At 37.1% G+C, this 144,179-nt stretch overlaps 3 protein-coding genes and 1 pseudogene across 11 annotated transcripts; 2 read left to right on the top strand and 2 right to left on the bottom strand.

Annotated features, from left to right (window-relative positions):
* Positions 1-234: 234 nt before the first annotated feature.
* On the bottom strand, positions 235-18,314 carry LOC122029759 (annotated as a pseudogene).
* A 4,067-nt stretch (positions 18,315-22,381) lies between these two features.
* LOC122029304 (mitogen-activated protein kinase kinase 3-like) lies at positions 22,382-37,566 on the top strand. Of its 2 annotated transcripts, none has more exons than XM_042588239.1 (10): positions 22,382-22,554; positions 23,904-24,021; positions 25,879-26,133; positions 29,469-29,687; positions 29,780-29,917; positions 30,074-30,241; positions 32,675-32,788; positions 35,346-35,453; positions 35,754-35,845; positions 36,937-37,566. In XM_042588239.1, the coding sequence occupies exons 2-10, from the start codon at positions 23,920-23,922 to the stop codon at positions 37,298-37,300; spliced, it is 1,560 nt and encodes a 519-aa protein (XP_042444173.1). In that variant the 5' UTR covers positions 22,382-22,554; positions 23,904-23,919; the 3' UTR covers positions 37,301-37,566. The 2 variants fall into 2 exon arrangements, with proteins under 2 accessions (XP_042444173.1, XP_042444174.1); XM_042588240.1 differs by having other exon boundaries at positions 25,914-26,133.
* Positions 37,567-52,243: 14,677 nt separating this feature from the next.
* LOC122030192 (kinesin-like protein KIN-7A) lies at positions 52,244-58,073 on the bottom strand. Of its 4 annotated transcripts, none has more exons than XM_042589363.1 (16): positions 57,879-58,073; positions 57,636-57,733; positions 56,841-57,148; positions 56,621-56,710; positions 56,429-56,529; positions 56,229-56,342; positions 56,068-56,149; positions 55,926-55,993; positions 55,774-55,833; positions 55,573-55,697; positions 54,545-54,743; positions 54,319-54,450; positions 54,145-54,234; positions 53,095-54,054; positions 52,683-53,008; positions 52,244-52,583 (listed from the first exon to the last, which is right to left on the bottom strand). In XM_042589363.1, exons 3-16 carry the CDS (start codon positions 57,082-57,084, stop codon positions 52,256-52,258), a joined length of 2,919 nt encoding a protein of 972 aa, XP_042445297.1. In that variant the 5' UTR covers positions 57,085-57,148; positions 57,636-57,733; positions 57,879-58,073; the 3' UTR covers positions 52,244-52,255. The 4 variants fall into 4 exon arrangements, with proteins under 4 accessions (XP_042445297.1, XP_042445294.1, XP_042445293.1 ...); XM_042589360.1 differs by having other exon boundaries at positions 57,636-57,749; positions 57,879-58,072; XM_042589359.1 differs by having other exon boundaries at positions 57,636-57,774; positions 57,879-58,072.
* Positions 58,074-65,739: 7,666 nt separating this feature from the next.
* On the top strand, positions 65,740-93,414 carry LOC122029488 (nicotinamide adenine dinucleotide transporter 1, chloroplastic-like). Of its 5 annotated transcripts, none has more exons than XM_042588488.1 (11): positions 65,740-65,793; positions 65,901-66,119; positions 66,220-66,315; positions 85,593-85,673; positions 86,110-86,216; positions 88,289-88,337; positions 88,469-88,581; positions 91,565-91,659; positions 91,762-91,850; positions 91,924-92,018; positions 92,335-92,874. In XM_042588488.1, the coding sequence occupies exons 2-11, from the start codon at positions 66,050-66,052 to the stop codon at positions 92,554-92,556; spliced, it is 1,017 nt and encodes a 338-aa protein (XP_042444422.1). In that variant the 5' UTR covers positions 65,740-65,793; positions 65,901-66,049; the 3' UTR covers positions 92,557-92,874. The 5 variants fall into 5 exon arrangements, 4 of the variants coding, with proteins under 4 accessions (XP_042444422.1, XP_042444423.1, XP_042444421.1 ...); XM_042588489.1 differs by lacking the exon at positions 65,740-65,793 and having other exon boundaries at positions 65,853-66,119; positions 92,335-92,418; positions 92,511-92,874; XR_006125082.1 differs by lacking the exon at positions 65,740-65,793 and adding an exon at positions 93,036-93,414 and having other exon boundaries at positions 65,857-66,119; positions 92,335-92,758.
* The last annotated feature ends 50,765 nt before the right edge of the window (positions 93,415-144,179 follow it).

The raw sequence follows: 144,179 nt of genomic DNA on the forward strand, positions 1-144,179 counted from the left end.
TAGACGGAGAAAGTTCAGTAAGGAACCAATTTATTTGACTTGGTATTCTATCAAATGAATGAATTATACTTTAAAAAATTGTTTGCTTAAGTCATTTATATCTCCAACAAAATTTTCAGGCTTCTCAATCATGAAGTAAACATTTTTATATAACAAAAAAAACTATAAAACTATAATTTATTAATTTCCATTTAATCTATTTCTAATCATGGAGCCAAATCCATTATAATGTGCAAAGGCACAATATAACATGCTCAATAAGTATTGAAAAGAATATCATAGAAACAACATGATACGCCAAACTAAATCAGGTAGAATACAAATTAAGGGAAAAATTCAAACTGAAAACTGCAAGCACAGAAGTTCATACAAGCAGAAGACTTGGTCCAATCCCTTTATAAAGTGCTTGCCATCCTTCCTCTTTTAAAATGGTCTTCAAAGCATCTGACCTTAGATAAAAAAGTATGTGTATGTGTAAGCAACTTTTATATACCTTAGAATGACTGCAAAATGGTAACTAAAGTAGAATATATAACCGCAGAACTGAGACATTAAGCAATCTAAGAAATAATATCCAACTTTTAAAAAAAAACGCCTTCCTTTTTTTTAAAGTTGGTTAACATAGCCTTAGCAAGAATTTTCCTAATTAAGCTACTTTTTGCACCCCAGCAAAGGTTGCATAATGCTAGAAATTCATACTCGAAAACCAACCCTAAAGCGGTAAAAGCATTTCATAAAATTACATAAGCATGTTTGCCTAAAGACTAATAAGTGAATTGCTCATCCACAGTCTTATATTCAGCATAAGATAATAGCCAAATATAAAATGTTAAACAAAAAAAATTATATATTGCAAGTATGCAATATTTGAAAAGGACAATTTTAATATTATAGCAAGTCCAGTATCACTCAATTCTCAAGGAAGAGAACATACCATAAAATCCTGAATAGGTTCGCCAAATATAAAAATGTTAAACAAAAAAAAACTATATATCGCAAGTAGGCAATATTTGAAAAGGACAATTTTAATATCATAGCAAGTCCAGTCTCACTCATTAGGAAGAGAACATACCGAAAAATCCCGAATAGGTCCGATAACCATGGTAAGGAGTTTGGAGCTGAAGCCGTGTTTTTACAAGCCAAATAGGATTGGTAAACAAAGAAACCTGCAGTGCCAGAAGAGTGTTTGTCATGTAATAAAAGTCTGCCAGTCTATAACTAGAGTGAAAATCTAATTTAGATATTTGAATTATTGATTATATCACGTCAATCACAGATGGGCATAATAAAAAGGTAGATCCGCTATCTTAACGGCCCCCTAGTATCGGCCCCACAAATATGGAGGGAGGTTCATGCAGGTACACAGGCCATAGGCGCATGGCAGGGTAAACCCCAAGTCGTCAGTTCCTGAGAATCGACCCCTGGCCATTACGTCAGAGATACCATGCGCCCACCGTCTGAGCTACGTCCTAGGGGCCACAGATGGGCATAATAGAATCACAGAAGTGTACATCAAATATAATGAACAAGATAGCTACCATCTAAAATAATAAAGGAACTCTGAAGTTACCAATTTCATCACAGGAACCAAAAAAACCCATCGACAATGGGGGGATGGGCAAGGAAAGCCCACTCAGTATTTGGTCTTAACAAACAATACTGATCTGTCAAAGGAATCTTATGTCAACTTAGTTCAGATCCTGTCTTTAACACACAAGGAGATACAATTTAATTTTTTTATGACTGTAGCAGAAGGTACCCTGCTGCCCTGCTGGCAGCCAGAGGAATAACATTCATCAATTTCATAAAACCTCATACACATTGGATAAATTATGTGATCAACCACAGATCACATAATTTCCATCAAACACTTTCCCTCCCCACAGGAACTCAGTTCTCTTTTTTTTTTTAGCAGTTGAGACACGTAGGAAATAGAGAATTTAACACAATGATTTGGATGAAGAGCTGCAAAAAAGTTAATAAGCCAATGAGACGCTCCAGCAAGCTATCCAACCTTGAGCACCAAGAAGAAAGCGCCACTCAAGTGGACAAAAACTCTTTACCATAGTAATTATCATTTCCTAACTGATAATTGCACAAAAAAGGGGAATGAAAGGGAGAAATTCTTGAAGGAAGAACATGAATCTTGTCTCACTTCCACTGTCTACTTTAAGGAAGAACAATTTCAAATTTTGCCACAATTTCAATTATCAAAATTGGGTGAAAGAGGAAAAAGGAACAACTATTGTTTGGTAAAATTACTATTTTATACTTAGTAAGTTATCAAAATTACCATTCTGTTTGGCACAACTTCTCCTTTTTGGCTCTCCTCCTTTTTAGGAAGACAGAACGTTATCATGAATTATTTTTTGTTTAGCACAATTTTTCATTTTCTCTTTACTGCTTTCGTTTTTGCCTCACCAATATTACTATTTTTTACACAATAAACATGAAGGAGAATGAGATTTCTTTATGTTGGAGTAATTTGGGTACCCTAGGTTTTGATGTTTGGGTAAAGGTTTACGTTAGGTTTATTGTTGTATTTGATATGCATTGTGAATGTGCAGGATACAGATACAACGAGGAAAGTCCAAGGGTGATCTTGGCAAAGGAGGAAAGTTCAAGGATGAGTCTTAACGGTGTAAGTCCAAGCATGCAGTCTTGGCAACGTAAGTCGAAATGTGACTTGGCAATGGATGAAGTCCCGGAGGCGCAACCTCTTGGCAAAGGAAGACCCGACAACAATGACAAGGCCGATGGAAGCTCCAGAAGGTAAGACGTGAAGGATGGGGAGGCATCCGAGGGACGCAAGGCTGATGGAGGAGGTTAGAAGGTTAAGTCTAGGTTGGTCGGGCGAGGACAAGTGCTGAGTGAATGTACTCAGGGGTTAAATCCTAGAATTAGGCTTTACTGCAGCGTCACTATAGTAGTACTGTAGCGTCACTGTAGTAGTACTGTAGCAGTCGACTGATGTTTTCATCAGTCGACTGGGTGCGGTCGACCGGGCAGTCAACTGGGAGCGAACAGAATGCTTCTGTTTGTTCGATTAATGTGGAGCAGTCGACTGATGGAAGTATCAGTCCACTGGTATCGAACCGTTGAGTTGTAACAGTCGAATCTCCACAAAGGGCAGTCGACTGATGATTTTTACAGTCAACTGGTAGGCGGGGTTTTCCAACTCGTGGCCTATATAACCAAGCATTGGAAGCTTGGTTAAGGCTGACGAAATAGAGGTGGTTAACCCCTATTAGTAGTCTTCTAAAGCCTCCAAGTTCTTCTTGTGATCTAAGAGTATTTGGATCAAGATTGTGGTTGTTGGGAGATTGTTGGTGCAATATTCCCCAGTCAAGGTTGACCTAGTTTGACCGAGCTTGAATTGGGTCAAGCTCGAGTCTTAATGTTTATGTTTTGATGGTTTGACAATACATGTTGACAATACATGCTCGACAATACACGTAGACAACACACGGAGATTGCAGTGCAATTGTTCATATGCCAAGATTGTGATGGAGAGTCAAGTAGGTCAAGGTCGACCGGATACTGACCGGAAAATCTGAGGGAAGGTGAAAGTCCTAACTGAGGTTAGGCAAAGGAAGTCCCGAGTGAGCCAGCTGGAAAGACCAGTGAGTGTAAGCTAGCAATGAGGAAATCCCAGTGTTTAAGCTAGGTGAAAGTCTCGTGAGTGAAACCGTGAAAGGCCCAGTGAGGAAGCTAGGCAAGGAGGAAATCCTAGTGAGCGGTTGTGAAAGTCCCGGTGAGTGGCCTGCAGAGGAAAATCCCGTGAGTGAAGCCGATGAAAATCCTAGTGAGCGGTTTAGTGAAAGACCGTGAGTGGGCAGCAAGAGAAGTCCTAGTGAGAGGCCGTAAGGAAAGTCCCGGTGAAGCGAGCACGGGAAATCCAGACGAAGGTCGACTGCACATCCGGTGAAAGTCCAAGTAGGTCAAAGGATCGACCGGATGCTTGCACGAGGAAGAAGTCCAAGTAGTCAAAAGAATCAACGGATACTGCAAGAGTAAAAGTCCAAAGTGGTCAAAGGGATCGACCACCGTGAGCGAGTTCTAGCAGTCAAGATCGACCGACGCAGTACCACGAACCAACAGTCGCGGTTGATCGATGTTGGTTTAGGAGGCTTTAGACTTGATTTTGGGAGAAATCACGAATCGATCACCAATCGATTTGATGCCCAATCGATCTACCGATCGATTGGCGATGTCCCAATCGATCGGATCGACCGATGCGTGATCGCTGGTAATGGCTAGATCGATCGGCCGATCGATTCAGAGCCCCCAATCGATCGGGATCGACGGGAGTCGCACTCTGGCGATAGCCCCGGATCGATCACCAATCGATCCGTGTAACCCCGAGCACAAGGCGCTTGATCGATCACCGATCGATCCAGGCCTCCCGATCGATTGGGAGCAATCCAATCGATCGGATCCCACCGCTGGCATCATTAGCGGGCGTCGATTCTTCTATAACTTCACCGATTCATCTCGATCTTCACCGTGCTCCCGAGCTTCCACAAAGTTCGGATCGCCAGCTCAAGGTTCTCGAGGTCTTCCAAGTCAAGAGGCGGATCTACAACCGAAGAAGAAAGTTAGGGTTTCTTGTAAGAAATCTATGTTATCAGCTTGTTTTTCTTTCTTCTTGTATTGTGAGCTTGGGCTTCTCCGCCTTTCGTAGTTACCATAAAGGAGTGTTTTCATAGTGGAGGGTGCGTGAGTGTGTGGATCCTCGATTAGTCACCTCTTGCGAGGTGGATACCAAGTAAATCCTCCGTTAGCGTTGTATGTTTCCGCCTATTTTCCGCTGCATATCTTCAAGAAATAAGCAACGAAGAGCAAGACGAGCGCATCGAGCTATTCACCCCCTCTAGCTCCATTTTCGGTCCCAACAAGTGGTATCAGAGGATTCATCACCGGAAGGGGCAAAGCTAGAGGGTGAAGAAGTTGGAGCAATTCTACAAGTCGAAGACTTCATCACAAGAAGCTCAACTTCAAATAGAATTCCGAGATGGACTCGGATTCGACACGAGGGTGCCTCTACCATTCACCATGATAAGCTTCGATCTTTGGAGATCAATGATCGAGAATTTCTTGATGGTGGAGATAGAGCAATGGTTTGCTCTCATGGAAAGTTTCGAGGCTCTAACAAATTCCATGGGCAAAGTCCTCAAGAAAAGCAAATGGAGGCAAGAACAAATCCAAAGATGTGAGGCCAATGATAAAGTGACCAAACTTTTGGTCAATCTATTGCCTAGCCCCATTCTTGGAAAAAATTGGAGAGTTCAAGGATGTCAAGGAGTTTTGGAGCAAATTGGCATCAATTCATGAGATCCCCTCCACTGTACCAACCAAGAAAAATCCAAAGAGGGCGACTGGATCAAAATAAAGAGTAAGAGGACTCCGAAGTTGAGAGATGCTCAACTTCCGAAAAAGAGGAAGTCCAAGAAACTTCATCTTCAAAGGAATGCAATGAAGAAGGCAAGGAGGGAGCATACTCCTTGTTTCATGTACAAGATGAGGATGAGGAAGCCTCCACCTCTAGGATTGAAGGGGAGCAATTTTCATTGACACCGGATCAAGAGCAAGAAGAAGCCTCCACATCCGGGTCAAAAAAAGAAGAGGATGAAGAAGCTTTCACCTCCACAAGTCAAGACAAATCTATTGGAGGAGTATCAAGTTCGGATCAAGAGGAAGCTTCTACCTCCGGATCAAAAGGAGAAGATGTCACCCCTACAAGCAAAGGTATAACAATTTCAATAGAAAATAACAAAAATCATATCATTTGCTTTGAGTGTAGGGGAAAAGGGCATTACAAAAGTAAATGCCCTAAATTGGCCAAGAAGAAGGGTCAAGTGACACAAAAGGGCAAGGAGAAGCTCAAGGAAACCGCTCCCGGAACAAAAAGGAGCAAGGAGCACATTGTGTGCTTTTTGTGCAATCAAAAGGGACATTACCGGAGTCAATGTCCCAAGGGGAAGAAGGCGGTCAAGGCTCAAGGAGGAAGCACACCTCAAGGGGGAGTCTCCAAGGTAAAAAGAAAGGTATCATTTATCGAGCCTACTCCCTTGAACAATGGTAAAAAGCATGCTAAGTCAAGTCTTTATCATTTTAATGCTATTTACCATAAGAATAGAGAGCATGATAGCATTAAGGAAAAACACATGGCTCTCATGCTAAAACTACCACACCTAGGGTTAGGAAGGTAGATGGAATTTTAGGCGAGAACTCTAAGGATTTTAGCTACAAGCCTAGAAACAAAAATGCTCATAGACTTAATGGAAAACCAAAAACTAAGGACTTAGTGATGGAAAATCAAGTCTTGAGGTCAAGACTTGACAAACTAGAAAAGACCCTAAAAAGGATGGAAAATATCCTTAAAGGGCAAAATAAGCAAAATCTAGGTTTAGGACAACAAGGGTCATCCAAGGGCCATAGAGGTTTGAGATACAAACCTAAAACCAAAAAGGATGTACCTACTTACCATAGAGTTCCATATAGTTATGGAACAAACCCTAGGTCTAGTGGTCAAGTCAAGAATACAAGGAAAGTTATCCTTAGAAGTATTTTTGCAACAAACGTGACTAAGACTTCTAAGAAGTCTAAGAAAGTCACTAACAAGGTCACAAGGGAGGTAATCCCTAGGGTTGACCTAGAAAAAGTGACCAAGGCCTCTAAGAAGCCTAACAAGGTCACTAGGAAGGTATCTAGGGAGGTTATCCCTAGTGAGTACCTAGAGCACCCAATGAGCACCAATAGGTTTTGGGTTCCTAGGAGCATTTTCTCTACCCCGTAAATGGGTTAGAGAGTGTCAACTCCGATTAGAAGGGTAGTTAACCCAACTTTGATGAAGTTAACACTCGGAGAGCATTTTCAAGGTTATTGTTAACCTTTGAAAATGAAAAGAATTTTTATTTACTCTTATAAGAGTAAAATGTGTCACAATTTGATAAATTGGATGATCTTTTAAGTGACACAAATTGAGAAAATCATAAGAACTACCAAGTTGGGATTTTGGTATGTTCTTGGAAAGTTAAAGGCAAGTTATGCCTTAACTTAAAGTGGTTACTCTTTAAAAGAATAAATTGTGCCAAAAATTTGAGGAATATATTTAATTTAAATTGGCATAAATTATGAAAAGCAAAAGAAATGTCAAAATTGGATTATTGGCATCTTCTTGGGAAATAGTGGGCAATCTATGTTTTAAATCTTAATTTAGCTAAGGCTTAAGGATACTTAGGTAGACAACCTATGTGTTTCATTAATGCTAAAACTTGTCATGTCTTGTTTGCCCATCATATGTCATGACATCATATTTATTTTTGCATTCACATTTTATTATGAAAAATACAAAAATACCATGTCATGTCATACATACATCATGTAGTTATAGAAATTTTATTTTGAAAATTATTTCTTTTTGATGTATGCCATAACTTCATCATGCATTATTTTATTTCCTTGCAAATTAAGGACAAATGACATTTATTAACAAATAACATCCTTGGTGGATGTTTACAACTCAAAATGCCTAGATAGATATGCATGATCCCTAGATTAGGGCAAAACCAAAGTTTACATCTCACTAAAGAACTATAAGGTGACTTGTATGTGTTTTAATACACATTAGATACAAGTGAGATGTTAGAATGATGAACAAAACTCAAGATGTTGATTTAGTGCATTCTTTTGAGTTTTTGGTTCATCAAAACACATAGTTATGTGTTTTCCAATCATTGGGAAAGCTAATGTACAAGTCATGTGCATTGAGCCCAAGGAACGTGGTTGGATATTGGTTTTGAAAATCATTTGAAAATGTATTTTGGAAAACCTTAATGAAGGCTATCTTTTGATAGTAATCATCATTGAATAGTTGAACACAAACTTGAAGAAAACACTAAAGTTTTTGCAAGTTTTCTAGTTTGTGCAAATCTTTGAAAATATGAAATATTTTCTTATAAAACTATCTTTCCATGATAATATATGTCCTAAATAGTGTCTACACAAATTTTCATGATTTTTAGAATTTTTGGGGAGTTTCTGAAATTCACCACAAGTGAATTTCAGAACTATCAGGCATTCAATCGATCACCCGATCGATTGAAGGGTCTCAATCGATCGGGCGATCGATTGAGAGCAAGCTTCTCGTGAACAGAAGCTTCCTGATCGATCCACCGATCGATCCAACCCTCCTGAATCGATAAGTGGATCGATTCAAGCAGGTTCAATCGATTGGGACCCAACTCTAATCGATTGGGAATGCTGATTTTGGCTGGTAAAGCCTTATTTCAGCATTTTGGACCATCTTTAGTCTAGGAAATCATTCCTTATCCCTCAAAACACATTTGTATTCATTTAGGGGGAGTTTTCATGATGAAAACTAGAATGGATTGGTTAAAGAAGACTAAATAGAAATTTAGGTTGAGGTTTGGTTTCAATATTGAATTTATGAACCTCAAAACTTTAAAATTTGGGTTTCCTAAAAGTTTAGGGATTCCAAGTCATTGTTGGTGCAATGATAGAAGTTCATGACCATGTCTTTAGGGGGAGTTACTCTTTAAGGGCATGAAAATTATTTTTCATACACCTTGGAAGGTGATTAACTTTCTTTAGTAAAAATGCTCAAGGTTGAGCATTTGTTTACAATGGAGAGTGGATATCTTCATTGTTTAAGTTAAAAATGCTCAAGGATGGACATTTGTCTACATTGGGGAAGAATGTAGGGTTAAAGGAAAATGAAAGGTATGGGACTTTCATTATCGAGTGAAGTTGTGAACAACGTTGAGTAACTCTTCAGGAGGAGAGTTTGTTTTGATGTGTGCCGATAGGGGGAGAAATGTAGGGTTTAAGTTAGGACTTCATTATCTAAGAGGGAGTTTGCCCTCTTAGGAGGAGAATGAAGGGTTTAACTTATGCCTTCGTTACCTAGTGGCATGAAGGAGGTTTAGGCTATGGGATTAGCCTAACTTAAAGAAGGTATTGTCAAACATCAAAAATGGGGAGATTGTTGGTACAATATTCCCCAGGTCAAGGTTGACCTAGTTTGACTGAGCTTGAATTGGGTCACGCTTGAGTCTTAATGTTTATGTTTTGATGGTTTGACAATACATGTTGACAATACATGTAGACAACACATGGAGATTGCAGGTGCAATTGTTCATGTGTGGAGATTGTGATGGAGAGTCAAGTAGGTCAAGGTTGACCGAATACTTGACTGGAAAATCCTGGTGAGTGAAGTCAGGTGAAAGTCCTAACTTGGAGGTTAGACAAAGGAAGTCCTGGTGAGTGAAGCCAGGTGAAAGACCTAGTGAGTGAAGCTAGGCAGTGAGAAAATTCTAGTGAGTGAAGCTAGGCAGTGAGAAAATCCTAGTGAGTGAAGCTAGGTGAAAGTCCTGGTGAGTGAAGCAAGGCAGAGGAAAATCCTGATGAGTGAAGCCAGGTGAAAATCCTAGTGAGTGAAGCTAAGTGAAAGACCTGGTGAGTGAAGCCAGGCAGAAAAGAAGTCCTAGTGAGTGAAGCTAGGCAGAAGGGAAGTCCTGGTGAGTGAAGCCAAGCACGGGGAAATCCAGATGGGTCAAGGTTGACTAGACATATGGTAAAAGTCCAAGTAGGTCAAAGGGATTGACCGGATACTTGGCACGAGGAAGAAAAGTCCAAGTAGGTCAAAAGAATTGACCGGATACTTGGCAAGAGGAGAAAAGTCCAAAGTGGGTCAAAGGGATTGACCAAACACTTGGTGAGCGAGTTCTAGCAGGTCAAGGTTGACCGGATGCTAGGCACGATGAACCAACAGGTCATGGTTGACCAGATGTTGGTTTAGGAGGCTTTAGACTTGATTTTGGGAGAAATCATGAGCTGGATCGATCAGCCGTCGATTGGCTCATGCCCAATCGATCGGTCGATCAATTGGGCGAGTCTTCGTGACAAGCCTCCTCCCAATCGATTAGTGGATCGATTGGGACGAGTGCGCGGTCGCACAGAACAGCGCTAGATCGATCGGTCGATCGATCCAGAGTCCCCAATCCATCAGTGGATCGATTGGGAGTCGTGATTCTGCGCGATAAGCCTTGGATCGATCAGCCAATCGATCCAGGCAATTCCCGAGAGCACAGAGGCGCTCTGGATTGATCAGCCGATCGATCCAAGGCCTCCCCGATCGATTGGGAGCAATCCAATCGATCGGGATCCGACCGTTGGCATCATATTTAGCTGCAGGCGTTCGATTCCTTGGCAAAACTTCACTGATTCATCTCAGATCTTCGCTGTGCTCCCAGAGCTTCTCCACAAAGTTCAGATCACCAGTTCTTGAAGATTCTTGGAGGTCTTCCAAGTCAAGAGGCGGATCTACAGCTGAAGAAAAAAACTAGGGTTAGAGTTTTCAATTGTAAAACCTGTAAGCTATTGCTTGTATTTGTTTTCCCTTCTTTCTTCTTGTACTGTGAGCTTGTAGGGCTTCTTCGCCTTTGGTAGTTACCATAAAAGAGTGTTTTCATAGTGGAGGGTGCGTGAGTGTGTGGATCCTTGGATTAGTCACCTCTTGTGAGGTAGATACCAAGTAAATCCTCTGGTTAGCGTTGTGTATTTTGTTTCCGTGTATTTTCTGCTGTATATCTTGAAGAAACAAGCAACGACGAGCAAGACGAGCGCACCGAGTTATTCAACCCCCCCCCCCCCCCCTCTAGCTCCATTTTCGGTCCCAACAGTGGTGAGGTTTCTCCACCGAGAAGGAGGTTTGAGCTAGCCGGAGGTTTCCGGGGAGTCATCCACCGACGGATTGGGATCGTCCACCTTACAGTCAGCCGTGGAGTAGGAGCCCTAATCTCCGAACCACGTAAACCTTGTGTTACGGTTTGTTTTGATTTATTGTCTTTCCTTATTGTTTATAGGGTTTAGTTTTCTTCTTATTAGTTTGTATTTTGTTTTCCGCTGCGTACTAACAAGTGTAGGAAATGACGATTTGGGTGAGACGCTATTCCCCCCCCCCCCCCCCCCCCCCCCCCCCCGCGGACATCAAGGTCCCAACACTTTATGGGTCCAAGTAGATACAGGAATGAGCCAAATACTCACATTCTTTCCCTTTGTATTTCTTCTTTCCAAACAGACAAATTTTAATACCCCTTCTTTCTTCTCCTTTTCCCTCCACCTTCCACTCCTTTCCTGCCCTCCCTTACCCTTTCTTTCCTTATAAGTAGATGGAGCATAAGTCTGCTAGCTACAATATTATTCTCAAGTTACATCCACATACATTCTATTGCTTACAACAAATGAAATCACTTTCATTAATCCTGAGCTAGCCTCACAAACAATCCAATCTTCAGCTTTTTGCAACAGCAAAGATCATGGTAAGGCCAGCAAAATCCTTTATTAATTACTGAATCAACAAAAAAAAAAGGATATTTTTTTGTCAAAAAAAAAAAGCATTTCCTACTAGTCTTCAAACAAAGGATCATCCTGTATGGCATGCTTACAATCAGTAAGTCTGAGAACCACAATGTTATTTGGTAATCTCTACATTCAAACATAGCATCTTATCTTACAAAAAGAACAAAAAATCGTTATCATACATGATAAGGTATGTTAGGCTAAAATGCTGAGATAATAGATAGTATTGTTGCAGCATATCACTGACCAGACCAATGTCAAGATAGCAATTACAGCACTTACCATAGAACCAGCTTCAGAAGCAGAAATAAGATGATAATGAGGGGTGAGAATGTGAGATGCATGCTCATCATTCCCTCTTAGATACCTACTCTTTGCCCTGCTATAACTGAAAAAGGAGGAAACAAGATGTCATTGAGAAAGGCAAAAAACAATATATTGAACAAGTCCAAGTAAGAACTGAATATTAGTCTATCATAATTCTCATATACGCTTGATGAGAAGATAAAAGGCAAGTTTCATGAATCATGACATTAGAAATATACATGAGAACAGAGAGAACTGCATGTTTTACTTCTTAAATGGTTGATATGAAAGGCTCTTCGGCAATTATCACCTAGCAATCATCATATGTTTTAAAGTAAGCAATGCTTAAAACTGCCTTAATTTGAAATATTTAGGTTTCTATTTTTTTCCCCAATGCTACAATATTGTCAATGCATGCTTTCACTAGAAGGGGAGTCTTGGTGCAACAGTAAAGTTGTTGTCATGTAACCAAACGGTCACGGGTTCGAATCCTAGAAACAGTCTCTTGCAAAAAGCAAGGTAAGGCTGCGTACAATGGATCTTTCCCCGAGACCCCGTATGGCGGGAGCTTCGTGCACCGGGCTGCCCTTTTTTTATGCTTTCACTAGACAATGACCCTGCTCATTATGCAAACAGTATAAAATATTCTTTAAAAACACATAAATATGTTTTATTTCATTGCCGTTGTTGTTGTTGTTGTTGTTGTTGTTGTTGTTGTTGCTGTTGTTGTTAATAGAGTGTATTATTTAAAGTTGAAAGATTCAACTTAATTTGATGTTTAGAAGAAAAAAATCACTTCATGGTGGTAAAAAGCTATAAAATCTTCATAAAGATTTTAAAGTGATGTTTTTTGTAATTACACGAGAGTTATATTTCATATTTATCAATTAAATAATTCTTTTCTTAGTAGTTTAGAATTTATTTAAATAACTAATTTTCTCAGATGTCAAACAATGTTATATAATTCTTTAATATAATTCATATAAAATAATTATTCTAACTCAATTATATGCTTAATTTTTATGTATAAAATAGAAAATAATTTCTCTATTGATTGTGTAAAGGAACAAATAGAGCAACTGAACATACCATATAAATAAAATACAAAATTTCCCTAATACATAAGACATATTAGTACATAATTATAAAAATAGTATGGTATATAATTTATTGAAATTCACCTACTAATTATATTTCTTAATATTAGTATCTATTTAATAATTAATTAATATTTGCTTATAATTTTTTTTTTAATGCAAACATACTGTACAATGTAGAATATTTTGGCAAAAACACAAGTTGTTCAATTAGGAGGTAAAGTAATTAAAATTAATTGGATCAAGCAGAAAAGGTTAGCATAGATGAAAGGTTATGGAGACATGAACATCTTAAAATATATTCACAATATCTTAACCAAAACCAAACTTATTTAGTTGGCATGAAAATTGGACATGAAAGAAGAATATGGCCAGTTATTTTAAAAGAGCTTCAAATGCATAGTTAGCACCAGTTAGGAGGCCAAGTTGATGAGCATAGCTTAGTTATATATAAATCATTGAACTCTCTCTCACTCTCTTTATAAAGAGTTGGTGATTGTGAAATGTAGTGTGCATGCATAAATATCCACCACATCTTGCTTCCAGCGTGGTGACTTAGTATTGCAAGCGCCTAGTTCTGTTCATGCCTTTGATTTCGACTGATGAGTTGGCCATTATCAAGGTAACCTGACCCTTTTCCACTGCAGTATCCATATTTATCATTGCATCAACCACTTAAAAATGTCTAAATATTTCATGTTGCTAACCTAACCCTATAATTATTGCCTACCAATCAGTTGGAATATGAGAATGCTAATTCGTTTGTATCCGATTCAAGCATTGATGTGAAGTTCGCTTTCGAAAAATCAACACCCACCCCATTTCGTTCTGTAATCCTTAATTAATGTGAGCTCAGGCAATGCAACAGGCATAGAATAGGGGGAAGACAGTTTGGTTCAGCTAATTAGGCATGTTTGGAATTTTGGGTCTAGATAATTAGAAACATTGAAGGAACAACTATTGGAAGGGCACCAAGATTGTTATTTTAGGTCTTTTTTAGCATTATACTGGGAAGCCAAATCTAAACAGTACAATTTATTTTGTGCATGATAAGCGACAAATCTACACTATTGACAACCTAAAACTGATTTGGTTCCAACAGTATGTCTTGATCAACTTTTAAGTACGAAGCTTAACAATATCCTAATAAATGCGCACAGACCAATAACAATGGAAGTAAAAAAAGTTGCTTCTAATTTAAGGGATCAAGTCACACTTGCAATGTCAGAAATAGAGATTTATGAAACTAACTACTATTTTGAGGTTTATTTGATTTTAATACCTCCATTATAGTATAATCATTATCAAATCAACAAATTCTAATATATATCCAACCTATCTAATAGTAATCAAAAGAATATATAGTTCTTGCTCTTTAAATTTGATGACATTTACAAAATAATATGAAGCCTTGCAAATTTTGAGAAAATAATGTGTCCGACCGACCATAGCGCACAAATGTTTAAAAAAAGTTAGTATTAAAGCAACCTCAAGCATAGGAATTATTTCAAATATATTCAGATTTTGAATTTGTATCAATCCATAATCTTTCATCCTCACCTCATTTGAGTCCTACTATCACACACATGTATATGAATTGTCTACATTGATGCAATTTGCATGAGTCACTAATTCTCAAATCATCAACCATTGTGGATTGTAACATATATAGTAAAACATGGTAGCATAGACATAAATATATAGCCACACTTACAAAAAGAAGTAAAGCCCCCATGAAACAGTTGACCCAATAACAGCTGGAGAAAATATCCCGCATATAGACCTCTGATTCCCTACAAAAATGCAAATCTGATTAGCCATAAGATAATTCCTTTATAGTATGTAATTACTTCATCGTATGAAAGTTAAATCAAGTACAGTTAATCTAAGGAAAAAAATTACTTAAGTTTGAGTAAAACTAATGCTAACAGTTCACAATTAAAATTTTTAGTGGCTTATCATTTTTATCCATAACAGTTATTATCACATCAAAATATGTGCAATGCTCTCCAAAGTAATTGCCTCAAACTATGTGTTTAAACTAGATATTGAATAAGTATATTCAAAATTTGGAATACGATTGATGTGGCAAAGGGGGCGTCGGCGTCGTCATTCTCTCCTGCATTCCTCCCCGGGCGACGGAAGAAAACCCGAAGCCCCCTCCTCTCTTCGTGATGAACAGTATCCCTCTTAAAGCCAAAATCCTACTAATGTCAAATGACCAAAATGTCCTTCCACCTCTCATCTCATCACCGTATCAGATATTTTATGCCATTGGACTCTATCTCTTACTATATCATCATCTATACTTAAATAAATTTTATAAATATTGTTGTTAACCAAGTCTTTTTTGGTCTTTCCTCGTTTGATGTGCATATTTGTTATAGTTTTACATCGCCTAGAGCATTTATTGATCCTCTACATACATGTCTGTGTCATCTTAAACGTTTCTTTTCCCTATGTAACTCCGACTTTCTCTCTAATGCTCTCATTTCTTATTCTACCCATCCTCGTATGTTTTAATACATTCACCTTAACATTCTCATCTCTGCAACCCTCATTTTCTGCTCATGTGCTCGAGTCATAGTCCAACATTCAGCACTATATAACATAGCACGTCTAACCGTCGTTTTGTAGAACTTCTCTTCAAGTTTTAAAACCTATCTTTTTTATCTTCTTGGAAGTTAAAAAAGGCTTCTCATATAATCCACAATTTTCTTGGATAATATGTTCAAAAGAGTTGTCTATTTCTTTTAACGCCAAATTTTAAAATGTTTATTTGAATGCAAGTTTATTCATATTAAGTTATTGTAGGATCGAAAAGAATTTAAATATCTCCATAATTGCATGATATTGTCCACTTTGGGCCTAAGCCCTCATGGTTTTGCTCTTGGGCTCTCCCCAAAAGGCCTCATACCAATGGAGATATATTTTCTCTTATAAACCCATGATTTTTCCCATGTGTTTCCAATATGGGACTATGTTTGCAACCTTGCAACCCCAACAGTTATGATTGCACATATCAAGATCCTACATATCAACAATGATTGATCATAAAATTGAGTCATGAGTTCGTGAGATCCTAGCACAATCAAGGCTATGTAGGTTGATTTAGACCGTAGGATCGTAAGATCCTAAGATCCTATTCACAAATTTGACAATCATATTGGATAAAATTTAGCATCAATTTATTATGGCTCATCTTAAGTAGAAGTAATCCATTTTTACCTTCAGCTGCACAACTAGCCTAATGTGTTTCTCTCCTTCCCTTTTCCTTTGCTAAAAAACTCCCTAACACAAAGTTCGCACCATCACTGCCTAATCTCACATTTAACAAATGAGTATTGTCAACAACTTGCATTATCTCCTTGATTGAATATTAACTTGTTCAATTAAATTCATACCACTTAGGAAACTTGCCCAAGCTCAATACTTTTTTGATTGATGATAATGAAAGGTTTTAAACAAATAATCTTGCCCTTTTACCATGTAAAGATGGGTTGGATGAACACTTATTCCATTCCTGAAGGCTGAAGCTATCATGTAAGAGTCCAATCCATACTTTTGTATGCTTATCAAATCATAATTGCATGCTCTCTTTGTCAAATAAATTGTTTGTTTAATGGGTTTGGTTTCATCCCTTAATAGGTTAAGTACATGTTTTTGAAAAATGAATTATGATTTTTTTGTGATTGACTGATTGGCTCTAAAATTATTGAAATTTTGTGACAATATCACATTTTGTGACAATGCGCTCGGATATTGTCACAAAATTTCAATAATTTTAGAGCCACGTCACACCGACAATTCCGTCTTCTCAAATTCCCGATAGGATCAATATCCATATAGTTAACTCCTCGAGGTTGCCGACCTTTGCCTTCAATTTTCCTTTTCTTCCCTCTAAGTGTGTGTTTCTTATAAAGCTTCCTTTCTGATTTTCTTCATTGGTGATTTTCACTGATTTATCAATTTTTTTTCACTTATTTACTTCTCTATGTTTGTCACTGATTTTGATTATTTTCACTAATTTATTACTCAATTTTATGATTTTTTTTTATACTGTGTATTTTATCCTATTTTAATAAAATTTTAATGCCAACCCCTTAGGCCTCAACCTAGAACCGCTTTGATACCTTACTTTTAATCATTTCAGTTCTATCTATTATCTTCTCATCTATACTCTGCGCTGTGCTATACTTGCTCACATTTACTGTGGAAACAATTCCATAGTTAAGTCTATTTCCTCAAAAAGGTATTCTTGTTTCATCATTGCCCACTGTAATAAAACAATTGGCACTCAAAAACGAAGATTGCTATGCAGTGACAATAGTATATATAAGACACCTCGAGGGCAAAAGAAATAACTAGGAAAGTCTAGAGATCTCAATCTATAACCGTGCAGTAAACATACAGAACATGCATAAATTGAGAACTTCAGAGAATAAGATGTAGTTAACCCCAAATAGCTGAGGCAAGCACCACTCGATGAGAATTTTGCTTGATTAAATAATACAAGGAAATAAATTCCTAAGCAACGCGATATAAAACAAAAAAAAAACTTTTTTTTTCAACACATTTGGAATTCTGAAGTCACAATAGATAAATACATTTATTTCATGACCATAAAACGTGGCAAACCAGGACGAAAGATTTAATAATCTAGCAAATGTTACATTTTAATAGCATGAAAACTAAGCACAATATTGCAGAATATATGTTCCTGAGCAGGGAATCGAAACACTACTAGAAGTTATAAACTGTTGATAATGCAAAGAATTCAACTCATATGTGTTTGCGACTAACAGCAACGGAACGAATTCTATCGATTTATTTCTTGATTCCAAGAAACAGAATAATAACGAAAATGGTGTAATAGCAACGAAGGGAGAAGGAGACCCTACCTAACCATCTTCCTCATTCGAACACGACTTTAGCACCAATATGTTTCAGCTTCTCCACAATCTTCTCCGCGTCTTCCTTCGGCACCCCAGTCTTCAGTACGGTTGGAGCCTTCTCCACGAGTTCCTTAGCCTCTTTGAGTCCCAGGTCCGTGAAACTGTGAAAGTTCTTACTTCCTTGATGATCTTGATCTTAGAGGCCGCTTCGAAGCTCTCCAGCTTCAGATCGAAGGCCGTCTTCTCCTTCTCCTCGGGCACAGCAGCGGCTCCTGCACCGGGGAAGACGGCAGAGGGCCCACCCATGCCAGGGTTCAAAATGACCATGACGGGCATCTGCTGGACGCCCAACCGGACACGGAGTGCCTCTGTGCGGTCGGCAACCTCGAGGAGTGATAACCGAGCGATCTCATCGACCATGGCGGACACGCGCACGGTGGGCTGGTGAGGAGCTGAGGCAGTGGAGAGGCGGGCGGAAGCGGCAGGGTGCATGACGGTGGACAGAGCGATGCGGACGATGAAGCTCGATCGCCTCATCGTGGATCGGCGCGATGGGTCAGTCAAGATAATTGCGCTTATCTTTGATCGGCTATCGTCCGCAATCTTTGATCCGCTCCGTGAATCTAGTTGTAGTTTATTTCGAGACAGTGAATTCCAGGGAGGGTAAATGAATCGCTAGTGAGTTATTTGAAGTTGGATTCGATAAAAATATTTCTTGAATGAGGCTATTAAGATAGTGAAATCAAGTTCAAGTTCGATAATTCATTGAATTTTTTTATTAGAATAAAATCATAAATTTTAATAAAAATATTATAATTTTCTCTGAATATATATAATTTAATTTTTAATAAATTCTAAATTTTATAATTTATATTTATTAAATATATTTAGACTAGATAAAAATTTGAATAAATTTATAAACTATGAATATATTTATTAAATAAAATTTGAACAATAAATGAATCAAATTTAAATATTCCAAAATTTGATTGGACTTGACACGATTACACGCTTTTGAACTCAAAAGAAAAGTGTACTGTCAATCGGGACAGGGCTCAGCAATTAAGATTATCGTCAACCGAGCCTGGCCCAGTCAGGCACAGCTCAGCCTTAAATGGACCGAGCCTAGGCACAACTTAGCGTTAAAGAGATCAGGCCCAACTCATACAAGACATTGTCAAACAATTTAAATAAATTTGATTAAAATTTTATCAATTTCATCCTTGGACGGACCTAAACGAACTAGTCTCTGGCGGGCACGGATTGACCCGTTGATTGAGAAGATTTCTTTTAAAATAAAATATAAAAAAAATCAATAAAAAAATCAATAAATTCATGAACTAGCCGCATAACTCACAACTCAAATTTAAAATTTTAATTTATATATATATATATATATATATATATATATATATATATATATATATATATATAAAATTTTACTCACACTTAAAATTTTTAATTTTTTTTTTTTTGTATATTTATATTTTTTTTTGGCTCATCATCTGATCCATATAATTCACACTTCACCTTGGATTGGGAATTTTCCAGACAGTTAAATGATGAACTTTTAACAGACCAATCGGTCGGACAATTCTAAACATAGTTACACAACCACTCACAAAATTGAAACACGTTTTGACAATTTTTTTTGTCGGTGCTGATTTTCAGGTTAGAACTATTAATTTAGATTGAGTCTGTTAAATTAATACCCGTCAAATAATTAAAACAGGTTAATTTAAAATTTTATTAATTCATTATATTATGATCGACCTAAATGGGCTAGCCCACATGCTTCACGGGTTCAGGCGGACATATCTATGACAAGCTCAAGTTAGCCTGTAAATTGAGAATAAATTTTTTCCTTTCAAAATTTAAACTAAAATGGGAAATTTAATGAGCTTTTTTATATTTTTTTAGTCGGTTTGTGGGTTGACCTATCTAATCTACCATTTACCTTGGGTTGGGATTTTTCAACTCGCTAGATGATGAATTTTTGATGAATCGATTTGTCTGACAACTCTATGGATAGTTACACTTTATGAGTTCACTTGCAAATTCAAGCACGTTTTTAATAGGCTCATGATTTAACCCGATTAACCCACAACTCACTTTAGATTGAGTTGGATTGAGAATTTCTCATCCTGATATCCCCACCCCATCAAGATGATTGGTCAATCTGTCCTAGTCCGTCTACCGCTCTAACTATGTATAAATTTTAAAAAATAATAATAATTAATTTCATATATTTTTGAAACAAAATATTTAGATGCCAAGGTGCTTTCTAAAATTTATCAAATTGTCATTTATTTAAAATGTAAAAACTTTAAATTGGTGCTTAAATCCATTCATACCATTTCAGCTGATTTTAAAGGGAAAGATGGTAAAACATATTTTGTGAACTAAGTCAAAATAAGAGCTTTATAACATATTTGACCAAGTGCGGAAAAAACATATGCAAATAAAATTCTAAAAGGTGAATTTTATCATGTTGACTTTTTTGCATCATTGTCCCATACTATTATGAAAGCTTAAATAGGAAATCGAACCTAGCAATTATATAGAACAATAATTTTATGATTTTTATTAGGATTCAATCCTTATTCAATTATATAAATTTGGCATATGATAACCTATACAGTTATGCCATGAAAAAAAAAACATGCAAATAAAAAAAATATTATTAAGTAGCATAATTACCTATGAAAATGAAAAAAATTACCATATAAATGTAAATTTAGTTTTTAATTAAAATGTAATTTAGAATTAAAAATGTTTTATTGAGATATAATTATAACCACACAAGTAATACAAATAACATTTAACCTAAGGCGGGCGGGTGGGTCGATACAGTACTATAAAAAATTTTCATCGACCATCCGAATAAATCAGGACAAAATGAATGACCTAGAAACCTAACATCATTTGATTACGCACGCCCATTTAGAGAAAATTTCTTATAAATATGTCATAATTAGATATCGTATTGTAAATATCTAGATGACAACTCTTGATGTACAATACAAACATCTATGATCACACATGAAAAAATATCAACTGTTTTTCATTTTTACATCACTAATAACATACATAGTATTTGCACAAGTTTTTTTAGCACTGTAACAATTCAAATTATTTTTTAATAATAAGTAAAAGTAAGATCCTTAACATTATGTTTTGCGTATGTTTTATTTTGCATATTGTATTAAATAATACAGCTAAGGGTAATTGTTTTTTTCAGAACACTTGCCTAATTTTATTCATATCCTTAAGTACTCTGAAATAACTTTTAACAAAGTTATTATTATTTTCGATTTCGATTGTTCTCAAAGAAAATTAATCAAGTGAATTTTGTTTTATAATCTAGGTATGCAGCTTTCTGTCCAATTAATATGGGAGATGAATGACCTATCCCGATCACATAGAGTGAGCATTAGCTAAATCTGGAAGCATCAAGGATTGCATTACACTCTATAGTTAAAATTTGAATAGTGTTGAATTGTCGTTAGGGTTGTAAACAAGTCGAGCTGAGCCAAGCTTTGGGGTGTTCAAGCTTGTTTGATAAGATAACCGAGCTGAGCCGAGCTTAAAATGAACTAAGCTTTTGAAATGAGTGTTCAAGTTTGGTTTGGTTTATTTTTTATGAGCTTGAGTTTATTTGAAGCTTGGCTTGAGCTTGGTTCGTTTAGATATTATCAAGTTCCCAATTCAAGCTTGACTTGAGCTTGGTTCAAGCTTGGCTTGAGCTTGTTTGAGCTTTGTTCGTTTAGATGTTATCAAGCTCTCAATTCAAGCTTGACTTGAGCTTGGTTCGAGCTTGGCTTGAGCTTGGTTTGAGTTTGGTTCGTTTAGATGTTATCAAGGTCTCAATTCAGACTTGTTTGATTGTTTGAAACTTTTAATTGTTTGATTGGTTATTAAGATTGATAATTTAAATTTATTTATTTTATTTTATTTTATTTTGTTTTATTATTTATTTAGCATATTGAAAAGAATTTTATTAATAAATATTGTTCGTGAACATTGTTCATGAACGTTGTTCACGAACATTGTTCACGAACGTTATTCATGAACGTTAACGAGCTGAACACATATGTGTTCAAGCTTATTGGTTTAGCTTAACGAGCTGTTCAAGCTTGTTTGTTTAATTAATCTAATGTATATTGAACGAACATAAACAAGCTCTTACTAAGTCGAACACCAAATTTGTTCACGATTATCGTGATGAACTTTATTTTTAGGAGATATGTATCTCGAAAGAGTTATGATGAATTTATAAGATTTTTTTTAAATGAAACGGATAATTAAAAGATATTAAATTTATTATTATTTCATGGGTATTTTTTAATTTATTCTAATAATGGATGAAACTTTCTTAAGACTAAATTGACTAACTGAGTTTATCACATGTTTTTCCTAATCGTGCTTGAGAACTGCTCACTCTCTCACGGATCATTAGATTAAATCCGAAAGTGTTTGCAGTTGCTAACAGCGATCAAGATTTTTTTTCCTAATCGTGCTTGAGAACTGCTGACTCTCTCACGGATCATTAGATTAAGTCCGAAAGTGTTTGCAGTTGCTACCAGCGATCAAGATTTTTAGTTTTTTACTCCGATATAATCAGAATTCATCGCGTTCGAAAATTTCAGGCTCCCGTTAAATTCTGAGCGTAACTTTAGACCAAAGCATAAGACAAGCTCGACTCGTCAGTGCTAACTTATTAGAACCGGACTCCTCTTCAACTCATTGCTTGTCCATCCTCAGCGCTGTCCGCTGCTCTGCCGTCCCAGTGCCTCCTCATGCGCTGTCCTCCCCAAGAACCACGAGGACTCCTACTGTTGGTCAAGCAGATCAAAGGCGGTGAATACAAGGTTAGATTTCAATTTCCTTCACCACAATTTCCTCTCCAAGTTCGTTGTGGAATTCTCCTTTTTTTTTCTTTTCATCTCCGAGTTCTCCGAGCATATATTCCAATCTAGGTATTGTTGAGATGAGCTGCTTCTTCTTGTTTTTTCTTATTTTTTCTCCGAGTTCTCCAAGCATAGATGTCAATCTAGGTATTACTGTGATGACAGTGGCTAGAGGTGAGTTTTTTTTTTCTTTTGTTATCCTTTTTCCTTGGCTGTCTGGGTCTTGATCCTTCTCTATCTAGGCTGGTGTTGCGGTTACTTCACCATTTCTGATCTCCCTTGTTCGTCGCAGTTGCAGTTGGAAGAATAGCTACGTTGTTGGATTTAGGAATAATTTGGCTGGTCGAGTGGGTTATGTTTAGATACGGTAACGGGTGGAGTTGGAAGTTCGATTATAGATTCGGAGTATTGATGGGTGTAGTAACCTAGTTGCCGATCAATTGTTTCTTCTTACTGATTTGGGAGGTAGGTCCTTTCTGGTCAAATTAGATTATATCTATGCATTCATTGGTTAATGTCGGTTTCTCTTCTAGTTCAGCGTATTAGGCTTTATCCTACCGCCATAGCATATTTGGATGACGATGTATATATTGTTTGCATAAATCTTAAATATCATTTGGAAGTGCGTCTTTTCTCCTACCTCTTACATGTCAGGCTTTTGACAACACAGCAACATTGACGATGCCATAGTTTTTTGGAACATGAGAAACAAAACATAAAACCACGACTTGGAAGCTAATTTAAACTGAAAGTCAACACGACACTCAATCAACCACACCCGTTGCAAATACACAAAATTAATTCATCACACTTGAACCAAATATTTCAGCCTTTTCAGCTCCACTTATTGGAATGCTAGTATGCAGCTTAACAAGTTGGAATTGGTACACTGCACGTCTTGGAGACCTGCTTCGCCATTACCACCACCTTGAGCTTAGTTGAAGAAAGCGGAGGTGGGCAATGTCAATGGTCTTAACAAAAAATTTGTCAAAAAATGACTTTGTATGAACTATGGATCAGCGAAAATTGGAATTCTTTTTGGTTGCATCAAAGGAGTGAAAAGCCTGGAGAGGTTGCAATTTAAAATATTTTATCCATTATTATCTTTAATAATTTATCCCTTTCTGAAACATTCAACCTATATATTAACTAACTAGATTTATTTGATCTCTATTTACATCCATCTTAAAATGATATAGTTAATAGATTTTATGTTTGCTATTTTCCTTTATTTTTATCCTCTCTTTTTGGAGTTACTTAACTTTTATGTGATTTTTAATTTTGTCTCTCTTAATTCTGTGTGCATACAGTGCTTAAGGAGTTCATATGGCTGGTTTGGAGGAGCTAAAAAGGAAGTTGCAGCCCTTATTTGACTCCACAAATGCTCCCTCAGTTGCACTCTCTCTCGATCCTTGTGACTCATACACGGTGAGTGTTTGTAAATATCTTTGGATCATGCTTAAGTGGAAAACCAAAAGATAGAATGTCAAGCCTAGCTAAATTGCCATTTGGCTGATCATCTACTTGTTTAGTTATCCTTTCATATCTATCTTATGTTTTGTTGGTATGATCCACTTTATTTTATGGATTGGAATGTTGGGCTGTTCGAAGCAACATATAGAACAAGTTTAATAGACATTAAAATGAGAGAAAATAGATTGAAATGGGCTAGAGTTGTTTAATGGCAATCAATAACTACTCTAGTTAGAAATGTTGAATCATTTAGAATGGAAGATTTAAGGGTAGAGGAACTAAAAGTTTCATGAGTTCATGTGAATAAAAAAATTAATTGATTTGGATATTACTACTAATTTAATGTTTTGCATAGCTTAATAGAGGGTTAAGATTCATAAACCAATTCCAAATAGTCGGGATAAAGATGTCTTGATGATTGTAAGGTTGGCGATTTCCTCTGTTTTGTACATTAAATCAATTTAATGGGTATAAATTAATGCTTACATTTGGTTAATGTAGAAACATACTTATAAATATACTTTGACAACTGCATTTCTATATTTTTGTTTGTATGACTGATATAGAAAGAAGCCCAAAAACAAGTAAGTTTTGGGGTGTCTACAGTCATCAAGATTTTTTGGAAGGGCTTTAGATTACTGTTAAGCTCTCAAGTTTGGGATCAATTCCAAAGGCATAGGGTAATAGGTGGGAAACCTCTCAACGAGTAATATAATTGGTTTGTCACAACAACCTTAATCTTTCTTCTAATTGTGTTGTAGGAGGCTGGAAGGGAAGAAGGATCAAACTTCTTGGAATCATTGAAGGGAACTCAGAACCCCACACAGTGCCTTATGACTTGACTTTGCCTTATTCACATACACACACAACACAGCATCTTCTTAATAATAAATTAGTCTTAATTTAAGGAAAAAGGGGAATGCAATTTTCTCATAGCTGGATCTTGGTCTGGCCACCTTTCCCGCAACCACACCTACAGTTGTTCACTCTGTGCAGTCAGAATGGGTTCAGACTAGGTTGGATCGTCAGGATTGAGTTCGACTCACTCACCAGCTTGAGTGCATGGTCTGCAACCACTTGGACTTTGACCCTATAAACTCTCTCAGAATCTAGAAAATTTTGGAATTTTGGCATCAGCAATGAATTCCCTAACATGCACTCTGTAGTTAGTTGTGAATTACTAGTGTCGCCAAGCTTTGGTCTCTTCTTTCCATACATGGAATTTTATTGAAATTCTAGTTGATGATTTATGTTAAAAATTTTGTTATATATGGGGGCAGCTTTTTGAATGTTTCTAAGGAATTCTATTGTAATAGTTGAAATGCCCATTAATTTTGTGTATTACTTGGTTATACTTTGTCATATCCTAGTTGAAACGTCAGATTGTTTTTGTCTGCAATTTCATCAACTATTTCATGTTACCAAATTTGAGCTTCTTATGCTCAATTAAAACCTAATATAATCATATTGTGTATTGAGGGAGTACTGATTCCTGTGGCCTATTACTCTTCTATGTTATGTCGAAACTCTCCTTATGCCGTCATAAGCTGAAATTGCCCTATTTTGGGTCAGGTTGGCATTTTGCTGACATATGCCCCACATGACAATCTTGCAAAAAGCAGGGTAAGAGTGCGTACAATGGATCCTTCCCCGACACCCCACATGGTGGGAGCTTCGTGCACCGGATTGCTCTTTTTTATTTTTTAGTTTTTATGCCCCACATGACAATCTTTCATTGAACTTTATATTTAGGTCATATGTTACATACTCTCTCATTTGTATAATAAAATTTCTTATCTTGGTTTTCTGAAGGTTTCGGATGATGGAAATGTTAATTTATTAAGCAGATCATATGGAGTCTACAATATTAATGAGCAAGGGTTGCAAAAACGTCCAGCAGTTATAGGAAGTGAAACTGAAACTGGTGAAAAGACATACTGCTGTGCCTCTCATGAAATGCATGTTTTTGGAACCATAGGTTGTGGAGCTAGCAGTGTGGTGCAACGAGCTATTAAAGTACCAATTCATCGAATTCTGGCATTGAAGAGGATAAATGTGTTTGAAAAGGTCTGCCATTTATTTTTCTCATTGTTTACGTTTGTTAGATGTGCAATAAATATGTATTAGTTTTGCTTTACAGAATTTTATATATCCTTCAGCTGAAAATTACTATATAGGATTTTAGCCATAGGAGAACTTCAATGCTTGAATGCCTTAATGTTGATTTAGAATTTTTTATCTGTTAATTTTTTAATAATCATCAAACTAAACCTGTGCCTGAGAAGCCATATCTCAATTTTTAAATTCTCTTGTATACAAATTTGGAGTTGGATCAGGAGCTGTGGGATCTGATCAGAATTCTACTGGGATCACGGGAAACACTAGGGACACATTATAAATCGGCCACCTAAATTGAGAGAAATTGGTTCAAATTAAAGATCTACAATGGGAATTGATTGAGATCTTCCAGCAGGGCATGGGCAGAGTGAGCAGAGAAGCAATGAGTGGGAAAAACATGCTTCTCCAAGAAGTGACAAGCTTTTGAAGGTGATATGTCAGAGTTTAGTTTTAGTGGCATGTGAGAAAGATGTGAACATCTGTGGATCATGAAGATGCAAGAAGCAGATGCTACCTGATTGTGTGGGTGAGGCATGCATGGTGATGGTGGTGGTGAGGCAAGTTAAGAAATTAGGCTAGGTCTTAGTAAATTAGTTTTAAGGTTTACACTTTTAAGTTACTATTTCAATAATCATAAATCTAATTAGGTCATTAATCATCTGATTACTATAAAAATATTGTACATTTAAGTATCTTAGTGTTAATATGTAATCATAATTGTTTAATTGTGAATTATAATTTGATTAATATTAAGCTGTTAACTAACTACTAACTAGTAATGTACTATCCTATTTTTTAGCCATTGATTATTAGTATCGAATTATTATTATATTATATATTTTAATGTAATTAGATTGACTTAAAATTATCTTAGTGTTACTTAATATTAATTTTTTTATTATATTATCACGACAATTTAATAATCAGATTTTTAAATCATAGTTAAACACCATACTGTAATCAACATTTTATTATTCTAAAATGATAATAACTACTAATCATTTTTTAAATTATTGATGTTTTTAATAACAATAAACATAATAATTATATATTCTGTTTGATCTAATTAGAAAAGTTTTATTTAATCCAATGTTAGTAATTCTATTATTGATTGTATTATGAGTAATAATTTAATAGTTTTACACAATAATCAAATAGAAAAATATTGAGGCAGTTGCTATACATTTTTATACATGATTCCCCGGGACCTTGCATGGCGGGAGCTTCGTGCACTGGACTGTCTTTTTTTTAATTCATTAGTAAATATATATTAATAATTTGAAGAAGTTTTGTTAAATTTTAAAAAATTTATCACTGAAAATTTAATTCTATTTACCTTGATGTCATGTGTTTATCTTAATATGATATTACATCAAATAAAAAATTATATCAAAAATAGAGATAGAATTGTAACATTGTAAAAAAATGACAAAGCAAATTCCATAATTAGAATTCAGCATGAAATCATTGGGATTGTATTTTATTCATGAAAAAATGGATTTGGTTAGTATTTATCAAGAAATCATTACCTTTTTGGTAAGGTAATATCTAACTTTATTTTTCTTAACTTCCTATATACTGTTCTTAGCATTTAGTAAATTATACACTGTCTTTAGGTTTTCTGAAATTTTATATTCTCTCATAAACTAAACAGTTTTATTGTACTTTCAATTTTATGGGTTTTATTTTCCTTCCAACTCTGATCTCAGTGATTGATCAATATGGAAGATATCTGGGTTTTTGGCTAGTTGATACCAACACTGATTTTGATTTTGCAAACTATACTTGTGGGAGTCTTGGCGCAACAATAAAGTTGTTGTAGTGTGACCTTATGGTCACGGGTTCGAGTCGTGGAAACAACCTCTTGCAATGCATGATAAGGCTGTGTATGATGGGAGCTTGGTGCGCCGCGCTGTTCTTTAAACTATACTTGTGCATATCAGACAATCTGATATATAAGTTACAAGCTCAAGGATTTTCTGAATCAAAGATTGACTCATCTCTATTCCACAAATATAATGATGAATATATAATATTTTTTCTTATTTATTTGGATGACATCCTAATAATCGGCAATGATCACAAGGTTATCACAATTTTATTAAGTCTTCTCAATTAGGAATTTTCTACTCGAGATTTGGGTATTGTTAGTTTTTTTCTCGGTATTGAATTTATTCCATATGAGAAAAGCTATCTTCTCTCTAGCAAATATATTACTGGCTCTTCCAAAGAGCCAAAATGAATGGAGCACGTTCAGTCTCTACACCAATTGCTATAAACAACTCTACAATTCTACAACTTCTTCTCCTGCTGTCTGATCCGATTTATCGGAGCATTGTTGGTTCCTTATAATATGTCACTATCACACACCCTGATATTATCTTTGCAGTAAATCATGTTTGTCAATTCATGCATGCTCTAACTGAACAAAATTGGGATAATGTAAAAAGAATACTTTGTTATCTCAAAGTTACTATATTACATGGTCTTCTTTTATATCGTCAATCGTCTCAAGATTTATATGCCTACAGTGATGTGAATGGGCAAGTTCTCCTGAAAATAGACGCTCTACTAGTGGATATGCAATATTTCTTGAACGAAATCTTATCTCATAGAATTCAAAAAAACAACGTACAGTATCTCGTTCAAAATATAAAACTATAGCAAATACAATGTCTGAAATTATTTAGCTTCAATCACTTCTCTCTGAACTTCATCTTATATCAAATATTGCACCAAAAATTTGGTGTGATAATATTGGAGCAACGTATCTCACAGCAAATCCAATCTTTCATGCTCATACAGAACATGTGGAGATTGATTTTCATTTTGTTCGAGAGCGTGTGACGACTCAACAATTATCGGTTTCTTACATTTCTACGGACGATCAAATTGTTGATATCTTTACTAAGCTATTATCCAAATAACGTTTCAACAAGCTAGCAAACAAACTCAACATCCGAGATCTCCCGTTGAATTTGTCGGGGGTAAAAGAGACTTGTTCAATATGACTGGATCAAATCAAGGACGTAATAATTTTTTGAATAAATCTGTTTCCTAGGTCAATTGACCGAGTCCTGCAAATATGCTATAAATTATACCATCTGCACCTTAACCAGTAATTTAACAAAGTTTTAATTATTTGCCGAACACTTTCTTCATCACCTTATATATATATATAGAGAGAGAGAGATATATATATTTCCGGCAAAATGAATGGATCTGGGAGATGCTGTATGGCACACCTCATGTTTGGTTTATACATGTTTTCTGTGATTTTGAAGGAGAAAAGGCAACAACTACTTAATGAGATTCGGACCTTATGTGAAGCATCAAATTACTCTGGTCTAGTTGAATTTCATGGTGCATTTTATACGCCTGAGTCTGGACAAATCAGCATTGCTCTGGAGTATGTTGACGGAGGTTCATTTGCAGATATATTGAAATTTCAGAAAGTTATTCCTGAGGATGTCCTTTCGTGCATGGTTAAAAAATTGTTGGATGTAAGGATTACTTGTTTCAACTGTTGTTCTCATTATCTATTATTTTTGTGTTTCAGCAATTTGTGTTCATCTTCTAGATGTTTCCACTTTAGAGTCTAAACTACTTGCACGGAGTAAGACGTTTGGTGCATAGAGATATAAAGCCGGCCAATTTGCTTGTAAGCCTCAAAGGGGAGACAAAGGTCACAGATTTTGGTGTCAGTGCCGGTTTAGATAATTCAGTGGCTATGGTATGTTATTTGCATTGCATTGATGCATATTATTGTCACGTTTTTTACATTTTTTGATTCTTTGAAACAAGAATCAACTGTCTTGTTCCTCTCTTACTATTGTGGATGGAGCTTGAGAAGAGAATAAACATAAAATATCTGTTGTTTCTTTGCCAGTGTGCTACTTTTGTGGGCACAGTCACATACATGTCACCTGAGAGAATACGAAATGAGACCTATTCCTACGCTGCAGACATTTGGAGCCTTGGATTAACCATCCTTGAATGCGGTAGTGGAAAATTCCCATACAGTGCAAATGAAGGGCCTGCAAATCTAATGCTTCAGGTCAATACGATTTCATTTTCTCTTTTCTGCTGCATTTTTCCTCATGCTTATCATTTATCAAATTACTTTTTTTTTAATGTTCTTCGCACTTTGCGCATATAAATACAAATGCTAATTATATAAAATCAAATCACATAATTATGATAATAGTAAATCAAAATTAAAAATAATTTTAATTTTAAAATTTATTAAAAATGATACCAGAATTAATATATTATTATTTTAGAGTAATTTGAAATTGGTTGAACATCGTTTGGTTAAAAAATATTTTATAGTTTTAATTATATTTGATTTTTTTTTTTCAGAAAGTGACAATTTGCAAATTGGATGAATGGATTCCATGAAATATAATTAATTCAATATTAAGAATTGCTTAATATCTAAATATGAATTTGATTTTCACAAAATTTAATTGATAAATTCTATAATAATATATAAAGAATATATTACCAAAGGCAAGTTTATGGGTAATGACAAACTATGAATATTTTTTAATTCTAATTACTTACAGTGTTACATAAATAGTTTTTTGATTAAAAATTTAGAATATAGTGTTGAAAATACTTTATAGAAAATAAAATATATTCAGTTGAATTAAAACATGTTTTTTTTTTGAGAAAGAATGACAATATATGAAATGGATGTTGAAGATTGAGTGAGGAAAGGGATTAACATGAGACAACGGTGACGCTTAGTGGTTGTGGGTTGTTTAACGCCTGTTCCAGTTGCTTCCTCGACAAGCAACCACACCCTTCGAGGGAAATAAAAGCAATGTTAGAAAATAAATATAAGAAATCAGGAACATACAATTTTGTCAACCTGTTATATCTCAGATCAGCATTTATAGTGCTTCATGTTCAAGAACAATGTTGGCATGGAAGGAATCAGCTTTGTTTGTCATTTCATCATTGTTAACTTCTTTGGGTCTTAGGAAAAACAACATTACTTTTAGAAGAAATTGTAGGAATCATTGGACTATCCAAATTGGTGATTTAATTACTTGCACTTTGAGTATTCATCAGCTGGTTGATTCACACCTTTGCTCTCTTTCCGTTGGCTAGCAGTTGCACTATCAACTTGCCATTTCCTACTTATACTCAGATCAGTGGAGTATGAAGTTAGGGTAAGTTATGTTCTCTTGGAGCAATTGCATCTTAAGTTTCCTTGCCTCTATATTGAAGTGTGTGTTGGGTACGACATACTGTGGATGTGCACTGTTCATCCATCTTAGCATTGCACAAATCAAGTCGACCACCTTCCTCTCAGATCTGAGCCCTAACAAGTAGCAAGCAGCCATTAGAAAGAGAAACGGTGGAGATTATGGTGGCAAAAAAAGGTGGTGTTTGTGAGAGGGGAGACTGTTGAGTCTTCCAACATCACCATTCTTGTCTCAACATTGTCTGCTCAATCTTCATCTTGGTTATAGTCTCTTTGGCTTCAAAGGCTCAAGCCAGTTGAGCTACCTGACAACCTCCACTTTATTAAAATCAATAGCCTTCTTAGTCCTAGGTTTAAAAGAAATAACATAGAAATAGCTTGTATATATGAATTGAGATAATGCAATATGGCAATAACCGCTGTTTGTTATGTTCTATCATTTTTTGTGGTTGCCTTTAGGGACCTTATTCCACCATTGAGCACTCTGCAAGTTCATATCATTAGTATTATGCCTGTAGTTTCTTTAAAATATTACTTTGGAAAAGCTCTAGACTTTCTATGAAAGGGTGAATATACATTTATTCTTCCAACACATCCAAGAAGTATACACACCTTTGCAAAATTTGATATTGCATGTATATCATTGTTAATCTACAAATCTCTCATAAATACCATTGGTTTAAATTAAACTTAAGTTAATGGTATTTGGTTAAAATTATATTCCCAAAACATTATTATTATATTTTTTAAAAAATTGTTTTTTTTTTTCCTCTTTTCTCCCTATCTTTATTTTGCATTCTATTTCATTTTAATCATATTTTTCATATTCAATGCCCTCCTAAAATATTCAAATGCCTTTTCAAATATTGAAGAAAAATTTAGTAAGAATATAGATAAATGATCAAATGCACTTCATATAGTGTTTAAAGCTAAATGACAACATTATCGATTATAACCATTTTAATCCTATTTCAAGAAAAAAACACTCTAATGGTATAAATTCAATATTTTAAATTTTACAGTGATATATTTGCAAAATTAAAATTTAGTAGGATATATGCAAAATAGTATATTTGTAAAGGCATGGAATTTTTACTTGTTTTAAAGGAAACAATAGATGCTTAGAAACCTCAATTTTCATTTATTACACCTGTAGTGGGCTTACGAGCAAGGACATGCTTACAATTTGTGCAAATTCAGCAAGGATATGTTTGTACCTTTTGGTGATGGATTTGGCTGAAGCTTGTATATCTCTTTCCTGTCTTATATTCTTAGATCTTGTATGATCCTTCACCCACACCTCCAAGAGATTCATTTTCACCTGAATTTTGCTCATTTGTCGATGCTTGTCTTCAAAAGGATTCTGATGCACGACCAACAGCTGAGCAGGCAAGAGAACCTTATATTTTGTTTTTGAATCACGTTCAGTGCTTTAATATATTATATCTTCTCAGTTCATAGAGATGCAAAAGGTACTTATGTCATGGCATATTGACTCACACAAAGCAATCATTCTCTAGTATCGTAAAATGACATTATGACGTAAATAACCCGGTGAAACTTCAGTGGTTGACAGTTGTTCATTGATAATTTAGCATCCATATAATTTGCACAAATTGGGGAATTAAAGAGAAAACAATAACAAGTTATTAAGTTATTGTCCCTGACTGTTTTTCTAGTTTTTTAAGTGGCTCATTGCCATTGAATTTTATGAAAAGTGGGTGGACATCAAATTGTGGTTTTGACAGTGTAATTTGTTTTTTCTATTCTGTGGCAAATGTAACAGGGTTTCACAGTGAGAAAAGGAGAAATGGAAGAGAAGAGGACACAACAAAATTAAAAATAAAAGCCTAAGCACACAAGTATAAATATAAGGCAAACAAGAAATCTAATTTTTAAATTTTAGATTTGTGAAATTTGGTTTTGGTCAAATCCTCTTTTCTAGGATTATGGGTATTTAAGGTGTCTTTGAAGATGGTAATTGCCTTTTTAGGAGTATAACCAAGATTTGGTAGAAGTTTTATTAGATGGTCGCTTTATAATTTGAAGTTGTTTCGGTGCTTTTTGATTGAGTCATTTAGGTAGGTATAATCTATTTCTTTCTTTGATTGTTCTCAGTTCATTTTTAATTTTGTTTGGGTTTGTTTTAAAAGTAACAAAATTCTTTTTGCGTGATATTGTTCTTGTTTGTGAGTTTGTATAGATAGTTGTCTTTAGTACCATGGCAATAGAGGTGTAAGTTTGGCCAAACTACTTGTGTTCCGACTTGGCATATTTAGTGTTGTGTTTATCCCAACTTCAATGCAAACAAGTGGGGTCGCCCAAAGCACAACACTAGAAGCAGGTTTGTGCCGAATGTGGGGGTGACGGCCCATAGGCTCAAGCAAGGCCAGGTCGACATGAGATCGGGCTTGGTAGGGTCTACCGATAAAGTCTAGCCAAACCTTTTTTCTTTTGTAAAATATTAACACTGTATATAAATATTAAATATTCTAATAATATTTGATAAAAATTGCCAATTTTATTAATATTTATTCTGATTTTTTTTTTTTAGTAATTTTTCAAAATAAACTCTCATGGGTTGTTCTAATCAACCCAGGCCCAAGCCTGGCTCGTTGATGCCTCATCAAAAAGGCTCCACATTAACATGGAAGTTATAAGAACACTTTAATGATCTAGCTATCCAGGTTTCACATATATCCAAGACTATTATTTAGATATTTTTATCTTTGATATGAACCATTACCAACATTTTTTGCCCCTAAGAAGCTAATATTTAACATATTGGTTGAGGTGGATGTGATTGTATGTTTTAAGTGGCATGAAGAGTTTTTATTTATTCTGTATATTTTTTCTTGTTCACAATAGTACAATGTTCAATAACTATCATTTGTGCTATCTGACATATATATCTTTTCTTTTGGCTTCTTTCAAAAAAATGTATGAGGCAGCAAGGAAGACCATTTACATCTAGTAGATTTGCCCATAATAATTAGCTAGATATCAATGAGAGAGTATAAATGAAAACAGATAGAGGACTTTTTCTTTGACCTCTATGCCCTAGTGCAAGTTTTATTTTTACTCTTTCATGAGCTCAATCTCAAGGCACCTCTCTGTAAGAGATGTCAAAGTATGATTGTTTTTGTTGTCAAGAGATTGATTACGTTCTTGAAGATTTTATTTGTGTTATTTCCTAATGCTTATATTTACATAATGAATTTGGAACAAGAATTGTAATATTTGTGGAAACCTCTTCAACTTTTACTAAAGGAAGAAAATCTAAAATTAAGTGGAAGTCATTTGAAAAGACATAGTTAATTAAGATAGAAAATGTGAGAATGTAAATCAATATCTAGAGATGAACTACAGTGAGTTTGGTGTATCTGCAAAATCTAGTAATGTCCACTAATTGAAACTTACAATGTGAATGGATTTTTTTTTGTATCTTTTATCTTTTGAAGCATGCTTTGGAATTTATTACTAATTTTCTAGATAAGCATGCAGAGTTGTCTTTGAAAACACGTGTGAATTTCATTAACATATATTATAAACTGAAAATTCTTCACCTCTCACGTTGTGTTCTTTTTGGTCTTACTCACAAGAGTTCTTTTTGTTTTGTTTGTTTGCTTTCATACTTTGATGTGCAAATTCTAAAATCCATTCATTTAGTTTGATGAATGCTGCTATATTGGTATTCCTTTAAACTAAATTCATGATTTTCTGCACTTTCAAAGGCATGAAGTTTTTACATTTTACATATCACTCTTTAATTCCACCTACACAAGTGCTGAAATAAAATCCTCAGATAAATGAGACAAGAAAAGACTTATATTTCTCACGTTTAGATTATTGAAGGTGGTAGTAACAGTATTAATGTCTCACAGAAGGTGTGTCTATTTATCTTGATTGACAAAAGTTTACATGCTGATAGTGTTCTGTTTTCCAGCTTTTATCACATCCATTCATCAGAAAGTATGAGAATGCTCGTGTGAATTTACGGGAATATGTTCGAAGTGTTTTTGATCCAACTCAGAAGCTGAAAGAAATAGCTGATGTAAGTTTATTGATCTCTTAAAAATTCAAATATTTCTTGGGTTCTCATAAGCCGGAGATTTGACCTGGCTGACAATATGGTATTGAATGTTTCTTTTTGATGGATTGTATTGGATAATCCATTATGCTGCTGCGTGGAAGCCTTTTTGTGCATCTATGAAATGCCCTTGCTCATTCTTTATATAGACACATAGGATGTTGATAGCCTATAGAACCATCTTTTGTTTAGCTTTTCTGAATCAAGGGTTGATTACAAAATGTCAGTTTATTTTTTATGATGATTTATTTGCAAATTTGGCAGATGCTTTCTGTGCACTACTACTTACTTTTTGACGGGCCTGATGAGCTTTGGCAGCATATGAGAACATTTTATACTGAAAACTCTAGCTTCAGGTAATTCTTAAAAAAATTTCATTTAGATTTTTAATTTGTAGTTATTCTCCATAATAAATTCTTATTTTCATATCCATGAATTATCTAATGCGTAGTATGTTTAGTCGGCATATGCACTTATTGCATACTCCCCAATCCCCATATATATTTACCAAATTTCATATGCACTTTGCACCATACATTAGTAGAATGGATGACAGGGTATTATCAGTCAGTGAAAGCAAAGTTATATGCCCGGTTCCTTCTGAAAATTGGATTTTTTTAAACTCCCATTTCTTATCCTTGATATTTTTATTAGTTTAAATGTACAGGTTTACCCACACGATGCTACTTTTTTTAGATAGATATATATGTGCTTCATCAAATTAACCCAACAATGCTTAAGGATCTTCTGTGAGTTGAAATAACTGTCTTCCTTTAATGGGGTGTCACTCCTACAAAGATGGATTTGGGCAAAGCCATCACATGGGAGGGTAATTCCTCGGTTTTTGTTGGGATTCGAATTCTGCAAATATGCCATGTGATAACTAACTTGGTTATGCCCGGGGCTGGGCATAGCATTTATGAATATGATGAAAGGTGGCACCACGGTAGTGTTTTCTTAATTTTATGCATGGGCATATTTCTGCAAGTTAACTACTCTCTCTAACCTAAGTACCTCATAGATAAACATTAAGGTAATTTACCCTATCCATGATAGTAAAAGTCTAAATCTGTAATGCCAAATTTTGAATTGTATCTGTATGGATGTTAGAACGTCTTCTGCTTGTATAACCTAGACTTGAGATTTGTAGATGAGTCTCATGCAAAATACAAATATTTCTAATTTGAAGCTTTGAACGACTGCAGAATGGGCATGACGTAGGTACTCCACTTATTTTGAAATCCCCTAGTCAATGAACAATGTACTAGTACATTCAAAAATAAGTTCATTTAGGTGATGTTTGCAAGCATAGAGACATGCTTGTGCTATTGATTATATTCTATCTTCATGTATTGTTTACCTTTTCCTATTTAAGAAACAAGGGCGTAACTTTTTATGCCCATCAACAAGATTTAAAAGCATTGAGGGCTCTTTCACTCCTTGTCAGCTTCTCTGGAAAGGATTACGTTGGGCAAAATGATATATTTACAACTCTATCAGACATAAGGAGAAAATTGGCCGGGCATCGTCCACAAGAGAAAATTGTTCATGTGGTGGAAAAACTTCAATGTCGTCCACATGAGCAAGATGGAGTTGCCATTCGGGCATCAGGATCATTTATCCTCGGCAACCACTTCCTTATATGCGGAGACGGTGTTCAAGCGCAAGGAATGCCCAGCATCCAAGAAGCACCACCAGATGTTGACAGGAAGCGTGTGGGAACCTTTTATGAGCAATTTATCATGGAACCAGGGACTTCCATCGGTAGCTTCTTGATAGCTAAGCAAGAACTCTACATACTGCAGGCCTAGAGAGAGTAAAAAAGAATTCTGTTAGACCTAATTGCTTAGTTATTACATATACTTGAAAGGGAGGATAACTAGCTTTGTCAAGCTTTTCCTATGTATCTTGCAGCTGATTTCACGACAGAAGTTGTAGCTCTACATGATGATCAAATTCAGAGCCCAGTAATTATGGTGATAAGAAATTGCATAAAAGTTATTCAACTATGTGATGTTATTAGTTTTCTCTAAGTGTATTACTGCAATCAAATACATAGAATTATTAATCATATTTAGTTTTCGCTTTTGTTATACACCTGTATTTGCCTATTATTATGGTGACTTTTGCCTTTAACTGATCTCTGATGAATATAATATGTATAGACAGCGTAGTTGTTTATGACATATCATATTAAAATATTTAGCACGCACATATTACTTCTCTTTTCATCATCATGCAGTTTGTCTCATCTTTAAAATTTATTCAGGAATTTTTTTTTTTGCCTTAAAATACATAGGCATGTTGCTTGCATGTGTTTTTATGTTTACGTTGCCTTAACTAGTCAATGAAATACAAGGTGTTCATATTTTATATCATATTAAAATATTATTGTTATTATTATTTCATAATTGAGGTGTACGGATTTTCCCAGACGAATTCTTTTAGCTTTTTCAATGTGCATTTTGTTACACTCTTTAAGTCATATATATCAAAATGCTGTTTTATATGAAAGAACCTGAAATCAATATACCCAACTTTGGTTTTATTTGATTATTATAAATCACATGTGAAGCTTTGGTAGTAAACATATAAACTACCAAAATCTTATCCAGTTTTTAAATAGGATATAATTATTTGAAGATAGCCATATTGATTCTGTTATCATAAATAAAGACATTTCTTATTTTTGACAATGGAATTTTGTTGACCATGCAATTTGAAGATAGCAACTACAAGCACACTTCTTACCGACTTTAATATTTGTTTATGTAGTAGATGGAGTGTAAACATGAATGTATGATATCTTTGATATAATGACTAAGATCGATTGTCAAGAATTGATTGTTTGAGATTTAATTCGTCATGCACTGAACGTTTATGTATTTATATTTATCTCTTTTCATATCATGGGATGGGATGGGATGATATTAAAGAGTTGGGAAGATAATGACTATTTAGGTGAACAAAAAATTAATTAAATTGAATTAACTAAATTTAGAAGTTGAATTTAGTTAATTTGATTTTTTTAATATAGGTTAAATCGATTAAATTCGGTTTGATTCCATTTTAAATTTTACAAATTGATTAAATCGAAACAGTCAACTCATATATATTTGAATCAAAATATAACTTGATTGGTAAAATAGACTGATTGGATGATTGGATTACTCAATATCAATTGATAAAATCATTAGTCTATTAATCAATTAATTTGATAATCGATTAAATTAATTGGTTTTATGTCAGTTTAGTTTATTCAATTTTAAAAATAATATTCCATCGGTTTAATTTGTAAAAAAACGAATTAATTGAATTCAATTTGTTCGGTTTTAATAGTAATGTTGTTTATCGATAAACAAAATTCAATTTAATCTATCTAGATTTATTCGATTCGATCGCCAAATACTTTCATTCGTATTTTTTTTTAACAAAATATGTTTGTTTAGTTAGTAATTTTTTTTAATTATATATTTTTAAAAGAAAATATATTAAAGGTTATAAAGACAAGAAATAAATATTTATAGTATTCATTTCTAATAAATTTAAATAGGTTAAAAAATCTAATATTAAATAATTATTTTATATCTATTTTAAATTTGATTTTCTAAAAAAATAAACAAATAATACAATAACACATATCATTATCTTTGAAATCATTGTCCATATAAGTCCTCTAACATTAAAAAAAAATTATCCCGGACTATAATGTAGTGATAAGACATTTAAGTTATCACTTAAGTATTCTGGGTTGCTCAACATGAGTACTTCTTGATTTATTCTGATCATAGGTGAAAAAATTACGAAGAATTAGACCGGTAAAAAAAAATTATATTATGCCGTTGTTACTAAAGTCAAAATCACTAAGCTCTTTTGAAATGAAAAAAAAAATAGTTACCAAAATACAAAATGAGTTACAATGTAACAATTTTTCATTAACATATCTAAGAACTCCTAGAAAAAAATGAATTAAAAGTAAAGAATTATGCATCATCAAGCGTGATTAATTATTTTCCTATTTTTATTATTTTCTACGAGTGCTCATCGTTAAGCAGGAGTGTGACTTGTTTCTATTTCTTTTAAATAAAATATGAAAACAGGAGCATGTGGCTGTTTATTATTTTTTATTCATTAAAACCGGCGTGTGATCTCTCTCCTTCCACAGGATCCATCTGGATCTCGTGGCGATTACAATTCCATTGCATTCAGTTATAGTCTATTAGCATGTTTTCTATTATTGAGTTCATAAGATTTTCGAATTATTGTTTAGAAAATAAATTCCATCAGGATCTGCTCAGGACATAGCTGGAACGTGTCGCATTAAGCAACGATAGAATTCTGACAAAATCACATGAGGACCATCTAAAATTTCTTAATTTATCACTTTATAAATGATAAAGTGGGAAGTACAGGGTCAAGCGTATAACCTTTTATTGTAACACATCCAAGCACAACAATTTCTCTAGCTTCATACACCAGCTCAACACTTACGTAGGTATCTCCCGATCACGAGGTTTGATTTTTTTTACCCGGTTTCGTATTCATGAATTTTTAGTTATTTTTTAAGGTTTTTTTTATAGGGATTTAGAAAGATTGTTCCGGATCAGTGGGAGTTTGCCAACGATTGCTTTCGCAGAGGCAAAAAGTGCCTCTTTCCAATACCAATACCAATATATCGAGTTCAAACATTGACATAAAGTGAGAAAAAACCCGATTTCGTCCCTCTAGTTCATTCCTTATGCCAACTTAGTCCATGTTCTTTTTCATATGCTAAATACATCCCTTATTTTTTAAAAAATATCTCAAAATCATCCCTCCTTTTATTTAAACAATAGTTACTAACGGAGGAATGTCTTATTTCCTAAAATTCAATCTAGAATCCTAATTATACTCGTTCTCCGACCCCCACTTTTTCGTGAGATTCTCTCAAAATCTTCTTAAACCATTGATTTTTGCATGTTTAAATTTGTGTTTCAAAATTGAGCCTGGGATGAAGTCTCATCCATTCATAGTCTCCGACATAAAATTTATGTAAAACCTTTTGTTGTTTCAAATTGTCATGTGTGTTGCGTTCTGAGTTTAGACAGAGAGCTAGCGTTAGAACCCGTATTATAAAGTCTCAACCTCCGAAATTCCTCTTGTTAGCCACCGCCACTTTGTTTCTGTGCCACGTGTTAAATTTGCACCGCTCGCTACTCTTTCGTTGTGGCTAGGTTTGTATTGGGACTCTATTTTTCTTTTTTCACTGTTTTCTTTCCCTTTTTATTGGCAAATTTGACTGTTTAATATATATATTCAAGAAAAGAAATGAGTTGGAAGTGAGAAAAATTGTAAGAAAATTATGGCGATTTGAAGAAGTTATATAGGGGAAAGGTGTAAAAATATGACTTTTTTATTCTTGATTTTTAGCTTTACTTGGGTCCCATCAAAGTATGTGGCATAAATAAGTACATGATTGGCTTCAATTCAAAGTTTATTTTCATAATGTCATAATTACGAAGGTTCCGTCGATTTTATTTCCTGCTATTGGTACACTGTTTTGTTTTTCCAAGTTATTGCTACTTTGTATATATTCTCATTCCTAAATTTTAAATTTATGAGAATCATTTTGTTTATGTATGATACGGATGAAGTTGGGGGCATGAGAGTAATTAGGGAAGAAGGGAGGGCCATTTTGGTCTTTGGAGAGAGGGAGGGTTTAGGTTTTAGTGGAGGGCACTATTCACGGGAGAAGGGGGCTCGTCTCGTGTTTTTGGGTCATCCGCCAAGAGGACCCTCTTCCTCCCTCCTCGCCGGCGCCGATGCCGGTCGTCGGTCGACTCCTCCCACCATCTCTCTTCTTCCTTCTTCTCTGGACACACGGCGGCTACCACGAGTAGAGGGGCTGGATGCTTGGGTCTTCCGTCGCCGCCGAGCACAGAGGTTTTGAGCTACTGCCGTCGCCCGTTTTGCAGACGACCCCACCCTCGACGTCACTCCTACTCAACGTATCTGGCACCGACCATCTCCGGCCAACGAGGCCACCCTTTCTTTTCTCTCCCCTCTCCTCTCTTCCTCTCCCAGCTGGCGTCCGCCGCAGCATCTAGTGGCTGCCATCGCAGTCGGTCGCCAGGACACGCCTCACCGTCGCCTCCCACCTCCGACAGCCAGCCGCCGCACCTCCTCCTCTCCTCTTCCTCGTCTCCTTCCCCCCTCCGGGGCTGACACCACCGAGGAGCAACGTCGTTGCCTCTAGCAGTTGTCGTTGCTATCTCCGGCGACCACCATTGTAGCCGCCCCCCGACGACCACCGCCACCGCCGTCTCCAGCGGTCACTACAGCGTTCTCCGGCGGCCACCGCCTCACCACCTTTGGCGGTCATCGCTGTCGTCACCTCTAGGGACTGCCACAACCGCCTCTAACGGCCAACCTTGCCGCTTCCAGCGGCAGTCGCCACATGTCGTCATCACCCTCCGGGCAGCCATCACCCAGATATTTATGTTTTGTATTATGTATTTGATGCGGCCTGCGAGCCAATAGAGTGGTTGGTCTGCAGGCCATTATTGTATTCCGACCTTCGTGCCCCTAGTCCGGCCTACAAGCCAATGCTGTAGCTAGACCGCACGCCGTTCTGCGGATCCATATCGTGTTCGACTTCGAGCCACTGGATCCAACTACTCATTTGGTGGACATCTATCTACTCTCCAGGGTCGTGACGACTCGATTCGCATCATGACCAGCTCACCGATCCATCCGAGGACGCTCCTCCGGGGCCAGGATACGTCACCGTACTCGTCTTGTATTTATTTAGTTCTCTCATTATTCAGCAACTTATATATTCGTGGGTCCTGCCTCGAGCATCGGGGTACCAGAGACCGGGGTGACCCGGTCGTTGGCTGCAAGAAGTGTTGACTAGAGGACATTGGACGACTTGGTCAACACATGAGACATTCCACCATCCGGGTCATTGAGATGCAGTCAACATTCCATACATGTCACACCGGCAGGTTCATCTTCTCAGCTTCCCGACAGGAACATATTTGGCGCCGTCTGTGGGAACTTCGCCTGATCTGGAACGTGGAGACGGAAGACGCCGGAAAATTTTGCTATATTCATGACCTTGGTGGGTTTCGACGAGCATATCATATTCGCTTCACGCCACGAGTATTCGGGAGTCGAGGAATTGAATCAGATCCTCTGCTGGTCGACAGGTCAGTTTTTCCGTTATATTCCCTCTTTCAGTTATATGATCTGTCATAGTTCCTCGATTGAGGACCCCCGAGCCAATTAGTCGGGTGTGTATTTATCTGAGCCACGAGCTTGATGTTAAAGACCCCTAAGTCGATCGACCGGGTGTGTATTTATCTGAGCCATGGGCTCGATGTCGAAGACCCCCGAGCTGATCAGCGGGGTGTGTATATTATCTGAGCCACATGCACGATGTCGAAGACCCCCCGAGCCGATCGACTGGGTGTGTATATTATATTAGAGCCACGGGCTCTAGAAGTCGAAGCGATAACTATAAAAACCCCGCCTTGAAGACCGTCGAGCGGCGACGTTAAACCCTAGAGTCGAAGCGGCGACTATAAAAATCCCGCCTTGAAGACCGTCGAGCGGCGACGTTAAACCCTAGAGTCGAAGCGGCGACTATAAAAACTCCTCCTTGAAGACCATCGAGTGGCGACGTTAAACCCCAGAGTTGAAGCGGCAATTATAAAACCCTACCTTGAAGACCGTCAAGCGACAACGTTAAACCCAGGTCTCCACTGACGATCGAGCGGTGACCTTAAATCCGTGCCTTCACCGACCAGCTTATCAGAGCATGTATCACTCCCGTTCGGTGTCGAGTGGTCTTCACTGGTCTCAGACCAGCTTATCAGATATTCTATCTCTCCCGTTCGGGGTCGAGCGATTATCGCCATCGGATCTTCTATCTCCCCCGTTTGGGATCGAGCGATCGTTATATCGGATCTTTTATCTCCCCCGTTCGGGGTTGAGCGATCGTCATATCGAATCTTCTATCTCCCCCGTTCGGGGTCGAGCGATTGTCACCATCGGATCTTCTATCTCCCCCGTTCGGGGTCGAGCGATCGTCACATATCAGACCATAAATTCATATTTCCTTATCTCCCCCGTTCGAGGTCGAGCGCCTTCACTGGTCACGGACCAGCATATCAGATATTTTATCTCCCCCGTTCGGGGTCTAGTGGTCTTCACTAGTCTCAGACCAGCATATCATATTTCCTTATCTCCCTCGTTTGGGGTCGAGCGATCTTCATTGGTCTCGGACCAGCTCGTCGGATCTCATATCTCCCTTGTCCGGGGTCGAGAGGTCTTCATTGGGCATGTAGCATTAGAGCAGCTTATCTCCTCCGTTCAGGGTTGAGCTATCTCCAATGGTTGCGAACGAGATTATTGGGATCGAGTGGTCTTCACTAGTCTCGGACCAGCATATCATATTTCCTTATCTCCCCCGTTTGGGGTCGAGTGATCTTCACTGGTCTCGAACCAACTCGTCGGATCTCATATCTCCCCCGTCTAGGCTCGAGAGGTCTTCATTGATCACGTAGCATCAAAGCAGCTTATCTCCCCCGTTCGGGGTCGAGCTATCTCCAATGGTCACAAACGAGAGTATTGGGGGCGAGTGGTCTTCACTGGTCTCGGACCAGCATATCATATTTCCTTATCTCCCCCGTTCGGGGTCGAGCGATCTTCATTGATCTCGGACCAGCTCGTCGGATCTCATATCTCCCTTGTCCGGGGTCGAGAGGTCTTCATTGGTCACGGAGAATCAGAGCAGCTTATCTCCCCCGTTCGGGTTCGAGCTATCTCCAATGGTCGCGAATGAGAGTATCTCCGTTGGTTTCGGGCCATAATATCTCATAGGCTTTGCGCCCGTTCGGCTCACGACTTTCATTTCTGTGCACATTCGATTTTGCATGCGATGCGCCCGCTCAGCTCACGACTTTCGCACCCATGCGCCTTCGACTCACGGGCTATACTCCAGTTCAGTTCACGTGTGATGCACCCGTTCAGCTCACGACTTTCATCTTTACGCACTCGATTTCACGAGCTATGTTTTCGCTCAGTTTTTGGGCTTCACTCTTGCCCAGCGCTGCTTCGTCTCTTGCTCGGTATTCGCCTATGCACTCACTTGGCGTTCGGTTGAGAGCTTGCCTGGTAGTCGCTTGACACTATTCTTCGTTGCTCTGTCGACACTTTGATAGCCACTTGATCCTTCGCTTGATCGTCCACTTAGCCACGTGCTTGCTTCGTTCGACATCATTATGGTTGCCCGGTCGACATTTTACGGTCACCATGTATGCATTTCGAGATCGCCCAATCACATTTTACAGCCATCCAGCTGACATTTTTCAAGGCTAGTCCTTCCGACCGACTGGCAAACATTTTCTCGGTCACGCGCTCGACACCGTCCACCCGACATTTATCCACCCAATCGACATCCTTCCGATCGCCCGAGCGACATCTTCGCGGTCGCGCGCTCGGCATCGCTCGTCTGCTCGGTCTAATCGTTGTCCCACATGTTGCTCGATCTATTATCATTTTACTCGTCGCTCGCTTGACGTTTTGTCGTTCGCTCAACATCGGCTCGATTATCGAATTGGTATTATTTCTCGTAGTTTGCTCGGTGTCGTTACCATCTCATGTGGCATCATTACTATAGCGACCGCTCGCGTGTCATTATATGATGGGTTCAATGATTTGATTCGGTTATCGGGAGTGAGTCAGCCTTTGTGATAGACTGTCTAGTCAGTCGAATTCGCACCTCCTTCGACTAGATTTAAAGGGGAGACTTGTGATACAGATGAAGCTGGGGCATGAGAGTAATTAGGGAAGAAGGGAAGGCCATTTTGGTCTTTGGAGAGAGGGAGGGTTTATGTTTTAGTGGAGGGCACTGTTCACGGGAGAAGGGGGCTCGTCTCGCGTTTTTGGGTTCGTCGCCAAGAGGACCCTCTTCCTCCCTCCTCACCGGCGCCGATGCCGGTCATCGGTCGACTCCTCCCACCATCTCTCTTCTTCCTTCTTCTCTGGACACATGGCGGCTATCAAGAGTAGAGGGGCTGGATGCTTGGGTCTTCCATCGCCGCCGAGCACAGAGGTTTTGAGCTACTGTCGTCGCCCATTTTACCGACGACCGACGCCACTCCTACTCAGCGTATCTAGCACTGACCATCTCCGGCCAGCGAGGCCGCCCTTTCTTTTCTCTCCCCTCTCCTCTCTTCCTCTCCGAGATGGCGTCCGCCACAGCATCTAGTGGCTGCCATCGCAGCCGGTCGCTAGGACACGCCTCACCGTCGCCTCCCACCTCCGACAGCCAGCCGCCGCACCTCCTCCTCTCCTCTTCCTCATCTCCCCCCCCCCCCCCCCCTCCGGGGCTGACACCACCGAGGAGCAGCGTCGTCGCCTCCAGAAGTTGTCGTTGTTGTCTCCGACGACCACCATCGTAGCCGCCCCCGACGGCCACCGCCACCGCCGTCTCCAGCGGTCACTACAGCGATCTCCGGCGGCCACCGCCTCACCGCCTTTGGCGGTCACCGCTGTCGTCACCTCTAGGGATTGCCACAGCCGCCTCTAGCGGCCAACTTTGCCGCTTCCAGTGGCAGTCACCACATGCCGTCATCACCCTCCGGGCAGCCATCGCCCAGATATTTATGTTTTGTATTATTTATTTGATGCGACCTGCGAGCCAATAGAGTGGTCGGTCTGCAATCCATTATTGTATTCCGCCCTTCGTGCCCCTAGTCCGGCCTGCGAGCCAATGCTGTAGCTAGACCGCGCGCCGTTCTGCGGATCCATATCATGTTCGGCTTCGAGCCACTGGATCCAGCTACTCATTTGGTGGACATCTATCTACTCTCCAAGGTCGTGACGACTCAATCTGCATCACGACCAGCTCACCGATCCATCCGAGGGCGCCCCTCCGGGGCCAGGATACGTCACCGTACTCGTCTTGTATTTATTTAGTTATCTCATTATTCAACTACTTATATATACGTGGGACCTGTCTCGAGCATCGGGGTACCAGAGACCAGGGTGACCCGATCGCTGGTTGCAGGAAGTGTTGACCAGAGGACATCGGACGACTTGGTCAACACAGGAGACATTCCACCATCCGGGTCATTGAGATGCGGTCAACATTTCAGACACGTCACACTGGTAGGTTCGTCTTCTCAGCTTCCCGACAGGAACAATGTAGTTCGTTGCTGGATTTATTTTTTGTCAGTAAATCTGACTTATTATTGTCTAATTTTTTGGATGCAATTAGTTGCTGGATTTACATTAAGTGCAAGTGGTGTTGGTTTATGACTAGATGAAGCAAACATTATCTAGAATTCACCCCACATTATGATAATGTTTATACATGTGAAACTTTGCCACTTTTGGTTTTGTCAATTGGATGATATTTTGGATAAATTTGTTGAGATATGAATTATTTGTATACAGACTCTATTGGAGAGCATTCTTGTATTTCAATCAAATTGTATTACAATAGTATGATGAAAACTAGTGGGAAGAAGAAAGTATATAGAGGTGGGAGTGTTGAATTTTTTGATTATGCCGATATGGAAAAGATGGGAATAATTGATCTTGGGGTTTGCTAAGGAAGTAGGATGTACAGAGAAGCTGACTTTAGATTTTGGCACAAAATTGGAAGAACTTTGAATAATGGGAGATATGTGGACAATAATGAGACTACACTTGACATTAGGAATCATATTCCTAAAAACTTTGAAGTAGAAATTTATATAAAACATGTTTATGTTGTTACAATCAATCAGATAGATCCTGCTGATGGTTTAGAGAAAACAAAAGGACTTAAAGTGATGATAAATGGTAGTCAGAGTGAGGAAGACGATGATGAAGAAGATAGAGATGAATTTTATGATAATAACTTTGGTGTTAAGGAAGATGATGAATTGTTTGACGAATTCATTGATCCGGGTGTTAAAAATTAAGGGGGGGGGGGGGGAATCTAGGAAATCAGGGAGACATTTCTAATGAATTGTTATCAATAATACAAATAGATGAAGGGGATGATGGCTGTGTAGATAGTGATGGTTTGGGGAGTGCTGCTGAATCAGAATAAGATGATGATTCAAAAAGATTTATGATTTATGATCCGAATGTAGATTTCAAAAATCCTGAATTGAAACTTGGTATGATATTCAGTTCGAATGAAGAGATAAAGTTTGCGATAGAAAACCACTATATAAGACGAGGGAAGCTTGCAAGGTTTGTCAAATATGATAAAATTAGATTTCAGGGTGAGTGTCAAATTGAAAGCTATGGATGGAATATTCTCATCTCACCAATGAATAAAGATTCTTGTTGGCAAATAACGACATTGAAATCTACACATAGCAATTGCTATCAGAATCGTACCAGTAAAGGCATCACCTTAACCTAGTTAGGAACAACTTTTACAAAGAAATTTAAATCCAATCCTAAGTTGGGGACCAACGAGTTCAGGCAAGCGATATGCACTACTTTTAAGATAAATATTTCAAAGAAACAAGTTTATTTGACTAAGAGAAAACACTTAAGATAATTGACGGTAACATAGAAGAACAATTTAGCAAAATAAGAAATTATTGTGCTGAACTGAAGAGTTCTGATGTAGGTGCTTCAGTGATTCTAAAGTTGACAGAAGATGATGATGGTCCAAGATTTCAAAGACTTTATGTTTGCCTCTCCACCTGCAAAGAAGGTTTTAAAGAGGCATGTAGGCCTGTGATTGTGTTGATGGTTGTTTTCTGAAAAGCAAGAATGAGGGACAATTGTTGTTAGTAGTTGGGCTAGATTCAAATAATAACATTTTTCCTATTGCTTATGCCATGGTTGACAAAGACGAAAGATAGTTGGATATGATTTTTGCAACTATTGGACAATGATATTGGTTTGGAAAATCAATATGGTTGGACCTTTATGTCTAATAAACAAAAAGGTTTGATTCCTTCTTTTGAGCAGTTATTCCAAATGTTGAGAAGTGAGAATAGATTCTATGTGAGGCATCTCTACAACAACATGAAACACAATGACTTTAAAGGTGTGGCGGTTAAGAATCCTCTTTGGGTTGCTGCGAGAGTGACAAGAATTGAAGTGTTCAAAAGACAGATGGAAGAGTTGAAGAAAATTGATGAAAATGCATATCAGTGGTTAGCAAAAAAACCTGTGGTCTAGGTCACATTTTAGCATTATTCCTAAATGTGACATATTTATTAATAATATGTGTGAATGCTTCAACAACTTTATATTGGATGCAAGAGAAAAACCAATAATTCCATGTTTGAAACAATAAGAAATTTACTTATGGTTAGATTTCAAATGAATATACTGAGAAATGGAATGATGTAATTGTTGGTGCAAGGTGCACCAGAATCAAACCTGAGTTTTGATGTTGTCAAAGGTTCACGTTAAGTCTTGTTATGATATGATGATTTGGTTAAGTGTGCAGGCTATTTACTCAATCAGGAAAGCCCTAGTCACAGCCAGACAGTAAAGTCCAAACAGGTCTGGAGGACCCAACGTTTGGTAGGTAGGTTGAGGTAAATAATTAGAGGAGCGACAGTGAAGTCGGGTTCTAGAAGGGAACAACATAAGGTCGCTGATCCAACTGAAGAAACTAGGAAGGTTTCCAAGTTGAGATCAAGACAGTCCTAACTGTTATATTCATGCATATTACTACTCATGTATTATAACTGTGCTAACTTTGTTTTGCAAGAATACTATTGTTATATCGAATTAACTTTGGGTTGTAGAATCATATGACCCCTTGAACTTCAAAGGGTCATAACTTTTGACTCAGAACTCAGAATCATGCTCTGTCAGCGGCCACGCGTCCAACACTTAGAAACCTTCATTTTACCAAGGGTTCAATCGACTGAACAGGAGGTTCAGTCGACCAATCAAGGCATTTTATCAGTAGACCGAAAAAAGGTTTGGTCGACCGAACAGACAAATTTGGCAAAACAGATCAGACTCACAAACATAGTATCACAACATGATCGATCGACCGAAAATGAGGTTCGGTCGACCGAACAGTAAAAGTATTAATGGAGCATTAAGTGAGAATCTCGGGGAGAAGGGAAGTTCACCATTTGGTCGACCGAACAAGGTTATCGGTCGACCGAACCATTAAAGATCAGTTAATGCTCGAAGATCAAATCTCAACGAATCTCAGTACAGAAGGAAGGGAGCGGGTTTGGTCTACCGAACCTAGGGATTGATCGGCCGAACATCGACGATCTTATAAAAAGAAGCTCGAGGTCTGAGGCTGTACAACGCTTACTAATCATCTCAAAGCTCTCCTCTGCGCAAGCTGCTCGTGCTACAAGTCATCTACAACTCTTTAAGCTACTCCGTCCGAAAATACTGACCAAAGCTTCGACCTCAATATTTGTCGGTATATTTATTAGCTTTCATTGTAATTAACTCAAGTAAGATAGTAGGCTGTTACTATCTTACTCATCTTTTGTACGCATTGCTTCTTTCCAAAGTTTTCGGAAAGAAGAGACTTAGTGAATTGCCCATTGGTGCGGTCAAGGATTGCGGACCTTGGAGTAGGAGTCGACCTAGATTCGAACCAAGTAACCGAACGAGTTCTTCATTCTACCTTCCGCTGCACGACTCTATTTTCTAAAGTAAAAGAGAAGTTTAAAAGCACGATATTCAACCCCCCTCTATCGCACTCATCCGATCCAACTGTAATATGCCCTAAAATTAAGGCAGTGTTAGGAAAGAATTACTTGGAAGCATCTAGATATAGTCCCATGATGTTTGACGAGACACATTATCAAATCATTGGGCTAAACTAATAGTATTCTGTCGACTTATGTAGGATGATTTGCAGTTGTAGAAAATGGGATTTGACAGGAATCCCTTGCTCGCATGCTATTTGTGTTATTTGGTGTAAGAGAGAAGATCCAGAAGCTTATGTACATAGTTATTATAGTGTCGAGGCCTACAAACGATGTTATAGTGGATCAATCATGCCTATCAATGGACTAGATTTGTGGTCTGAATGTCATTTAATCCCTCCATTGCCATCGGTGTTAAACAAAGAGTTGGTAGGCTAGTAAAATTGAGAAGGCGGGATCCAGATGAATTACCAACTTCAAAACAAACAAAGCTGACAGGTTTGAGAAAAAACAACAAATACAAGAGTTGTGGTGAGATTGGTCATAAGATACCTAAATCCAATGATTTAGATACAACATCACATCAAGGCAAAGGGATAGAACATGAATTAGTACCACAAAAATATAATGAAATGGAGATAGATGATCATACACAATGCTAGATGAAGGAGAAAGAATCAATCCCACGAAAGAGGTAGTGCATGATGCATTAGTATCAAACAAAAGAGAAAAGCTACAAGTTATCAAATTTTATACATATTAGAAAAGCATAATGTGTATTACTTACTTTGTTCATAGTAATATACTTTTTGTTTTCGATTATCATGATTATTTACAGGTTATACGACAAAAGATAACTTAAGTGAAGATTAAGGGCAGCTCTAACACGATACCATCAATCAATGTAAGTGAAATAGAATTGTATTTGATTACTTGTTTTAATTGGATGGATTTTAGTTTCTGAAAATTTTATGTTTAAGGTGAAGCAAGTATTCAATGAGCAAAATAATGTTTTGTGAAAGATGGAAAGAACTTTGTGACGTTATCAGGATTACAGACTTCATTGGACAACCAACAAAAGAAAACACAAGCAGAATAGTCAAGTGTATCAATTACCAAGCAGATATTGTAGTTGTTATTTGTCTATTTTAGGTATTATTGTTGGTTATACTTAATTAGTGCTGTTCAAGTGTGTTGGATTTGTTATTGTTATTTGAATATCAAGCAGACTCTTTTTTGGTTGAAATATTGATATTATGTTGCTTCTATGTAAATGGTAGTGTGTTGTTTTCATTCTGATGTACTTTATTTTGGTTTAATTGATGTACCTTATTTTAATTTCGTGTTTTTTCTCTTATTTTGTGTTAATGTTATAATTGTAAGATTAATTTTTAGAAAAGGAGGCACTCCTTCATCAACAACTAACATCCAAATAAACAGAGGGACGATCTTGAGACATTTTTTAAAAGTTAAAGCATGTATTTGCCACATAAAAAAGAAGAGGGACTAAGTTGGGACAGTGAGTAAACTAGAGGAACGAAATCGAGTGTATTTGGCGCATGAAACAGAAGAGGGATTAAGTTGAGACATAGAGTAAACTAGAGGGACAAAATTAGGTTTTACCCCACATAAAGTGTTTAACTTCAAATTAATAGTCTTTTTCACATGGAAGTTTACAAAGTTTCTCTATTAATGGACAAATTCGGTCTACCTTGGATCTTGATCCAACTCTTGAGCTCCTGAGATTGTGGCGCTGCCATCATTTCCATCATTTGCCGCTAGCGCACAGCCACAGGTTCTATCAGTTGACATGGATTTTTTTTTTTTAAAATTTTTTGAAACAGGGGAATGTTTGAAATAAGTAGAAAGAATAAACGTACATTTAAATGTTTCTCCATGAGCAAAAATGAGCATTCAACTGCACCATTTATATACAGAGAAACTTCACTCTAGTTACCTTCGAATTCAATTGAATTCCTATATTTTTGGGAATGACTACGCCCTCAGTTTGTCCCGCCAGCATGTGCACTGTGTTAGCCGATACCATTCCAGATAACACTCACTTCTACTTTTATATAGCATGAGGATGACCTGATGGAGTAGCTACTTTTTTTGAGATGCTCCAAATCATAGCCTGAGCAAGTTTGATATAGGCTGCCATGCAAGAAGCCATGGCTTCTTGCACGAGGGTAGTGCAAAATTGAGTTCAAACATCTCCTTGGTCATGTTTCCTCCCTCACAGAAACCTACCAGCCGAGCCACTATATCAGCACTTGCTTCAGTGTGGGCTATATCATTCGGATCCGTCCACAGCTTGTTCACCAGCTGAAGCTTTCTCTGCTTCCCATCGAGGGGCACTTGCCACTTGATGTACAACCGCTGTCGCTCATCCTCGGTCAATCTTGATTGCATCCTCTTTGCAAGGAACTCTCTTTCATGTCTCAAGGCTTTAATACTGCAATGTGAACAAAAGAAGCCAGAGTTGAAATTATACTAGAATAAAAAATAGGTATAAAAAAACTGTGAAGCAATAATGATGGAAAAATTTTCAAACCTTGACGATAGAGAAATTATGGAGTCATCCCCCAATTGAGCAGGACTTGCATTACCAACTTCAGCAAAATGTTGTTCCAGCCATATCAATCTTCTAACCTCTACTTCAATGTATATCTGATCAGCTGTGTCACCTCTGAATAGCAAATAAAATTGGGTGCGGTGTATTATTGATACATGGCAAATATCCCATAAAATAATAATCTGACGCATTTGCTCCTCGAATCTGAGCTTCCATGCATCAGGGGATTTCTCTAGATCCGACATATTATCATCACTCTCCGCCGCATCAAATCCAGCAGACTCGTTTGCTTCGAGTTCCAACACCTGAGCCCATTAAAATCAAGCCAGCGTTTACAAAATATTCTTTATAGAAAACATTAAAAATTGAGATGAAGAGTCAGTTTTGAGACCTGGCAAACCAGAAGCTGTTTTTGATACTGAAGCTTAGCAACTCGTTCTTTTAGTTCTGTGACATATGCTCTTATGCTCCTCACATTTTCTTCTGCAGCATTCTGGAACATTTGTTGCATCTTTTTCATGTTTACAGAACTGGAACGATGATAGCGTGGCGTACCATCCCTTGATGAGATATCTCCTCCATCTTCACTCTTCGATGGAGTAGCTTTCTCTGAAACTGAAATGTTCTCGTGGAATTCAGTGTCAGTTTCCGGTACCCTGTTCTCCAATTCAGATTCCAATACCTGCCGGGAGGCTGACAAAGGAGAGCATGGTGCTCTTATAAGATGAGGTCGGTTAACATTGCTACTCATGGTCAAAGGAAGCATCTTCTTCTTTTTGATTTGAGACTTTAAAGTTTTTGGAGTTGCATCATCAAACTGATTATTGCTGGGAAGGGACATCACCAACTTGTCTAAAGACTTCTGGACATTTTCTAATTTCTCCTCAAGACTGGCAATGGAACTGCCCTGTGTGTGGAGTCTTGTAATTTCTTCTTTAAGGTTTGCTCCACCATTCTGGTTGGTATCCATGCTGCAAGTGCCAACCTCTTTACCTGGAGACTTAAAGGCACGCATTTCTCGAATTTCTACTTGAAGTTTGGCAATAGTTTCAGCAGCATCTTGGTTACCTAGCCTATGACAAGCCACCTCTTTCTGCAAAACCTCTAGAGCTCTATTAGCCTCCTCTCCAAGCTGCTCTTGTAACTGCTCAAGTTTTCGAATTTCATGAACAAGCATGGATGGGATAGTTGATGATTGTCTCATTGGGTTCCTTGTCCGTTCTGCCTTTCTGTGACTTTTGTCGCTTGCATTTGGTGACAATCCAGAAAAGGTGAGAGATTTTACTACTCGACGGGGTGATGAATCGAATGGATTTAACCCTTGAGGAGGTGAATCAAATGGATTCAAACCCTAAGTTGAATACCAGATATAAATCCACAGATTAGGATTGCAACAGATACAACAGCAAACGCCTATTAGAATAGAAATTCTTAGCATTACCTGACAATTACTCAGTTTCCGACGCAATTCATTCAATTGGGATTGGGCAAGGTCCCTTTCTCTTTTCAGTGTTTTCATTTCCATTTCCATCTGGAAAAAGTTCGTTCTCATGACTTTGTACTTTTAATCATGACGCGTCGAAGATCAAATGGGATTTTGATTCAGTATAATTACCTGCTTAATTTGCAACTCTTTCTCAATCAAAAGAGCTTCTGAGCTTGCGGAAGCTTCTGGTGTGCGCAATTCTGCTTCAAGTCTTGCGACTTCCTTCTGCAGCTGTTTAACCAACTGTTTTTCGGAAACAACCTGATTGAAAAAAAAAAAATCACAACATTTAGAAGGAAAAGCGGATGCACTCAACACAGATGCTAAATAAGTATCCAAGTGTCAATATTTGTACCACATTCACTTGTGCCGTGTTCGTCACTTCCTTAGCACAAGTTGCAAAAAATAATGTATTTCGAGATTGTTCCACATGACCTAGTGCTGGACTCATAGTGCAAATTATAGCAGTCCTTGCATTCCCTCCTAGAGAGCTCTGCAATATACGCGTCAGCTTTGAATTTCTATATGGAATATGTGCACCTCTTTTCCCTTGACTGCACCGCAAAAAAGAGATTCACATCAAATCGTCAACCCTGTCTGACATTGTTTTGCTATAACTATTAATGAGACAATTACTTTTATTTGTGGGGCGCACAGATCCTCTGACCATAGTTATCATCAATTACTTTTATTTACTACAAGAAACAACTTGAAGTAAAAGAGTATTAAAATGCAGAGCCATATCAAAAAGGGTTTTCTTATTATTTTATACAGATAATAAATTTGGTTCTTTCATTTGTTTTGTGTATGCGGCCATGTGATTGTCAATGAGCAATACTTCAGTTCACATGAGGAATTATAATTAAAATGCTTACCTAGCGTTTCTCATCAATTATGAACAAGTGATGGAGTAAACACCTCATGTGACTTGTAAGTTGGATTTCAGTTTACAACTGAAGATATCACCTACTAACTCTCCACTAGCAAATCATGATCACAAGAAAATTAATTTCTGCTAAAATACCAAATTTGCATTTATTGGAGAAAGTAATGCTTTTATTATTTCGAGCTAGTAAGTTAATGCCATTTTTCTCTGCTAGATATGCAACTTTCCATTCCAATTACCTAATATATTGCCATACCAAGTACACAGTATAGATTTTCACAACCATTCAGTTGCAGACAAATGACTGACAGAAAGTTATGTGTGCGTCTTTATGTTCTTTACCACTTCTACAATCTTAGAAACATAGAATTTGACACCACAAGCTGTCATTTTCCTTGAAAAGATTAATCATCCGAAGACCAAGCGTTTAGGTCGACATAATTAAGTAAACTGTAATGCTAACAAACTTGAAGTAGAAAATTAAGAGGAAGCACTACCTCAAGGTTCTGATAACTGTTGTAAGATTCAACAGGCTACGATTTATATGACACCCTTCCTTGAGCCTAGCACCACTTGCGTGGGTTTGCCCGGCTCTCTCACTTCCTGCAAGGTCCACAAAATTCTGCAGGGGCGAAATTCTGATCACAATATCCAAGAACACAGGACATAACCATCAAAATAAGGTAAAAATAACTCACCAAGTTTGCGACAAAAGACTTAACACAGTCTGAATTCTCACGCATAACACTTTCCACTGTCTGCGGAACAAAAAATGCATCAGCTTGTACTATGAATTTTCTGAAGTCTTTACCAACCTAAAAATCCAGCAGAAAAATGTTATTAGACTTACCAGTCTTATTATCTGGTGTGACCTGGAACTTGCATCATTCAAGGCAGTTTCACCAACTTGCCTTTGTGCTGTAAGCATTGGAATTTTAAATCAGTGTGCTTGACGTTGACACAAGTTGCTAGAAAAGAGAAGATGTATTAACCTTCACATATTCCAATTAGATGTCTCAAATGCTGACAATCTTTTGCTGTTTCTTCCTCCAACTTATCAACAATAGTTCCTCTCTGCGCACATGGTGTTACATGCTTAATTCCATAAGAACAATGCAGAGATTACAATTAGATAAAATAAACAGTGAAGTACCTCAGGATCATCTAGCAAGCGAAGGGGACCAGAATCTGGCTTAAGAAGATCCCTCACTATCTCATTATATATCTCCATAGCCGAAATTTTGACAGTAAAGTCCCTCTCTGGTGTCTAAATCTCATCAAGACAATAAAAACATAAAAGTTTGAAATGCAAACATGAAAGACTAAGTCATACATATGATTCAAGATCGTTACATTATGTATGTGCTTGTAAATGTCATTAACAGCATTTTCAGCTATCCCTCTCATGGTATATGTTTTTCCACTGCTAGTCTGCCCATAAGCAAAGATTGTAGCTGCAGATACAATAGTAGTGTCACCGCAAGAGATTTAAAACATTCTACACACTAAGTATTAATTAAAAAGAATGAATCTCATGATGTATACCATTAATTCCTGTTAGTGCTGACAATGCAACATCCTTAGCTCCTTCTTCATAGACTGTGTCAGTTAAACAGGAAGGTCCAAAAACCCTGTCTGGCATAATAAGTGAATAATGTGAGTACATCCATATTACAAATAACACATTAAAGTAGTTGCAGATAGATACTCATTATGCAATTAAAGTAATACGAACTAGAATATCTTAAAATTCGTGAATGTGTACCAAAGGTATATGAAGTTGGTAAATTGGAGCGATCCTGAGCTGACACCTTGAACACAACTTTGTTATCATCAACACATTCCCATGCTTCCTGGTCTTTAAGTGATAGCTCCTTTTTACTCAGAGGCCTAACACGTACAGTGACAAAAATCTTCTCTTCTTTTACTTTTGAACCTCCAGGAGTACAGATTGGCACCTTTTCAATCTTTGAGGCTGGTGTACTAGGTGGCCGAGCTGATGCCATCATTGTAAATAACCAGTTGGGCTATTGTAAATGTTTGCCTTTATAGAAGGTAGAGAAGAACCTTCTCCTGCAACACCGAACCAAACCAGATGTATTCCAGGATGATTAGGGAATGTAGTAACTTGCTAGCCATTAGTTGTCAATGCAACATATGCAAAAAGTGAACAGTCGAGAAAGATGAGAGTTTAAGTTATCACTAAACAATGATCAAAGAGTTTAATCTTACAGACGAGCATGCATTATGTTAGTGATTCAATTTAAACTTACAAAGAATCATTTTGTTAGCGAGCCACTCGAATGGAGGTACATTTTAGATCAACATAACAGTTCCACAGTGATCGACCATGAAACAAATCAGCACCGAAAGAAAGATGGGAGAAAAATCACATCCTCGGTCCCGGAGTAGTCTGGATAGACAATATTAGACCTAGCGCCAGGCTTTCTTTTGTAGCTAAGTGAACCAGATGGCAAACCAGCTAAAGATTACAAGAAACTAGCAGCGAAACTGACAAATTAAAGAAAGAATCTAAAATAATCAAGAGCCGGAACTTCACCCAAAATTCGATGCCGCCGCGCCGTTCCAACCCGCGGCTCGAGGACGGCGAGATCGCGGAGACTAATAGCCGACGCGAGTGAAAGGAAACGATACCCTCTGCAGCAGAACACCCCTGTAGTTCAGTAACGTGCCAAACCCTAAGGTCGTTTGGGCGAATGCAAGAACAGATCCGTCATCCTCCACCCACAAATCAACAGAACAATTCCCGACAATACATCACATAAAGGGGAGCACAATGCACCTTGGTATGGGTCCGTCCGTCCACCTCGTTCGCCGCTGCTCAACACCGGATCCGAACCACAGGCTTCCGAGCGGCGATGACAAGAAGAAAAAGAGAGATCAAAGGTATTTTGTTCGCGATCAATCGACGAATAATAGAAGAGAGAGAGAGAAGTGGCCGTTTGAAATCGGGGCAGGGACAACGGCTAGTTCCGGGATTAAGTGCGCGTCGACCGATGAGGCAAAGCTAAACCGTCAGCGCCGAGTTATAATTATGAGCCCCGTGGAATCTGCCTCACGAGTCACGCCGCGCCCGACTGTTCACTTCAGTCTCGGAGACGAACAAAGTTTGTTTTGATCTTTCTCCTTTTATCAATTTAGGAAATAGGAGGATTTTGAAATGGATGAATAATTTAATTTTCATTCATGTGTTTTTTAAAATTATTTATTTAAATATTTTATCACTATATGACCTCTAAATGCAACCATACTTCTATTTTAATTTTATTAAAGTAATCTTATAATCACCAAAGTAAACAATGCTTACTTTTGTCAGTTAGTGGTAAAAAAAAACTTAATTATGAATATTCACTTTTTAAAATGGTAATTAATTATTAATTAAGTTGACCTAAAATTAATAAAGCGAATGGTTTTATTAAAGTAAATAGCTTTCGTTGATTTAAGAATGGTAGATGTAGATTTATAATTATGATTGCTTAAGTGAAGGACAAATATTCATTTATAATTTGTCCCAGGGCAAAGTATCATGGTTAGATTCTTATAGATCAGATGAAGTTTAAAACCCAGCTATGAGAGGATGAATTTCCAAATGTATTTCTCCAATTTTATTACGTGAAATTCAAAAATTATGTTCACTTTAAAAAATGCATTTTAAAAGGTAAACCAATTTGATAATTAATAAAGAAAGTTTATTTGATGACTTTAAAAATAAAAAAATGTTTCTTTATTATTTTCTTCTATAAAGCATGTGTCAATTAAATAAAATTCAAAGTGATTACAATATCATTTATAATCTGATCCTGTCTGAACTAGGAGTCAACGGACGCTGGGGACGTGGCGCTCCCTGCTGGATCCTTGAGTGCTCCGGCGAACCTGCAACAGAACCGAGCCGGGGGGGTGTCCCGGCGACGGCCCTCCGACGCTCAAGTCAGGCGAGGAAATAGCAAAGAGGTGGCTTCAGAGATCCAGACGCGCGTACCTCCGGTGAAGAAATGGAGGCCTTATATAGAACTATCGAAAGAGCCCAGGCACGTCAATCGAAGCAGTCATCTGCTTTAGACCATACCCAAGTATGGGCCTGTCAGAAGAGCATATATGAGACCATACTGCTACTGTATCCACCTCTCCCTGATGTGACGGCGGGATCTTCCATCGTGCAATCTCGTGTACGGCCTTATCATCAGACGTGCCTTCTCTGACATCCCATATCTCGAGACAAGCGCATAGGCCGCTACCTTTGTACCCTCGGCCCTTAGGTCCCAGCCGAGCGGACTCCTGCTCGGCCCTTAGCTCCTCCTGCCTTGGCGTCAGAAACCCAAGCCCATGGATGGGTTATCTATAGCTCCGCTCGGACCATTATCCGTTGGGCCGGCCCTCCATTCTTACCGCCGGATCACTTGCCTTCCCTTCAAGTCTAGTCGAAGGAGGCAGTGAGTCCGACTGACTGGACTATGTGTCCGAGCGGGCGGTCGTCGCCTTTCCGTTGCTTGTAGTATCCGTGGGGCCGTTCAGCCCTTCATCCAAATTCAGCCGTTCGGCTCTTCATTCCGGTTGTCTTGTCGCTCAACATGGGTGTTTGCTTGTCTAGATCTTCTCGAAAATCACGCAAATCCTTTTCATTAAGTCGAAGCATGCGCGGTATGGGCGCATTAATTGTGCCTGGCGACGGAGCGCCACGTGGCTCCTCTTGCGCGGCGGTGATGATCCGTACGATGGGACGCTGGCTATTTCGAAACGGACGGCTAGATGATGACTTCGTCTTCCGTGACCTGCATCCAACGGACGAGGCCGACCAGCCTCATTCGTATAAAGCCCTCGTCTTCTCTGTTTCACGCCGCATTTTCTGTTTCATCGCGAATTTTCAGTCGAAGGTGCCCGCTGCTGCTGCATCATTCCGGTCGTCCCAGCTTTCGCCTCTCGGTGGTCTTCGGCTCTTTGGTGATCCTTTCTGTCCACCTTCCCTCAGTAAGCTTCTCCCCTCCCCTTACTAGGCCCTCCCAACTTGTTCTACCTTCTTTGCTCCCATTCCTTCGATTTCTCGCTGTCTTTTTGCTCCTTCGAGATGGCAAGCTCCTCTGAACCCGCTGTTGGAGTTCATGGCCCTTGGTACCTGACTATGGAGAGCCGATTTGATGAGGAGGGCGCTCGGCGCCTTGTTCGGACGTATGAGATTCCCGATAACTATGAAATAGTTGTAGCCGACCCGTCTGACCGGCCCCATGACCCGCCGATCGGCACCGTTTGTTTCTTTTTAGACCAATTTCAGGGCGGCCTTAGATTTCCTACTCATCCCTTTATTTTGGAGGTTTGCAATTATTTCCGTATCCCGCTCGGCCAACTTGTGCCGAATTCCTTTAGGCTGCTGAGCGGGGTAGTCGTCCTCTTTAAGCTGCATAGTATCCCTCTTGACCCCAAAATATTCCACTTCTTTTTCTACCCTAAACAATCCGAGCCGGGCACCTTTATCTTCCAAAGTAGAATAGGCTTTAGATTTTTTGATAATATGCCGACCTCCAACAAACACTGGAAGGAGTTTTTCTTCTACATCCGACTTCCCGAGCGGCCAGCATTCCGAACCAAATGGCAGACCGCTGTGCCGACTCAGCCGGAGCTCGGCAAGTTCAGAAGCAACCCAGCCTATCTTCATGCGGCGAACTGGTTATCCGGTCAGCGATACAAGATCGACCAGTTGCTTCTCAAGGGGGTGTTGTATATTTTCGGATTGTCTCCCGTTCGGGCAAATCTCCCCATCCGCATGAGTAAGGATTCTTTACTCTTAGTCTTTTTTGTCTAATTGATTTTAATTTCTTTTACTGCAGCTGAAGTCATGTGGCGCTCCAAGGCCACCGATCACCTGAAGTTGAAGTCCGTGGAAATCGAAGCGGCGACTAAAAGAGAACTCGCCGAGCGGGGTCTTATCCCCAGCCGCCCGGCAGCTACAGGAGAGGGGGGGACGCAGTCTGCCCCTGAAACAGAAGTCACCTCAGCCGCTTCAACGGAGGTTGAGGCGGATCCTGTTTCCTCTGCTCCAGCAGAGCTGGGAGTCCCCCAGGTCGGGGATCCCCCACTGGAAGTTCGGCGGAAACGTCGAAGAGACACCAGCCTTCCGACTCAAGGCGAACCACAAGCGCCGATCGGGGTACATTCTCCTGACCATACACCGCCGCAGATCGGGACCCCTGTGGCTTCGCCTACCGCACGACCCTCAGGCTCTCCTCCCCAAACTCGTCGCCGCTTACGTCGGTTGGGCGAAACTTCCACCATGGGGAGTCCTCGCATCAGGCGGCCGCGACTGAAGAAGCGCCGTCCGGCCATCCGACCATCAAAACTACCCTCCGATTCCCATCGGAGGAATATTTACTGTCTTCTGATCGGCCATCAAGCCCCGTCCATGAAATAACCCTGACGGGCCCGCTCGCCAAGCTGTTCGAGGACGCCCAGATTCAAGTGGCCCTCATGACGCCTAAGCAGCTCGGCGATAACAACATGCAGCAGGCCACTCAGGTAAATTCATTTTTCTTTCTGTGCTATGCTACTGTCCAGTTCCTCATTCTATTATTTCCCTTATAGCGCTGGGCTGAGCAAATCGCCACTAGCCATCGGCTAGCCGAGCTGGAGGATCTCCTGGAGAAACTCCAAGTGTCAGGGGGTCCATCGGCCGAGCGGGAGAAACAAACCCTCGAGGCCGAACAGAAGAAGGCTGCCGATCTGGCTGCGGAGGTGACCCGACTCGAAGACTTGGTGAAGAAGCGAGACGGGGACGTGAAGCGCGCCAGTAGCCGGAAGAGGCGGGCGATTGCTGATCTGGATAAAATGAAAGTCGAAGTCCGGGCCCTAGATCAGCAATCTAAGAAACTAGAGGCCGATCTGAATGCCGAGCGGGAGATCCGTTCGGTAGAGCGCACAAAGGCCGAGGTGGACTTGAAGGCTGTTCAAGACACCTTAACCGCTTCCCGAGCGGCACTTAGAAAATATAAAGAGGGAGAGCCGAGTCGCCTAGCTGCAGCGCGCCAAGAATACCTCCACTCGGAGAGGTTCGGCGTAAAATTCGGTGGCAACGTCTCTTCCACCTTCGCCGAAGCGGTCAAAGTCACGATGACATACTTGAAGAAAGGGGGCCACCTTCTCGAGGGAATGCATATTCCCGCCTCCGACCTGGCGGCCATGATTGATGATATTCCGGACGCCTTCTTCAACTTTGAAGATCCTGAGTAAGGCGGGTTATTTCAAGTACCTTCTGTATTTCATCCGCTCGGCGGATGTAAAATTTTTGTACCTGCCGTTCGGCGCAATTCTTCTAATGAAACGCTGCTCCCTTGCTTGTTTTCCTACTCATCGTCCTTGATGTTCTTTGGTTTGCTTATCGTTGATACTTATAGTCAGTCCTGCTCGTAAGAGTTCTTCTTCACGCGTCCGATCGGCTTGGCATATTGCATAGAGCTAGAGCGAGGTGGCCTACTCTCTTTGCATGTATCCTGCCTTTGTGAAGTCCACAAAGCCGAGTATCGAAGGACTAACTCCCAATCGGGCCTGAACGTTTTAATATTTGTAGTTTCCACGATTTCTTACTCTGGAATTCGTTATTCCGCTCGGTTTTTATAGTCGGTCGGCGCGGCTCTCGATTTTTAACGACGGGGCTCGTCGATCTTTCCGCTCGGTTTTATAGCCGGTCGGCGCGGCTCTCGATTTTTAATGTCGGTGCTCGACGGCGCGGTTATTTATAGCCGGTCGGCGCGGCTCTCGATTTTTAACGACGGAGCTCGTCGGCGCGGATATTTATAGCCGGTCGGCGCGGCTCTCGATTTTTAACGACGGAGCTCGTCGGTGCGGATATTTATAGCCGGTCGGCGCGGCTCTCGATTTTTAACGTCGGTGCTCGACGGCGCGGTTATTTATAGCCGGTCGGCGCGGCTCTCGATCTTTAACGACGGTGCTCGTCGGCGCGGATATTTATAGCCGGTCGGAGCGGCTCTCGATCTTTAACGACGGTGCTCGTCGGCGCGGATATTTATAGCCGGTCGGAGCGGCTCTCGATCTTTAACGACGGTGCTCGTCGGTCTTTCGCTCGGGATTTATAGACGCCGGCTCGTCTCTCGATTTTTAACGTCGGTGCTCGACGGCGCGGTTATTTATAGCCGGTCGGCGCGGCTCTCGATGTTTAACGACGGTGCTCGTCGTCTCTCGATTTTTAACGTCGGTGCTCGACGGTCTTCCGCGCGGATATTTATAGCCGGTCGGCGCGGCTCTCGATTTTTAACGTCAGTGCTCGACGGCGCGGTTATTTATAGCCGGTCGGCGCGGCTCTCGATGTTTAACGACGGTGCTCGTCGGTCTTTCGCTCGGGATTTATAGACGCCGGCTCGTCTCTCGATTTTTAACGTCGGTGCTCGACGGCGCGGTTATTTATAGCCGGTCGGCGCGGCTCTCGATGTTTAACGACGGTGTCCGCTCGGGATTTATAGACGCCGGCTCGTCTCTCGATTTTTAACGTCGGTGCTCGACGGCGCGGTTATTTATAGCCGGTCGGCGCGGCTCTCGATGTTTAACGACGGCGGTTATTTATAGCCGGTCGGCGCGGCTCTCGATCTTTAACGACGGTGCTCGTCGGTCTTCCGCTCGGGGATTTATAGACGCCGGCTCGTCTGCGTCCCGACTCTTGGTCGGTCGCCCGGGAGGTTTATAGTCGCCGGTCCGACTGCGACCCGACTCTTGGTCGGTCGCCCGGGAGGTTTATAGTCGCCGGTCCGACTGCGGCCCGACTCTTGGTCGGTCGCCCGGGAGGTTTATAGTCGCCGGTCCGACTGCGGCCCGACTCTTGGTCGGTCGCCCGGGAGGTTTATAGTCGCCGGTCCGACTGCGGCCCGACTCTTGGTCGGTCGCCCGGGAGGTTTATAGTCGCCGGTCCGACTGCGGCCCGACTCTTGGTCGGTCGCCCGGGAGGTTTATAGTCGCCGGTCCGACTGCTAGCGAAGTGGTGGAGGAAGGCCGTTCGGAAGTCCTTGAAGCTAGTGATAGATCCGTCCGGCAGCCTCCGAAACCACCGTTGAGCCGATCCCGAGAGAGTTGTAAGGAAGACGCGGCACTTTACTCCATCTGTATACTGATGGAGTGTAGCTGTGTTATCAAATTTACCCAGATGATCATCTGGGTCCGTTGTTCCGTTGTACTCTCCGATCGTCGGAGACACGTAATGCTTGGGCAAAGGGTCTCGTAGAATGGCCTCCGAGAATTGGCGATTGATCTGCTCGGGAGATGAATCTGCTCGGGGAGCTTTCCCCTTTCTGGCGTCTCGCCTGGGCATTTCGTCAGAAGAATATCCTCTATCTTTCCGAGCTGATACGGTTTCGGGGGTGCGGAATAAGGCCCGATGGAACGCCACGGTGGCTTGAGGTGCTTCCGCTCGGCCACCCGACGCAGATGTTGCTTGTTGCTCCTGCCGCTCGGCTGCCTCTTTCTGTTTCTGCTCCACAAGTTTGGCGGCCCTCATCTCGACCAGAGCGTCCAACTCTTCTTGTGAGAGTGCCACATTGTGTATCCTTCCAGCCTCGTCCATTGTCTCTGCTCAGATGCAGGAGCGTTCCCACAGACGGCGCCAAATTGATCCTGTCTGAACCAGGGGTCAACGAACGCTGGGGACGTGGCGCTCCCTGCTGGATCCTCAGGTGCTCCGGCGAACCTGCAACAAAACCGAGCCGGGAGGGGTGTCCCGGCGACGGCCCTCCGACGCTCAAGTCAGGCGAGGAAATAGCAAGGAAGTGGCTTTTAAGCAGAAGACTCGTGCACCTCCGGTGAAGAAATGGAGGCCTTATATAGAACTATCGAAAGAGCCCGGGCACGCCAATCGAAGCAGTCATCTGCTTTAGACCATACCCCAGTATGGGCCTGTCAGAAGAGCATATATGAGACCATACTGCTACTGTATCCACCTCTCCCTGATGTGACGGCTGGATCTTCCATCGTGCAATCTCGTGTACGGCCTTATCATCAGACGTGCCTTCTCTGACATCCCATATCTCGAGACAAGCGCATAGGCCGCTCGACTACCTTTGTACCCTCGCCCTTATCTTGGCCGAGTGGACCACCCGCTCGGCCCTTAGGTCCCAGCCGAGCGGACTCCTGCTCGGCCCTTAGCTCCTCCTGCCTTGGCGTCAGAAACCCAAGCCCATGGATAGGTTATCTATAGCTCCGCTCGGACCATTATCCGTTGGGCCGGCCCTCCATTCTTACCGCCGGATCATAATCTATTTCATTTTTTTTATTATAAATATAGATTTCTTAATTATCCATATTCTATTTTATTTCATTTCATTTTTTAAACACTTAATATAATAATAATAATAATAATAATAATAATAATAATGTAACATCGAGTCTAAGATGATGATTCAATTTTACGTAAATTTTTCATCAATTATTAAGATAAATAAAAAAATGTTCATAACGGATGATCAATTTTTAAGAATTAACTCCTGATTACATCAAAAATCTAAGTTATGCTTGATGACCTTTTAGTGTACACTTTTAACATACTACCTAACGTAGCTATTCACTTGTGATTGCCATCGAAAATTAGCTCAAATATGCTTCTATAAAAAGTAAATATTTTTGACTTTGAAAGTTAAGTGTTTATGGAAAGAACGACAAGTGACGCAAGGCGGAGAAGGGAGAGCCGATTCGTCTAGCGAATCATGTGGCAGGTAAATTCTGGAGTATTCGAAACAAAAAAATTTGCCTCGCCTAGTTATTCGCTTTGCTTGCCTATTCGGTTCTTCAGCTCTTTTCATGAGTTGGATTTCCTCACTAGTCATCATCAATGGCAAAGTGAAGAACAAAGAAAAAGCTTGATCCTTACTAGGGTTATCACATTCCCAATTCATTTCTCTTCCTCTCCGTCCCTCTCGCTCGGTCGTCCCATGGAGTCAGCGACCAGTTCATTTTGATCCGGATCTAGGGATGGGCGGGAGGTCCGACGGCGAGAACGTCCGAGAAGTCCTCTGCGACGCCCTCGCCGGAGCATCCGCAGGTGAGTGCATCCTACTCGTGCCCTTGACGCGATCAGTCTGTTCGTGCAAAATTTTATTCTTTTTTTGCTTGATTGGTGTTTGTCTCGATGGTGAATGCAGGGGCCATAGCTGCGACCTTCGTCTGCCCGCTGGACGTGATCAAGACGCGGCTTCAGGTCCGTGGCCCGTCGGAGGTGCGCCTCTACTCTTCCCGCCGTACGTTTCTCCACACTGATACTAGGCTTGGCTTCTTTACTTCTCACTCTTTGTTGAGAACTGGCATCTTCATTTATGCCGTCTATCTTTGGTACATTAGAAATACATCGGAGTTTAAAGGGTGTACTGATTGGAAGAAATCATCATGTCTTGCAAGCAATACATTGGGTTGATTTGGCACATTAGAATGCTAATAGAGTTTGACTAGTACTGGAAATTGTTGAAAGTAGAAATTCAAAATACTGCTAAAAGTTAATAGATTAAGAGTTGAAAAGTAGCTTAGTTACTACTGATATGTTGATTTAGTTGTACATATATTTATTAATTTATATCATAAACTGAGTACTGATTGTGATAAAGTTAGGAAAATCAGGCGATTGACTAGTATATTTTGTCTTTGTTCTTCTGTTCCGTTATCTTTTGCTCGAGTTGCTAGTAGATATTGTTTATTTTACTTAAAATGAGGAATGAATTGTACGTTCATTTATTGTTTTATTCTGTTAAATTGAGTTCAGTTTGCAAACAAGATATGTGGTGCATTGAAGTAATAAAGAGGCTCAGAAAGCATTAATTAGGACAACAAGAAAGTTGCACGTAAAAACCAGACTTTGGATATATAGGATAAAATTACTGAATGACACAGTTTGGTAACAGTTAGCTTAGACCCCCCTAAGATTACTTTCCAAATTAGATGCTCTTCAAACCTTACACGCAATGGATCTCCAATTTTTTTCAAACCATCTATGCTTTTGAGTTGCTTTAGGTGTCAGATTCTCTATGTTATATGGTTTTTTGTTAATCAATAGTTTACTATATTCTGAAACACTTATTTATGCATAGATTACATTCCAAATACTTATTAAACTTCTTTCTATTATTTTGGATGGAGCATAAAATTTTCTATAAACTTTACTTCCATTGTACCCTTTATTTCTTTATTTTGATTCACTCTAATTCTCCATCTTATTATCTTGATATCATTTATTCCCTATATTTTTCAATTGATTGTGTAGCATAACCTTATGTATTCTTTTTCTCTGAATTAAGGCATATAGCCCTAAAATCTTGGTGAAATATTATTTTCTCCAGAATTTTGCATGTTGTTGCAGCCAATTTCCTCCTATATCATTCTCTAGTCCTCAATTGGCGGAGGGAGTAGTAAGTATAAAATGAATGTGGCCTCCCTTCCCTATTATTACAATACCTCCAAATTTCTACTGCTTCAACTAAGCTTTATATATCTCTTGCTTCATTTGAAGTTGTTGAAAAAAAATAAACTAAGTTTTGGTTTTTTTTGGTAATTTCCTATTTGTATTAGGTTAACTTTTTATTTAGTTTTTGGGTAAAATAGGTCATATAAATATTTGATGTTGCCGTCATATTTTAAAGAGAGAGGGAGAAAAGATAGCTTTTTCGGCTGGTTCCTTTTCTTAGTTTTACAAGCCTTGCAATCGTTTTTTTTGAAAGATATACATCCTTGTTTCCAGTGTTCATAATCTATATTGGCTGCAATTTGTCTCTTTCAACGATCGCAAGTTTCCGTTCTTACTTTGGCTTTATTCTTTTAAATTTATTTTTTTTTGGGTTATTCTCAGTTGAGTTCTACAAGTGGTATCAGAGCCAGGTTTCTATTGATCATGGCAAATAGAAGTATTCTCTGTTCGGTTCCCAAATTAACGTGAAAATAGGAGTATATTTTTTGGAAGCTTCAGATGGAGACACATCTTACAACGTACAAATTATTGATGTACGTGAATGAAGATTTAGCGAAAGATGCAGATGATGATGACCAGAGACGTGATAGTTTGGCTTTATCTCAGATACACTAGGCAATCGATATGTCTGTGTTTGTCAAAATTTCCACTGCTAAAACTGCAAAACAGGCGTGGGTTATTTTTGGACAAAACATATCGAAGTATTGACAGAGTCCAAAGGAAAACTTGATGGCGTTGAAGAGAAAATTTGAAGGATGTATGATGGAGAAGACAGAGACAATTTAGGCTTATTTTTCTCGTTTAATGGAGATAAAAAACGAGATGGAACTCAATGGCTATGAGGTTGAAGATGAGATGTTTGTTGAAAAAGTTTTGAATAGTTTGCCTTTGAAGTTTAATTATATTGTGGCTGTATTGCAAGAGACGAAAGATTTTTCGAAGATGTCCATTGGAGAGCTGCATGGTTCGCTGATTTTACATGAAAGCAAGATTAATGTAAGACTGTAGAATTCGACGAAAAAGGATTCAACAAAAAAGGTGTTGCAAGCCTTGACTCCAAAAAGCAATGGACAGGGACAATCCAATAATGGTGGTGGTGATTCACATGCTCGTGGTCAAAATTTTAGAGCTCGTGGGTGTGGTGGCCGGGGGAATTACCAAGGTCGTGGTAGAGGTAATTTACAATTTTAGAAAAGAGGTAATCCTAACAATTCCAATTATAGTCTACAATTTCAAAAATGTGAGGTCCGTTGTTATAATTGTGGAAAGTTGGTGGGTCATTATAAAAAGGATTGTTGGAGTGTAAAGGTTGAGAATAAAAATGGGCATGCTCAAGTTGCTAAAACTGATGACGATAACTATGAAACAATTTTATTTTCTGCTGGTGTTGCTGAGGAAAATAAAAATTCTGATTGGTATCTTGATTCTGGCTGTAGTAATCATATGTGTGGAAAAAAGGAGGATTTTTCTGATCTTGATGAATCTTTTCGAAGCACTGTGAAGTTTGGTAATAATCAAGTTGTTCCTGTGATGGGTAAAGGTAGTATTCCCATTACTTTGAAAAATGGGAAGAAGAGTTGCATTGGTGGTGTTTATTGTGTGCCTAATTTTCATCATAATTTGTTGAGTCTTGGTCAGTCGCAAGAGAAGAATTATGATCTTAATTTTAGACGTGGTGTTTGTACAATTCATGATGAACGATTGGGGCTAATAGCTAAGGTAGATATGAACAATTATCAGTTGTTTCCTATTACTCTTAGTTATTATGATTTGTCTTGTTATAACACTACTGGCTTCGATGAGACTTGGTTATGACATATGAGATTTGGACACTTTCATTTTGGAGGTCTAAAGTATATTGTTAGAAATAATGTGGTGTCTGGATTACCATTATTTGATTTTACCACTAGACATTGTGAAGCATGTATTTTGGGGAAGAAGCACAGGGATTCCTTTCCAATAGGTAATGCTTGGAGAGCAAGACAACCATTGGAGCTCATACACTTAGATTTGTGTTCAGTTGAGGTTCCTTTTCATGGAGGTAACAAGTTTTTCATTGCTTTATTTTAGTTGGAAGACATGAGTATATTTTTTGAAATATAAATCTGATGCCTGTGAAGTCTTCAAGAGTTTTAAGTCATATATTGAGAAGCAAAGCGGTTATATGATTAAGATTTGAGGACTGACAGAGGCACTGAATATACAGTATGTGATGATTTTTTTGGCTAACTATGGAATCAAGCATCAGATGATAGCTAGGTACACTCCTCAGCAGAATGGTATTGCGGAGAGGAAGAATCGTACTATGATGGATATGGTGAGATCTATGATGAAAGCAAAGAGTATGCCAAGGAGTTTTGTGCTGAAGCTATTTCTTGTGATGTTCATGTTTTGAATCGGTGTCCATCAAGGAGTATTCAAAAAACACTCCTTATGAGTTGTGGTCCGATAAGAAGCCAAATATTTCTCATCTTAAGGTATTTGGTTGTGTTGCTTATGCCCATGTCCCAGATGCAATCCGGAAGAAGTTGGATGATAAAGCAGAGAAATGCATCTTTATTGGCTATAGTAGTGAAACAATGGGGGTACAAGTTGTTCAATCCAGACACTGGGAAGGTAATCATTAGTAGGGATGTGACTTTTGATGAGCAAGGAGTATGAGATTGGAAAAAAGAAGAGCCTGAGTCACCACAGCCACCGGCGCCGATGTATATGGATGGAGTTGATGAGAGAGAGGAGCAAACTCAACAATCATTTCGTGATTCTTCTACTTCTGGTGGTTGTCCGCGGAGGAAATCACAATTACCTGCTCATTTGAATGACTATGTTGTTGGAGATACGATTGACCATTTCACTGACAAAGATGTTGTGAATTTTGCTTTGTTTGTAGATTGTGATCCTGTTGACTTTAAAGATGCTGTTGCTTATGATCGTTGGGTGAAAGCAATGCGTGAAGAAATTCATGCCATTGAGAAGAATAACACTTGGGAGCTCACAAAACTTCCAAGTGGGAAGAAGGCCATAGGTGTCAAATGGGTTTATAAGACTAAGTACAAGCCCAGTGGAGAAGCTGATAGATACAAGGCAAGGTTGGTAGTGAAAGACTGCTAGCAGAAACCTGACATTGATTATTTTGAGATATTTGCTCCTGTTGCTCGTCTTGATAGTATTCATATGGTGATTTCTCTTGCTGCTCAAAATTGTTGGAATATATTTGAAATGGATGTAAAATCTGTCTTTCTGTATGGAGTACTTGAAGAAGAAGTGTATGTGGAGCAACCTCCTGGATTTCTTAAAAAAGGACAAGAAGATATGGTGTATAGGTTGAAGAGAGCTTTGTATGGGTTGAAACAAGCTCCAAGAGCGTGGCACACATGCATTGACACCTTTGTTGAAAGTGATTTTCAAAGGTGTCCGTATGAGCATACTTTATATGTGAAGTCCTCTTCAGCTGGTGACATTCTTATTGTTTGCTTATATGTTGATTTTTTGATTTACACTAGGAATAATCAAAAGATGATGGCAGATTTTAGGGAGGTAATATTAGACAGTTTGAGATGATGGATTTGGGTCTCATGTCATTTTTTCTTGGGATTGAAGTTACACAATTAGATCGTGGTATCTTTATTTCTCAAAGAAAGTATGCGGGTGATATCTTGAAGAAATTTAAGATGGATAGTGCTAATTCAATTATGACTCCGGCTGAAGAAAGGTTGAGGTTGACTAAAGATGGCAATGGTGGTGTTGTGAATTCTACCTATTTTAAGAGCTTGGTTGGGAGTTTAAGGTATTTGACGTCGACAAGGCCTGACATCAATTTTAGTGTTGGACTCATCAGCAGATTTATGGAGAATCTTCGACAGTCACACTTATAGGCAGCAAAGAGGATCTTGAGGTACATCAAAGGCACTCAAGGAGATGGTATTTTGTATGCAAAAGGTGAGCTTGTTGAACTTCTTGGATATACTGATAGTGATTGGGCCGGTGATATAGTTGGGAGAAAGAGCACTTTTGGATATGCCTTTTTCATTGGTTCTGGTGTGTTTTCCTAGAGTTCAAAGAAACTACCAATTATTGCTTTGTCGACAGCTGAGGCGAAGTTCATTGCGGCATCAAATTGCGCTACCCAAGCAGTTTGGTTAAGGAGGATGCTTGGATTTCTTCAACATAAGCAAGATGACTGGACCATGGTATGTTGCGATAGCAAATCAACTATTGAGTTGATTAAGAATCCAGTTTTTCATGGTCGCAGTAAGCACATTGATATCAAGTACCACTTCATTCGTGACTTGGTTCGTGAGATTGAGATTGCAGTTAACTATTGCAAGAATGAATTTCAAGTGGCAGATATTTTTACCAAGGGATTGAAGGAGGAGACTTTTATGAAATTGAAGAAAATGCTTGGCATGGAGAATGTTGCAAACTTAGTTTAAGGGAGGTTATGTTGAAAAAAAATAAACTAAGTTTTGGTTTTTTTGGTCATTTCCTACTTGTATCAGGTTAACTTTTTATTTAATTTTTGGGTAAAATAGGTCATATAAATATTTGATGTTGCCGTCATATTTTTAAGAGAGGGAGAAAAGATAGCTTTTTCGGCTGGTTCCTTTTCTTAGTTTTACAAGCCTTGCAATTGTTTTTTTGAAAGATATACATCCTTGTTTCTAGTGTTCATAATCTATATTGCCTGCAATTTGTCTCTTTCAACGATCGCAAGTTTCCGTTCTTACTTTAACTTCATTCTTTTAAATTTGTTTTTTTTTTGAGTTATTCTCAGTTGAGTTCTACAAGTGGTATCAGAGCCAGATTTCTATTGATCATGACAATTAGAAGTATTCTCTGTTCGGTTCCCAAATTAACAGGAACATAGGATTATATTTTTTGGAAGCTTCAGATGGAGACGCATCTTATAGCGTACAAATTATTGAAGTACGTGAATGAAGATTTAGCGAAAGATGCAGATGATGATGACCAGAGACGTGATAGTTTCGCTTTATCTCAGATACACTAGGCAATCGATATGCCTGTGTTTGTCAAAATTTCCACCGCTAAAACTGCAAAACAGGCGTGGGTTATTTTGGACAAAACATATCGAAGTATTGACAGAGTCCAAAGGAATAACTTGATGGCGTTGAAGAGAAAATTTGAAGGATGTATGATGGAAAAGACATAGACAATTTAGGCTTATTTTTCTCGTTTAATGGAGATAAAAAACGAGATGGAACTCAATGGCTATGAGGTTGAAGATGAGATGTTTTTTGAAAAAGTTTTGAACAGTTTGCCTTCGAAGTTTAATTATTTTGTGGCTGTATTGCAAGAGACGAAAGATTTTTCGAAGATGTCCATTGGAGAGTTGCATGGTTCGCTGATTTTACATGAAAGCAAGATTAATGTAAGACTGTAGAATTCGACGAAAAAGGATTCAACAAAAAAGGTGTTGCAAGCCTTGACTCCAAAAGGCAATGGACAGGGGCAATCCAATAATGGTGGTGGTGGTTCACATGCTCGTGGTCAAAATTTTAGAGCTTGTGGGCGTAATGGCCGTGGGAATTACCAAGGTTGTGGTAGAGGTAATTTACAATTTTAGAAAAGAGGTAATCCTAACAATTCCAATTATAGTCTACAATTTCAAAAATATGAGGCCTGTTGTTATAATTGTGGAAAGTTGGGTCATTATAAAAAGGATTGTTGGAGTGTAAAGGTTGAGAATAAAAGTGGGTATGCTCAAGTTGCTAAAACTGATGACGATAACTATGAAACAATTTTATTTTCTGCTGGTGTTGTTGAGGAAAATAAAAATTCTGATTGGTATCTTGATTCTGGCTGTAGTAATCATCTGTGTGGAAAAAAGGAGGATTTTTCTGATCTTGATGAATCTTTTCGAAGCACTGTGAAGTTTGGTAATAATCAAGTTGTTCCTGTGATGGGTAAAGGTAGTATTCCCATTACTTTGAAAAATGGGAAGAAGAGTTGCATTGGTGGTGTTTATTGTGTGCCTAATTTTCATCATAATTTGTTAAGTCTTGGTGAGTTGCAAGAGAAGAATTATGATCTTAATTTTAGACGTGGTGTTTGTTCAATTCGTGTTGAACGAATGGGCGTTAATAGCTATGGTAGATATGAACAATTGTTGGTTGTTTCCTATTACTCTTAGTTATGATGATTTGTCTTGTTATAGCACAACTGACTTCGATGAGATTTGGTTATGGCATACGAGATTCGGACACTTTCATTTTGGAGGTCTAAAGTTTATTGTCAGAAATAATGTGGTGTCTGGATTACTATTATTTGATTTTACCACTAGACATTGTGAAACATGTATTTTGGGGAAGAAGCACAGGATTCCTTTCCAATAGGTAATGCTTGGAGAGCAAGACAACCATTGGAGCTCATACACTCAGATTTGTGTTCAGTTGAGGTTCCTTCTCGTGGAGGTAACAAATTTTCATTACTTTCATTGATGATTTTAGTCGGAAGACATGTGTATTTTTTGAAATATAAATCTGATGCCTGTGAAGTCTTCAAGAGTTTTAAGTCCTATGTTGAGAAGCAAAGCGGTTATATGATTAAGACTTTGAGGACTGACAGAGGCACCGAATATACAGTATGTGATGATTTTTTTGGCTAACTATGGAATCAAGCATCAGATGACAGCTAGGTACACTCCTCAGCAGAATGGTATTGCGGAGAGGAAGAATCGTACTATGATGGATATGGTGAGATCTATGATGAAAGCAAAGAGTATGCCAAAGGAGTTTTGGGCTGAAGCTGTTTCTTGTGATGTTCATGTTTTGAATCGGTGTCCATCAAAGAGTATTCAAAAAACACTCCTTATGAGTTGTGGTCCGGTAAGAAACCAAATATTTCTCATCTTAAGGTATTTGGTTGTGTTGCTTATGCCCATGTCCCAGATGCAATCCGGAAGAAGTTGGATGATAAAGCAGAGAAATGCATCTTTATTGGCTATAGTAGTGAAACAAAGGGGTACAAGTTGTTCAATCCAAACACTGGGAAGGTAATCATTAGTAGGGATGTGACTTTTGATGAGCAAAGAGTATGAGATTGGTAAAATGAAGAGCCTGAGTCACCACAGCCACCGACGCGGATGTATATGGATGGAGTTGATGAGAGAGGGGAGCAAACTCAACAATCATTTCGTGATTCTTCTACTTCTGGTGGTCGTCCGCGGAGGAAATCACAATTACCTGCTCGTTTGAATGACTATGTTGTTGGAGATATGATTGACCATCTCACTAATGAAGATGTTGTGAATTTTGCTTTGTTTGTAGATTGTGATCCTGTTGACTTTAAAGATGCTGTTGCTTATGATCGTTGGGGGAAAGCAATGCGTGAAGACATTCATGCCATTGAGAAGAATAACACTTGGGAGCTCACAAAACTTCCAAGTGGGAAGAAGCCCATAGGTGTCAAATGGGTTTATAAGATTAAGTACAAGCCCAGTGGAGAAGTTGATAGATACAAGGCAAGGTTGGTAGTGAAAGGTTGCAAGCAGAAACCTGACATTGATTATTTTGAAGTATTTGCTCCTGTTGCTCGTCTTGATACTATTCGTATGGTGATTTCTCTTGTTGCTCAAAATTGTTGGAATATATTTCAAATGGATGTAAAGTCTGTCTTTCTGAATGGAGTAATTGAAGAAGAAGTGTATGTGGAGCAACCTCTTGGATTTCTTAAAAAAGGACAAGAAGATATGGTGTATAGGTTGAAGAGAGCTTCATGTGGGTTGAAACAAGCTCCAAGAGCGTGGTACATGCGCATTGACACCTTCTTTGTTGAAAGTGATTTTCATAGGTGTCTGTATGAGCATACTTTATATGTGAGACTCTCTTCAGCTGGTGATGTTCTTATAGTTTGTCTATATGTTGATGATTTGATTTACACTAGGAATAATCAAAAGATGATGACAGATTTTTGGGAGGCAATGATTAGGCAGTTTAAGATGATGGATTTGGGTCTCAATGTCATTTTTTCTTGGGATTGAAGATACGCAATCAGATCGTGGTATCTTTATTTTTCAAAGAAAGTATACGAGTGATATCTTGAAGAAATTTAAGATGGATAGTGCTAATTCAATTATGACTCCGACTGAAGAAAGGTTGAAGTTGACTAAAGATGGTAATGGTGGTGTTGTGAATTCTACCTATTTTATGAGCTTGGTTGGGAGTTTAAGGTATTTGACGTCGACAAGGCCTGACATCAATTTTAGTGTTGGACTCATCAGCAGATTTATGGAGAATCCTCGACAGTCACACTTACAGGCAGCCAAGAGGATCTTGAGGTACATCAAAGGCACTCAAGGAGATGGAATTTTGTATGCAAAAGATGAGCCTGTTGAACTTCTTGTATACACTGATAGTGATTGGACTAGTATACAGTTGCGAGAAAGACCACTTCTGGATATGCCTTTTTCATTGGTTCTGGTGTGTTTTTCTGGAGTTCAAAGAAACAACCAGTTATTGCTTTGTCGACAGCTGAGGTGGAGTACATTGCACCATCAAACTGTGCTACCCAAGCAGTTTGGTTAAGGAGGATGCTTGGATTTCTTCAACATAAGCAAGATGACTCAACCATGGTATTTTGCGATAGCAAATCAGCTATTGAGTTGACGAAGAATCCAGTTTTTTATGGTCGTAGTAAGCACTTTGATATCAGGTGCCACTTTATTCGTGACTTGGTTCGTGAGAATGAGATTGCAGTTAACTATTGCAAGAGTGAAGATCAAGTGGCAGATATTTTTACCAAGAGATTAAAGATGGAGACTTTTATGAAATTGAAGAAAATGCTTGCCATGGAGAATGTTGCAAACTTAGTTTAAGGGAGGCTTTGATGAAAAAAATAAATTATGTTTTGTTTTTTTTTTTGGGTAATTTCTTATTTGTATTAGGTTATCTTTTTATTTAGTTTTTGGGTAAAATAGGTCATATAAATATTTGATGTTGTCGTCGTATTTTTAAGAGAGAGGGAGAAAAGATAGCTTTTTCGGCTGGTTCCTTTTCATGATTTTACCATCCTTGCAATTGTTTTTTTTAAAAGATATACATCCTTGTTTCCAGTGTTCATAATCTATATTGGCTGCAATTTGTCTCTTTCAACGATCGCAAGTTTCCGTTATTATTTTGGTTTCATTCTTTTAAATTTGATTTTTTTTTTGGGTTATTCTCAGTTGAGTTCTACAAGTAGTATCAGAGCCAGGTTTCTATTGATCATGTCAAATAGAAGTATTCTCTGTTCGGTTCCCAAATTAACGGGAAAATAGGAGTATATTTTTTGGAAGTTTCAGATGGAGACACATCTTACAACGTACAAATTATTGAAGTACGTGAATGAAGATTTAGCGAAAGATGCAGATGACGTGATAGTTTGGCTTTATCTCAGATACACTAGGCAATCGATATGTCTGTGTTTGTCAAAATTTCCACTGCTAAAACTGCAAAACAGGCGTGAATTATTTTGGACAAAACATATCGAGGTATTGACAGAGTCTAAAGGAATAACTTAAAGGCGTTGAAGAGAAAATTTGAAGGATGTATGATGGAGAAGACAGAGATAGTTGTGGTTTTTTTTTCTCGTTTAATGGAGATAAAAAACGAGATGAAACTCAATGGCTATGAGGTTGAAGATGAGATGTTTGTTGAAAATGTTTTGAACAGTTTGCTTTTGAAGTTTAATTATATTGTATGTTTTGAACAGTTTGCCTTTGAAGTTTAATTATATTGTGGCCGTATTGCAAGGGACAAAAGATTTTTCGAAGATGTCCATTGAAGAGTTGCATGGTTTGTTGATTTTACATGAAAGCAGGATTAATGAAAGACTGGAGAATTCGACGAAAAAGGATTCAACAGAAAATGTGTTGCAAGCCTTACTACAAAAGGCAATGGACAGGGACAATCCAATAATGGTGGTGGTGATTCACATGCTCGTGGTTAAAATTTTAGAGCTCGTGGCCGTGGTGGCCGTGGGAATTACCAAGGTCGTGGTAGAGGTAATTTCCAATTTCAGAAAATTGGTAATCCTAACAATTCCAATTATAGTCTACAATTTCAAAAATGTGAGGTCCGTTGTTATAATTGTGGAAAGTTGGGTCATTATAAAATGGATTGTTGGAGTGTAAAGGTTGAGAATAAAAATGGGCATGCTCAAGTTGTTAAAATTAGTGATGATAACCATGAAACAATTTTATTTTCTGCTGGTGTTGCTGAGGAAAATTTGTTTGGTATCTTGATTCTGGTTGTTGTAATCATATGTGTGGAAAAATGGAGAATTTTTCTGATCTTGATGAATCTTTTCGAAGCACTGTGAAGTTTGGTAATAATCAAGTTGTTCTTGTGATGGGTAAAGATAGTATTCCCATTACTTTGAAATATGGGAAGAACAGTTGCATTGGTGGTGTTTATTGCGTGGCTGATCTTCATAATTTGTTGAGTCATGGTCAGTTGCAAGAGAAGAATTATGATCTTAATTTTAGACGTGGTGTTTGTACAATTCGTGATGAACGATTGGGTCTAATAGTTAAGGTAGATATGAACAATTGTTGGTTGTTTCCTATTACTCTTAGTTATGATGATTTGTCTTGTTATAGCACTACGGGCTTCGATGAGACTTGGTTATGACATATAAGATTTGGTCATTTTCATTTTGGAGGTCTAAAATTTATTGCTAGAAACAATGTGGTGTCTGGATTACTATTATTTGATTTTACCACTAGACATTGTGAAGCATGTATTTTGGGGAAGAAGCACAGGGATTCTTTTCTAATAGGTAATGCTTGGAGAGCAAGACAACCATTGGAGCTCACACGCTTAGATTTGTGTTTAGTTGAGGTTCCTTCTCGTGGAGGTAAAAGTTTTTCATTACTTTCATTGATGATTTTAGTCGGAAGACATGAGTGTAATTTTTGAAATATAAATCTGATGCTTGTGAATTCTTCAAGAGTTTTAAGTCCTATATTGAGAAGCAAAGCGGTTATTTGATTAAGACTTTGAGGACTGACAGAGGCATTGAATATACAGTGTGTGATGATTTTTTTGGCTAATTATGGAATCAAGCATTAGATGACAGCTAGGTACATACCTCAGTGAAATGGTGTTGCGGAGAGGAAGAATCGTACTGTGATGGATATGGTGAGATCTATGATGAAAGCAAAGAGTATGCCAAAGGAGTTTTGGGCTGAAGCTGTTTCTTGTGATGTTCATGTTTTGAATCGGTGTCCATTAAGGAGTATTCGAAAAACACTCCTTATGAGTTGTGGTCCGGTTAGAAGCCAAATATTTCTCATCTTAAGGTATTTGGTTGTGTTGATTATGCCCATGTCCCAGATTCAATCCGGAGGAAGTTGGATGATAAAGCAGAGAAATGCATCTTTATTGGCTATAGTAGTGAAACTAAGGGGTACAAGCTGTTTAATCCAGACACTGGAAAGGTAATCATTAGTAAGGATGTGACTTTAGATGAGCTAGGAGAGCCTGAGTCACCACAGCCACCGGCGCCGATGTATATGGATGGAGTTGATGAGAGGAGCAAACTCAACAATCATTTCGTGATTCTTCTACTTCTTGTGGTCGTCCGCGGAGGAAATCACAATTACCTGCTCGTTTGAATGACTATGTTGTTGGAGATACGATTGACCATCTCTCTAACGAAGATGTTGTGAATTTTACTTTGTTTGTAGATTGTGATCATGTTGACTTTAAAGATGCTGTTGCTTATGATCGTTGGGTGAAAGCAATGCGTGAAGGAATTCATGCCATTGAGAAGAATAACACTTGGGAGCTCACAAACTTCCAAGTGGAAAGAAGCCCATATGTGTCAAATGAGTTTATAAGACTAAGTACAAGCCTAGTGGAGAAGCTGATAGATACAAGGCAAGGTTGGTAGTGAAAGGCTGCAAGCAGAAACCTGACATTGATTATTTTGAGGTATTTACTCCTGTTGCTCGTCTTGATACTATTCGTATGGTGATTTCTCTTGCTGTTCAAAATTGTTGGAACATATTTCAAATGGATGTAAAGTCTGCCTTTCTGAATGGAGTATTTGAAGAAGAAGTGTATGTGGAGCAACCTCCTGGATTTCTTAAAAAAGGACAAGAAGATATGGTGTATAGGTTGAAGAGAGCTTTATATGGGTTGAAACAAGCTCCAAGGGTGTGGTACACGCGCACTGACACCTTCTTTGTTGAAAGTGGTTTTCAAAGGTGTCCGTATGAGCATACTTTATATGTGAGATTCTCTTCAGCTGGTGACGTTCTTGTTGTTTGCCTATATGTTGATAATTTGATTTACACTAGGACTAATCAAAAGATGATGGCAGATTTTAGGGAGGTAATATTAGACAGTTTGAGATGATGGATTTGGGTCTCATGTCATTTTTTCTTGGTATTGAAGTTATGCAATCAGAACGTGGTATCTTTATTTCTCAAAGAAGGTATGCGGGTGATATCTTGAAGAAATTTAAGATGGATAGTGCTAATTCAATTATGACTTCGGCTGAAGAAAGGTTGAGGTTGACTAAAGATGGCAATGGCGGTGTTGTGAATTCTACCTATTTTAAGAGCTTGGTTGGGAGTTTAAGGTATTTGACGTCGACAAGGCCTGACATCAATTTTTGTGTTGGACTCATCAGCAGATTTATGGAGAATCTTCGATAGTCACACTTACAGGCAGCCAAGAGGATCTTGAGGTACATCAAAGACACTCAAGGAGATGATATTTTGTATGCAAAAGGTGTGCTTGTTGAACTTCTTGGATACCTGATAGTGATTGGGCTGGTGATACAGTTGAGAGAGAGCACTTCTGGATATGCTTTTTTCATTGGTTCTGGAGTTCAAAGGAACATCCAGTTATTGCTTTGTCGACAGCTGAGGTAGAGTACATTGCATCATCAAACTGTGCTACCCAAGCAGTTTGGTTAAGGAGGATGCTTGGATTTCTTCAACATAAGCAAGATGACTTGACCATGGTATTTTGAGATAACAAATCAGCTATTGAGTTGACTAAGAATCCAATTTTTCATGATTGCAGTAAGCACATTAATATCAAGTACCACTTCATTCGTGACTTGGTTCGTGGGAATGAGATTGCAGTTAACTATTGCAAGAGTGAAGATCAAGTAGCAGATATTTTTACCAAGGGATTAAAGATGGAGACTTTTATGAAATTGAAGAAAATGCTTGGCATGGAGAATGTTGCAAACTTAGTTTAAGGGAGGCTTTGTTGAAAAAAAATAAATTAAGTTTTGTTTTTTTGGTAATTTCCTATTTGTATTAGGTTAATTTTTTATTTAGTTTTTGGGTAAAATAGGTCATATAAATATTTGATGTTGTCGTCGTATTTTAAGAGAGAGGGAGAAAAGATAGCTTTTTTGGCTTGTTCCTTTTCTTGGTTTTACAAGCCTTGCAATTGTTTTTTTTGAAAGATATACATCCTTGTTTCTAGTGTTCATAATCTATATTGGCTGCAATTTGTCTCTTTCAATGATCGTAAGTTTCCGTTCTTACTTTGGCTTTATTCTTTTAAATTTGTTTTTTTTTTTGGGTTATTCTCAGTTGAGTTCGACAAGTGGTATCAGAGACAGGTTTCTATTGATCATGACAAATAGAAGTATTCTCTATTCGGTTCCCAAATTATCGGGAAAACAGAACTATATTTATTGGAAGTTTCAGATGGAGACACATCTTACGGCGCACAAATTATTGAAGTACGTGAATGAAGATTTAGCGAAAGATGCTGATGATGATGACCAGAGACGTGATAGTTTAGCTTTATCTCAGATGCACCTGGCAATCGATATGTTTGTGTTTGTCAAAATTTCCACCGCTAAAATTGCAAAACAGGCGTGGGATATTTTGGACAAAACATATCGAGGTATTGACAGAGTCTAATGTAATAACTTGAAGGCGTTGAAGAGAAAAATTGAAGGATGTATGATGGAGAAAACAGAGACAATTGAGGCTTATTTTTCTCGTTTAATGGAGATCAAAAACGAGATAGAACTTAATGGCTATGAGGTTGAAGATGAGATGTTTGTTGAAAAAGTTTTGAACGGTTTGCCTTTGAAGTTTAATTATATTGTGGCCGTATTGTAAGAGACGAAATATTTTTCGAAGATGTCCATTGAAGTGTTGCATGGTTTGTTGATTTTACATGAAAGCAGGATTAATGAAAGATTGGAGAATTCGACGAAAAAGGATTCAACAGAAAAGGTGTTGCAAGCCTTGACTCCTAAAGGCAATGGACAGTGACAATCTAATAATGGTGGTGGTGATTCACATGCTCGTGGTCAAAATTTTAGAGCTCGTGGGCGTGGTGGCCGTGGGAATTACCAAGGTCGTGGTAGAGGTAATTTCCAATTTCAGAAAAGAGGTAATCCTAACAATTCCAATTATAGTCTACAATTTCAAAAATATGAGGTCCGTTGTTATAGTTGTGGACAGTTGGGTCATTATAAAATAGATTGTTGGTGTGTAAAGGTTGAGAATAAAAATGGGCATGCTCAAGTTGCTAAAATTGGTGATGATAACCATGAAACAATTTTATTTTCTGCTGGTGTTGCTGAGGTAAATAAAAATTCTGTTTGGTATCTTGATTCTGGCTGTAGTAATCGTATGTGTGGAAAAAAGGAGAATTTTTCTGATCTTGATGAATCTTTTCAAAGCACTATGAAGTTTGGTAATAATCAAGTTGTTCCTGTGATGGGTAAAGGTAGTATTCCCATTACTTTGGAAAATGGGAAGAAGAGTTGCATTGGTGGTGTTTATTGCGTGCCTAATCTTCATCATAATTTGTTGAGTGTTGGTCAGTTGCAAGAGAAGAATTATGATCTTAATTTTAGACGTGGTGTTTGTACAATTCGTGATGAACGATTGAGTCTAATAGCTAAAGTAGATATGAACAATTATTGGTTGTTTCCTATTACTCTTAGTCATGATGATTTGTCTTGTTATAGCACTACTGGCTTCGATGAGACTTCGTTATGATATATGAGATTTGGCCATTTTAATTTTGGAGGTCTAAAGTTTATTGCTAGATGTAATGTGGTGTTTGGATTACTATTATTTGATTTTATTATTAGACATTGTGAAGCATGCATTTTGGGGAAGAAGCATAGGGATTCCTTTCTAATAGGTAATGCTTGGAGAGCAAGACAACCATTGGAGCTCATACACTTAGATTTGTATTCAGTTGAGGTTCCTTCTCTTGGAGGTAATATGTTTCCTTACTTTCATTGATGATTTTAGTCGGAAGACATGGGTGTATTTTTTGAAATATAAATCTGATGCCTGTGAAGTCTTCAAGAGTTTTAAGTCCTATGTTGAGAAGCAAAGCGGTTATATGATTAAGACTTTGAGAACTGACAGAGGCACTGAATATACAGTATGTGATGATTTTTTTTGGCTAACTATGAAATCAAGCATCAGATGACAGCTAGGTACATACCTCAGCAGAATGGTGTTGCGGAGAGGAAGAATCATACTGTGATGGATATGGTACGATCTATGATGAAAGCAAAGAGTATGCCAAAGGAGTTTTGGGCTGAAGCTGTTTCTTGTGATGTTCATGTTTTGAATCGGTGCCCATCAAAGAGTATTCAAAAAACACTCCTTATGAGTTGTGGTCTGGTAAGAAACCAAATATTTCTCATCTTAAGGTATTTGGTTGTGTTGCTTATGCCCATGTCCCAGATGCAATCCGGAAGAAGTTGGATGATAAAGCAGAGAAATGCATCTTTATTGGCTATAATAGTGAAACAAGGGGTACAAGTTGTTCAATCCAAACACTGGGAAGGTAATCATTAGTAGGGATGTGACTTTTGATGAGCAAAGAGTATGGGATTGGTAAAAAGAAGAGCCTGAGTCACCACAACCACCAACGCGGCGGATGTATATGGATGGAGTTGATGAGAGAGGGGAGCAAACTCAACAATCATTTCGTGATTCTTCTACTTCTGGTGGTCGTCCGCGGAGGAAATCACAATTACCTGCTCGTTTGAATGACTATGTTGTTGGAGATACGATTGACCATCTCACTAATGAAGATGTTGTGAATTTTGCTTTGTTTGTAGATTGTGATCTTGTTGACTTTAAAGATGATGTTGCTTATGATCGTTGGGGGAAAGCAATGCGTGAAGAAATTCATGCCATTGAGAAGAATAACACTTGGAAGCTCACAAAACTTCCAAGTGGGAAGAAGCCCATAGGTGTCAAATGGGTTTATAAGATTAAGTACAAGCCCAGTGGAGAAGCTGATAGATACAAGGCAAGGTTGGTAGTGAAAGGTTGCAAGCAGAAACCTGACATTGATTATTTTGAGGTATTTGCTCCTGTTGCTCGTCTTGATACTATTGCATGATGATTTCTCTTGTTGCTCAAAATTGTTGGAATATATTTCAAATGGATGTAAAGTCTGTCTTTCTGAATGGAGTACTTGAAGAAGAAGTGTATGTGGAGCAACCTCCTGGATTTCTTAAAAAAGGACAAGAAGATATGGTGTATAGGTTGAAGAGAGCTTTGTATGGGTTGAAACAAGCTCCAAGAGCGTGGCACACATGCATTGACACCTTTGTTGAAAGTGATTTTCAAAGGTGTCCGTATGAGCATACTTTATATGTGAAGTCCTCTTCAGCTGGTGACATTCTTATTGTTTGCTTATATGTTGATGATTTGATTTACACTAGGAATAATCAAAAGATGATGGCAGATTTTAGGGTGGTAATGATTAGACAGTTTGAGATGATGGATTTGGGTCTGATGTCATTTTTTCTTGGGATTGAAGTTACACAATCAGATCGTGGTATCTTTATTTCTAAAAGAAAGTATACGGGTGATATCTTGAAGAAATTTAAGAAGGATAGTGCTAATTCAATTATGACTCCGGCTGAAGAAAGGTTGAGGTTGACTAAAGATGGCAATGGTGGTGTTGTGAATTCTACCTATTTTAAGAGCTTGGTTGGGAGTTTAAGGTTTTTGATGTCGACAAGGCTGTCAATTTTAATGTTGGATTTATCAGCAGATTTTGGAGAATCTTCGACAGTCACACTTACAGGCAGCCAATAGGATCTTGAGGTACATCAAAGGCACTCAAGGAGATGGTATTTTGTATGCAAAAGGTGTGTTTGTTGAACTTCTTGGATACACTGATAGTGATTGGGCTGGTGATACAGTTGTGAGAAAGAGTACTTCTGGATATGCTTTTTTCATTGGTTCTGTTGTGTTTTTCTGGAGTTCAAAGAAACAACCAGTTATTGCTTTGTCGACAGCTGTGGCGGAATATATTCCTACATCAAACTGTGCTACCCAAGCAGTTTGGTTAAAGAGGATGCTTGGATTTCTTCAACATAAGCAAGATGACTCAACCATGGTATTTTGAGATAACAAATCAGCTATTGAGTTGACTAAGAATCCAATTTTTCGTGGTTGCAGTAAGCACATTGATATTATGTACAACTTCATTCGTGACTTGGTTCGTGAGAATGAGATTGCAGTTAATTATTGCAAGAGTGAAGATTAAGTAGCAGATATTTTTCCCAAGGGATTGAAGATGGAGACTTTTATGAAATTGAAGAAAATGCTTGGCATGGAGAATGTTGCAAACTTAGTTTAAGGGAGGCTATGTTGAAAAAAAATAAACTAAGTTTTGATTTTTTTGGTCATTTCCTATTTGTATCAGGTTAACTTTTTATTTAGTTTTTGGGTAAAATAGGTCATATAAATATTTGATGTTGCCGTCATATTTTTAAGAGAGAGGGAGAAAAGATAGCTTTTTCGGCTGGTTCCTTTTCTTAGTTTTACAAGCCTTGCAATTGTTTTTTTGAAAGATATACATCCTTGTTTCTAGTGTTCATAATCCATATTTGCTACAATTTGTCTCTTTCAACGATCGCAAGTTTCCGTTCTTACTTTGGCTTCATTCTTTTAAATTTGGTTTTTTTTTTTGGATTATTCTCAGTTGAGTTCTACAGAAGTGATGTTCTAGATATCATAACTGCGACCATCGACAAACCCAATATTGTTATCTCTCATCCAATCTATGACCATTTCATGAAGCATTGCAGGTTTTGGATATGTAGATCATTCAGAGAAGACTATTTGTTGGATACTCTCCATTCAATGTTATCAAGGAAGAATTGTTATTGGTAATTATTTTCTTAAAAGTATACAAAGGCAAATATCCTGCACTTTCTTCCCTATAGCCTGGGAAGGTTTGATGAGGGTTGATGCTGCATCATCATTAATCTGGCTGCCAAACTCATTCTCATTGCAGTTTCAATTTTGAGGGAGAGCAACAAAAAATATATTATTTTCTTTTTTATTAATTATTATTCCAGATTCACCTTAATTCACCCTAGAATACAAAATAATTCAATTTATTAAAAGTTTATTTAGGGAAAAATGATAAAAGGTCAGCTCCACCTTCGGTTGGCTTTAAGAGGTATTTATTCAGATCTTTGTTAATGTTCTGAATTGTTTTAACATGCTATCTCTTAATGGGTTATTCAGTAGTTTGATAGGAACCCATGCTTTTCCTCCATTGTAATTTAGACTACTGATTTATTCTTTCTTACTAAATAGGCAACATCATTATTTCAAGCCTAAAACAAATCATAAAAAATGAAGGTGTGAGTGGTTTATATCGTGGACTCACTCCAACTGTTACTGCACTTCTTCCAACCTGGACTGTAAGAATCCTCTTTTACTTTCTATTTTCATGCAGTCATCTTCCTTCATCTGTGTTAGTTTGTTCAAATGCAAGTAGTATTATTTGAAATTCTGGGTATCTAACTTTTTGAACTTTTGAACATAGTAACAGCTAAGTCCCCAATGGAAGTCAAACAAACATTTGCTTATTGTATAGCCTGGAGTAATTTTTTTCTTCCAGATACATAAGCATATATTTTTCTCATGATCCATAAGCATATATTTATTGACTGGATGCAGGACACTTACCACATTTTGATGACGAGTCACTGAATAATTTACAACTTTACATAATGGATGTTCCATGAATTTTTATTAGAAAATGGATTCGACATTGTTGGGTCTTCATGGTTCAGCCCTATTTGCATCATTATGCTGGACAAAAGGAATGACAGAATCTCCAATAGAAAAAATTGTTAGTTGATAAAGAAACACAAGCTCATTTTGAGTTTCTCATATTCAAAATGCAGTCCAGATCTATGCTGAATTCTATCATTAATCTGTGGAGATCCTGTGGTTATAGATGTCCAGTTGGATTGGAATGAATCAGTATGAATTCCATGAGATGTAAATCAGCCAAGAAAGTTGAATCATTAAAAGGAATTGCATGAGACGAAGAAAACCCATATAGTTAATTGCTTTCGTTGAATTATAAGCATGGTGTAAGAGAGAAGACGGGCGCCAAGAATTCTTGGAACTTATGTTACTCGGACTTGAGTATGAATATCCAACACGATTATTTTTTTTTTTTTTGAAAAAATCAGGGTTTAGATGAAGAGTCCCAGTATTAGAGCTTAAACAAATTACAATGACCTTTCACATCTTGTTTCTTGTCATATGTTAATCTTCTCTCTCAATTGTAGTTTGTATATCTAATATAATGTAGATTATCAAGTGTAGATTTTTTTTTTCAGGGTGTTTATGAAATTTCTAAGAAATGAAATTGTAATTTCGAGATAATGAAAAGTATGTAATGAATTTTTTAATAGGTTTAATTAAATGTAATATAATAAAACAAGAACTCATCAAGAAGTTGATGAAATGCAATGCTTACTTATCACTGGCATTATGAAAGATGAAAGACTAAAAAGTTTCTTGTCTTTTGAGCTTGTATAGTAATTGAGTATATGCTTTCCTCTTTTGCTTTCTTTTCTTGATCAACAGTTTCCCTATTGCAACTTAGGCCACCATAGTGAATCACTGGAAGAACCTCTCTAGTTGTAAATTTATATTTAAGGCTATTTACATTTGACCTGTACCATACAACTGCACTTGCAGAACTGTTGAGCCCTAGATGCTTGTTATTTAGCCTGCTGTGTACACGCGACATAAATATGGTATACTACATCAAGGTTGGTCAATTGTTTGTTAAGAGAGATCAGCAAAAAGAATATACATAGTCAAAATGGATAGCTCAGCAGAAAGGGACTTAAACAAATTTGTACATAATAATTCTAATGTCATTGATGCTACATGGCCCCATATACTGAGTATTTATGTAAGGCCACCTACAAAAAATCTCAGTTTCTCTGGCTGTTGAGATTGTTTACAAATATAAAATTGCAAATACCTACATCTGGCACTATTGACTGATCTTTGGAAAAAAAAAAGAGGCATTGGAGTCATCTAAGTTTGAATATGTTCAGAAGCTCTAGATTAACACCTGAGTGAAATGAGGTATATCATTAAAGAGGTTTTAGAAGAACTAGCTGAAAGGCCTTAGGGTTCTTTATTGCTAATAATTAAAACTTGAATAACCAATTGCAAATGTTCTTGGTCTTACGGCTGCTTTCTCACTCATTGGATGGAAGAGATCCATATTACCATTGCCCAAAGGTAGAAATTTTATTTTGTACTTACTAGACGACCTGATTTCTAATCACCAAGTCCAGGACTACTACATTTTGTATGCATATATTAGTTTCCCTCATGACAAATTGATCCGAAAAGGACATCATTTTTGTTTTTCCACAGATTCACCTCTGATGCTATAGGTACTATGGTATCCTAATTTTAACACTTATTTAACTAATAAAAAAAATACCATGTGCAGGTGTATTTTACTGTTTATAATCAGCTGAAAAGCTTGCTTCATTCACATGGTTGGTCTCCTTTTTCCCTGTATTTCCTTTAGACGTTTTCTTTATTTTTCATCATATGGGCGCGCTCTGCTAGTTGAGTAATTTGGCAAGTTTATGAACCTTAATTTTCTAATCTACATGTGCATAAGCAGTGGATGAAAATAAGGAGCATTCAATTGGTGCAAATGTGCTTGCTGCTGCAGGCGCAGGAGCTGCAACGGCTATTACCACCAATCCATTATGGGTTGTTAAAACTAGACTTCAAGTATGTAGTTTTCCATTCTGTTATCCTTCTCATTTAATATATTTTTAAAGTTTAAGTCCTTTAACAAGGAACTTCTAATATTTAATTTCAGACTAGGTGCAAAAGAATGTATAGTTATCTATTTTGACCCAAGTTATCACATTGCAGTGACAGTTTTTAGTCTTAGTAGCTACTACTAACAACTGTCAGGCATGCAAATTTAACTGTTTTTGGCCTCAGTTAATTCAACTGCTTTTGGCCCAGTGAAACTTTGGACATCTTGAAAGTGGTTTTAATATTAGTGAAAGGCCTGCAAATGACAAAGGAATAATTAAATTGGACATGTATATCTGTGGGATGCAACTCTGGACTTCTACTATTTTCTGCAAAAATTAGAGTATGTTTGATCAGTTTGTGAGCAAAAAATTCCAACTTCCAGAAGCTTAATAGGTTGTTATAGCAGCATGTTTGACTGTTTTATGTGTATCCTATGTTCCTTGACTCTTAGTTGTCTACACATTGAAGATTCAAAGCCATGCTAAAGCATATCTTCTACTATTTTCTGCAAAAATTAGAGTATGTTTGATCAGTTTGTGAGCAAAAAATTCCAACTGCCAGAAGCTTAATAGGTTGTTATAGCAGCATGTTTGACTGTTTTATGTGTATCCTATGTTCCTTGACTCTTAGTTGTCTACACATTGAAGATTCAAAGCCATGCTAAAGCCAATATGCAACTCTTTTTTATTTTATTGAGTGGTTGTGATTCGAAGCCATGCTAAAGCCAATATGCAACCATTGAATAGACTGATAATGATTTGGTATATTTTTAGCTGGTTATGACATTATTCATTCTTTTGCTTATGCAAGGTGGACAAGGTTCTTAAAAGGCATGGGCATGTTCTTAAAGTGAGAGAATAATTAAGATGGATAGAGAAAAGATCTCTAAGATTCAATTATCTTGGATTATTATTGAACAAGGAGATTTCGATTAAGATATTATTATTAAGTGAAGATTAAATGGTTGAAATGGAGAGGAGCTTCTTGTGTCATCTTTGTTTCTTGTGTGCCTCTTAATTCCAAATAAAAATGTCTAAAAGCTGTGATGCAATTCACCATACTTGGTCTCCAATTCTTTCATCGTATTATTATGGTTCAAACCATTGAATAGACAAATCCCACAACAGTTGGATGGTGATAAAATTATCAATGATTGAATATTATTAGCCAATTAGGAAATAACTCTTGTAAAAAGTCAGTATAATAGAGATGCAAATTGTGAATGTTTGGAGTTACTAAAAATAGAAAATTACTATTGCTAGAAAGCAGGTGACAGAAGGATAGAAAATAGATGAGATGATGGATTCCATCCAAGACTAATAGTAGATCTAGAGCTATATATGGTGAAGTAATAAGAGTTGAAGGTACTCTCCAGCAGAAGAATGCCTATCTGCCTTTCGAACAAAAGAAAGCAAGTTTCTCCTTTCCATCAATATTGTCAGATTTTCTTTTTTCAGTTTTTTTTAGGTTGCAGGGTGAAATGAGGCATGACTTCCATACTTAGATTTAGCCACCAGGGGCAGGGCTTTAGCGTCTCAGTTCATCCAGGGAATCTGAACAGCATGAGTGTTTTCAGTCTATATTTATAATAAGGCACAGGAAAAAAATTTGATAGGAGATAAAGGGTGTTAGGTAGAGAGAGAATAAAAATGTGTTTAACTCAATTAAAAGTAATTTCAAAGACGAATATTATTAGCAATGTGGCACGAGATAAGCTATGTGTCAGCTCTTATAGTTGGGGCATCTTGTTGTTTAGAAGGGAGTGCCAATGAATGAGAAGTGGAGAAGGGGGTCCAAAGATTACATAAAAAACCATGAAAACAACTGAAATAGCAATTCAAGATATGTAGACCAATTCAAACTACCAAAACTAGTTATTGAAATTTATTTCATTCGGTGATGTCTGGAGCTCAACCAGTCTTGTTTTCTATAAATTTAGATTACTTTAGGCAATATGGTTGACACTGTTATATTTGCCTCCATTCGACTTTTGAAACCCATCGCATCAGTAGTTACTAGATGAGTACTGAATGAGATTTTTATCCACACTTCATATCAGGATGTTTCAGAAATTTTTCTGAAAAATTTTCAAAAGGTTTTCTCATATTTTAGAAAATAAATGTTGAAAAAAATAAATAATTAGAGTTAGACTTTTTGATACATTTGAATTTATTAGAAGAGAACGATGTGATAAATATTTATTTTTCAAATTTCACTTTATTTTATTTTCTAAAAACTTCAAACTGAAAATAGAAAATTTTTAGTTACTAAATAAGTATTTACTCTGTGCCCATAGATGCCGAACCTTAAAATGTAGAGAATGTATTGGTTCCTCTTTTTTTTTCTTAAATATTTTTTTATCTTGGTGCAGTTGATTTACCCAAGTTTCATATATAGTAGTTGACATGTATAAAAAAAGTATACCTGTTCATGTCATAACTTGTCTTTGAATTTGTAATTTGGCAGGGTAGGGTGTTCTAAGTCATATTTGTGTGCACCTATTCAGATCAACTATGTCTCTTTTGCATTTATTTCCCTGTTCCTTTTTTACTTGTAAACTTATGTTCCTTTGTTCTACCATGGAATTGGATTTCTCTTGCAATCATAAAATCAACATAGGATCTGCAGAGGAAAATATTCTTAAAACAGGAAATTCATTTAGTAACTTCCAATATTTATAGCTTGAAATCCTATTGAATTGCTGCTCGATGATGACATCCTTTTGTTATTTCTTAAATGCCACTTGGACATGTTCAATTAAAACAAATACTAACTGGATGGAATAGATAACATGATACTTGCTGACAGCTTTCTCTTTTCAATCTTATTTTACTAAAGATATTTGTTCCGACTCACTTTATATGCTCTTTTTGCACTTCATTATTATAATTGCTACTGAACATAGGTCTTGCTGGTGACCCTTCTTCCTTGTTTCCATTTTGAATAGACTCAGGGAATGAGGGATGATGTGGAGCCATATAAAAGCATGTTATCTGCTTTAAGAAGGATTACACTTGAAGAGGGAAGGAAAGGTCTATACAGGTTAGACCTATGGTGTTTTGGATAATAAAATATCTCTTTTATTTTTGCTTCTGTTGAAGCTTGTAGCATATTATCCTTTATTCGTGTTCTTTTGGGATATAGTGGGCTTCTTCCTTCGTTAGTGGGGATTAGCCATGTTGCTATCCAGTTTCCATCATATGAAAAGATCAAGTCTTACTTGGCACGAAAAGGTAACAGCTTCATGGAACTACAGCTCAGAAAAATTTCTCCACAATTAGCTGCTTATTGACAGCTTCAATGCAGAAAACACTTCCGTGGATAGGCTTAGTCCCAGTGATGTAGCTATTGCTTCTTCCCTATCTAAAATAATTGCATCAACTTTGACGTATCCACATGAGGTATGCTGTCTGTCTACTAAAATGTTTACTGTCTTCAATCTGACTCTAGTTTCTTGGCCTAGTACATTTTACGTTTAAATTCCTAATTAGACTCTTTAGATCTGTTATCACTAGTTGGTACTTGTTTGATTACCAACTTACCATGTGAGTTCTGGTGAATTCTATTTTAAACTTCAAATCTACAAAGAAATCATATTGGCGGGGTTCAAATGATGCCTAGATGATCTAATAATTGATCAGAAAATGATGATTTTGTTTTTATATATATAAAATTATCTACCTTGTTCTGGGGAACTCAATTTAGTGGTTCTATCAGGTCATACGAGCCAGGCTACAAGAACAAGGTCATGCACGCAACAATAGCAACAAATATGCAGGGGTAACAGACTGCATTAGGAAGGTATTCTACAAAGAAGGCATCTCTAGTTTTTACCGTGGCTATGCTACAAACTTGCTGAGAACTACCCCTGCTGCTGTTATTACATTTACAAGTTACGAGATGATTCATCGGTTTTGCCTCCAAGTAATCTCTACCTGACCAGAAGCATAGAGAAAGCCTGAAAACCATCCATTTGACAGATTGGTTGAATAAGGCAACAAGAAGCACCGGGCAAAGATACTGCAACCATCAATTTGAAGTTTTGAAGAAATACCTAACTGCAGATAGGGCCTCGCCTTTGAGATTGACAAGTCAAAAATATCCAATTATCTGATTCTCCATGTGAACAAAATAATTCAAGGTGTGCAACAGCTTGTATCTCTGAAACATGTGAATTTTTTCTTAATTTTTTCATGGAACTGCAGAGCTTGAAAGTATGTTTTCAACCTATATTATTTATTACCGGAACAGTTCTTATGTCCTTGCGGTTCCAAGAAGAGATTTTCTTGTCCCTTTGGGCAGCATTTATTTTCCGAAAGGACTGACTGATGGAATAAATGTTGAAGTTTTTTTTTTGAAAAATACATTTTTTATTTATATACATTTTTTTATACCTCAAAATATTTCTGTTAGCGTAGGCATTGGCGAAACGGGCGTTGCTGCCAGCATCGAAAAGCACGAAGAAAGACGAAGGGAAGCGAGACGAAGACAGCGGAGGTTCCGAATGGACTATGCAGTCCTTGTTAGCTCTTTTTGTGAACAGAGGACATCGTGTTCATTTGGAGCAACGCATGATTGGCAGTATCCCTGGGACCGCGTCCATAGAAGAACTGAAGCTGGCCAAGATCCTGGGGAAGATTGAGTCGAGCAGCGAAACGGTCGACGAAAAGTTAATGGCCCAGTACTTTCTGAATTGGTCCAGGGCATGCAGTCGGTTGGGACCAACTCCAAACCTATCGAAATTTAGACTCCTTTAAACGCTGAGAAAGAACAAAAAAACACTAGGCTTTTAAACTCTAAGTCCTTGGAAACTACGTACCGCCTGCTGCTTGCTGCTGTGTCGCCATGTTATCACGTGCTCTGACTATTGTTACTAACAAATATATATATATATATCTCTGTAGCTCCCTCAATAATTCCAGATCCCAATCCTTTCTTCACCCCTCTCTCTCTCTCTCTTCGGTTTCTTGAGGCTGGTCGACCGGGCGGTGGATTCTGACCCCTCCGGCAGGCGTCGGCGACGATGGGGCCGCCGACGAGAGCCGCTCTCTGCCTCGTGCTCCTGCTGCTCTGCTTCACTTGGCTCTACTGCTCGCACAGTAGCGAGGCAACCGCCGCGGCGAGTAGGCCGCTGTCTCCGGCGAGCTCCCACCGCCGGGTCAGTACCGATTTTCCCTTCATCGGCCGGAGACCCTTCCCGGACGGCGCCGTTACCCCCGCCGCCGCCGGCGTAGCGGACAGCAAGCGGCGCATCCCGAGCTGCCCCGATCCGCTCCATAACAGGCGATGATCAACCTGTAATAATTAGTTGCGTATGTGTATAATTGCATGGATCGGATACCACATGTCTGTCTCTTCTTAATGATATCTCGTTCCCATAATTTGTCCCTTTGTGTCGAGTGAGTGGGGAAGTGAGAAGCCGATTAGTTCTGTCGTCCAATCCATCATCTTTTAGTAGAAACTCTACTTTCTACCTTTTTCTCTCTTGTCTTTGGCTCTTTTTGTTTGGTTCTCTGCTCCTCTTCACTATCCGATGAATAATTCTGAGCTAATTTGGACGTCTCAATCCCCATTTTCCATAATTTAATCTGTTCAAATCATGTACGGTAAAAAGTATGATCTGAGTTAACTAGCTAGCTAGGAAATTCATCCTCTTATTCTAAAAGATTCCAATATAAAAAAGATATATGAGCATATACGACAAAGTAATTTATGATTTGCAGGCGATGCTTTTCTCATCAAAGGAATTACTTTTCATTTTTTTTTAAGGATATAGATGATTAATTAGCTTTCGATTTATCACTACCATCTGGCTCTAATGTGCATGTACAGAATTGACGTGTTTTATATAAATATATATAATCAAATGACCCACGTGAACAAAAAGCCTAACCCTTTTCTTGCCCTTATTATAATGAAACAAACTATGTTTGGAGTCTTAATATACATTTGTAATTGGCTTCCAAGGATCTAATAAATAATAAGAGACAAGTGTGCCATTGTTCTTGGAATATTCAAATCAATGATGTGTGTGTGTGTGTAAATTTTGACAGCACCAATTATTTAGATAAACTAAAATTATAATTTTGATAGTTTAAATTAGTATTACGTGTCACAAATTGAGGTAATTATATAAATTCTAACACCTACTAATATTTAGATAAATAGCTTCTAAGTCTAATTTGCTTATTACTAAATCAAATTACTATTATTATAGATAAAATTTTGATGCTTACTCAAAACATTACATTACATTTATTAAATGAGTAGCATAATTTTAATTAGTTGAAGATACCAAAAAAAAAATATGGGCTTTATAAGGCTTCAATGTTTAAATTTTAATTTTATATTGCAATATTTAATTTGATTTTTTCCCTCGATTAGGTCATGACAAATTGAATCTGCATCTTATTTGAAACAAATGAATATCAACTTTGAGTTTGAAAAGTAATACACATGTTCCGGCACGCTTTAAATTAGGAAACAGATTTTTTTTGGTATTTTCCCAAATAGCACACTCAGTTTTGTACTTATATTTTGATAAAAATAAAAAAACTCATCTAATTCTCAAAATACTCTTCACATCTATTTTAGCCCTATAATTAAAATAAAAACTTTTTTTTTTTTATTTAAACAGAACTAAACGAACGAAACTGAATTAAGAAAAAAAAACTTAATCGTGTTATTTCATATAAAAATCATTGATGACACAATTTTTTTTAAAAAAAATTATGTCATTAAACTTATCCTAATTTATCTATATTTTTATTTTTATTTTTTATTTTAGAGGTTTATTTTTTTTAAAAATTAATAAAAAATTAAATAATAAAACTCATGATGACTTTATTTATTTCATTATAGTAGACATTAAATAATAAAAATATATATTTTTAATTTATTATTAATCTTTTTTTTTTCTATTTTTAGATTTTTTTTATTAAAACTACAAAAATAAAAATAAAAATATGAATAAATTTAAGAGATTATTATTAATTTAATGGAGTAATTTTATTATTATTTTAAATCATCGATGACTTTTATAAAAAATAATCTAAAAATTAATAAATTATTTTAATATTTTATCTGATTTTGTTTAGTTTGATCCGAATAATTTTTTATTTTAATTTAAAATTAAAATGGATGAAAAAGGATATTTTAAAAATTAGATACGTTCTTTGTTAAAAACTAGATGATTTTTTTTTAAAAAAACAAAACTAATTGCGATTCTTTGACAAAATATTAAATTACAGGATGACGTTCGTTACTTATTAAAATGTCGTTGTCACTGGAAGCAGAGTTTCGAAACAGAATAGAAATCCTATTTAAACTCATCCGACTCCACACTCTATCTTTGCCCACCTTACTCGACTCCATCGCCCGCCGCCGCCGTTCCACTGCTTGCTGGATTCTTTGTGCATTAATAGTTAAAGAAACATGCCATCATGTTATTATCGAATCTTCCCATCATCGAACACGCTTCTTGTTCCGTTCTTTGGAATAGGCAAATTAAAAGAGATCCTGAGAATTTAATGAATAAAAGAAGAAGTAGAATAATTATATTCTTGGATCCATCGTCACATGTACTTATCAAGATTTGTATACCTCTGTCTTTCAGTGAGTGATAAGTCTGTGTTAAGACATCTCCAATAGTTAAAACTTTAAATAAGTTTTTTTCAAAATCCCAATATATCATATCAACAATATGAAAGCTAATTGAAATATTTTCAATGGTTAAAGTTCTAAATAAGTTTTCTTATGATCCATGTCATAGCATGAGTTGTATGGCTTCATGCATATTGCATCAAATTTGACACAAAAGAGCAGGTTTATGTTTTCACTACTGCTCTTAAACTACAAACCTCAAATCTCACCTCTATAATGGTTCAAGACTTTTTATTTAGCTTTTTAGATTTTACAAATCTCTCATAAACCTTGCATTGGAGATGCCCTTAGAGTTAAGAAGATGAAAGGGTTAAGGGTATCCTTTCTCTTTCATCTTCTAGCCTATTCAAATTTTCCATTAAGAGTATCTCCAATGCAAAATTTTTAAAGATATTTGTGAAATGAAAAAATTGAACAAAAATTTTTTAACTATTGTGAGTGTAAGGTTTGAAGTTTATAGTTAAAGAGTAGTAGTAAAATTTTAAAATTACTTTTTTTATCTTGAAATTGATATAATATGTATGTAGTCATACAATTACATGTTGAGTTAGACCACAAAAAAAATCATTTAGAGCTCTAATTATTGGAGATGTTTCAATAGATTTTTAGAATATCAATGTGGCATGATGTGACATATTGGAATTATAAAAAAAGCTTTGGAAGAATTCTAATGATTGGAGATGTCCTAATAGAGGAAGAGGAAGAGTCATCTTCCTCTAATATATATGCGTCTAAGCCAAAGAAGACAAGGAGGCTTGCTATGCGTCCAAGCCAAAGAAGGCAAGGGGGCTTGTTGTGTGCGAAATTTGTGCAAAGTTAAAGAGAAATGGTTCGTCTTATATGTGAAAGGTCTCTGTGCAAGGTTTGTCCGTATGTATAAGATTGTAAGAGGGGTGAAGAACATTCAAGATTGGTTTGTTCATTCGCAGAAGAGGGATTTGGTTTGTGAATCATGAAGAGTTTTCTGATTTGTTTGTGATCGTTCTTCATATGATAAGTGAAGATCAAGATCTATTACGGTAGATCACTGTGAGTTTTATAAATTTTGTATTTCTGTTTATTTTTCATGCTTTAGAACCTACAATGGTATTAGAGCAATGCCTTAGTTCTGAAAATTCATAAAACTTGTCTCTTTGTTAAAAAAAATGTCTTTACCGCTTCCGTCGTACAAGATCGCAATTGGGTCACGATTTGTCACTGTTGTCGAGGCCCCGAGAGGATACTGGCGATCGACTTCCGAGGCCAGAGAGTTCCAGCGACTGCGTCAGGAGGCCAATGATAGACAGTCATGGTGATTACGTTCGTCATAACAGAAGAAATGAGCGTCTCGATCATGACAGATAAGAAAAAAAAATTTTAATCATTAAATCAATCGATTGAAATAGATTTTAACCGATATAAGTAATCGATTAAAAAAAATGGTATCAGTTAGTTAGTGTTCTTCCATGAAATGTTTTCTTAAAAACATTTTTAAGTCGAAAATCGATGCAAGTCAAATTAACAAAAGAAACAAAGAGGAATACTTTCTCGAAAAAAAAACCGTGCTTTCTCCAAGCATGCAAAAAGAAACCATTGGATTTCTGTGCTTTGTTTTTTTTTTAATAAAATTAATTGAAAAGAACTTTTTAATTAATTTTATTTAGATTTGCATGACTATATAATGGTCTAATCTGAACCGAATCAATTTAGTGGTTTAAATTATTAGTTAATTTAATTAATTTAATTTAATAATATCGTTTAAATTATTAGTTAATTTAATTAGGTCAGTTTAGTTTATTGTTGGATTAATTAGAGTAGTTTGGGCTAACTAAATCAAGACCAGATTCGTTCTAATAATATGTCAAATTTAATCAAATGGGTCAAATTACCTAATGGGTCATAATTTGATTAAATGGACTTAAACAATAACAACTAAATATCCTAATTAGATTAGTTCTAATTAGAGCAGGTGACTTATGATCTAGTTACCCAATCAACTGTCTAGTGTGTTAATCAATTGAAGTTCCTCAAATAAAAAAAAATTATTTTTCTTATTTGCTTATGGATTTTATGTATTGGTTATATGCATATGTGTGAATTGAAATGAACCGATTTTGTTACTGGTTTGTTGGTTTTATACTGATATTGTTATTTTTAATTTTAGATGCCAAGGATGATATACACGATGACCCATCGCAACGTGTGGTGCAATGAGTTGAGAGAGGAGATTGAGTATGACCCGGTTTACGGACTCAGAGGACATATTGGATGGCTCGATCGACTATTCTGGAAGCTCGAGCAGAAAGAGTTTTCAATCCTGGATAATTATACGATCTAGGTTTTGGTTCGATTGTTATCGATACACCTCAATGAAGTATCACACCAATTATGGGGGCTCTTCGAAAGGCGAATCTCATATGCACAGTTGTGTATAGAGCTATTTCACTGTGGATCAAGAGGATCCCGAAGAGATTGAGGAGGATCCACAAGAGGTTCCGAATATAGATCCAATAGAGAATCCTGTAGCTGGTATACCTGAGATTTCCCTTATTGAGCCCAAGATGAAAGGGATAATGTTGACCACTATACTAGTGTTTATCCTAGTGATAGTGATGTTAGCTTATCTAGCTAAACTTAATGGGCTTTCTAATCCAACTTATTAATGAGGGCTATATTGATATGATTGAAAGAAAATTACACAAGAGATCATTAATTGGCTTGTAAGGTTTTGGGAAAACTTTAACCCAATTTCTCTTCTCCTCTCCCTCTCTCTTCTCTCTTTTCCGCCACCAACAAGGGGAAGCCCTCCCCTTGTTACCGTGACCACCACAAGGAAGAAATCTCTTTTTTGTGTGCTTCTCTTCCTGTTCCTCTTGATCCCTCTTCTTCGCTCGTGGCTAGTAACTTCCGAAGGAGAGGCTTGTACTCAAGGAGTTGTCTTGAGGAGCTCGGCGTGGATACGAATAGAGGCGAGGTTTGACAACATCACTACGTTTGATGCCCTTCTCGTTACTGGTCATCCGTAAGGTACACCTAGCATAAATTTACTTTCCGTAAGAATTTAATTATGCGATCATGTTTGACATGTTGTATTCTTATATGTGTGTGGTGCGTGTGATGTAATAATTTAGGAATTGTTATTGTTTTATTTTCTACTGTGCATGTTTATGAAATATGTTTTAGCACACACTGCATCGTGCATATCCCAACAGTGGTATCAAAGCTTGATCGTGCTTCAACATGATCGTAAAATTATTTTACGGTTCGTAATTTGTGTTGTAATTAATTCTAGAATTTTTATGGAATTATTAACATTTTCCTATTTTTGAAAAGTTTCCTAAATTGTTAGGAAATTTTATTTTTGGAAAGTTTCTAATATAATTTAAGAAAATTAAATCTAGAAATATTTTATTAATTTAGAAATTATCATTTCTGTAATTTTATGAAATTTTAAGAAATATTCTATTTTTAAAAAATTTCCTAATTTGTTAGGTAATACTAAATGTGGAAAGATTCTGATTTTTTTTAAAAAAAATCTAGATCTGAGATATTCTAAATTAAATTATAAAATTAATCTTTTCTAGAATTTTCAGATTTATTAAAATATTTTATTTTGAAAAGTTACTTAAATGGTTAGGAAATACTAAATTTGAAAAGATTTAAAAAATCATAAAAAATATAGATTTGAGATATTCTAAATTAAATTATATAATTAATAGTTTCTAGAATTTTTAGATTTCTTAAAATATTCTATTTTTGGAAAGTTTTTTAAATTGCGAGGAAATACCAAATTTGGAAAGACTTGAAAAGTCACAAAAAATCCAAATTTTAATTATTATATAATAAATTAAGAAATATTAATTATTTATTTCTTAAATGATTAGTAAATTAATTTAGAAATTTATTTTTCAAAATAATTAAAGATTCTTGATTGATAAAAAGATTCTAGATGAGATATGTTAATTAAATTTAGAAATTGGTTTCATAATTTTATTAGATAAATATTCATTTATTAAAATTAGATTTATAACATATTTTTATTTCCAAAATAGAATTATAACATATGTAAATTTATGCCATGAACATACCATATTGTATGCCATGTAGATATATTAATTATGTCATGATTAGATTTTGCCATATGTGTGATGTGATTAGATCTTACTATATGTATGATGTGTCATGCTATGCTATGCGTGTGATGTGTCATGCCATCATTTATGTCATGCATGTGATATGCCATGTCATCATTTATGTCATGCGTGTAACATCATGTAGATAGAATTTTGCATGATGTAGATGAGACCTAAATCCCTTACTCAATATTAAAACCTACACCTTCCGTTAATATGGTAAGAACCAGAGTTTAAGTTCTTGTTTGAGTTGTTGGCCAAAGTCAAATTCAACTTGAAATTAAATATGTTCAAACTATAGAGATGTAATCTCATGATTAACGGGTTGGTTTTAAACTTGAAGTGTTAATTTGTTGTGCCAAAGCCATGATCAATGCGGATAGAGATGAAGTTGGATGATGTGCATTTGATGTATACTTGTTAATGTGTTAACAACTCGATGTTTATGCGAAGATCAATTAGTTGCTAGCATAATGTGATAGTTGTATATAAGTGATATGCAATCGGTAAATATGTTATCTACCGCTATAGCTAAGAATGACTTGTTGGCCAAAGCCAAGGTTATTCTTATCTATAGTGGATATCAACCCAATTAGAGAAAACCTACCATCTCCCGAATTCAAAATAAGGGTATTTGAATTTGATAAATAAGTGGGCTTTTATGTAAATTATTTACATAAATAAAATTATATCTCTTATATATTCTCATTTTTGTATTTCTAGGTTAATCATTTAATTATGACTTCTAGTAATGTGCGTTAGATTTTGGACTCGTACAAACTGACTGGGTTGAACTTCTTGGGCTAGTTTCAAAATTTGAGAATTGTTCTCAAAGCTGAGAAGCTAGCTTATGTCCTTGATCAACCTCTTCCCACCATTCTTGAAGTCGATGCAATTGCAGGCCAACTGTTGGCCCTTCAAAAATATAAGGATGATCCTGTACTTGCTAGTTGCATCATGCTAGCCGTTATGACTCCTGAATTACAGAAACAACATCAGCATTTGGATGCTTATGACATTGTCTATCATCTTCGTGAGCTATTTGATGAGCAAGCTAGATCCGAAAGGATTTGAGGTCTCCAAGCTTCTCTTTTGCTCAAAGATGCAGGAGGGTTCATCTGCAATACAATACATATTAAAGATTAACGGCTACATAGAGTGTTTAGTATCACTCGATTTTACGATGGATCATGAGTACTTAAGTATTGACTTAATTCTACATAGTTTACCAAAAAGTCATTCACAATTTGTGATGAACTATCGGATGAACAATTTGGAATCGACCATCCCTGAGATGATAAATATGCTCAAGACCGTGGAGCCTTCTGTTAAGGGTGAACAAAAAACTGTGATGTTAGTAGACTCCTCCAAGAAAGGTTCTAAGAGGAAGCCAAAACATTAGGCTAAAGGGAAGAGCAAAAAGGCCAAGACAGTAGAACCGACACAAAAGGGCCTATGCCATCATTGTGGCAAGATGAGACAAAAGTGAAGAAACTGCAAGATCTATCTTAAGTCCGTGAAGAAGAATAAGGCATCTGATCCCCATCCTCTTCAGATATTTTCATTATTGATTGTCATGCTATTTCCTCATACACTTGGATATTGGATACTAGTTTCATTATTGATTGTCATGTTATTTCCTCAGACACTTGGATATTGGATACTAGGTGTGGCTCATATATATGTAATGATATACAGGGGATAAGGAATAGCAGAAGACTCGTCAAGGGAGAGACAAGTCTGCGAGTTGGGAATGGAGCAAATGTTGCTGCAGTTGCCATCGGAACATACTTGTTAAAGCTTTCTAGTGGACTTGTCTTAGAACTAGGTATTGTTATTTTGTTCCAGCATTAATAAAGAACATTGTTTCTATTTCTTACTTAAATAGAAAATGTTTTCATTTAACTTTTAGTAACAATTGTTGTTATATAACCTTAAATGACATTCTTTATGGAAATAAAACATTATGCAATGATATCTACACATTAGATATATCTAGTGACGTACTCAATATCGAAAAGAGAAATAAACGTGCCCGATTAGATAAGCAATTAGCCTCTTACTCGTGGCATTGTCGCCCTGTCCATATAAGCAAGAAACACATATTCGAATGGCAAAAGATTGCAGTTCTTGAATCATTTGAATTAGATACATTTGATAAATGTGATTTATGTTTAAAAGGCAAGATGACAAAGTTACCTTTTTCTAGAAAGGGTGAATGAGTTGATGAGTTACTTGGGCTCGTATATATCGATGTATGTGGACCAATGACAACTCATGCATTAGGAGGTTATAACTACTTCATTACTTTTATTGATGATCACTCTCGTTATGGGTATGTGTATCTAATGAAATACAAATCTGAAGCCTTTGAAAAGTTTAGATAATTCAGAAGTGAAGTAGCGAAACAACTTGGTAAAAATATTAAGATACTTCGATCCGATCAAGGTGGTGAATATTTAAGCAAAGAGTTTCTAAATTATCTAAGAGACAATGATATATTGTCTTAATGGACTCCGCTTTATACGCCACAACATAATGGTGTATCGAAAAGGCGTATTCGAACCTTGTGAGACATGGTTAGATCAATGATGGATTGTGTAAATCTTTACAAGACCTTTTTGTTAGGATGTATACTAAAAGTCTAGCTTTTGGTATAAACATTTATCTAGAAATAAGAATCACATTGGTCAAATGTTTACATTTATGATAAATGTAGTTGTTCAATTAATTTATATTGTAGATAACATGGTGTGTGGTGTCACACACAGAGGATCATGTAATCAGTACCTTATAAATTATAAACAGTAGCTCACGATCAAGATGGAATGGAACAAACCATTGGAAGATCGTAGTGTAATTAGGTATTAGTTTGTCTTAACTATATAATTACACTAGTACACTTAGAGTGTATTGAGTAGGACCATTAGAGGTCGTCTCTTTTATACTGACTTTATAAAGGGACAAAGACCTCAGTTATTATGGAAGTGTGCGCTCTTAATCCTAATATAATAACAAGCACATATATTTGATATTTATTTCTTTAATTTATCAATGGGTGAGATTTAGTTCGATAAATCAATAAGCCCGATAAGTTGGAAAATGATATCACTTATAGTGTGTGTTGTTGATTATAGAAGGAAACTGTGTCCTAGTAATCTAGGTTGAGAATGTCCCCAAGAGGAGCTCATAAGGATTGTCATGTTAAACCCTGCAGGTGGACTTAGTCTGACATGACGATGAAGTTGAGTGGTACTACTCTTGGAGCTAGATATTAATTAAGTGAGTTGTCAGTAACTTACTTAATTAGTGGACATTTGTTATCTTAAACACAGGGAGACTAACACACTTATAATAAGAAGGAGCCCAAAATGTAATTTGGGATTGGTGCGGTAGTTCAATAATAGTTCTTTAGTGGAATGAATTATTATTGATGAAATTAAGTTGTGTGTTCGGGGTGAACACGGGATGCTTAATTTCATCGGGAGACCAAAACCAATTCCTCCTCTCGGTCCCTATCGTAGCCTCTTGTATATAGAGATTTATACCCACCACATACCCACCTTCTTACCCATCCAATGGGGCCGACCAAGCTAGCTTGGAACCCAAGCTTGGCCAAGACCAAGTGGATGAGCCAAGTTGGTGGCTGGCCAAAGCTTGGGTCCCAAGCTTAGGTGGCCGACCACTAAAATATTAAAAAGGATTTTTATTAAAATTATTTCTTATGTGGATATCATGGTTTTAAAAGAGAGTTTAAAATTTGAAATCTTTCCTTATTTGTTGATTAAAAAGGTGGATTTTAAATTTTAAAGAAAACTTTCTTTTTTAACCATGTTCATGATTTAAAAGAGAGTTTAAAAATTAAATATTCTCTTTTATAAGTTTCTACAAGAGATTAAGAAAAGATTTGATATCTTTCCTTATTTGTAGATTAAAAGAGATTTTAATTTTTAGAGATAACTTTCTTTTTATCCACATGTTTAAAAGAAAGATTTTAATTTATAAAATTTCCTTTTTATTAACCAATCATGAAGGGATTAAAATTATTGGAGAAATTTTTATAAATTTCTAGAAACAAATTAGGAAGTTTTAATTTTTGTTTTAATTAAAACTTTCCTTGATTTGGGGAGAAGAGTGGCCGGCCAAATAAATTGGAGAAGAGAAAATTATTTTTAATTAAATAAATTTCTTTTTCAATGGCAAAAGAATTAAGGAAATTTTTATTAAATTTTCCTTATTTGCCAAGACCAAGGATTATAAAAGAGGGGGTAGAGGAGGCTTCATGGTGAACAACTCTATTCTATTTTCTCCCTCTTTTCTTCCTTGGTGTGGCCGGCCCTTCTCCTTTTCTCTCTTCCTCTTGTGTGGCCAAAATCCTTTATCTCTTGGAGCTTGGAGGAGGTGGCCGGATCTAGTTTGAGGAAGAAGGAGAGAAAGCTTGCATCCCTTGGAGCTTGGTTGGTGAAAAAAAGTTCTTCATCCTTTAGAAGATATGCTTGGCTGAAACTTGAAGGAAGGAAGAAGAAGGTGCCTTGGTGGTTCTCGTCTCGGAAGATCGTTGCCCACACAACGTCCGAGATTAGAAGAGGAATACGGTAGAAGATCAAGATGTCATTATCTACTAAGTAAGGTATAACTAATATAGTTTTCCGCATCATGTTAGTTTTATCTCCATGTAAAAATACCAAATACAAGAGGCATGCGATTCTAGTATTTCGAATTAGTTTTCGATGTTGTGTTCTTTATTTTTCTTTTCCTTGTGTTTTGATTGTTCTTTTCGGTTGACCTAAAGTTATTTAAGGAAATTAAATATTAGCTTTCCTTAAAAGGCTTTTTCTAGGCGGTGGTAGTTGTTCCCATATCCAAGAAGGCCATGTGCCTCGCCATGCAGTCCTGGAAGCCAATTTTGAAAATTAATATTTAATGGAATTAATAACCTAAGTGATTTGGATTGAACGTGTTAAGTTCCGCAGGAGATCTAAGTCTAAACCTAAAAGAACAAATAAATTAAACTTTGGATTAAACGTGTTAAGTTCCGCAGGCAATCTAAGTTTAAATTAAAAGAACACATGGTAGCTAGAAAAAGGTTCAGACCTTTGTACAAAATTTTTGTACAGTGGAACCATTAGGTTTTCCGAGTAGCAACCAACAATTGGTATCAGAGCTAGGGTTTTGCCTCTGTGTATTTGGTATTAGTTTAATTATGCACATGTCATACATAATTTAGGCAGGATAATAGTAGGATGTGCTAACTTTGTGGATGCAGGATCCAACTATTATGGCTTATAGAGATTGTGTGTGTGATTGGACCCTTGGACATGTCAAGGGCATTTTATTGTGTGTGCATGATTGTATTATAAAATACAACAGGAGTTGCATTTAGTTTTATTAGGATTTTATTTTTTGATCTAGATACATGTACATTCCTTCGAGGAATATAGGATCGAAAAATGTAAAATTCTATTTATGTCGTGGATCGAATCTTGCAAGGCATGGAACCTTTTGAGAATCAGAGGCGCAGCGGAACAAGGAGCAAGATGGATGTGACAACTAGACCCGGTGGCGGAGGCCAAAGATGGCAGCAGCTAGGGTTGGCAACACACGGAGGACAGCAATAGATAAAAGTCATAATAGTTGAAAATTAGTTTTTCTATTTATTGCTTTTTATGCTGTGCTATGTGTGCTTGTTAGTATGCATGTTAAGTAGGCTAGCATAGTCAAAATTCCTCACTTTAAATAACTAAGTGGGAGAGGGATTTATTTTTAAATAAATTCCACGGTCTCCATTACTGGTTTATAAGTGATGCAACAAGCTTGCGCATTGGCTCTGAGTGCCTTTCTCCATATCGGATGAGCTTGTTTGCGGATCACTAGATTAAACTTTCATTTTGGATGACTATAGGAAGTTAATTAAGAGCGTGTGATCTTCCCCATCGGAAGGGGCACAATCTTATTAATGGACTTAGTGTCAAGTAATGGTATACAGTTAGACACGCCTAATAGTATCCTCCCCATCGGAGTCACTGCTATTATTTGTGTGACCGAAGAAAACCAACTATTAATTTGTCAAATAAATAGGTTGACAAGATAATAAAATTAAAAACCCCTCTTACAAATGTTTGATTTTGTATACGTCCACACTATCGTGGCATACAAAATTCACGGTGTTTGAGGTAATTTTATTTGTCATAAAGATTTATTGACAAGATAATTAATGGGTAAACTCCTCCTCTTACAAATGTTTAATTTTGTATACGTCCACACTATCGTGGCATGCAAAATTCACGGTGTTTGAGGTGTTGGTGAATTTAAATAATATTGTTTGAGGAATCAATGTTATTTTAAATTTAAAAGTTTTGACTAAATATTTGATCAAAGAAAGATCAACTATTAATTTTATTCGTCATAAAGTAAAGTTGACGAGATAATAAAATTAATGGATAAAATCTCTTCTTTAATTTTGTATACGTCCACACTATCGTGGCATACAAAATTCATGGGGATTTTAAGGAATTGATCTTGACCAAATATTTTTGTGATTCTTAGGATTTAAAATGTTTGTCAATTCCCTAGTTGTTATACTATAGAAAAGACTTAGTAGTCTCAATTGTAATGATTGGAAATAGGACTTGGACATTAAGGTAGTCTGTCTTCTTAGAACTAAGAACAATATAGGTGTATTTAATTCATTAGTTGAAACATGTTTAGTGGTGTTATCTACCAGAACCTGGAGTGTAGATACAGATGTCATTAATCATGTCCGCAATTCATTGCAGGGTTCCAGGAAACCCGACAACTAAATGAAAATAAAAACACTGTCCACATGGGCACTGCTATAAAAATGGCAGCTGTTGCAGTGGGAGATGTTTATCCTTTGATAAGAATAAAATATGGATTTTAAGTAATTGTCTTTACGTACCAAGTTTAGAAAGAACTAGTTTTCAGGTTCTAAACTATTCAAAGAACTTGATATTCTGCCTATTTTAATAACAAAGTTGTTATTAAGAAAAAAAGGGAAGTTAACTGTTCTGGTACGTTGGTTGGCAATTTATAAATCCAATAACTCCCACAATGCAACAAATGGAAATTAGTAACACATCTTCTAAAGAGAAAGCAACCTTCAGAAATGAACCAATTATATTTTTGGCATCTAAGGCTAGGTTATATTAACTTGAGTAGGATTCATTGGTAGCTGATGAACTTTTGGGTTCATTGGTAGTGGAAATCTTTCCAACCTGCGAGTCTTACTTGGAAAGAAAATTAACCGAGAAAGCTTTTAAGTATAAGGGGTATGGAGCCAAAGATACATTGGAATAGGTTCATTCTGATTTGTGTGATCCTATGACAAAAGTTAGTATCGAATATTTCGTCTATTTTATAGACAACTATTTAAGATACAAATATATTTACTTGATGTGCCGCAAGACTAAGTGCTTTGATTAGTTCAAAGAGTACAAGGCTGATGCGGAGAAATGTTAAAGTAAAAGTATCAAGTCACTATGGTAAGATCGTAGTGGCAAGTACCTCTTGGGACAATTAGGAGTCACTTATCAGAAGTCGGGACTCAATCCCAACTAACTGCACCTAGTACACCCCAACAGAATGGTGTAGTAGAAAGAAGGTATAAGACTCTTATGGAAATAAGTAGATTGATGATGAATTAATTACCAAATTCGTTTTAAGGATATACACTAGAAATAGAAGTGAACATAATACCTTCTAAAGTCAGAACTCTCTACTCCCATAGAATTGCAGAATGAGCGTAAGCCAAGTCTGAAGCATATTCGGATTTGGGTGGTCTAGCACATGAGAGTCACTGATAAGTTGGGCAGGAGTTCACTTGTTTGTGAGTTATCCTAAAGAAACGAAAGTAGGTTTATAGTCTTAAAAAAATCAGAAGGTCATTGTTAGAATCAATGACCGATTTTTAGAAAAGGACTATGTAATAAACCACAAGTCCATAAGTAAATTTGTTCTTAAAGAAATTATAAAGGACATGTCTAATCTAGTACCAACTGTACAAGATGAAATATCACAAGAAACTACAACACGTATCATAAATGATACACAGATAGTGGCTCATCGTAGTGGGAGGGTTGTCAAGCAAACCTAAAAGATTCATGTTTTGGGAGAGTTTTTGAACTTGATCCCAAATGGACATGAGTCTGATCCCGGACATATGATAAAGCACTCCAAGATAAAGATGCAGCATCTTGGCAAAGAGCAATGAGTACAGAATTAGAATATATGTATTCTAATAAAATCTGGAAGCTTGTAGAACCACCAGATGGTGTAAAAGCCATTGGGTAAAAATAGGTCTACAATAGGAAAAGATGGATAAACAGGAAGGTGGAAACTTTCAAAGCAAGTCTTGATGAAAAAGGAAACTTTTTCACTGCTAGCCATGCTTAAGTCTATCTGGATTCTTTTATCTATTTGGCAAGTGGATGTCAAGACAACATTCCTTAATGGAAGTCTTGAAGAAAGCATCCATATAAAGTAACCAGAAGAGTTCATTGCAAAGGGCAAAGAACATCTTGTGTACAAGCTCAATCAGTCTATAGACTGAGCCAAAGCTTCAGGTCTTGGAACATCCAGTTTATCAAAATAATCCAGACCTATGGATTTATTTAGTAACCGGATAAGTCTTGTGTATACAAAAAGTGTGATGGAAATGTGATGGTATTTCTTGTACTATACGTAGATAACATTTTTGGTAGTTAGAAACAATATCAAAATATTGTCAGAAGTAAGGGTATGGTTGTCCAAACAATTTGATATGAAGGATTTGGGAGAATGTATATATTCTTGGGATCAAAGTAATAAGGGATCGCAAGAAAAGAATATTTTACTTATCCCAAGCTTCATATATCGAAAAAATCCTTGCTCGTTTTAAGCATGCAAAACTCCAAGAAAGGTTTCTTACCTTTTTAGCATGGAGTAACTTTATCTAAAGAAATGTCACCATAGACATTAAAGGAGATAGAGGAAATGAAGGCAGTTCTTTATGCTTCGGCTGTCGGAAGCCTAATGTATGCTATGCACGAGAATAGAAATCTGTTTTGCCAAGGGCATAGTTAGCAGATATCGAAGTAACCCTGGACAAGGACATTGGACTGCAGTAAAGCATATATTGAAGTACCTTAGAGGCACTAGAGGTTATATGCTAGCTTACAAGGCAGTTAATTTGGTCCCTGTGGGTTGCACGGATTTTGACTTCCAGTTGGATAGGGACAATAGTAAGTCAACCTCGGGGTTTTGTGTTTACTTTAGGAGGTAAAGTCATAACTATGGAAGAGTGATAAGCATATGTATTTTTCTGGACTCTACCATAGAAGCTGAGTATATGGCAAACCTCTGAGGTAGTCATAAAAGCTGAATGACTCAATAACCTCAAGATAGATTTAGATATGATTTCTGGTTTGTCCAAAGATTATTACAATTTATTGTAATAATAGTGGTGCAGTAGCAAACTCGAAGAAACCATGAGTCTATAAGGCAAGTAAACACAATAGAGCGCAAGTACCACCCAATACGAGAAATCGTATAAACGAGGAGAAGTTGTTGCTGCCTAGATTGCATCAGAAGATGATCTATAGATCTTTTCACTAAGGCCCTTAAGGCAAGAGCTTTTGATGGGCATGTTGAAGGGTTGGGAATCAGATGTATGGCAGCAGATATAGCAGCTTAGTCTTTTAGTATAAGTGGGAGATTGTTAGGATGTATACTAAAAGTCTAGCTTTTGGTATAAACATTTATCTAGAAATAGGAATAACATTGGCCAAATGTTTACATTTATGATAAATGTAGTTGTTCAATTAATTTATATTGTAGATAACATGGTGTGTGGTGTCACACACAGAGGCTCATGTTATCAATACCTTATAAATTATAAACAGTAGCTCACGATCAAGATGGAAAGGAACAAACCATTGGAAGATCGTAGTGTAATTAGGTATTAGTTTATCTTAACTATATAATTACACTAGTACACTTAGAGTGTATTGAGTAGGACCATTAGAGGTCGTCTCTTTTATACTGACTTTATAAAGGGACAAAGACCTCAGTTATTATGGAAGTGTGTGCTCTTAATCCTAATATAATAACAAGCACATATATTTGATATTTATTTCTTTAATTTATCAATGGGTTAGATTTAGTTCGATAAATCAATAAGCCCGATAAGTTGGGAAATGATATCACTTATAGTGTGTGTTGTTGATTATAGAAGGAAACTGTGTCCTAGTAATCTAGGTTGAGAATGTCCCCAAGAGGAGCTCATAAGGATTGTCATGTTAAACCCTGCAGGTGGACTTAGTCCGACATGACGATGAAGTTGAGTGGTACTACTCTTGGAGCTAGATATTAATTAAGTGAGTTGTCAGTAACTTACTTAATTAGTGGACATTTGTTATCTTAAACACAGGGAGACTAACACACTCATAATAAGAAGGAGCCCAAAATATAATTTGGGATTGGTGCGGTAGTTCAATAATAGTTTTTTAGTGGAATGAATTATTATTGATGAAATTAAGTTGTGTGTTCGGGGCGAACACGAGATGCTTAATTTAATCGGGAGACCAAAACCAATTCCTCCTCTCGGTCCCTATCGTAGCCTCTTGTATATAGAGATTTATACTCACCACATACTCACCTTCTTACCCATACAATGGGGCCGACCAAGCAAGCTTGGAACCCAAGCTAGGGCCGACCAAGACCAAGTGGATGAGCCAAGTTGGTGGCCGGCCAAAGCTTGGGTCCCAAGCTTAGGTGGCCGACCACTAAAATATTAAAAAGGATTTTTATTAAAATTATTTCTTATGTGGATATCATGGTTTTAAAAGAGAGTTTAAAATTTGAAATCTTTCCTTATTTGTTGATTAAAAAGGTGGATTTTAAATTTTAAAGAAAACTTTCTTTTTTAACCATGTTCATGATTTAAAAGAGAGTTTAAAAATTAAATATTCTCTTTTATAAGTTTCTACAAGAGATTAAGAAAAGATTTGATATCTTTCCTTATTTGTAGATTAAAAGAGATTTTAATTTTTAGAGATAACTTTCTTTTTATTCACATGTTTAAAAGAAAGATTTTAATTTATAAAATTTCCTTTTTATTAACCAATCATGAAGGGATTAAAATTATTGGAGAAATTTTTATAAATTTCTGGAAACAAATTAGGAAGTTTTAATTTTTGTTTTAATTAAAACTTTCCTTGATTTGGGGAGAAGAGTGGCCGACCAAATAAATTGGAGAAGAGAAAATTATTTTTAATTAAATAAATTTTCTTTTTCAATGGCAAAAGAATTAAGGAAGTTTTTATTAAATTTTCCTTATTTGCCAAGACCAAGGATTATAAAAGAGGGGGTAGAGGAGGCTTCATGGTGAACAACTCTATTCTATTTTCTCCCTCTTTTCTTCCTTGGTGTGGCCGACCCTTCTCCTTTTCTCTCTTCCTCTTGTGTGGCCGAAATCCTTTATCTCTTGGAGCTTGGAGGAGGTGGCCGAATCTAGCTTGAGGAAGAAGGAGAGAAAGCTTGCATCCCTTGGAGCTTGGTTGGTGAAAAAAAGTTCTTCATCCTTTAGAAGATATGCTTGGCCGAAACTTGAAGGAAGGAAGAAGAAGGTGCCTTGGTGGTTCTCGTCTCGGAAGATCGTTGCCCACACAACGTCCGGGATTAGAAGAGGAATACGGTAGAAGATCAAGAGGTCATTATCTACTAAGTAAGATATAACTAATATAGTTTTCCGCATCATGTTAGTTTTATCTCCATGTAAAAATACGAAATACAAGAGGCATGCGATTCTAGTATTTCGAATTAGTTTTCGATATTGTGTTCTTTATTTTTCTTTTCCTTGTGTTTTGATTGTTCTTTTTGGTTGACCTAAAGTTATTTAAGGAAATTAAATATTAGCTTTCCTTAAAAGGCTTTGTCTAGGCGGTGGTGGTTGTTCTCATATCCAAGAAGGCCATGTGCCTCGCCATGCAGTCCTGGAAGCCAATTTTGGAAATTAATATTTAATGAAATTAATAACCTAGGTGATTTGGATCGAACGTGTTAAGTTCCGCAGGAGATCCAAGTCTAAACCTAAAAGAACAAATAAATTAAACTTTGGATTAAACATGTTAAGTTCCGCAAGCGATCCAAGTTTAATTTAAAAGAACACATGGTAGCTAGGAAAAGTTTCAGACCTTTGTACAAAATTTTTGTACGGTGGAACCATTAGGTTTTCCGAGTAGCAACCAACACTTTTGGGGTTATACACTCATTACAGCTGTTTACTTGCTAAACAGAGTCTTGACGAAGGCAATCTCAACTACTTCATATGAAGTATGGACTAGTAAGAAACTTCTCATATCTTATTTGAAGATATGGGAATGTCCTGCTTATGTGAAGAGGACTATATCAGACAAGTTGGACGCCAAGTCTGATAAGTGTTTATTTATTGGATACCCTAAGGAAAATAAGGGTTACCAATTCTATCACCCATTGGAACAAAAAGTGTTTGTTTTAAGGCATGTTCCCTTCCTAGAGAAATAATTTCTCTTACAAAAAGTAAATGAGAGTATTGTTGAACTTGATGAAGTTCAAGAGACTCTAATAAAAACTAATGAGATGCCTAGTCAAGAACCATAATCGATTATGACACAACCTCCTTGTAGATCAGGTAGGACACGCAATATTCCTGAGAGATATGGATTCCTTATAAGAGAATCGAATGATGTGTTACTCATTGAGGATGAGGAACCTAATGATTATGAAGAGGCTCTGAATAGTTCATAAAAGGACAAGTGACTTACAGCCATGAAGTCGGAAATGGATTCCATGAACGAAAAACAAGTTTGGAACTTAGTGGACCCACCTGAAAGTATTACGCCTATAGGGTGCAAATGAGTTTTCAAGAAGAAAAATGACATGGATGATAATATTATTACCTACAAGGCAAGGTTGGTGGCGAAAGGTTATCGTCAAAGGCAAGACATTGACTATGATAAAACTTTTTCACCTGTGGTCATGCTTAAATCCTTTCGGATACTCTTGGCCATACCAGCTCATCATGATTATGAAATATGACAGATGAATGTGAAAACAACTTTCCTTAATGGAAATATGCTCGAGGATGTGTATATGACACAACTCGAAGGGTTCACATCTGTCAACAAGAGATGTCAACAAGAATAAAGTATGCAAGCCTCAACGATCCATTTATGGACTAAAGCAAGCATCCAAGAGTTAGAATATCTATTTTGATGAGGTAATCAAATAGTTTGATTTCTCACAAAATCCAAACGAACCTTGTGTGTATCAAAAGGTTAGTGGGAGTGTAGTCATATTCCTAATATTATATGTGTTGGTTCCTTTGGAGGCCGACAAGAGGGGAGGGGTGAATTGCCCTACAAAAATAAATCTAACATTTCTCGGATATATCGACTAATTAACAAACACTTGTAACAATAAAGAGACGAGACTAATTAAAAGAGATTAGACACAGAGAGTTTACTTGGTTTGCAATCAGGGGATTGCTAATCCAAGGAAAAGAAGGCGCAGTATCTGATGATCTTCTCTGGGCGGAGTAGCCTCTTACAACGTTGAGAGCTCAGACAGAAAAGTAAAGCACTAAGAAACTGATTACAAGTGAGTTAAATTATTTGTGCTAATTAGTGCTATATTTATAGCACTGGTCGGGGCACCTTGGGGGGATAAAATTTTATCCCCTAATGATCAGATCGAGTCAAAACTCGATCTGGTCAAAATCTTCGCTCCGAGCGCCCCGGACCCCAAAAGTCAACTCTAGTTGACTTTTTCCGTCCGGTAGCTCTACTTCGGTTCGGCTCGTCTCAGTCCGGGTCTTCAACTCCGGTTCCGCTAGCTTGGGTGATCTCGACCATCTGGAATAGGGCTCACCCGAACCTAAGTTTCAGCCTTCTCCTTGAGCAGCCTTCCTTCCCGATTTCTCGTCCCTCGAACGCCGCACACGTTCTTCTCGTCCACTGGTGTACTCTTTCACGGTCACCTTGTCTCTCGGACGCACCGAGCCCGTCTGCTCTCTCCCCGTGCCGTCCTTCTCGTTAGCCACGTCTTCCGCTCGACTTCCTGTGTTCCTAAGCTCCTGCACACTTAGACACAAGGGTTAGACAAAACAGGACATAACTTAACTTGTTTGATTACATCAAAACACCTTGGGGTTCCAACAATCTCCGCCTTTTTGATGTGAGCAACCCAAGTTAAGTTAGGGTAAACATATGCAATAAAAATTATTAATTTGCAAATAAGTCTAAAGATTTTTCAATATTTAAGACCTCCCCCTAGACTTAACATTCTTCTCCCCCTTTGATCACATAAAAAAATGGGGTTCCGTTCAACAAGTCTAAGGTAAATTCTAACTTTAAAAAATTAAGTGTTTTTAAAAAAAATTAGTTAGAAAAAAATGTGTTAATTCAAGTGTTTGCAAAAATTTCTAAGTAGAACAATAATTTTCTACAAAATTTTGTGCGAAAGAATAGATACCAAAAAAATTTTTTTAAAGAAAACTTTAAGACTATTTTAATTTGCAACGTAAAAATTTTCTAACTAAAAAAATTTCTAAGTTTTTGAAAATATTTTTGAATATATTTTCTAAAGTAAATTGGATAACTCTTTTAAAGCATTATTTACAACAGAAACATTTTCTAAGTTAAACAAAATTTTCAAAACAAATGTTTAAAAATTTTTAAGTATTATTTAATTCTAACTTTAATACTTTTTCCAGAAAGTTAATTAAACATTTGATTTTAGTATTTTGGCTTCCAAGTCGTGGCGAGGCACTAGGCCTTCTTGGTTATTGGAGCAACAACCACTTCCTTAGACAAAGCCTCATAAAGAAACTATCTGTTTAACTTTCTCGTTGAAGATGCTAAGTTTAGTTTTAAATTCAAGTTAAACATGTTTTCAGAACCCAATAGAGGTTCCTACCTACAGGGTTAACCAAGTATTTCCTAGGTACAAAAGCTTTTGATATTTTTCTAATTTGACTTTGGTGAAACCTATAGTACCAGTTTAGTCCTCTATAATTCTTAAAATAAAAAATATTTGAATAGGTAGACTTTTTCAAATTTTCTATTTCTTCTTTTAATTTTTCATTTTCAAGTTTCAATTTATCAAAATCCTCTATTAGACATGATTTTGTCAAAATTCTTTTAGTTTCTAAAATTCCATTTTCTAATTTATTATTTTTATTTTCTAATTTATACATGGACTTTGCCATAGCCTTAATACCAAAGTAAAGTTGATCAAGAGGTAAGTGTTGGTGCAAGTCGCACTAGAATCAAACCTGAGTTTTGATGTTGTCAAAGGTTCAAGTTAAGTCTTGTTGTGATCTAACAAGTTGACTGAGTGTGCATGATGTTTACTCAACCGGGAAAGACCTAGTTGGAGGCTAGGCAGGAGAAATCTTAGTGGATCGTGGAACCCAGGTGCAAGTCCAATTGAGTCAAGGGGACCAGATACTTGGTGGTGTGATCGAGAGGTCTGGAGGACCAAAGATCAAAGGAAAAGTCCTGGGGAGCCGATCAAGGCTGAGTGAAAAGTCCAAACTAGATCTGGAGGATCTAAGTTTGGCAGGTAGGTTAAACAAACTGAAGGAGCGACAGTGAGGTCGGGTTCCTGAAGGAAACAATCTTAGGTCGCTGATCCAACTGAAGGAACCGGGAAGGTTTCCAAGTTGAGATCAAGACAGTTTTATTGTCTCTTAATATTATTCTTGCATTATACTGTTACTGCACTAATTTCTGTTTTGCAGGATGTTTTACCTAATACTGTTTTGCAGATCTGAGCTGATCGGTCGACCGAATAGTAGGATCAGTCAACCGAACCAAGCAGAATCAGCACAGAAATTAGATCAGATCAGAACTGAGTCCAAGTCAGATCAAAGCATGATCGGTCGACTGAACCAACAGATCGGTCGACCGAACCATAGTGACTCAGCACAGGACAGATCATCAGCATCGATCAACAGCAAAGGAAATAAGCTGATCGGTCGACCGAACCTGGGGATCGGTCGACCGATCCAATCAGCATTTATTAAGCATTAATTGATGATCTCGGTAGAATCACGATGAACAGGGAAGGAGGCCGTTCGGTCGACCGAAAGGCATGATCGGTCGACCGAACCATTAAAGACCAGTAAGTGTAAAAGATCGAGCTAGCTTCGAACTTCAGCCAGGAAGGAAGGGAGCGGGTTCGGTCGACCGAACAGTGGGATCAGTCGATCGAACCTCCAATACATCTATAAAAATAGGCTCGAAGATAGAGGCTAAAGACAGAATTTCTGATCATCTTCAAGTCTTCTCTTTGCATACGGATTGTGCTACAAGTCTTTGACTCCGCAGATCTACTCCGTCCGAAAGTGCCGACCGAGCTTCAACCTATACTCAATTGTCCGTATATTTTTTATATTGCACTTAATTTCAATAAGATAGTAGGATTGTTACTATCTTATTCTATTTGTAATTGTACGATCTGCTTCTCTCCGAGGATTTCGGAGAGAAGAGTTTTAGTGATTTGCCCATCGGTGCGGTCAAGGACCGCGGGCCTTCGAGTAGGAGTCGAGCTAGGCTCCGAACGAAATAAAAGAATGTGTCTCTTTGTTTAATTTCCGCTGCTTAACTTTGATTTTTAATATACGAAAAGAAGAGTTTTAAAAAGCGATATTCACCCCCCTCTATCGCAACTACTCGATCTATCAGTAAGAGGCATACCTCACTTACCATATCAGACTTGAAGCCTGATTCTCCCCCTACTTCGCTACATTCATCTGAGGTCGCTCCTCCTTCATCGATGCTGGGTTCTGATGTACTTTGCCTTTCATAGCTTGCCATCAGTGCTATTCCAGCATATTCTTGAATCTCGGACTGAGATGATGAACTATCGTCCCAAGTTGCTTTTAGATTCTTGTGCTTCTTGGGTATCTTGCCTTTGTCCTTCTTTAGTTCTGGGCAGTCTTCTTTTAAGTGTCCTTCCCTTTGACACTGGTAGCAGCGCATCCTTCTTCTATTTCTTGGATTCTTTTTATTCTACATTTCTTTAAACTTATTAGATCTAAAATACTTTTAAAGTTTCTTACCATATATACTTCCTGATTTTCTTCTGAATCTGACTCGGGTTCATCCTTCTTGGTTGCTTTTAGTACGATCATCTGGCTTGATTCTTTTGTTGTCCCTGCACACCTGGTTTCATATAACTCAAGAGTAGAGAACAATTCTTCTAAAGTACTTACCTCCAGGTCTTTTGAAATATAGTAGGCGTCGACGATTGATGTCCATTCTGGAGTTCTAGGAAACGCATTGAGTGTGTAGCGTATGATGTCCCGGTTTGTTACCGTTTCACCGAGGTTCTCGAGACCAGTAATCAATTCCTTTACCTTCGCGTGTAGATCGGCTACCTTCTCACCTTTTTTCAGACGGATGTTCGTCAGTTTGTTTCAGAGGATGTCTCTTCTAGCCAGTTTTGCTTTGAATGTCCCTTCGTGGAGTTCCAGGAACTTCTCCCAGAGTTCTTTGGCCGATGAGTAGCTTCCGATGTGGTTGACTTCTTGAGGCGGCAACACACTCAGCAGGTGATATTCCACACGGTTGTTCGCTACGGAATCACTCTGCTCCTTCTTTGTCCACTGGCTCTCTTCTTTTTCTTCTCCATTCTTATTCGTCGGAGCTACAAAGTCATACTTTATAATTAACCAAATTTTGAAATCAGTTCTTAGAATACCTCCATACGACGCTTCTAGTGTGCGAAGTCCCCCTCGAATTTTGGTGGAACGATGCTTGGTCCAGCCATCTCGTTGCTTCGATCGACGGTTAGTCCTCCTGAAGCACCTTACTCTAATACCACTTGTTGGTCCCTTTGGAGACCGACAAGAGGGGAGGGGTGAATTACCCTACAAAAATAAATCTAACCTTTCTCGGATATATCGACTAATTAACAAACACTTGTAACAATAAAGAGACGAGACTAATTAAAAGAGATTAGACACAGAGGGTTTACTTGGTTTGCAATCAGGGGATTGCTAATCCAAGGAAAAGAAGGCGCAGTATTTGATGATCTCCTCTGGGCGGAGTAGCCTCTTATAGCGTTGAGAGCACAGACAGAAAAGTAAAGCACTAAGAAACTGATTATAAGTGAGTTAAATTATTTGTGCTAATCAGTGCTATATTTATAGCACTGGTTGGGGCGCCCTGAAGAGTCTGGGCGCCCTGGGGGGATAAAATTTTATCCCCCAACGATCAGATCAAGTCAAAACTCGATCTGGTCAAAATCTTCGCTCCGGCCTCCGGGCGCCCCGGTACGTTCCGGGTGCCTCGGAGGGGTCCGGGTGCCCCGGTCAGCTCCGGGCGCCCCAAACCCCAAAAGTGAACTCTGGTGGACTTTTTTCGTCTGGTAGCTCTGCTTCGGTTCGACTCGTCTCGGTCCGGGTCTTCAACTCCGGTTCCACTAGCTTGGGTGATCTTGGCCATCCAGAATAGGGCTCACCCGAACCCAAGTTCCGGCCTTCTCCTCGAGCAGCCTTCCTTCCTGGTTTCTCATCCCTCGAACACCGCGCACGTTCTTCTCGTCCACCGGTGTACTCTTCCACGGTCACCTAGTCCCTCGGACACATCGAGCCTGTCGGCTCTCTCCCTGTGTCGTCCTTCTCGTTAGCCGCGTCTTCCGCTCGACTTCCTGTGTTCCTAAGCTCCTGCACACTTAGACACAAGGGTTAGACAAAATAGGACCTAACTTAACTTGTTTGATCACATCAAAACACCTTGGGGTTCCAACAATATGTTGATGACATATTGCTTATAGGAAATGATGTGACGGTTTTACAGTCAGTTAAAGTTTGGTTATCCAATACGTTCTCCATGAAAGATATGGGAGAAACAACTTATATCCTCAGGATGAAAATCTATAGAGATAGATCGAAAAGGCCGCTTGGTCTTTCACAATCGACATATATAGACAGAGTGCTAAAATAGTTTAGCATGTCTGAATCCAAGAAAGGTTTCTACCTATGAGGCATGAAATTCAACTTTCAAAGTCTATGTGCCCACACACAAAAGACGAGAGGATTTGCATGGATAAGATACCTTATGTATCCACAATAGGATCTATCATGTATGCTATGTTATGTACAAGACCCGATGTATCATATGTTTTGAGTGTTACGAGCAGATACAAGTCTAATCCAGGAATGGATCATTGAGTGGTTGTCAAGATGATCCTTAAGTACTTAAGAAGAACTAAGGATATGTTCTTAGTTTATGGAGATGGTGATATGACCATACGTGGATATACAGATGCTAGTTTCTAGAAGAACAATAATGACTTCAAGTCCCAGTCTGGATTTATATTCATATTAAATGGAGGCGCAGTTAGTTAGAAAAATTCCAAGCAAGACACTGTTGCAGATTCTACCTGTGAGGCGGAATACATTGTAGCTTCAGAAGTAGCAAAGGAAGCGGTTTGGATCAAGAAGTTCGTTACTGAACTTGGAGTGGTTCCATCCATTATTGAAGCATTACCTGTTTACCGCGACAATACTAGAGCCATTGTGTAAGCAAACGAATCGAGGTCTCATCAATGATCAAAACATGTGCTTTAAAATTATCATCTGATCAAGGATATCGTTAGTAGGAAAGAAATACAACTTGAGAAAATTCCCACTGAAAGGAATCTAGCATATCATTTGACAAAGGCCCTACTACAAAGCAAGTTTGAGAGTTACATTTGTGCATACGGTTTAGGACACTATGATGATTTGATTTAGGCCAAGTGGGAGTGTTAGAATTTGAGGGATGTCCTAAGATAATCACCTGACAATTTTTTATTTATTTGATAAGTATAGATTTACTATTTTAGTGCATATTATATGTTTGATTGGCTTAAACTCATTTACCGGATGCCCGTAATATAATTCATAGCATAAAAGAATTTGTGACTAGATTACAACTAGTGATTATGAATATATTGAAATTTCCCTAGTCGTCGAATTGATGCATTCAGACATCATCAATTCTGTAATACTAGCATGGTTTATACTCCTTGGTTCGGACAAGCATCTTTTTTCTCACTTGCTAAAGACATTGGGATGTCGAGAGTTAAACATGGATGTTGGTTATGATAACTAGTTCATTGGAGTGACTTGCTGTAAGACTTCATATGGTTCTCTACATATATATAGATATGTCTGTGAAATTCTTACTGCAGCATGAGTGCAAGTTTCCTTCAACTTGAGTATACAAGTCATCTTGGTCATGAAAACTTATACTTTGACATCTTAAGCAAGCATCTTATTGAGATGTGGACCTAGGATGATTGGGTATAAGTTAAAGTGCCCCAAGGTGTTTGGATAGCCCACAGAGGATTCACCGCTCCTTGCGAGGAGACGTATACCCTATGACAACTCATTAGGATTATTATTCAAAGTGTTTCGCTAAAGCATCACATGTTAAGAGTGCGAGACTCTTGTACACATGTACGAGTAATTTGAATTTGTAGAACGAGGAAGTATTACTTGTGCTAGGTGTTACGTAGTTAGCCTAGTGGGGACAAGACACATAGACCATGTGCTGAACCAAGTGGGTATAAGATGAGTGAAAGGAACGAGGCACGACTCACTGTAGCTGATGAAGAGTTTAGAATTAATTTTAAGATCAACTATGATTGTTTGACTAATTGGGGATCATAATGTACTACTAGATGCCACTCATGATTGTTCTATAATTAAGTAGTTAATTATGGACGACTAAGATAAACCAGGAACCTATTAGACCACACGCACTAACGAGTCTCTAAAAGACGTAAAATAAGTTAAAGAATATGATTCTTAGATCAAGAGATAAATGTTTGGTTGTACCATACATAAGACAAATATGGAAATATTTGTCGCAATGGAAGCGCAAATGGGCAACATCTCTTATGGAATAGTTGTACCATATTTGGTTTAATCATGAATTAGTCATCAACCAACTTGGTTTAGTTGTGAACTAAACCAAGGGGTTAATGGGCTAATTTTTAATTAAGGGATAATGGGTTGGATTTGATCTTTCTAATCTAACTCATTAATGAGAGCTATATATTGATATGGTTGAAAGAAAATTAGACAAGAGATCATTAATTGGCTTGTAAGATTTTTGGAAAACCTTAACCCAATTTCTCTTCTCCTCTCCCTCTCTCCTCTCTCTTTGTCACCACCAATAAGGGGAAGCCCTCCCCTTGTTGCTGTGACCACCACAAGGAAGAAATCTCTTCCTTATGTGCTTCTCTTCCTGTTCCTCTTGATCTCTCTTCTTCGCTCGTGGCTAGTAACTTCCAAAGGAGAGGCTTGTACATAAGGAGTTGTCTTGAGGAGCTTGGCATGGATACGAATAGAGGCGAGGTTTGACAACATCGCTACGGTTGATGCCCTTCTCGTTACTGATCATCCGTAAGGTACACCTAGCATAAATTTACTTTTTGTAAGAATTTAATTATGCGATCATGTTTGGCATGTTGTATTCTTGTATGTGTGTGGTGCGTGTGATCTAATAATTTAGGAATTATTATTGTTTTATTTTCCACTGTGCATGTTTACGAAACATATTTTAGCACACACTGCATTGGGCATATCCCAACATAATCATCATTGTAATTACTTTATTCGAATATTTGTGGTCCAATGAATGTAAAGGCCAAACATGGAGCTTCCTATTTCATTACATTTATTGATAATTTCTCTCATTTTAGTCATGTGTATTTTGATTTCTTATAAATCAGAAGTATTAGATTGCTTTAATCGTTATTTGAACGAAGTTGAGAATCAATTAGAACATAAGGTTAAAACCTTATGTATTGACCGTGGAGGAGAATATTTGTCTGATTAGTTCAAGACAATGTGTAATGATAGAGGGATTATTAGACAGCTAACCGTCCTAAGAACTTCACAATAAAATGAGGTTGCTGGAAGAAGAAATATAACTCTTCTAGATATGATTAGGTCTATGATGGCACAGGGTAATTTGTCGATCTCCTATTTAGGAGATGCATTATTAGTTGTGACCTATATACTTAACAAAGTGCATTTAAAATCAGTTCCACCCACCCCATATGAACGTTGGACAAACATCAAATTGGATTTAAGTAATCTGAGACCCTAGGGGTTAGCTACTTATATTCATGATAGTTCTCATAAGTATCAAAAAATGGGACTTAGAGGTAAGAAATGTTTCTTTATTAGATATTATGAGACCTCCAAAGGTTATGTTTTCATAAGTGAGCAACTAGATGGAACCATCTTCGAAATAAATTCGAGAGATGCGTTTTTTCTCGAAACAGAGTTCCCAACCAGATGTGATGTTGATAAAAGTGTTCTTTTTTTAGGAGAATGAGATATTATCAACAAGAGAGGTGTCAAAAGAGATGTCTAAGTCTAGTCAACCCAGTGGGAGTGATTTGCCAAGTCATAAGTTGACATCTTAACAACCCAACTTATGAAGAAGTATTCATAAGATTAAACCTAGGAAATGATTTGATATTGAGAATAAGGCATTAATAACACTCTAAGTTGACACAATGAACCTCGAACAGTTGAGGAAGCATTAAGATGCTCAGTTAGAGAAAAAAGGTAAGTTGCAATGGATGAGTAAATGGTGTCAATGAGAAAGAATTAAGTTTGGGATTTAGTCAATCTTTCTCTAGGCCGAAGGGCTATTGGGAATAAGTTCTCAAAATCAAGAGGAAAGCAGATGGATCAATTAATCAATACAAAGCTCAACTAATTGCAAAAGGATATATCCAAATGGAGGATATTATTTTTGAAGAGAAGCTAAGTACATCTTAGGTGTGAAGATAGTGAAAGATCGATCAAAAATACTTTTAGGTTTATCTCAAGAGGCTTATATTACTAAGATGCTACAATACTTCAATATGTCTAATTGTAACATTGTATCTCAAGACTCCTAAAGAAATAGCTGAAATGAAAAAAAAAATCATATGCTAGTGCTACTGGTAGTTTGGTGTACACTATCTTGTGTACTCATCCTGCTATAAGCTATGTTGTTGGCTTAGTTAGTCATTTTTAGTTAAACCCAAGATCGAGACATTGGAAAGTGATGAAGAGGATATTAAAATACCTCAAAAAGGACAACAAATTATTGTATCTGTTTCCAAGAATCTATGATGAGCCTGAAGGGCTGTACAGATATAAATAGGGCAGGAGACCTTGATGACAAAAAATCCACATCTGACTATACCTTTTTACTAAATGGTGGCGCCATTTCATGGAATAACAAGAAGCAATCTTATGTAGCCTTGTCGACAATGAAAGCTATGTGGCTTGACTTATGTAGCCTTGTCGACAATAGAAGCTATATGGCTTGGCTTGTGTAACCTTGTCAACAATGGAAGCTATGTGGCTTGTGCATCTATTGTGTAACAATCTATTTGGTTAAAAAGGTTCCTGAAATGTTTAAAGATTGCTGAGGATAGTGGGAGTCATGTGATACGGTACTGTGACAGTCAAGTTGAGGATTCTCAATATCACAACAAAGGCAAACATATAGAAATTAAGTATAATTTTATAAAGGATATTGTGGATAAGAAAATGATAATTATTGAGTATATCCCTATATATACTATGCTTGCAGATCTTTTTACTAAGCCATTGACTAAAGAGTCATTTCAAGGATATGAGAAGTCTTTGTGACTTCGTAAATGTAATACATTGCAAAATGTCATCCATTTAGTGTATATGTTGTTACATTTTGGATTAAAGTCTCAATGAAGATATTGGTAGGTTGAGATTTGTCAACTCACATGGACAATCATCTCTGTTTGTTAAGTATAAATAGAGGTAAGATTGTTACTTATGAGACAACTTATGTAGCTGTGAATAGAGACATACTTATAAGTTAAGGCCGCCTTGATAATTATGTTAAGATGAAATCATTTATGTAATGATAGTAGTAAATGTACCCACCATTTACTGAATCTGCTTAAGGCTAGATTGGAATTCATATGTTAAATTCAGGATTAGACATTAGGTATGTTTAGATCAAAATCTGTATGATATAATTTAAGCAAAACATGCGTTCTTTTAAGTAAAAAAATAACATCGTAGCATGTGATTCATACCACATGTGCTATGACAACAATAAGGGTAGTAGAAGAATGAATCCCTGCTTCTCTACTATGTGAGACCCTTGAGATTATAAGTTAATCTCAATTTTACCCTAAGTGACTATTTAACTATCTACTTGAAGTTATAATTAGTGTTTGCTACTTTAGCATGTTTTCTATTGGCTATGGATGATTTGGTGTATGGAGCATAACTAGGAAAGTGATTGATCGATTAGAATGAATAAATTCTAGCTAAAAAGGAAGATTAAATAGATTTGCATCTTTTAATGTTATTTATTGATCGACCCATTTCTGTTATGTATAGAAATAATTGTGAATATTGAATATGAAACATGCTCTTGACATAATAATCATTATGAGGGATTAGAGATGTTCATATTGATGTAAATGAAGATTATTTAATCTGAGTAAATAACAAGACATGAATATCTCCAAGATAATGGTTGTGTGCCACTGGGAGATTGGATGTTTCCTGGATGATGAATATGTACAACCAAGAGAGAGGCTATATGTTATTATCAGAGTTTCTCTAATTCATTTGGAAGAGTGACTAAGTAAAGTGTAACAACTTTGTTACATTGATTGCTCAGAGAGCGACTATGTAAGATGTAACAATCCTCTTAGCGACTTTTTCTTAGTGTGCTTGTAGTGCACAAACCATTTTCCCTAAAGTATGGATTTGATGTTCTAATTTGGTCTTTGTGACTAATTAGTATTTTTCTCTGGTCTTTGTGACTTGATTACAATATAGTCTATGTGACTTACATGGTCTTTGTGACTAGATAACCTTTATGGATTGACTTGGACGAGTGAGAGATGTTAGAGTTAAGAAGATGAAAGGGTACCCATTTCTCTTCATTTTCTAGCCCATTCAATTTCTCCATTAATAGAGGAAGAGTCATCTTCCTCTAATATATATGCGTCCAAAGCCAAAGAAGACAAGGGGGCTTGTTGTGTTGAGCTTTGTGCAAAGTCAAAGAGAAAGGGTTCACCCCATATGTGAAATGTCTCTGTGCAAGGTTCGTCTGTGTGCACAAGATTGTAAGAGAGGTGAAAAACATTCAAGATTGATTTGTCCATTCACAGAAGAGGGATTTGGTTTGTGAACCATAAAAACTTTTCTATTCATTCGTGATCATTCTTCCGACGATAAATGAAAATCAAGATCTACTATGAAAGATCATTATGAGTTTTATAGATTTTATATTTCCGTATATTTTTCGTGCTTTAGAACCTACCGTCTACTTATATTTTGTTGTTTTAATTCGATGACGATTGTCAATATCCACCTTTTCAGGTATAATGAATAACTAATGAAACTCTTTTTGTAAAATTCAAATAGATCAACAACAAATTATAGCGCAGAAGATTTTGTTACTGACAAAACTTTATTTGTGCAGTTGCTTCGAGGAGTGAAGTATCTCCACTCGGCAAATGTAATTCACAGGGACTTGAAGCCTAGCAACCTTCTCGATAGAGTTGATCCGGGATTTAAAATTAACTGGGATTAACAATCGATTATAATTGTCACTATAAATTAAATAAAAAAATATGTAAATATTATTTTTCTAAACATATGCAAAAAAAGAAGTATTTAATATTTAATACATTCAAAAGCATAGAAATAATATCTTGAAAGTTGTACTCTTTTGATTTTTTGTTTTTAGAATCAACAATATTAAAATCAAACTCACTAATTAATTTCTCGTTATCAATTTTTTTAACTAGCTCCCGTTCCATAGAATCTGCTAAAAATTTTCTTTCTTATTATGAAAAACTATTTTAATTTTAATAATTTTTATAGTAAAAAATGCTTGTTCTTTTATTACTTTAGAGTTTCTAAAGAGTTAAAATAAAATAAATTAATTTTCCAATTAAATAAATTTATTATATTCAATATATAAGTATGATTGAAAGTACTTGATTTTTCTCCTTACTGCATGGATTCTAGGAACGAAATAAGAATCCAAATCGAGAAAACACAAGATATGATCTAATTTCATCAAAAACATGACGTAATATATAAGCATAAAAAAAATGACAAGGAACCTAATTGAAAAGTCATTCTCCTTGTTTCTTTTGCGTCGTTTGAAAAATCCTGAGGAGGAAGAAGAAGAAGAAGTGGAAGCAAACAGGGAAGATCTTCTAAGGGGCTTAGGGGTGATGGCGTTGAAAAGTTTCTTGTCAATAGGGAATAAGAAACTAGGTCAAGATATAATCCCCTAAACCCTTAAGGGCCTTCCCTTATATATGTAATCAATCCGTTATTATCCCATAGATGATAACAGATCAAGATAAAGAATTCAACACATTCAACCCACATTCGATAATCCAAAATCCAATAAGCTTAAGTTAGATCACTTTAATAGATTCATTGTACCGATATGCACAACTTACAATTAAGCCACTTGTCATACCCTCAGGGTATACTTGTCCTCCAAGGTGGACGGTACCCCCTAGTGACAATATATGAAATAATTGATATCAAATCAATTCAAGCCAACATAAAACACCAATATAATATAATAGCACCAAGTCACAAATGACAATACGTGTATGTATGCATGTACATATGCACATACTCAAAAATCCGATACAGAAAGAAATTGCAACCATAACATCAGGAACAATAAAATAAAGTAACTCAACATAAATCCAACTCGAGTGGGGACTAATAGCCAGGACCTCTAAGCAACACACATCCTCTATCTGTTAACCTGAAAGTCAAAGGAAAAGTAAAGGGTAGTGAGTACAACAACTTAATGGGTAGAAGAAGATAGCGTATGAATAATATACTAACAAGAGATCAAAGGATATAGTTTCAGGTAAAATACTTACTAACCAATGTAACGTAGGTATCCCAATATAATCACCAGCTAACCAAAAGTATAATCAATAACATAACACTTCACTAACCTGCTCAACCAAGTATAACCAACAAATCGGGAGTACATACAGTACATCCAAACCTGCACGAACAAATACATGATTGACATATAGCAAACACATAACAAATACTGACTGCAGGAGAAACGCTCTAACACGGATGGTCCCGTGGGTAGTTAGGATAAATAACTAGTCATAGTTTGCGGAAGAACGCTCTACCATGGATGATCCCGTGGTGGACATGATGGGGTAGCTATTTGGCTCCCCTATCACTGACTGCGGGAGAACGCTCTACCACGGATGATTCTGTGGGTAGTCAAGGTATATAACTAATCACTATCTGTGAGAGAATACTCTACTACGGATGGTCCCGTGGACAGACAGGGTATATACCAATGGTTACTAACCACTCTCTCAACCATGAATGGGAGAGAGGATAAACTAATGGTCGCTGACGACTCTCTCAACTACGACTGAGAGACAATGGTCGACAGGATATATTAACCAAGAGTCTAGTAGGATACTCAAAATACTATCCTGTGGTATTGTCTTACTAATGTATATGCATGAGCCTATATAGCAAGTAAGGGTCTACTTGGATACTCGGTACCCTATACCACAATATAATTCTACTAATATATATGTAGAAAATGGATAATTAGGTCCTCAAGTTACTAGTCACCTAGTATTAATATTTAACTAATTCCATGGTCTCATCATTGTTAGAGTGTATACTAAAAGTCTAACTTTTGTATAAATATTTAAGAATCACATTGGTCAAATGTCTACATTTATATGTTAAGTGTAGTTGTTCAATTAATTTATATTATAGATAACATGGTGTGTGGTGTCACACACAGAAGATCATGTTATCAATTCTTTATAAATTATAAATAGTTGCTCACGCCTAAGATGTATAGGAACAAACCATTGGAATAGTCATAGTGTAATTAGGTATTAGTTTATCTTGACTGATAAATTCCACTAGTACACTATAAGTGTATTGAGCAGGACCATTTGAGGTAGTTTCTTTTTATACTAACTATATAAAATAACAATACCTCTGTTATTATGGAAGTGCATGCTCTTAATCATGATATAATAACAAGCACATATATTTAATATTTATTTCTTTGATTTATCAAAGGGTGCGATTTAGCTCGTTAAATCAATAGGCCCAGTAAGTTGGGAAATGATATTATTTATATGGGGTGTTGTTGATTATAGAATGAAACTGTGTCCTAGTAATCTAGATTGATGATGCCCCCTTGAGGAGCTCATAAGGATTGTCATGTAAACCCTGCAAGTGAACTTAGTCCGACATGATAATGAAGTTGAGTGGTACTACTCTTGGAGCTAGATATTAATTAAGTGAGTTGTTAGTAACTCATTTAATTAGTGGACATTCTATATCTTAAACACAAGGAGATTAATGCACTCATGATAAGAAGGATCTCATATAGTAATATGGGATTGGTGCGGTAGTTCAATAAATATAGCACTAATTAACTCGAGGTTCAAGGCTGGGCATCTGATTTGAGTTCATCTCGGTACAAAGCTGATCATGTGATAAGTCTACTACTCATCTCCAAGTAAGCTACTGCTCTATCCAAGAAGTACCGATAGAGCTTCATTCTACATCTAGTGTCGATTTTGGAAAGAAGGATTTTAGTGAATTGCTCAACGGTGCGATCAAGGATCGCGGGTCTTAGAGTAGGAGTCGACCTAGGCTCCGAACCAAGTAACTGAATTATGTTTTTTATTTTTTGCTGCACTACTTTGGTTTAAACGCTTAAAAATAAAAGAGTTTTTAAAAAGTGACATTCACCCCTCTTCTATCGCACTTTCTCGATCTTTCAATTGGTATCAGAGTCCGGTAGCTCTGAAATTACTTAACCATTTTTCGAGCAATTTCAAAATCTTTTTTTTCTTTAAAAGTATTTTCTCTTAATTCTTAAGTAATATTTTTTTATTTCTTTATCTCGCACTACTAATCCCAAGATGAAAGTCTTGGAAATTTATTTTCTATTTCTTTTCTTGCAAGAATATCGACATCCTGTTAAGAAGGGAGAAGCATCTATGAACCTCCACAGTATGATCAAGTTTATTTCAATTCTTGGAGGCAAATGATGGAATCTTTCGTAGGAGGTAAGAGTTTGGACAACTGGGCCGCATTGAGATAACCTTCTCGAAACTCACAAGCAAACACAAAGGTAATAGATATATTAGTTAGTATTTTGGCTAACAAAGTTTTGTGTCAATTAGAAGATTACAAGAATGCATTCAAGTTATGGACCAATTGATCGAGCTTCATGAGACTCTGTCAAGGCTAGAAGACCAAGGTGAAAGTGAGTTTGAATCTGAGTCCGAATCCGGATAGCTATCCTCAGAGTCAGACCTAGAAGAACAAGAACAAATCAACTTCACCGCACTAGTGGTTGAGGAGGAGGCTGATGGATCCAAAATCGAGTCCGAACAAGTGTCCAAACCCGAATCTGAGACGACAATGGTCAAGGGGGAGAATCCTAACGAGGATTCAGAAGGTAAAATTGCCAATTCTAAATTGAAGGTTCACATAACATGTTTTAAGTGTAGTGAAAAAGGGCACTACAAAAATAAATATCCAAAGAACTGATCCACACAACCAGAGGAAAAGGAGGAATCGATGCTTAGAGTTCAGAAAAGGAAGGATCATATCGAATGCTGTGATATATCAAGTTGACTAAGTGTGCAGGCTGTTTGCTCAACCGGGAAAGACCTAGTTGGAGGCTAGGCAGGAGAAGTCTCAGAAGATTGTGGAACCCAGGTCGAAAGACCAAGTGGATCGAAGGACCTGACACTTGGCAGCGAGATCAAGAGCTCTGGAGGACCAAAGATCGAGAGAAAGTCCTGGCGAGCCGATCAAGACTAAGTGGAAAGTCCAAACAAACCCGGAGGATCAATATTTAACAGGTAGGTTGAGGTAAACAATTGGAGGAGCGACAATGAGGTCATGTTCCTGAAGGAAACAACCTAAGGTTGCTGATCCAACTAAAGAAACTGGGAAGGTTTCCAAGTTGAGATCAAGACAGTTGAACTATCTATTATTACTACTCATGCATTTTATATATTACTATGCTAATCTTTGTTTTGTAGGAATATACTGTGTAACTCTATTTTATAGGTTAGGCCTGATCGGTCGACCGAATAGGAGGATCAATTGACCGAACTAGGCTAACTCAAAATAGACACTAGTTCAGACCAAACTAGAGCGAAATTCGATCAAAGCTTGATCAATCGACCAAACTAAAGGATCGGTTGATCCAACCCTGACGATGTGGCACAGATCAATTCGGTCAAGAATAGAAAGGAAACTAAGCTAATCAGTCGACTGAACCAGGAGATCAGTCGACCAAATGATACCTCATCAATGTAGCATTAAGTGTGAATCTCGGCGAACAAGGAAATTCTCTATTCTATTGACCGAAAAAGGTGATCGGTCGACCGAACACTTTAATGTCATTAAGTGCCAAAGATTGAATCAGCATCGGAGCTCAGCAAAGATGGAAGGGAGCTGGTTTAGTCGATTGAACTTAGGGATCAGTCGATCGAATGTCGACGACTCTTATAAAAGTGAGCTCGAGGTCCGAGGCTGGGTAAGGAAATCTGTTTAGTCCGAAGTTCATCTCTGTGCTAGCTGCTGTTGTTCATGCTACTCTTCTACACCTTCATCAAGCAAGTTGTTGTACCATCCAAGAAGTACCGATCGAGTTGCATCTTTTATATAAATAATCAGTATATTTATTTAGCTTGTTTTGTACTTAATCTAAAGTAATATAGTAGACTGTTACTATCTTACTCACTTCATTGTATGATCTGCTTCTCTTTAAGGTTTTTGGAGAAAAGATCTTTAGTGTATTGTCCATCGATGCGATCAAGAATCGCGGGTCTTGTAGTAGGAGTCGACCTAGGCTTCAAACCAAGTAACCGAACCTGTTCTTTATTTTCCGCTACACAACTTTGATTTAAATGAGTTAAAGAAAAGTTTTTAAAAGCGCAATATTCACCCCCTCCCCCCTTTATCGTACTCTTTCGATCCTATAGATACTAGTTTACAAGAATGGATCATTGGGTGGCTGTCAAGACGATCTTTAAGTATTTAAAAAGAACTAAGGATATGTTCTTGGTATATGAAGATGGTGATATGATCATATGCGAGATATACAGATGCTAGTTTCCAGATGGACAAGGATGATTCCAAATCCTAGTTTGGATTCATATTCATATTAAATGGAGGCACAATTAGTTGGAAAATTTTCAAGCAAAATACTGTTGTAGATTCTAATTGTGAGGAGAAATATATTGCAACTTCGAAAGTAGCAAAGGAAGCGGGTTGGATTAAGAAGTTCGTTACCGAACTTGGTGTGGTTCCATCCACTGTTGAAGCATTACCTGTTTACTGTGACAACACTGGAGCCATCGTGCAAGCAATTAAACCTACATCTCATAAGTGATCAAAACACGTGCTTCGCCTCTATCATTTGATCAGGGAGATCATTAGTAGGAAATAAATACAACTCGAGAAAATTCCTACTGAAAGGAACCTAGTGGATCCTTTGACAAAGGCTCTACCACAAAGCAAGTTTGAGATTCAAGTCCATGCTTACGGTTTAGGACACCGTGGTGATTAGCATTAGGCTAAGTGGGAGTGTTAGATTTTGAGGGATGTCCTAAGGTAACCACCTTATGATTTTTACTATTTATTTGATAAATATAGATTCACTATTTGAGTGCATATTATATATTTGATTGTCTTAAACTCATTTACTGAATGCCCGCAATACAATTCATTGTATGAGAGAATTTGTGATTGGATCACAACTTGTGATTATCTTTACATGTGCAATTATGAACATATTGGAATTTTCTTAGTCTTCAAATTGATGCATTCGGACATCATCAATTCTATAAGACTAGCACGGATAATACTTCTTGGTTTGGTCAAGCAGCTGTTTCTCATTGGTTGGAGACATTGGGATGTCGAGAATTAAATGTGGATGCTAGTTATGGTAACTAGTTTATTGGAGTAACTTGCTGAAAGACTTCATATGGTTCTCTATGTATATGGATATGTTTGTGAAGTTCTTACTGTAGCTCGAGTGCAAGTTTTCCTTTGACTTGAGGTATATAAGTTATCTTTGTCATGGAGACTTATACTTTGACATCTTAATTAAGCATCTCATTGAGCTGTGGATTCGGGATGATTAGGTATAAGTTAAAGTGTTCGAAGGTGTTTGGACAACTCACAGAATATTCACCACTCCTTGCAAGGAGACATATACCCTATGACCACTCGTTAGGATTATTACTCAAAGTCTTTGGCTAAAGTATCACATGTTAAGAGTATGAGACTCTTGTACACATGTATGAGTAATTTGAATCCACAAAATAAGAAATTATTACTTAGGCTAGGTGTGACGTAGTCAGTCTAGTGGGACAGACAAATAGACCATGTCTTGAACCAAGTGGGTATAAGACGAGTGAAAGGAACGAGACATGACTCATTGTAGCTGCTGAAGGGTTCAGAATTAGTTCTGTTGATGCCCTTCTTGTTACAGGTCATCCGTAAGGTACCTAGAATAATTATTATTGATTTTTATTTTATTTTATGGTCTTGTCTAGTATGATTATATCTTGCATTCGTGTAATGTGTATGTTGTAATAAATTAGATTTATTTACGCTAAGTCTTCCGCTATGCATGTTTTGATACATGTTTTTAGCACACATCACATCGAACATATCCCAACACGGTCTAGGCGCTCAGACAAGGCTATAAAAAGAGGGTTTGACCAACACCTTGATAACACAACTCTCTACGGCTCCTGTGCTTGCGTGCTACTCCGAAAAGCTATCTATGATGCTGAAATGCTACTCTAACACCTACGCCGAAAGTTTTACTCTTCTTGTTGGTATACTTGTTTTTATTTTACTTACACTATGAATCTTATATCTCTTTGTAATCTTTGAGTTATTAGTAGATTGTCCATTGAAAGCACTCAATGAGTGTAGATCTTAGACTAGCAGCATAGATTATGAACCAAGTAAAAACAAAGTGCCTTAGCATTGTCTCTATCTTCTTTAATTCTGTTGTGTTTTCTTGATCATTTTATGAAAAAAATGAAAAAATGTCTCTTGTTATTTCCCCCCCCCCCCCCCCCCTTAGTGCATTTTTCAATCCTATAGATTGGCCATCGGATATGTCCCAAATGGGTGTGGGCCTTGGAGTAGTAATCGTCAGGCTATGAACCAAGTAACCGATTGTATGCTGGTTCCTTTGTCTTTTAATCATTTTTTTCTTCCACTATGTGCTGATTTTCGACAAGCATGCCCACCCCCCTCTCATGTTCATCGATTCTATAATTGATATTAGAGCAAGGTCGCTCTAAATTGGTGCAACTACCATTTAAGTAGAATTTTTCAGCCTTTTCATTTTTAGCTTTTTGCATTAAGTCAGAATTAGTGCAATCACCTTTTCTAACAAATCTTTCATTTTTTTATAATTGCTCAAAGTTGGTGTAACACTACTCGAGCTATTTTTTGTTTTTCTTATCTTAATACTGCACTACTTACCCCAATACCTAGTCTTAGAAATTTCTTGTGATATTTTTTTGCAATAACCATATGACCCAAAATGAAGGATACAACACCATTCGTCCTCCACTTTTCAACGGAGATGACTTTCTTTATTGGAAGAGGAGAATGGAGGTGTACTTGAAGACTGATATCGATAAGTGGTTCAACATTTGACAAGGGTACATGGCTATAATAGAAGATGTAATCGACATGTCACTTGACCTAGAAAAGTGGAATTGAAAAGAAGAAGAAGGTCCAAGTCGACTAGAAGACGTAAACACACTATAATGCGTGCTGACTGATCTTGTCTGAAATCGGGGAAGATGGAACGTTGGACACATGGCGTTGAGGTGACTCTTGTGTTGACTGCATGAAGACTTTGAACAGAAATCTACGTTTCAAAGGGGAGGAAAAAAAGGGAAGAAGAGAGTTAAAAATCGGGTCAGGGAGGGGTCCCTGGTGTTGACCATATTACATGTCACGCGACACCCCAAATTAATAAAAATTAGGAACTCGATTGAACTAAATAAAAGCGTTGTAATATGGAGTCCTAAGTCGTATTTTTCCAAGGTTAACTGACAAATGTGTGGAAATTCTAGAAGTGGTTCCAATCAAAATCTAATTTCAATTAAGTCAAGAATAACATCAAAATAAGATAACTCTCATCTAAACATGATTAAACTCCACCTCATCAAGTAAACAACAATTAAATTCGGATTCCTTAGTATCATCCAATCTAATGAGCCAATTAGTACACCTTCCATTCAAATTTACAGTAACAAGCATTCAAGTATTCAACACTCACATTCACAATACCAATTTAATCTCTAGTTGAGCTTTCATTACACTAGCATGATCACAGTTGCAACGATCTAATGACGAGCTCAAGGAATTTTAATTTAGGAATGGATTAAATGCAACAAGAATATGAACATTCAAACCTAAATCAGATTGTAAAAAATTCAAAAACTGAACAAAATTCGGATTATAGAAGTTCAACAAATTCAGAATAACAAGTAAGAAAGTCAAAAACTGAATTGCAGAAGTAAACTCAACACAAACTTAAGTATGAAATGCTAAACAAGATTAAAATGCAATCTACACTATCAGATCATCAGATCTGAGCAAATTTAAGAACAAATCAAAGACAAAGATAAAGAAGAACAAAAACCCTATACATTCCATATCCCAAATCCTGCACTCAATTTCTCCAATCTGCTGTAAAGCAGAAATGCCATCGGAACCTTCCATCAAGCATTCAACAACAAATCTCAAACCTCCAACTATTACCAGGGAATGATCACAGCTCTTGGAAACCTCCCTCAAAACTCACATCCAATTGGTAACCTCACCATCCGAAGAACAGAGCAAGGATTCTGTGAATTTGCAAACTGGATCGAATGGCCAAGTCGACACAGCCTTGCTGCAGAATGAAGATCGGAAAGGGTTCAGTAGCTCCCGGAAACCTCCCTTGAAGCTCTGGTGGAAGCGAATAATGCCAATCTGGAACCTCCCTTGATCGGGTATGCGGCGATGAAGCAGAATCCAAATCGTGATCTAGAAACCTCCCTCGATCACTCTCTGATCACCGGAAGATGAACACCGGTAGCTCGGAATCGCAATCGGTGAAGAAGAAGAAGAAACCGGATCTGGAATCGGGAATGGGAGCTGCGTGTCGCTGTGAAGAAGACAATGCTACAGTGAAGAAATCACGAACGCTCAAGCCCAGGGACACTGTAGTTCCTCACGCGGCTTTTAAACCTCCTCAAATTTGATCGGACGGTCCAGATTGTTTCTAGGCTTGATCAACGGCTAGATCATCTTGGATCTGGATCAAAGTCTTTAGATCTTCATCCACGGTCCAGATCTACTCCTCATTAGGTTGGATGAGCCAGATCTTCAATGGATGGTGTAGATCTGCTCCACTCTTGAATGAACGGCTACGGTTGTTCTGGAGCTTGATCGTCTTGTTCAGCCCTAGATTTAAACCCAGTGTGGTCTGATCTGATTGGGCCCATGACCCTTTTGATGCCTACAAAATAATAAACAAATATTAGCATCAAATACCATGAAAATAGGCTAATTTGTAATTAGGTCCAAGATCACATGCAATTTATGAAATGTAGAGTAATCATGAGTTTAATCTATGAATAGATCAATAAAAACATGCATTATGAGTCAAAATAATATAGCAAAATCATGGTAATCAAATCCCCCACACTTAGTGTTGGACGTCCCGTTCAAGTAAAGAAAACCTAAAAATCATCTCCACATAAATTTCCTAGCAATACATAGAAGATAGTAAAAGGTAATTAACTAAGGTCATCTTAAAGATTACAAACAATCATGAATACAATTCAAACAATAATCAGTAGGTATGGTAGTTTCAATCCAATTGAAAAATTAAGCAAGTTGCAATCTCACAAGGTATTTACCTATTCTAGCCCTCACACTTAAAAATGTACAAGTGGAGCTCACTCAATGCAACTCACAACTTTTCACTACCATAAACTTGCTTATTTTCTAATTCTCCACCACCATAAAACATAGCATTCATGAATCAAAAGGATTTTATCATCAAGAATTGAAATGGAGTCAAAAAAAAAAACAAGTGAAAGTGAATGAAATAGGCAAAAGAAAAGAATTCAATGAAAAATTGAAAAGATAAGAGTATTGGAGGAATATACTTGATGAGTTGACCATTTTGATGTGAAAAGAGATGAATACCATTTGATTTTATCAATTCAAAAGACCAAGCTAACCTCCCCTTCAATTTGATGGCTATCCAAAAATTTTGATACTCTATCTCCACACTTGATACTCTTTTGTTTTGCTACTGTTTTTCCATTCTTCTTCACTATTTTTCACTTCAATTCCACACTTGGAAACTAAAATGATCTCACATCAACTTATGAAGAAAACTCCCTCCCCCACACTTAAAACATTGACTGTATCGGGCAATGAAACAAATCATAGAATCACAGAAAACAATCAAAGATGCAAGGTTTTGCTATAATCTATAAATAGATTCTGATTTCTGAAATCTGCCACTACAGATTCCATCATCAAGCATTGTAAGTCAAAGAAGATCAAAATTTCAGCTCCATGAAGTACCAATTCAAACTCCATGAAGATCAAAATTTTACCCCACATGTGTGTGGGAGGTGTTTCACTTGCAATAAGCAGAATAGAACCTGCTGTTCTGTTAACAGCAAAAATTCAGCTCAAAATTAGCAGCAATATAAAGAAAAAAAAAACAGAATTAAACTTTCCAGATAAATCTAAGAAATTTGACTCCAAGGCTGTAAATTTTTGATTCTCTACTTCTTGTAGTGTAGTATACTTTGCACACATCAGATGGTTTCAGTGTTTATAAGTTCAGTAGCCCTGGTGTGCCATAACTGAATTAAAAACTGAAGTGCAACACAAAATTCAGAACTGAAAAATAGAACTGAGGAACACTAGTAAACTCCAACAGCAACCTCAAAGTCTTACACCCAAAAGACTTGCTCCTGACCAGCAATTAGGTTGAAAATATCCACTTCGTTAACTAACAATTCTAATCAGTAACAGAATTAGCGGCACATGAAATCTATCCACTCTAGCAACTTGATTTAGCTTCAATTCCAAATTTCAGAATTAATACTGGTTCCCTCATTCATGTCATTGAGTTTCGGCATTGAAAATTTGATTCAAATTCAGGTTAATGTAGATTTTTGACTTTTGATTTCCTGATTTAAGAAAGTCCAGATTCAGTCATTCAGGTTCGAAGAAAACTGCAGAAACACATGGCTATCAAAGTCCATAGTTGAAGTATAGGAACATCCTCTTAACGTGTTGCTATCAAAGACAACAATAACATTTAGTTTTAGCTCTTACATTCTAATTCCAACAAATTAATTCAGTTACAACTTTTCAGATTTCAGGATTAGAGTTAATTCAAATTTAAATATGTGAACACATGGCCAGAAAGAAATACCATTTGTTAGAAAATAAGCATGAGCTTAACTTAATCTTTTCGTTGATCACGAAACTGCATCAGGGGCTTGACACACAATCTATAACAACTGATACATCACAAATCTACATCCATTTCAGTAATTCTGTACAATAATTCTGGAACTAATTTAAATTCTGCATGTTCTATAAAATTCCAGCCAAAACAACACTATTCCGTTTCAGTTCTGAAATTCTTTCACTGCACAATTTCCAGCACATATTACTGCAATCTTCAATTTCCTGCAGATTCATAATCTTCATCTGCAAATATCTGCAGAATTTGGAATTGGCCAGTTACACATCTCCTGTATATTATCTCACTGCTGCAGCTTACAACTTTCTTCATTTTTAAACTTGTTACCTGATGACTAACAATTTAATTCCCTTGGAACCATGAGATCCATTTCCTTGTTTTCATCAATCTTTAAAATATGAGATGCTGTGAAAAATTCCAGCAACCACTCTGAAATTAGCAGCACCTACAAAACAAGATTTTATACTTCCTTTTTACACTATTCTGGACCTCTCTGAATACTTGATTCCCCCATTAACCGGATCAATGAAGAATAAGCATTCCTGATTTTCAATTTCTGAAATCCAAAATTCACTTGCTGATTTCTGCATTGCAGTTCCCAGTAGATTCTTCAATGCATTCCCCTGCTTTATAAATTCCAGATTTCACAACAACATCCCCTTGTTAGTTAACTGATCAAAATGGATCTGGCACTAACATGGATTCAATGATGACATCTATACTTCCATGATATCCTAAACTTCATATATATCTCAAGTTATTCGGCAAATCAGTTCTAGCAAAACAACATTCTCTGGTGTTGCTGAGCATTTCCTGGATTGCAGTCTTCATCAAACGAATTCAGCAGGCACTGAATAAATTAATTCAGATTCAAATTAAAAGCACTACTGTACCTCAGAAATCCAAAATCAAATGAATATAAACACCGTAGACTTCATCACAGCCACAATTCAGTTTCAGACATGATGGTATCAGAATTCACAATAGCAGTAGCAATTCAGAACTAAATTCATGAAAATCTGGATACCCACATTTGCATTTACTCCAGTATAGTGTCATCCATATAAGAAAGACCTTTACAAATTTTTCCTTACTGCAAAACCTCTGGTCAAAGGTTTAATGATCACTTAAACTTTAACAGGTTCACAACAACATCTAGTCCGAATCCCTGCATCAATTGCATTTCTGCATCTAGTAGCAGCCCTCTGAAATTTATTGGCAACATCCCAGCAGTAAAGTCTTAGCATCAGAACACCAGGTACAATGCTTCAGATTCCAATCATATAAATGTAGGTATTAAGTTCAACTATTGAGGTCATAAAATGCAGCCATCTCCACCACAGATACAAATTAAAATTAAATAAAATAGAATCCTTCAATTATATCCCGACACTATTCTTTGTGCAGTTCTTTGTAATCCCAGCATAGATTTGATTGTGTACTAATGATAAACACTGAGCTTTTTTCCTGATTAAAAACTTACACAAAGAATTTGGGATGCAATGAGCTAAAGTTGATTCTTTAATTCCAAAGACTGCCCTGCAATTCATTTATGCAATTAGCTTAAGGTCTCTTTCACAACTTGTTGCAACCTGAATTATTCCCTCCACATGACATTAGAGGATCAACTTCTCCTCTAAAAAGTAATTGTTCAAATAGATCCCGTCAATCCAGAAATTCAGCTAAAAATAATCAAGAAAACACTGCCCAGTTCAGCCAATTATGATTCAGATTCTAAGTCTCAGACTTTAATCTCAGCTACTATAACCTTCTATAGCCCAACTTCCAATTCTACTCTGCCTTCCAAGCTTCACAGTTGCAATGTTCAGAAACAATAGGAAGCTGAGTTCATATTGTTGTTACTTCTGCTATTGCTTACTTTTTGGCACGAACAAGGTGAAACTACTGCAAATTCTCAAAAACAGCAATATCAGAAACTACAACCTGCTATGGGCAAATTCAGCAACATCTGAGTAAATGCTGGGTTTTTTTTATCTCAGTATCAGAATCTAATATCCAAAGTTAATTCAACTTTCATCATCAGGAATTAGGTTTAGCAAAGGATAACATTCGTTAATAGGCTGATAAGAGCTTAATTTGGATTTGTATCTTCTGAGACAATTCAGTTAGCAACAGATAACAATTCTGGATCTGCAGAGCACAGCTAGCTGCAAATCTGGATTCTTATATAGAGTTTTGACTTTATATCAACTTTGCTTCTCAAGATCTCTGTCAATGCATACTCGGAAGCTTTACAGGTTTCATCAATTCTAACTGGGTACAATCCGCTTCCCAAATTGGCACAAAAGGGCTCAATTCATTTCTGCAGAATTCTGCCTTTCCTGGATTACTGCTTCTCTGTTAATTTCTATTTTTTTTACTCAACAATGATCTCCTTTTGTTTTCATTTATTTCATTCTAAAGCTCCTTTACTTGATTTCATTTCTGCAAAATTCACAAAACTGCAGCCATTCAGAAATCTACAGCTTACTGCAGATACCAGTTGGCATTTTCGGAAATCTAGAACCCAAATCTTAAGTTTTAGAATTGTAATTTCAAGGTAGCTTCAGTTACAACTATACTAAATTCAGCTTTGACAAGGATAGTATTTAATACTATGTTAATAGGATTTAAACTTGAAGTTGTTGCTATCATAATGGACATATGGACTTAGACAGTTATGTCTGAGTTCTGAAAATTGAAACTTCAATATTAAGCAGTAGCAGAAATCATCTTCATATCTTCAGAATTAATGCCTCAATCTGACTGCTTCATGAATGGAATTGTATTTCACTTACACGACTCCACAACATTGAATTAATGCCTTCTCTGATTCCAATTCTAGAACTAAATTCTGGTACACAAGCTCATAGTTTAACTTACTGAAATATCCAGCTATCATTAGCTTGCTGAAATGCTTAAGTATTATTCATCAGCAGAACAAGAACAGGGAATTTAAACTGAATCTGAAACTCTGCTAATTTGTGCTAAACTGATACTGAGATTAAGAATCAAATGTCCAATTCTGTTACTGATACTGAGTTTCAGATTCAATGTTGTTGTTGGATTCTATGTTCATGGGGGTTGCTCTTTGATTTTCAAGCATCTGTAAAGGGAAATACAACCCTTTATCATTTCTCAGCTACAGCCAACATCAGGCGTGTGTATTAAGTTTAAGTAATTCAAGAATTCAGATAATTCTAGCTTGAGTTGTGACAAATTTAGTATCTTCAAAACCCTCAATTGGCACTGTCATAATAAAAAATTACAATCTGATTGGACTTCAAAGTGTTTCTGTTCTGTTGCTTCTGCTTAGAATTACAGCAACAGATTTAATAATTCTGTCCATGCATTTAGTAGAAGACATAGAAAGACCAGAACACCATTTGTTACTGAAAGTACAAGAGCTCCACTTGAATTTTTCAGTGACTTAGTGCTGCTCCAAAATTTTTGGTACTCATTTGATACACAAATTGCTCCAGCTTCCTAGCAGTGATCAGGTTTAGCCTTGTGCCACTTAACAGTGAAGAATCTGTTCTACAAATTCAAACTTTGTTTCCTATCTAACAACAACCCTCTTCCATGCCAATTTCCTAGCTAAAACTTATCAGCCAACATTCAATTCCTCCTCAATCCTTTGCAACTATCAACACTGAATTAAAGAACTCACCATTGGATTAAATTTCAGAATCTTACTCCTGATTAGCAAATAGGTTGAAAATTTTTCACCATTGTATTCCTGCACTTCATCACTTAGTTCCCTGGATTTTTTTTTAAAAGCAGCATATATAAACCAAAAGTAGCCTCTAAACCAAGACAAAAGTAGAAACTTAAATAAGAACTCCAAATTCACTTCAATTACTACACATTGTATCAAGTAACAATAATCAAAACCATATTTTAGACTCCCACATCACTCTCAAAAATCACAATTCAATACTTATGCAACCATCCAAAATCTTCAAGATCTTTGATTTTATGCAAATCCTTCCCCAACACTTTCAATTTAATTCATCTAATCAATTTAACTCATCAAGAATTCAACCAAAACTCCTAATGAAATGAAGGCAAAGCAAAGTAATCAAGAATTAGAATGCTTGATGAAAATGTTTCAAGAAAATTGTGAAGAAAGGAATTGGAATTTATGAGGGATCAAGAATGAGATCAATCCTTCATTTCCATGTATACATATGCTATTATGATTTTGAAAAGAAGCAAAGCAAGTTCTAGAGTTTCAATTGTTGTAAGTGCATGCCACACAAAGAAAATAATGATGTATAGGCTTAAGGTGGTACTCACTAGGTAATTTTCATGCAATCTAACTTAATTAATCAAATTGGAATCCACTACCTCATTAACCAATATCATGTAAGTAGAGTACCCAATCATGTCACATGACCTAAAATTGATGATCAAATTTAATAAGCTTTTACCATCTTAAAAATATTACTTAGAAAATTCCCATGAAGAATTTTATTCAAATTGAAAAGCTATGTATACCAAACTAAATGCAAAAGTGTGGAAGCAAAGTGTGGAAGTAAAATGCAAATATAGGAAAATGAAACTAAAGAAATGTATGAAGTAAAAAGAAATAAAACTCCTAGCGGTTGAAGAAGATTTAGAAGAAGGAGCCACCCCGGAAGTGGAGTATCCTTAGTTGCAATAAACTTCTTTTTATTCACAATTTTTCCATTGCAAATTCCTTCTGGAGGACGGAGGTGGTTCAATCCAAGCATTCACTCCGGAAGCTTGTATTCTCCTACAACATCAATAAAGGAAAACACCTCCCACACACATATGGGGTAAAAAGAAGATAGGAGAATATTAGTTTTAATAGAAGATATGTCAAGAAATGAATCACAACTAATAAAATCAACAAATGATACCTCTATTGAATTTTCTGAAAAATCACAAGAAAGACTCACCTTGTCATTTTGAAAGGTACATGGAGTGGTGATTGTTACCTCCTCATGTAGTGATTCTTGGCTTCATAGCAAAAGTCCCTACACTTACATCTTCAATTCTTAGTGATTCTTGAGGTAATGCTTCCAGTAAGCAATCCCCTACACTTAAATCATCTTCTACAATTAAATTTTCAATTCCTGCATCATTCACAACATCTAGAGCAACATTATTAGTAGAATCAAAAGTATGTTCAACTACATCATCACAACAATAAAAAAATACTTAAAGAATCTAGTGAATAAGTAGATGCAGTGTCAGGCCTGACAAGAGCTCCACAATCCATCTTCTCACTGGTGTTTTGTGTTTGTAACTGATGAATGGATGATGCAATCTGATCTAACTGATTCTGTATATTCTGTATCCTTGAGAATTGTTGCCCTTGATGTTCACTCATTTGTTGCATAATTTCCCTGAGTTTCCATGTTGACTCATCCATCTGAGGGTCATTTTGTTGAAAAGGTTGTGGCATAAAAGATGATGTTGAAACCTCTTGGAACCCATATGAACTCTGGTAGGTTGGATATGACTCCACAAATTGTCCTTGAACACTTTCATACCTGAAACATGAATTATCCACTCAATTAGCATTAAAACCATTTGAAAATGACTCATACCTATTTTGTTGATCTATGTTTGGGTAAAATTGATACTCAGGCTGAAAATACTGATTCTCCATTCCACCTCCATAATTCTGAAAATATGGATCCATGCTAAAGAAATCTCCTGTTCTTCACTACAACACTAAAACCCAAGATTAGAAGACTCTAGAGCATAAAGTTTCAAACTCATGAAATTGTGAACAGTAAAAGTAATTACAAATTTAAGAACAAACCAACATGAAAATACAAAAAGAATTAAGCAATCATATAAATCAAGATGCTAACAAATAAAATCAATCAATGATTCATCCAAAATAAACACACACTACTAGTTATTCCCCGGCAACGATGCCAAAATTTGGTGTTGACCATATTACATGTCACGTGGCACTCCAAATTAATAAAAATTAGGAACTCGACTGAACTAAATAAAAGTGTTGTAATATGGAGTCCCAAGTTGTATTTTTCCAAGGTTAACTAATAAATGTGTGGAAATTCTAGAAGTGATTCCAATCAAAATATAATTTCAACTAGGTTAAGAATAACATCAAAATAAGATAACT

This window comes from Zingiber officinale, chromosome 10B, assembly GCF_018446385.1.
Source record: "Zingiber officinale cultivar Zhangliang chromosome 10B, Zo_v1.1, whole genome shotgun sequence".
Classification (NCBI taxonomy): domain Eukaryota; kingdom Viridiplantae; phylum Streptophyta; class Magnoliopsida; order Zingiberales; family Zingiberaceae; genus Zingiber; species Zingiber officinale.

Excerpts from the sequence above, each read along its gene's own strand:
- LOC122029488 (XM_042588488.1), top strand. The coding sequence starts at position 66,050 with ATGGGCGGGAGGTCCGACGGCGAGAACGTCCGAGAAGTCCTCTGCGAC. Across the intron at positions 66,120-66,219 it reads CCTCGCCGGAGCATCCGCAG|GGGCCATAGCTGCGACCTTC; the intron begins GTGAGTGCATCC and ends TGGTGAATGCAG. Across the intron at positions 88,338-88,468 it reads AAGCTTGCTTCATTCACATG|TGGATGAAAATAAGGAGCAT; the intron begins GTTGGTCTCCTT and ends GTGCATAAGCAG.
- LOC122029304 (XM_042588239.1), top strand. The coding sequence starts at position 23,920 with ATGGCTGGTTTGGAGGAGCTAAAAAGGAAGTTGCAGCCCTTATTTGAC. Across the intron at positions 26,134-29,468 it reads GGATAAATGTGTTTGAAAAG|GAGAAAAGGCAACAACTACT; the intron begins GTCTGCCATTTA and ends GTGATTTTGAAG. Across the intron at positions 30,242-32,674 it reads CTGCAAATCTAATGCTTCAG|ATCTTGTATGATCCTTCACC; the intron begins GTCAATACGATT and ends TTATATTCTTAG.
- LOC122030192 (XM_042589363.1), bottom strand. The coding sequence starts at position 57,084 with ATGATGGCATCAGCTCGGCCACCTAGTACACCAGCCTCAAAGATTGAA. Across the intron at positions 56,530-56,620 it reads AGCACTAACAGGAATTAATG|CTACAATCTTTGCTTATGGG; the intron begins GTATACATCATG and ends TTGTATCTGCAG. Across the intron at positions 55,834-55,925 it reads CACACCAGATAATAAGACTG|ACAGTGGAAAGTGTTATGCG; the intron begins GTAAGTCTAATA and ends TTTGTTCCGCAG.